At 38.7% G+C, this 144,179-nt stretch overlaps 1 protein-coding gene, 2 non-coding genes and 1 pseudogene across 5 annotated transcripts; 3 read left to right on the forward strand and 1 right to left on the reverse strand.

Annotated features, from left to right (window-relative positions):
- Nucleotides 1-4,786: 4,786 nt before the first annotated feature.
- FOXN2 (forkhead box N2) lies at nucleotides 4,787-72,568 on the reverse strand. 3 transcript variants are annotated; one of them, XM_066378315.1, is made up of 7 exons: nucleotides 71,980-72,247; nucleotides 62,239-62,392; nucleotides 37,579-38,126; nucleotides 23,441-23,547; nucleotides 19,834-19,898; nucleotides 10,548-10,616; nucleotides 4,787-9,535 (listed from the first exon to the last, which is right to left on the reverse strand). In XM_066378315.1, exons 3-7 carry the CDS (start codon nucleotides 38,113-38,115, stop codon nucleotides 9,036-9,038), a joined length of 1,278 nt encoding a protein of 425 aa, XP_066234412.1. In that variant the 5' UTR covers nucleotides 38,116-38,126; nucleotides 62,239-62,392; nucleotides 71,980-72,247; the 3' UTR covers nucleotides 4,787-9,035. The 3 variants fall into 3 exon arrangements, with proteins under 3 accessions (XP_066234412.1, XP_066234411.1, XP_066234413.1); XM_066378314.1 differs by lacking the exons at nucleotides 62,239-62,392; nucleotides 71,980-72,247 and adding an exon at nucleotides 72,265-72,568; XM_066378316.1 differs by lacking the exon at nucleotides 62,239-62,392.
- TRNAP-GGG (transfer RNA proline (anticodon GGG)) lies at nucleotides 5,688-5,763 on the forward strand. Its single transcript has one exon. It is a non-coding gene; the product is annotated as a tRNA-Pro (tRNA).
- Nucleotides 26,089-26,164, forward strand: TRNAV-AAC (transfer RNA valine (anticodon AAC)). The gene has a single exon. It is a non-coding gene; the product is annotated as a tRNA-Val (tRNA).
- Nucleotides 72,569-109,918: 37,350 nt separating the features above from the next.
- Nucleotides 109,919-110,394, forward strand: LOC136397915 (large ribosomal subunit protein eL18 pseudogene; annotated as a pseudogene).
- Nucleotides 110,395-144,179: the final 33,785 nt, after the last annotated feature.

Here is a 144,179-nt window from a genome sequence, read left to right on the forward strand (position 1 = left end):
AGCAAAATCAGGTGGAGCAATGCCAGGGCTGACATCAGGACCAGCTGCACTGACCAGTGACCCCCCGGAGCCAACCAATCAGTAGAGGCCACAATGCTGAGGTGACACGCCTGGAAAGCTGATGACTATTCTACTGAGATCCTCCCAAGACCTTCAGATAAAAGCCCTTAAGACAGGGATCCTGCACATGCTCTCTCTTTTCAGGACCATGCCCATGCCTTTCCTCCCTCTTTGGTCTCTCCAACTCTCTTTCTCTCCACCTCACCTAAGGTCCAAGAACCCTTCTTTTACAACTTGATTTCTGAGCCCATTCCTTCTACCACTCAGTTCTTCTACCTCTGTGATTTCCTAAATAACTTTCTCTTCTAGTTTGAGTCTTGCCTCTGAATTCTTTCTCAGCCAGAACTCAAGTATCGAGGTTGCTGAACTGAGGTCTGACAGCTGGTGCCTTTTTGCCACAAACACTTTCTATTCCCAAGTTAAAAACTGTTTCTTTAAGAACTTGGCTTACATCGCAGGATACAAAATTAATATACAGAAGTCTATTGCCTTCCTATATATCAACAATGAAATATCAGAAAACAAACTAAAAAAAATTAATCCCTTTTACGGTTGCAACAACAAAAAATACCTAGGCATAAACATAACAAAGAATATAAAGGACCTATATAATGAAAACTACAAAGCACTGTTAAGGGAAATCGAAAAAGATACAATGAAATGAAAAAATATTTCTTGTTCTTGGACAGGAAAAATAAATATAGTCAAAATGACCATATTACCCAAAGCGATATACAAATTTAATGCAATTCCCATCAAAATTCCAATGACATTTTTTTAAAGAAATGGAACAAAAACCATCAGGTTTATATGAAACTATAAGAACCCTGAATAGCCAAAGTAATCCTAAGGAAAAAGAACAAAGCTGGAGGCATTGCAATACCTGACTTCACATTATATTATAGGGCCACGATAATCAAAATAGCATGGCAGAAAAATAGACACTCAGACCAATGGAACAGAATCGAGAGCCCAGAAATAAAACCACATATATATAGTCAAATAATCTCTGATAAAGGAGCCAAGAACACACAATGGAGAAAAGAAAGCCTCTTCAATAAATGGTTCTGGGAAAACTGGAAAGCCACATGCAAAAAAAATTAAATTTGACTACAGTTTGTCCCCTTGTACCAAAATTAATTCAAAATGGATCAAAGACCTCAATATAAGACCTGAAACAATAAACTACATAGAATAAAACATAGGTACTAAACTTATGGACGTTGGCCATAAAGAGCACTTTATGAATTTGACTCCAAAGGCAAGGGAAGTGAAGGCAAAGATAAATGAATAGGACCACATCAGACTAAGAAGCTTTTGCACAGCAAAAGAAACTGACAACAAAACAAACAGACAGCCAACTAAATGGAAGATATTTTCAAACAATAGCACAGAAAAAGGCCTAATATCCAAAATATACAAAGAACTCACAAAACTCAACAACAAAGAAGCAAACAATCCAATAAAAAAATGGGAAGAGGACATGTACAGACCCTCTTCCAGGAAGAAATACAAATGGCCAATAGATATATGAAAAGATGCTCATCTTCATTAGTTATTAGAGAAATGCAAATCAAAACTACAAGATACCGCCTGACCTGTGGTGGTGCAGTGGATAACCCATCGACCTGGAAATGCTGAGGTCGCCGGTTCGAAACCCTGGGCTTGCCTGGTCAAGGCACATATGGGAGCTGATGCTTCCAGCTCCTCCCCCCTTCTCTCTCTCTCTCTCTCTCCTCTCTAAAAATGAATAAAGAAAAAAAAACAACAAGAAAAAAAAAACTACAAGATACTACCTCACGCCTGTTAGATTAGCTATTACCAACAAGACAGGTAATAACGTGTTGGAGAGGCTATGGAGAAAAAGGAATCCTCATTCACTGTTGGTGGGAATGTAAAGTAGTACAACCATTATGGAAGAAAGTATGGTGGTTCCTCAAAAAATTAAGAATAGAACTACCGGCCCTGGCCAGTTGGCTCAGTGGTAGAGCGTCAGCCTGGCGTGCGGGAGTCCCGGGTTCGATTCCCAGCCAGGGTACACAGGAGAAGTGCCCATCTGCTTCTCCACCCCTCCCCCTCTCCTTCCTCTCTGTCTCTCTCTTCCTCTTCCGCAGCCAAGACTCCATTGGAGCAAAGTTTGCCTGGGAGCTGAGGATGGCTCTGTGGCTTCTGCCTCAGGCACTAGAATGGCTCTGGTTGTGGCAGAGTATTGCCCCTTGATGGGCATGCCGGGTGGATCCCGGTTGGGCGCATGCGGGAGTCTGTCTGACTGCCTCCCCGTTTCCAACTTCAGAAAAATACAAAAAAAAAAAAAAAAAAAAAAAAAAAGAATAGAACTACCATATGACCCAGCAATCCCTCTACTGGGTATATACGCCCAAAACTAAAAAACATTGGTACATAAAGACACATGCAGCCCCATGTTAATTGCAGTATTGTTCACAGTGGCCAAGACATGGAAACAACCAAAAAGCCCTTCAATAGATGACTGGATAAAGAAGATGTGGTACATATATACTATGGAATACTATTCAGCCATAAGAAATGATGACATAGGATCATTTACGACAACATGGATGGACCTTGGTAACATTATACTGAATGAAATAAGTAAATCAGAAAAAACTAAGAACTATATGATTCTATACATAGGTGGGACACAAAATTGAGACTCATGGACATGGCAAGAGTGTGGTGGTTACCAGGGAAAAGGGAAGGGAGGAGAGGGAGGGGGTGGGCATAAAGGAAACCAAATAAGAACTGATGGAGGACAATTTGACTTTGAGTGATGGGTATACAACATAATCAAATGTCAAAATGATCTGGAGATGTTTTCTCTATAACTATGTACTATAATTTATCAATACCACCCTGTTAAAATTGTCTAAATAAAATTGGAAAAAAACAAACAAACTTGGCTTACATCATTCCTAAGGGTAGCCTTCTCTAAAACCCTAGATTCAATGTTACATGTTTTCAGAGCTCCCTGCCTTCTCAATGCAATGACAACTCACAATTTCATTTACATTTTTAAGAGAGTAACGGTCTATTTTTGCTTCACAATGCATATTTTATGTCCAATTCTTAAAGCCCAATGATTGAATGTAAAGATGCTCAGTTCACCAAGGGTGTGGAACTTTTTCCTCAGTTCCTCCTGATATACAAGATTACCAATATACAAGATTATCATATCAATTTAGTTAAATTGCAGAGTTCTTTAATCTGGCTGTAGTCTCTACCTTAGAATTCTCATCCACTAGATAGCAATTTTGCTTCAGGTTCTTAAATCTCCTGTTAGTATTTTCTACAATCCCTTGTTTCTGTCCAACTTCTAGTTTCTTATTTTATTAAAATTTCCCAAGAAGAATGATTTATAAGTATTTACTTGAACCAAAATCTCAAGGTTGAGGTAAATCTATAATGGAAATAAATCCATTTATACAAAAATTTTGCTTAAGAATCACTTTCAGTTAAGGAGGGGTGATTATTTATTCATTACAAGATAAATAAGGCTTTATAACTTGCCTTAAAGTCCAATGACAAATTCTATCTTTTTAACAACATATTTGCAAACAACTTTTAGAACACAATCTATCTTTAACCATAAGAATTATATTCTGTGTAGCACATGGTTATTTAAATTTTCAGTTGACAGCTCCTTCCTCCCTACCTTTCTCTCTCTAAAATCAATCAATAAAATCTTTTAAAAAAAATTAATGGAGCATAATAGGTAAAGATTAGTAATTGTTTTCATTCTTAAAGATTTTCAACACTTTTACATCAAAGTTTTTGCACATTTTTTACTAGCAACTAGTTTAAAAACTTAAATCAGTACGTCCTGAAATTCTTGAGGAAAAAAACTAATGTTTTTAACCCATATTATAATCTTATTTTTCTAAAAATGGAGTATCTTTCCCCTTCAGAATTCGTATGACCTAGAAAATGGTAAACACAATAGAAGAAAGCTTTCTTTTATAAAATACATGACTTCTAATGACTATAATTTTAAATTTATTGAATTTATTGAGGTAACATTGGTTAATAAGATTATATAGGTCTCAAGTGTACAATTCTATAATACATCACCTGTATATTGTATTGTGTGTTCATCACCCACCAAATGGCTACGATTTTTCAATGACTTTGTATTTCAAAGGGATGTTTTGGAAGAGGACTAGGAAGAAAGCCATGGTGGTTTAAAATCAAGATGGCCACCTCACCTGACTCATTTTAAATAAGCAACTCTATGTAGATACCACTTATCAGTGCAGAACTTCAAAGGGAAATGAGGGGAGGAAATAAAAATCAAGATGTTGGTTGCAGATTATTTCATTTTACAATGGATGTCTCAATTTTTAAACATATGGTATTACTGTTATTTTACAATAATTTTAATTTTATATTTTAATTTTTCTTAGTTGTATTTCAAAATACCTCATATATGTATGGGAATTAGGAAAAAAGTTAAACTTCAGGAAGAGAATAATTTAACTAAATACTACTTTAGCTATCAATAATTAAAATGACATGCAAAAACCAGGAAAAACAATACTTAAAAAAAAACAGGGTATAAAAATTTTGAAATTGAAACTTTATTTTTTTGTATATAATTCCAACTTTGTAACACTAAAATGGAAAGTGCGTGTGGGTATACGAGTATGAATCACCTACATCTACACTACCCATCCCAAAAGAACAGAGAAAATACAAAAAAAAATGTTATAAAACAAGGTTTATTCTGCAATACTTTACCATAATGAATTGCATCTCTTTGGTAAAAATAAACTTTATAAACATTTTAATAATCAGAGAATTAGATACAAAAACTAAACATTTGTTAAGTTGCTTTTAATATGAGGAAAGATTGGCAACTGAGAAGTGGTTCACTTGGACTGATCATCTACTGGCAGTTGAAACTCAAACTCAGGGCAATTTTTATGCTACATAAGAAAAGAGGATAAGGAAACAGTATAATTCAAATTTCTTGAATCAAACAGCATTCTTACACTTTCATTAAAAATAAATAACAGTTACAATGAATTGGCAATTATACATTTTTATACACTATATGATGGCAACATAATACTTTAAAAAATTAAGCACTTAGTTTAATAAGAAATGTACAACACATTAAGAACAAATTTTGACAATGGCACTGGCAGTTAAATGAAAAAGAAATGTGCTTTAAGGAAAAAATGGCAGGTATAACATTAAAATACTCTACATTGTTTTTCAATAAATATTTTGACTGTATCATTAACATATTGAAATAAACTTTGTTTAAACCAAAGCTTACACATTTCAGACAAAAACTATAAAATATAGGTAAACCAGAAAAGTCTCAAAGTTTCTAATTTAAATGCTATGGTCTTCACAAAAGGGTGTTAAGTTACTGCAATATTTAAGACAATAATCTTTATAGATTTGTGAAGTATTCTCATCTGTTGCTTAAATTGATGGGAAAGGCCTCCTGGTCTACCAAAACACACACATTCCCTCTTTCACACTTTCTCTAGCTTTAAATTTGTGCTGACATATATTTAACTGACCATTTATTTAAAGGGTTGATAGTATGAACCCTTTACCTAATGTCTTGAAGTAGCAAAAAAAAAAAAAAAAAAAAAAAGGCCCTGGCCTGTTGGCTCAGTGGTAGAGCGTCGGCCTGGGGTGCCGAAGTCCCGGGTTCGATTCCTGGCCAGGGCACACAGGAGAAGCGCCCATCTGCTTCTCCACCCCTCCCCCTCTCCTTCCTCTCTGTCTCTCTCTTCCCCTCCCGCAGTGGAGGCTCCATTGGAGCAAAGATTGCCCGGGCGCTGGGGATGGCTCCTTGGCCTCTGCCCCAGGCACTAGAGTGGCTCTGGTCTTGGCAGAGCGACGCCCCGGAGGGGCAGAGCATCGCCCCCTGGTGGCAGAGCGTGGCCCCCTGGTGGGCGTGTCGGGTGGATCCCGGTCGGGCGCGTGCGGGAGTCTGTCTGACTGTCTCTCCCCGTTTCCAGCTTCAGAAAAATACCAAAAAAAAAAAAAAAAAAATTTATATATTCTAAACTTGACTATATACAAAGGAACCTAAGAGAAGTCATGCTGGCTATAAGAACAGGAAAGGCTCAAAGGTGGAAAAAGGAGGTGATCTACCAATAATTAGCATTTCTATGAATACAAGTAATGTTTTCTTTCTCTAAATTTGAAAAGAAAATAAATCATTAACTAATTCAGTCATATATTGCACACATAAATGTCAAAAATATATAGTATTTCAAGAAACACTGATTCTATTTGGGATGTGAAAGATGAAGATTGTGTTGAGGCAAAACTCTTACTAGGGATCTATCTGTAAAATGGAATTGGCTGTAACAATTTATATTGATGTAAGGCAAATTATAAGTTAGCTTAAGTCATAGTTTTAAACATGTTGAAAAATATATAACTTCTCCAGGATTGTTTTTATTACAGTAAAATTTGTAGGTGATATATTATTGAAAACACAATTTCCAGTCCAGGATTTAAAATGACTTTCCTTAACTGAATGGTTATTAGCCATGTTTTTATCTCAACACACCTGAGAATTGGAATCATACTGTTTATGGATGTAATAATGGGGGATCATAATTCAAAAGGTTCTTCCCCTTGAAAATAACTGTGTTGGTAATCAGCAAATGGAAAGTTAGGCACTGAATTCTGTACAAGAATTATGTGTAATGTAGCTTAGCTTCTTCCTGTTAGCTGTTAGTGCAAAAGTGTTTATTGCCCTTGCTAGTGATGAACATAACTTCAACTTTTAAATTTGAGAGAAGAATAAAAGAGGGAGAGAAAATCAAGTTTACAGAATTACTGTTACTTAAGACAAAATCATTTTGCAGATCCCTATTAGAACTGGGAACTACTTGTCCGCTCCTCATCTTAGATAATTTTCCTTTGCTTACAAAGAATTATCTTATGAACAGGAACCAGAAAGAACATTTTGGGACAGAATTTCAGTAGAACAAAATGAACTGGAACCAGATCACTAAAACACTGTTACTCAGGTCTATCCACAGGGCCATGGTAAATAGTTTAAAGATATTGTTACTAAAATTATTTTTATAATCTGTGTACTGTTTTACACTGTGGTAAAGCAATTTTTGGTGTTATAATCACTGTCTACAGTAAAAGGTATCAACTTGGTAGCCACTTTCTGTAGTAAACATAATATATATGAAGAAAAGTCCAAATATCTCATCTTGCATATTTAAAGGCTATTTTTCATTATTAGCAAATTTAAAAATTTCCAAATTTTAACAGCACCGATTAATGTAGCTATTCAGGTTCAATTACAATTAACATAGAAACAGAACAGAATATATTATTGTTGTTATCCCTGACTTAAGGTCTTGCCAATTGAAAAAGACATTTTCATTATGCTTCTCATTTGACAGTTTTGCCCTAATAAAATTTAAAAGTTAAAATATTTGTCTCTTAAAAAAAATCTAAGAAAATGCTCTATAGTCATAGAAATAGCTGAAAATAACAAATCAAAATCATAAACCTAAGTATGTATATATGCACATACATATACGTATGTATGTGTATATGAAATTATCAGGAAATGAAAACAACATCAGTGTCTATGAAACAGGATGCTGGAAAGCTGCTTTGCCATTGTAAAAAAATATATATATAATGAATATGTTTAGTTTGATTAGTATCCCTTATACCTTCTGAATAAAACCAAACTATAAAATGATATGAAAAAATGTCTCATCTCAGATTTGTTCAAATGCTTAAAATGTTTTAGGTCAATGTATATTTGGAACTGTAATACAAAATTATTTAGCATGGATTAATGGCACATAATAGGTATTACACTGCCTCCTCAAAAGGATATATTGTATAAGATTTAATTTTATGTAAATTTTGAGATCCACGAAGGTATTTTCTCTCTACAGTTTGTTACATCCTTTTTAATTTGCTTGGGTATACATACACAGTTAATTCATACAAAGCTTGGACAAAAGTTTTTTCCTAAATGATCTACCTTTATTTATGATCAAATGAGTAATAATATTCAAAATATTTGAACTAGATTACACTCCATTCCTTCTACAAGATTCGCAGTACACAGTATATCTAACAAGCAAATGAAAAGATTCTCTTATTGCAAAAGTGTGTCAAAATGAGTAGCAACTCCATAATATACTCTGTGGCTATATGCTCTCAATGGATAGTTTCTATTCAACAAACAGCTAGAGGCTAATATTTAAACAATGGTTGCAAAGCACTCTGGGAAAGAATAAAGGGCTCCAGTAAATGCTATGCAATATCTAGGAAGCAAAAAATTTTCAAAGATAATATTGTAATAGGAATTGGAGTGCTCTTAGATGAAATTACACCACACAATTGCCTTTTCTAAATCTTACAAATCTTTGCTGCACTGTGCCTATGTAATCAAAAGGAATTTTCTAGACACTTAGGGTCTTTTCCAATTTATATTCACCTCTGTCATGCTTCAAGAACAAAAATTAAAAATTAAGACAAAATAAAAAATTCAAACCTTATCCTACTGGTTTGCATGTGTCAGGAGAAGAGTATGTGAAGAAGACACCAGCAAAGTTTTTAGCTGGATCAACAGTTAATTACAGATTAAAAAAGAAAATAGAGTTGCCAATTATTACATTTTAACATATTAATAGAATAAAAGATTTCTCCTATAAGTTTAAGACGGAAGCTGTGGATTTTCTTATAAAAATTTCAAAATCTTGGAGACACACCATAAAAATTAAGCTTTTAAGACTTCACATCATATTTATGGTTGGGCATGACCTTAACAGTATTTAATAAAACTTAAAAACAAACAAAAATGTTTTGAAATAAACATGTAATTAGCATCCCTCCCCCACCTTAAAACAAAAATAAGTCCATATGGCTTTGTTATCCCTTGTATAGAATTAAGTAGAAGAGTATTGCCACACTTTAAAATAATTTCACACTAATAGGTATTTCTATTTTTTCCGCTGCTTTTGATTTTGTGTCTTTGCAGTACTTATTAGGGAACCCAGACATGTACGGATTCCAGCAAGGTGGAGCAGAGATCCAGCTGCCTCTTTGAGCTCCTCATCAATTTCTTGACATGACTGTTTTCGCATCTTTTTTCCTGGCTGCCCGTTTGCAGAGGTATCTGCACCAGCCTGTGATGCATAGCCACTGTCTCCAAGAGGATCATCTTCGTAATCAATGTCTGTATCTTCTTCACTGTGAAATCCTTCACTGCCATCACTTCCCACATGACTACTCTTTGGGATATATTCATATACCTCATCCACAGAAGACAGGGAAGACACACTAGACCTGGATGCACAACGCTGTGTTGCCATGCTATTTGCACTGTAGTTGTGGTCTTCTTTTGGGTCAATGCTGGTGGCTAAAGCATCACTATGATTAAATGCATTACCATAACTCCTTTTTTTTTGCATTGCTGTTTTAAGAGAAAGAGGCTTCTCACCTGTGGAAAATAAAACTTTCAATAGGTCAAATGCATTTGACTGCAGAAACAGGCCATTTCAAACCACCATATTGTTCCTGAATAGTAAGTACTGTAGATTAATATTTTTGTTTTTATACAGACTGTATCATCCTGTAGGTATTAATCTGAAACATTTTAAAACCACTTAACGATATGTCTCGACCTTTCCAGGGGAAATATAATTATTTTGAACTGCTTGCACAGAATGCCTCAATTATCTACATTATCCCTACATTGAATATACCACTACAATAGTTTGCTAACCATTTCCTTGTTGATATCTGTAAGCTGTTCCCAATTTTTCACTACTACAAATAACACTGCAATGAAAATCCTTCTAGATTCCTTCTCATATACAAATGTTTTTCTAGGAGAAATATCAAGAATTGAAATTAATAACAGGATATAGACATTTAAGTTTGATATTTCCAAAGTGCCCTCCAAAACGACTGTACCAATTTATATCCTATAGTTAGTATATGACAATACCCAGTTCTCATACATAACACTTAATATTAAATAAATCATTTAATTTTTTCATAATCCTGTGGACAAAAAACATATCTCAATATTGTTTCATATTGTATTTTCTTGATTCCTAGAGAAGCTGAATATCTTTTCAAATGCATGTTGTCCATATGTATTTATTTCTTCCTGAGACCCACCCATGCATATATTTTGCTGGCTTTTCTATTGAACTGGTTTCTTATTTTTACTTGTAGAGTCCTTTTAAATACATATTCTCAATACTAATCCTTTTTTTTTTTTTTGTATTTTTTTCTGAAGCTGGAAATGGGGAGAGACAGTCAGACAGACTCCCGCATGCGCCCAACCGGGATCCACCTGACACGCCCACCAGGGGCGAAGCTCTGCCCACCAGGGGGCGATGCTCTGCCCCTCAGGGGCGTCGCTCTGCCGCGACCAGAGCCACTCTATCGCCTGGGGCAGAGGCCAAGGAGCCATCTCCAGTGCCCGGGCCATGATTACTTACATTCTAAAATTCCTTGTTCTATAGATGTATTTAAAAGCATCATTGCAGTGGCAGCATCAATATCAGATTCTGAAAGAGGTAAAGAGTGATAATGTTACTGTTTTTTATCATAAGTATTTACAAGTATCCAAAGCTAACCAACGTTAAGATTTTGGTGTATATTCTACTTAAAAAAAGAATGGTGCTGGAAGGAGACTTGACTTAGGGTGGTAAACACAATATATAATATAAGGTCTACCGGAAAGTTCTATCCGTTTTTGGAATAAAACAAAATACAAATTTTTCTTACCGTCAATAAACTTTATTAAATAATATAATTGCCATTATTATTAATGATTTCTTGCCAGCGTGAGGGCAATTTGTATATCCCATTTTTGAAAAATGTTTTATCTTTTGATGCGAAAAATTGAACCAGTGCTTGTTTGATATCTTCTTCATTTTTGAATTTTTTGCCCTTCAAAAAATTTTGTAAGGACAAAAACAAGTGATAGTCGGAGGGTGCTAAGTCCGGGGAATATGGTGGATGCGACAGACATGCTTCTGTAGCATTTCTTCCTTGTTGAAACTCGTAAAAATTACAGTGGCGTAAATGAACTTTATCAGTAGCCATGGGTACACTATCGCTTCACACATAAGACTAACGTGAATCAACTTTATTTTAGTTAATTTGCTGCATCAGTATGTATACATTAAGTGATAAAAATAGAGAGACACACATGCGCCAAATAAATGTGCTTACATGTCAAAACTTGTTGTGATAGAAATGGACAGAACTTTCTGGTAGACCTTATATAAAGATGATGCATTATAAAATTGTAAAACTGAAACCTATATAAATTTTATTAACCAATACCACACCAATAAATTCAATAAAAATGAAAAAAAAACAGTATTAAACAAAATGAAGCACATATTTTGCAATAGGCTCTGTTCATTTAAAATTATGAACAGTTCAGACAGTATTGTATAAAGGAGGATTGAGAAGTACTAGAGGTAAAAGTTTTCTTTATTAACTATTACAATGAAAATAAAAACCTGAATTACTTTCAATAAGGTGTGCCCTTAAACAGACTAAGAATGTACATTACCTAAGAATGTACATTAAGATATTACTTTTTATCATTTTTACCTTTTTTAGCACTTAAAATATATCCTTACCTATGCATGTCTGCAGTTATAAAATATTATATTAATCACATGCTACTTACAGGAAATAATGCAATTCTACAAAAGCTAAATGAATAATTACTGCTGGCACAAAAATATTAGTACATGTCATAATTATATATAAGCTTATAAGTACTATAGATTTATATAATACTCTAGAGGTCATACATAATTATGAATATTCTGTAAGAAAAATGGGCTTTAAGACTGGTGAAATAAGCAGGTTCTACTCCAGATAAGGTCACTTTTGCTCTGCTCTCTTGTCTATTTTTATACTGAAAGTACCCCTCCATCTTATGATCTATTAGTCTAAATAATTGTAATTAAAAAGGAAGTTAGATAATATTTTAAAACTTTAGATTATAAAGGATAAGTTTAAAATAAGACTCACATATGAAACCTCCCATTTCTGTCTCGGAGCTAGAAAATTTTTATTATCCCAAAGTTTTCCATTTTACTTGTAATATCTAATTATAAAGTTACTTTAAATAATAAAGTCATAAAGATATTGACTTGCTTTTCCCCAACTTGACTATAAATTCTGTAAGGCAGGAAATGTTTGTTAGTGACTTTAATAAACAAGCTTAACTAAATCAGAAGATGGTTCCTTAAGAGCACATAATACTAGAGCTCTTTTCCCTTAAATAAAATGTGACCATATGAAACAGTATACATGAATATCTTTCCAATTAGACTGTCAGATTCTTTAGGGTAAGGAACCACATCTTATCTTCTGTCTTTCATAATGCCTGCAAGAATAGTAGGTCCTTAACAAATATGTAAAGAGTAAGTATATTATATCTTTGCTTCCCTTTTCTTACAAAAAGCTGAGTATCACCAAATTACTAACACTGAGTACTTTCTTTTTTTTTTTTTTTTTTTTTCATTTTTCTGAAGCTGGAAACGGGGAGAGACAGTCAGACAGACTCCCGCATGCGCCCGATCGGGAGTACTTTCAATGGTCTTGGCATGTTTTAAGTATTATTATCTATTCCTCACAACTTTATGATATGGGTACTATCAGTATTTCCATCTTAAAGATGAGAAAACAGACTCCTGTGTCTCTAGGAATGACAGAGGGAGAATTTGCACCTTAGCAGTCTACCTCCAGAATCCAGGCTTTCAATTTGTTCTCCTTCATTATCCCTTAATATTTACTAAGCGTTCATGATAAGAGTAATAGATTCTGCAGAAAATTAGAGAATATACTGAAAATTCTTTATTGTTATTCATTCAATAAATTGAGTGTATTTTTATGAGTCTGACATCATTCAGCAGAAAACAAAACAGAAAAATCCCTAACCTCTTAAAACACAAAGAAATAGCTAAAACTGTATGCCAGAGAGCGATAAGCACCAAGGGAGAAAAATTAAGAGAAAAGGGACATACTGGGAAAAGTTGTTGCAATTTTGAATACAGATGTTAGGGAAGACGAGAGGGTAATAATAATTGAGCAAAGAGTTCAGGGAGGTCAGAGGATAAAGCCATGTGGATATCTGAAGGAAGAGCAATTCAGATAGAAAGAATAGCAAGTAAAAATAAGTAAAAATATTTGAATCAACATCTTCCACTGTCATAGCCAAGAGGCTAACAAAACAAAGACCTCTCTCATTCCTGTCTTTTGGAATGAGACCTGACTACAACTTGACAAAGTTCAGTATTCTAACATGTCTTTGAAGAGAAAAAGGAGCAGCCACTAGCCCATATTGTATCTCGGTGTGAACTGGAAAAAAGGCAACTCTGCCTCCAGGCAAATGCATCCCTGTATCAAGGCACACAGCTTGAAGACTGGAGTGTGGGCTGGATTTCAGAGCCCACTCATTGCTTCAGCCAGGTGTCCTTCTGCAGGCCACAACTTACAGGGCATTATGCAAAAGCACTAACAGATTTTCCTGCTCCATGAAATCATTTTTCTTTTAATAGCAAAGAGTCTTCCTTATTTCCAATTTTATATATATAGAGCTTGTAGGGAGTGAGTAAATCTAACGCTAAAAGTTCATTATAATGAGGAAATAATTTCAGATATTTTATCTTATAAATGAAACACAAATATCTTATTAAAAAATTTAGTACATCTCTAACTTGACATCTTATAGCAGGGGTCAGGAACCTTTTTGGCTGAGAGAACCATGAATGCCACATATTTAAAAATGTAATTCCGTGAGAGCCATACAACGACCCGTGTACGTTACGCATTATCCAATAAAAATTTGGTGCGGTCCTGGAAGACATCTGTGATTGGCTCCAGCCACCAGCAGCCATGAACATGAATGGTAGGAAATGAATGGATTGCAATACATGAGAATGTTCTATATTTTTAACGTTATTATTTTTTTTATTAAAGATTTGTCTGTGAGCCAGATGCAGCCATCAAAAGAGCCACATCTGGCTCGCGAGCTATAGGTTCCCTACCCCTGTCTTATAGCAAACTTCCATTACAATTCAAGAAATTGTATTTCTGAACATTATACCTAAAGAACTGATTAAGTCTTATCTAGGAATTATAATTAATCTGCATTAACAATATTTCTTATCTTAGTTTTTGAATATTTAAAGTGATAATGAAATTAGGCACTGTTTCAATAACATTAGAATGATAGACATATTCCTTAAATACAGTTGTTACTTGTAGAAAATTTATTATAGTTTAATTTATTTGGATTCTCCCCATGAAACTAACTTTTATGAAACCAAAAACTCTTTGCAAAAGGATTTAATTTACATTGGATTTGTTTGGTTTAGAACATTTGTAAGTATGCTTCCCACAATGCATTGCTAATTAACTCTAACTCTGATAAAAAATTTAACTTCAACATTAAATATGCATTACAGATATAACCCGTAACACTTGGTAATCAAGAACACCTGATTATCAATGATTTGTCCAAGATACAATCTTGAACTTCTTGGAACAAAAGGAACAGAAACTCTGTGCAGGCTTTACAATAACTTTTATTTATAGTACCCAATCTGTCTTGGTATTAAAATTAAACTAAAGACTTATTTGTTTATTATCATAATGAAAACACTTCATAGGCCCTGGCAAGTTAGCTCAGTCAGTTAATTTGAGTGCCGTCCCAAAATACCAAGATTGTGGGTTTGATCCCTGGCCAGGACACATATGGTGAGCAACCAATGAACACAAAACTAAGTGGAACAACAAATGAATGTTACTCTCTCTCTAAAAAAAAAGAAAAAAAGAAAAAAAGAAAAAAAAGAGAAAAGCACCTCATAATGTTATTTTTTCATTGATAAGTACTCAACGCTATTTTAAAGGGGGCTCTGTTTTTAAAATACATATTATTAACTATTGATATATTATCTAACATATCCAATTCATGAAGAACAAAAATTTTGTTTTCATAAAGTCTTTTGTATATATTTTCCCTGACATTAGTTATATTAAGCAAATAATTCACTTACAGCTGAAAGCTACTTGTCATAAGAACAAGAGTGATCCAAATAGTGACTTATAAAACAACCTAGTTCTGAAAAAAAAAGAAAAAGTTCAGTCATATTATTTCCCTTTTTAACCTTCATAGTTCTCACTGGAGTTAAAAACATGTTACTGATTTGCCCTGGCCGGTTGACTCAGTGGTAGAGTGTCGGCCTGGCGTACAGGAGTCCCGGGTTCGATTCCCGGCCAGGGCACACAGGAGAAGTGCCCATCTGCTTCTCCACCCCTCCCCCTCTCCTTCCTCTTTGTCTCTCTCTTCTCCTCCAGCAGCCAAGGCTCCATTGGAGCAAAGTTGGCCCGGGCGCTGAGGATGGCTCTATGGCCTCTGTCTCAGGTGCTAGAATGGCTCTGGTTGCAACAGAGCAATGCCCCAGATGGGCAGAGCATTGCCCCCTGGTCAGGTGCATGCGGGAGTCTGTCTGACTGCTTCCCCATTTCCAACTTCAGAAAAATACAAAACCCCCCCACAAAAAAACAACAAAAAAAACATGTTACTGATTTAATTACGGTTCAAATAAATTTCTGTCACTACTGTTAGCTTGCCACTTCCTTAGCCTTGTTGCTGGGAAATTGTTCAGAGAAAATTTAAGGCACCAGTTTTAGCCATGTGAAAGCGAAGGGTATAATATAAACGAACAAGTTTCTGTATCTGATTCTCAGTCCACTCGCTTAAGGAATGATATGAGGCAGAATTTAAATGAGTATAAGCTCAGTAATAACTCAAAGAGGATTTATTGCCTCTATTAAAACTAACATTACACATTTACAGAGCGTTGAAATAAAGTAGCTGTCTCGTGATTCTTTAAAGATTCTTTAGAAGAGCAATTCCAATAAATTACCAACACTTTAAGTTGCCTGGACCATGGGTTTACTTTCATTTCAATGAAGATAGAAATTATGCTAATTTGCAACCTTAAATTTGAATTTATATTTGCACTTAGCCTCTAACATTGTCATTAACTATCTAAATTTTCTATCTGCTTCCAGTGTACTAGTGCTTATGTTTAAATACTAAAATCTAATAATTAGAATCTGAATTCCATTTTTGTCTACTTTGTCATTTAATGATGTATCCTTGGTAGCCTAAAACAGTGTCAAGCTTGTGTGTTCAATAAATATTTTTAAACAGATGAATTTACTACAAATGCACAGCAAACCAAACACTAACTGACAAAAAAAATGCTTTGTTTTATTATCTCAGTACGAGATTCCTGTGCCTCCTGCTATTGGTTATACAATAGTGTAACACAGATACTAGTACATAAAATTAGTCATTTTAAGGTGAACAAGACAGACAACTACACTTAAACTGCTGTGCCTGTTTTGGCTGATATTGATTTCTGAAGTTCCTGAGCCTAACTTGTTACTCTTTTATGTGTCTAAAGGTAGCACTAATATAATGATTAGAAACATTTTCCATGAAGTGATAGATGAATCTAATATTGGATTCTAACACTGGAGCCCAACAATGACACCTAAGTAATCTTAAAAAAATTATGTCGCCCTGGCCGGTTGGCTCAGCGGTAGAGCATCGGCCTAGCGTGCGGAGGACCCGGGTTCGATTCCCGGCCAGGGCACACAGGAGAAGCGCCCATTTGCTTCTCCACCCCTCCGCCGCACTTTCCTCTCTGTCTCTCTCTTCCCCTCCCGCAGCCAAGGCTCCATTGGAGCAAAGATGGCCCGGGCGCTGGGGATGGCTCTGTGGCCTCTGCCCCAGGCGCTAGAGTGGCTCTGGTCGCAATATGGCGACGCCCAGGATGGGCAGAGCATCGCCCCCTGGTGGGCAGAGCGTCGCCCCATGGTGGGCGTGCCGGGTGGATCCCGGTCGGGCGCATGCGGGAGTCTGTCTGACTGTCTCTCCCCGTTTCCAGCTTCAGAAGAATGAAAAAGAAAAAAAAAAAGAAAAAAAAAAAATTATGTCATCTCATTCTTTAAAGTCTGTTAGCAGCTCCCCCAAAGCCTCATATTTTTTTAAATTTTTTTTACAGAGACAGAGTCAGAGAGATAGATAGGGACAGACAGACAGGAACGGAGAGAGATGAGAAGCATCAATCACTAGTTTTTCGTTGCGACACCCTAGCTGTTCATCGACTGCTCCCTCACATGTGCCCTGACCGTGGGGCTACAGCAGACTGAGTAACCCCTTCAAGCAAGCGACCCTGAGCCCAAGCTGGTGAGCTTTGCTCAAACCAGATGAGCCCACGCTCAAGCTGGCGACCTCGGGGTCCAGAACCTGGGTCCCCCGCATCCCAGTCTGATGCTCCATCCACTGCGCCACCACCCGGTCAGGCAAAAGCCTCATATTTGATAGGAGTTGAGATTCTAAAATCAAAGTTCCTTCTATACCATTTACTAGTTGTATGACCTTGAGAAAGAGACTTAATTTCTCCAAACTGTAGTTTCCTTATTTGTAAAAGAGAGTAACAATATCTCAAAGAAGTGTTGTAAGGATTAAATGAGATAATGCATGCTAAGAATGATAGTAAGGAACTCGATGCTAACTAAAGCTATGGTTATAGGAAGAAATTCAAACTCATGTTAAGTTCTCTTTGATTTGGCTAATGCTTGCTTAAACTTCTTAATTTGTCTTGCTCACGCTAAAATGATAACATCGACAGCCACCAGACCAAGGCTACCTGGTTCTCTTCTATACTCCTAGGCTTCAGCCTTACTCATCAACCTATAGTTTCCAGCATCTGTACTCTACCAAACCTCTACTGAAGGTTAAGTATCCTCCTGATTTTTAAGCCCAGCTCAACCATCAATCTTTCTTTTCTAAGAGGCCTTTCCTGACTTACCTCTAAGCTTAATTTGCTATTCATGTCCTTTTCCTCCAGTGTACTCTGTCTAATTCTTCTTCAGTTAGACTGTATGTTTTCTGAGATCAGGACCCGAGTCTCTTTAATCTTTCCATATCTCAAAACACACACTACAGCGCCTGGCACTATATAAGAACTCAACAAATACTTGTTAGAATAAGTAACTGTTTACTCATTTAGTGTTGTGTTTCTCAAACCTTTCCCTAGAAATAATATAAAGAGAGAAAACAAAGGCAAATTTCCTCAGAAGTCTGTGAAAATGTCCTAGAACTGATTTAAATATACATTTTATTAAGTTTTTCTGAAGTCTGTTTTTCTTTTAAAACCCCTAACTTAATATTCTATTCCAGTATAGACTTGCATTTCTTTTACCCCAGCATACCACCCTCCCTACCAAGTTAATTATTATGAGGGGAATAGGCCTAAGACTTGAGTACAGAGATGAAGGAAAGTAAGGAGTTAGTAGTACTGAGGAGATGTTGCATAACATATATAAATCATTAAATGAAAGAGAAGTACCTATGCTGTAGTTATAAAACACAGTAATTGAAACTATCAGGAGAAACTTGTGCAAGTGTCTGCTCACCAAAGGAAGAAGCAGAATTTAGGTGGAATGGAGTAAGAGTAAGACAAGATTTCAAATAAATCCCAAAATTCTGAAAGAAGATGTCTTCAAAATATGTATATGAATTGAGCTTGAAAGACACAGGGTCAGAAATTAAAGAGGTAATAGAAAGATAAAGGAAGCTTCAACAATACATAAATGGAAAAAGAAATCACATTTATCCATCAGGTAATAGAAAAATGCATACTTACTATATTTTATCCAGAACATATCTCAAAGTGGACCCCATATCTGCTTAACTTCTTTGTAAAGTTCTCTTAAGCTTTTTCACATTCTCTCCCTCCCATGTTTTCACAGACCATCATTACACTGCTTCCTATACTCAGCTTAGTGAAGTTCCAAAGAGCCAATATGTCTCTGATACACAAAAAGGCTTTCGAGTTTGAGAATTTATATTTTCTTCAGAGATACAATGCTAGAAAACTTTATATTAATACATCACTAATCTAATAATATCAACTTTGAGTAAGGGGAAAACCCCACTAATTCCTAATTTTGATAGACTTTCAAAAAGAAGTTTACAAAGTTCTAAAAGTTAACTTAGTGTCTTCTTAAAGTTCTCACTTAAATAACCTACGAAAGAAACATTCTGAACCACATTTAATCCAGGGGTTGGCAAACTTCTGTTAAAGGTCAGTAAGTAAATACTTTATTTAGGCTTTGTGGGCCAAGAATCAAAACCAAGAACACAATACAGAAGAGGTCTCTGTTGCAACTACTTAACTGCTGTTGCAGTAAATTTTCACAAGTCTCAAAATATTATTTTTTTTCCTAATGATTTACAAGTGTAAAACCTTACATAATTCACAGGCCACACAAAACACAGGTGGCAGGCCAGATCTGGTCCATGGGTCATAGGTTGCAAACCTCCTATTCTAGTCTAAAATATTCTTGAAAAAGATAACTCTCTTCTGATTATATTTCTGAGAAATATTTACTTATTTTTAAGAGAAGATACACACGAAAGGAAATAAAAAATAGCATATGAACAGTGTATATAGTATTAAGCCCACTATTTGGAGAACAAGGACCAAAGCAGTTACAGAGTATCAAAATGTTAACAGTAGAATAATGGGTTTTTAGTTTCTCCTTTGTAAGTGTTTTTATTTTCCAAATTTCTACAAAAAACATATAATTGTTTTATAATTAGAAAAAAACCTGTTAATCCTAATTTTTCACCCCAGTTTTTATGATTTAAAGTTCTGATCATAAACATACCTTTGAGGGTTTGCACCGGGTTCTGCTTGAGCACAGAGCTTAAGTAGTCAGGTGATAATGAGCCACTGAAAAATAAAGACAAATGTGCTTATAAAAATTAGTATTTCATTTTACAGAATTTAGTCACAAACACAACTACATTAAAAAAACAACCACCACAGCCTGACACGTGGTGGCGCAGTGGTTAAAGCGTCGACCTGGAAATGCTGAGGTCGCTGGTTCGAAACCCTGGGCTTGCCTGGTCAAGGCACATATGGGAGTTGATGCTTCCAGCTCCTCCCCCCCTTCTCTCTCTGTCTCTCCTCTCTCTCTCTTAAAAAAAAAAAAGAATAGCCTGACCTGTGGTGGCGCAGTGGATAAAGCATCGACCTGGAAATGCTGAGGTCGCTGGTTCGAAACCCTGGGCTTGCCTGGTCAAGGCACATATGGGAGTTGATGCTTCCAGCTCCTCCCCCCCTCTTTCTGTCTCTCTCTCTCCCTCTCTCTCTCCTCTCTAAAAATAAATAAATAAAATAAAATAAATTAAAAAAAATAGAAAAAAAACTCAAAACATATACATTCTTATAAAAAAAAAAAAGAATAAAAAAAAAACAAACCTTAAAATTAAAAAAAAAAAAAACCAACCACCACAAACTATTTTTCCCTTGTTTTCTTTGTTAATACTACTCAGTTTAGGAAGAGTCTGCCAAAGCAGAAAGAGCATAAAAACCAAGATTAAATCACAACTATTTGGATGTTCTTAAGCAAAATAATTAATTTTTTATTTTCTTCATCTGTAAAATAGGAATAATTAAACCTTCCAAATAGGGTTGCTCTGCTAATTAAGGAAAACGCACTTAAAATGCTTGGAACAACCTGCAATACATAATAATTACTACTTGGTGTTGTGCTGTATGCTTAAGTTTGACATAATATCATACAGGTGTTACCACAGAAAAGAAAGTGTTTATTAAAACAAATGTTTAAGGAGCACTGTATGATAATGATGCAAAACAAGTAATTTTCTGATTTTATTAGTAAATATTATATTAAACTTTCCATATTCATTGAAAGAGACTAGCAATTTCTTTTTAATTTCAACAATTAAAACATTTTGGGGAAAAACAACTGTTTTTTGGATTGTGTAATAGTATAATAAAACTTCTGTTTTTCTAACTAAAACTATTTCCTATTCAGTTTTACATACACTGTATCTCAACTCATTCTCTTCCTCAGAATTACCAATTATGATATACAAGAGCTACACAAAAGCATGTCAAATAAAACTCTCATTTTGCCAAACAATAAAAAGGAAAAAATGTTTTTAAAAATAACAAGGTAATGTTTTAAGGTCAAAGATTACAACTAATGCTGTCATTGTTTTATCTACCTATTTGTAAGTCATAAAATCATCTGTATTTACCTTTAAGTTTATGATAAAGTTAAAAAATATATAAACATAAAAACATATCAAAGCACAATAAAGTGTGTTTGATAGTATACAAAAACTGCCCCAATTCTCTCATTTAATCTTAAATTAAAAAATACTATAGCCAAATAAAACATGTTAAATGACCATCACAGAACTCACCATTAGTGCCTAAATTATTATCATTTTTAAACTGAAATGTAAGCACCAATATTAACTAATAAAGAAGATATCAATAGATATCATAAACAATAGAATATAAACATAATTTCTATATCTCATTCATAACAATCCACTTCAGTTCTTGTTACAATGATGCTTTTATATACTGACATGGCAAACAAGTTTAAAATCTACATATTAAGAGTATCAATCTATGTATCTATAAATTTGTATATAGCCTGACCAGGCAGTGGTAAAGTAGACAGAGCTTTGGCCTGGGATGCTAAGGATCCACATTTGCACCCTGAGCTTGCTGGCTGAGTGCCGGCTCATTTGACTTGAGTGTAGGCCAGGGGTCCCCAAACTTTTTACACAGGGGGCCAGTTCACTGTCCCTCAGACCCTTGGAGGGCCAGACTATAAAAAAAAACTATGAACAAATCCCTATGCACACTGCACATATCTTATTTTAAAGTAAAAAAAAAACCAAAATGGGAACAAATACAATATTTAAAATAAATAACAAGTAAATTTAAACCAACAAACTGACCAGTATTTCAATGGGAAATATGGGCCTGCTTTTGGCTAATGAGATGGTCAATGTGCTCCTCTCACTGACCACCAATGAAAGAGGTGCCCCTTCCAGAAGTGCAGTGGGGGCCGGATAAATGGCCTCAGGGGGCCGCATGCGGCCCGCGGGCCGTAGTTTGGGGACCCCTGGTGTAGGCTAATCTAGCTTGAGCATGGGCTCACCAGCTTGCGTGTGGGATCACTGATATGATCCTATGGTCACTGGCTTGAGCAAGGGGTCATTGGTTTAGGTGGAGCCCCCTGGTCAAGGCACACATGAAAAAGCAACCAATGAACAACTCAGCATTGCAACCATGAGTTGATGCTTCTCATCTCTCTCCCTTCCTGTCTGTCCTCCCCCCCACTCTCGCTGAAAAATAATATAATAAAAATAAAAAGATGGGCCTGACCAGGCAGTGGCGCAGTGGACAGAGCAATGGACTGGGATGCGTAGGACCCAGGTTTGAAACCCCAAGGTCACCAGCTTGAGCACGGGCTCACAAGTTTGAGCGTGGGGTTGCTGGCTTAAGTGTGGATCATAGACAAGACCCCATAGTTGCTGGCTTGAGCTCAGAGGTCGTTGGCTTGAAGCCCAAGGTCACTGGCTTGAGCAAGGGGTGACTCAGTCTGCACAGCCCCCTGGTCAAGGCACATATAAGAAAGCAATCAATGAACAACTAAGGTGCTGCAATGAAGAATTGATGCTTCTCATCTCTCTCCCTTCCTGTCTCTCCCTGTTTGCCCCTCTTTCTGACTCTCTTACTCTGTCAAAAAAACAACAAACAAAAAAACAAAAAAAAAACCCAGAAAAAAAAATGATGGGAAAGTTATAAGACCAAGAGGAGTCACTTAGTTTGAAAACAAAAGGCAAGAAAATACATTACAATATTTATCAGCAAAAACTAAACAAAATGTTACAATGACAAACTAGTAATAATTATTTTTTAAAATTAATTTTAATGGGGTGACATTGATAAATCAGGGTACATATGTTCCTAGAAAACATCTCTAGGTTATTTTGACATTTGATTATGCTACATTCCCATCACCCAAAGTCCAACTGTCTTCTGTCACCTTCTAACTGGTTTTCTTTGTGCCCAATAATTTTATTTAAAAATTTTTAAATATACTTTCAATTTCTACATCTTTAGGTTCATATTAGTATTAGACAATTAAAATGATTTAACCTTTTGTATCTGAAATCACAGAACTTTCTTTAGAACTTAATTATAATATATTCAGTATTGACAATATTTTCCAGAATTTATGTTCATAGTCATTCAATATCCTGTTTCCTAATAACACAAGTTAGACTATAAGTAAAACTGCCTTAGGCTAATGTTTTATCCATAAATAATTCTCTACACAATACAAAAGCCCCAAACCCCTATAGCATGGTTCAGTTTCTCCATCTCACACCAGGAAATCTTACAAATCACCACTGACACTAATATGGAAGATCCTGTACCTTTCTGGAGATGTTAACGCTGAGGGGAAAGGTTGCTTCTTCAGTGCTTGCATAAGGTTAGGTTTATATTCTGGATCAACACACCATAAGGAACCTTTCCCATTAACCTAGAATAAAATACACAAGAATTAATAACCTGTAACTTTAAAGCATACACAATCAGAGTCTTAATGTTTTTAATGTGTGAGGGGAAAAAACGTCCTATAGTACCTTCTGAGTACAAAGCAAAGGTTCAAGGAAGCTTGCTAAAAATGCACTGTGTGAATAAAAGCCCTGGAGGGTTCTTATCCCCAGCTCTGCCAGATACCTGCTGTGTGACCTTAGGCAAGTTAATTAACCTCTATCTCTCTGAGCCATTCTTTCATTACTTGTAAGGTATAATAACAGTACTGTATCTACACCACAAACAATTGTTATGTGAGTTAAATTTCACATGAAGTGTTCTGCACAGTGCTTGGCACAGAAGACAACAGGACTGCACAACATGCCCTTCACATCATAATGTGTGAGAATGCTGTAAATTCAAATTATGCACTGAACAGCATGGAGGGCTATACAAGGTGGCCCTCCACACATTAATATGTCAATAAATGTTGGATGTTATTATTGTTACAGAAAAACCAAAAAAAGATAAAACATTCTGTGCAGCATCATTTTCCCAAAATTGTTAGGGAATATGAGATTAAGTGAGGCATCAAAGAGTCATTTTTATTTTTTCACTGTTACTTACAGCCAACAATTTAATGAAAAGTATGATGAAAGTCTCAAATAGTAATAAGTCAATGACTGAGGTGTGGAAAAAGACTCTTGCTTAAAAAAAGAAAAAGAGGCCCTGGTCAGTTTGCTAAGTGGATAGAATGTCAGCCCAACATGTGGAGGTTCCAAGTTCAATTCCTGGTCAGGGTACATGTGAGAAGTGACCATCTCCTTCTACCCCTCCCTCCCCCTTCTCTCCTTCTTCCTCTCCCACAGCCAGTAGCTTGATTGGTTTGAGCATTAGCCCCCAGCATTGATAGCTCAGTTGATTCGAGCATTGGCCCCAGATGGGGGTTGCCATGTGGATCCCAGTGGGCACATGCAGGAGTCTGTCTCACTATCTCCCTCCTCTCACTTAAAAAAAAAAAAAGGTCCTGGCTGTTTGGTTCAATGATAGAACATCTGCCCGGCTTGTGGATGTCCTAGGTTCGATTCCTGGTCAGGACACATAAGAGAAGCAACCATCTGCTTCTCCATCCCTCCCCCTCCACTCTCCCTCCCGCAGCCATGGCTCATTTTAGTAAGTTGGCCCTGGGCACTGAGGATGGCACCATGGCCTTGCCTCAGGTGCTAAAATAGCCCAGTTTCCAAGCAATGGAGCAATGGTCCCAGATGGGCAGAACATTACCCCATAGAGGGATTGCCAGGTGGATCCCATTAGGGGTACATGTGGGAGTTTGTCTCTCTGCTGCCTTCCTACCTCTCTTAAAAAAAAAATGAAGAAAGAATTACTTCTGCCTGACCAGGCGGTGGCGCAGTGGATAGAGCGTCGGACTGGGATGCAGAAGACTCAGGTTTGAGACCCCGAGGTTGCCAGCTTGAGCATGGGCTCATCTGGTTTGAGCAAAAAAGCTCACCAGCTTGGACCCAAGGTCACTGGCTCCAGCAAGGGGTTACTCAGTCTGCTGAAGGCCCATGGTCAAGGCACATATGGGAGGACAGTCAATGAGTAACTAAGGTGTCGCAATGAAAAACTGATGATTGATGCTTCTCATCTCTCTCCGTTCCTGTCTGTCTCTAGCTATCCCTCTCTCTGATTCTCTCTGTCTCTGTAAAAATAAAATTAAATTAAAAAAAAAAAAGAATTACTTCTTCCCTCAAGAAGGTTAGGTTTCAACATTTGAGGGACTTCTGGATAATATATGGCAATGAGCACACAGGCCCAGATGTCATGGAAATAATCAATAGAATCTAAAAATAATGGGATTTGTATGGTTACTGGAAACTAGAGAAACTAGAAAGAAAAGTACCTACTAAATTACAAACAAGAGGTGCCTTAAAGAAAGGCCTGTATGATCCACAGTTCCCAAAAGATGAAGAAACAGGTTATCAGGAAAGTGAACAAGATACCTGAAAAAACTCACTAATATTATGTAACATTCATAGGAAAGGCCAGGCTCTGAGATAATTCCTTTGAATGGGTTTGAAAATGCTGCATATTTTACCTCTCTCCTTCTTAGGTCACACTAAATATTAGCAGATTAAGAAATATAAATAGTCCTGCTACAATTAAACCTGCTTTATGTGGTTTCCCAAAATTATCTGACATAGAACCTCTTTCTCCCAGATAACATTTAAGGAGTTAGTGTTCCGTGGAATACCTATGAGAAAAACTGATGTAATTAGTGAATTCTTGTCGAATATCCTTTCTGAATCTTAAGGACAAAAAAAACAAACAAACTACAAACATTGAGTAGGTCATAGAGGAAAATTATTTCTTTTAAAGATCTTAATTTTAGATGTCAATACAAAAAGAAAAATAATTAACAATATCAAAACAACAAAGTCCTCTGACCAATTGGAAATTTATAAACACTCTTGGATTAAAAAGCTTTCCAAACTACAATTACAGATTATCTAGAAAATGAAAGGTTTAAGAAACATTGTCATAGGCCCTGGCCAGTTGGCTCAGCGGTAGAGCGTCGGCCTAACATGTGGAGGACCTGGGTTCGATTCCCGGCCAGGGCACACAGGAGAAGCGCCCATTTGCTTCTCCACCCCTCCGCCGCGCTTTCCTCTCTGTCTCTCTCTTCCCCTCCCGCAGCCAAGGCTCCATTGGAGCAAAGATGGCCCGGGCGCTGGGGATGGCTCCTTGGCCTCTGCCTCAGGCGCTAGAGTGGCTCTGGTCGCAACATGGCGACACCCAGGATGGGCAGAGCATCGCCCCATGGTGGGCGTGCCGGGTGGATCCCGGTCGGGCGCATGCGGGAGTCTGTCTGACTGTCTCTCCCTGTTTCCAGCTTCAGAAAAATGAAAAAAAAAAAAAAAGAAACATTGTCATATCAAAACTAAACAGACATGGCCAAAGCTCTACTTAAAGGCAAATTTATATACCCTAACACTCTTCTTCTTAAACAAAAATGGAAATATCTGAGAAAAGCTTTTATCACATCTATGGGGAAAAATGATATATTTCATAATGTAAATATATTACATAAAATCAAGTAAAATTGATAAATATATATACTAGAAATTAAGAAGAAAGGAATTGATAAACTCAAGAGAGTATTTAAAAAACCATCAATATGCTATACACACTAACTGAGCTAATCAAATGAAATAACTGAAGGACTTTGGGAACTCTCATATGACCCATTAACTCTTCCTTCAAGATAAATCTTTCCTATTTCCTTAGCTGATCATCCGTACCCGCACATCCAGAACAGAAGCTTGACTACAAGTACATTCGTACAAAAGTACCACCAAATTCACACACAGATTACACACAGAACTTGAAAGCTGCTCAAGGAGAAAGTCGGATGGCAATCTCATCCACTTCCCCAGAGCTAAAAACTATAAGAATGCAAGTCTTGAAGCCAGATTGCTTACTTTAGAAACGGGCTCTATCACTTAAGAGCTGTGTAATCTTAAGAAAAATGTCTGTTCTCTGTGTATTATATAATTCTCTATATAAAGTATACCTACTTCAAGTATTACTATATTACAAAAGTTAATTCACATGAAGTGTTTAGAACACTACCAGATACATAAGCACTCAATAAATGCTGGCTACTAAATATTTTTTCTCAACAAATGTCAAAAATCAACAGAACAGAGAACCCAGGAATAAACCCACACTTTTATGATCGATTGATATTTGACAAAGGGGTAAGACATACAATGGAGTAAAGACAGTCTCTTTAACAAGTGGTATCAGAAAAATTGGACAGGTACATACATGCAAAAAAATGAAACTAGACCACCAACTTACACCATTCACAAAAACAAACTCAAAATGGATAAAAGACTTAAATGTAAGTCAAGAAACAATAAAAATCTTGGAAGAAAACATAGGCAGTAAACTCTCCAATATCTCTCACAGCAATATTTTAGCCGACATATTTCCACAGGCAAGTAAAATAAAGAACAAATAAACAAATGGGACAATATCAAAGTAAAAAGCTTTTGCACAGCTAAAGACACCATTAACAAAATAAAAAGACAAACTACACAATGGGAGCACATATTCACCGATACACTGATAAGGGGTTAAAAACCAAAATTTATAAAGAACTTCTAAAACTCAACACCAGAAAGGTAAACAATCCAATTTAAAAATAGGCAAGGAGGCCCTGGCCGGTTGGCTCAGTGGTAGAGCGTCAGCCTGGCGTGCAGGGGACCCGGGTTCGATTCCCGGCCAGGGCACATAGGAGAAGCGCCCATTTGCTTCTCCACCCCCCCCTTTCCTCTCTGTCTCTCTCTTCCCCTTCCGCAGCCAAGGCTCCATTGGAGCAAAGATGGCCCGGGCACTGGGGATGGCTCCTTGGCCTCTGCCCCAGGCGCTAGAGTGGCTCTAGTTGCGGCAGAGCGACGCCCCTGAGGGGCAGAGCATCGCCCCTGGAGGGCGTGCCAGGTGGATCCTGGTCGAGCGCATGCGGGAGTCTGTCTGACTGTCTCTCCCCGTTTCCAGCTTCAGAAAAATACAAAAAAAAACACCCAAAAACAAAAAAATAAATAAATAAAAATAGGCAAGGAGCCTGAACAGGCAGTGGTGCAGTGGACAGAGCGTTGGACTGGGACATGGAGGACCCAGGTTCGAAACCCTGAGGTCGCCAGCTTGAGCAAGGGATCACTGACTCTGCTGGTCAAGGCACATATGAGAAAGCAATCAGCGAACAACCAAGGTGCCGCAACAAAGAATTGATGATTCTCATCTCTCTGTCCCAATCTGTCCCTCTCTCTGTCCCTGTCAAAAAAAAAAAAAAAAGGAAGAAACAAGCAAGGGAACCGAATAGACACATCTCCAAAGAGGACATACAGATGGTCAATTAGCATATGAAAAAATGTTCAATGTTACTAATCATCAGAGAAATGCAAATTAAAACCACAATTACATACCACCTCACACCTGTGAGAATGGCTCTCATTAACAAATCAATATACAACAAGTACTGGTGAGGGTATCAAGAAAAGAGAACCCTCCTGCACTGCTGGTAGGAATGCAGACTGGTGCAGCCACTGTGGAAAACAGTATGGCGTTTCCTCAAAAAATTAAAAATGGAACTGACTTTTGACCCAGCTATTCCACTTTTAGGAATATATCCTAAGAATCCCAAAACACTAATTCAAAAGATATGTACCAGCATGTTTATGGCAGCATTGTTTACAATAGCCAAGATCTGAAAACAGGCCAAGTGTCCGTCAGTGGACGAATGGATTAAAAAGCTGTGGTACATATACACAATGGAATACTATGTGGTCATGAAAAAGAAGGAAAACTTACTTTTTGCAATGGCATGAATAGACCTGGAGATTATTATACTAAGTGAAATAATCCAGGCAGAGAGAGACAAATATCATATGATCTCACTTATATGTAGAATCTAATCAACACAGTGAACTGAGGAACAGAATAGAGGCAGAGGTGGGGTCAAAAGGAGCAGAGGGACAGCTGTTAGAGGGAAGGGGGATGAGGGGACAGGATCAGAGAAGGTGAAGGGATTAGTGAAATTATATATATAACACATAGATACAGATAATGTGTTGGGGACCAAAAAATCAACAGGGTATTTTGCAGTTTGGATTTTGGGGACAGAACTGACTGTAAGTTGACAGTCTGCCCAACCCCCCTCCTCACCTGCCTGATTAAGTTGCAAGGGGCTGTGCTTTAGTGCTTGTCCTGCCCGCCATGTTCCCTGTAAGGACTGGAAGGGAGTTACTAAGGTTGTGTATGTTACCTATTGGGGGGTTTTCTGCACCTGGTGGTTTTCTTGTGTTGCCTTAGAAATGTGATTGATTTGCTAATGGCCCACCTCCTCCAGTAAATACAGAAGGATGATTTCTGGGGCGGCCATGTTTTGCAGCTCCACTAGGGCGGTAAATTTTACTGCTGGCAAGAAGCTGTGGATTCCTCCCGAACCCATCCTTTTATTTCTTTAATTCTATTTTCTTCATTTCGTACCATTCCCGCTCAAGCCCCTGGAACAGACTCCTCACGCGGGACAATAATGGGACAGCAAATCCCAGAGGGAAGTGGGGAAGGAAGTCAAGGGAAGGGGGACAAATGTGGTATAATGAGGGGCACGTTGTTAGGGTGAGGGGTGAGCATATTATATTGAGTGGGACACTTGAATCCATGTTAACACAATAAATTTAAAAAATTTAAAAATCAATAACCTGTCCCTCTTCCACTATAATATACCAAACATCCTCAGAACTAACTCGTTAGATTAGTGAAATTCAAACTATTACTTTTTCTTTTTTATAATACACATTTTTTATTTCAAAACCCCTTTATAGAATTTGAATTACTCTAAAAGTATTCTAAAAGTACATAAACAATTACTTAGACAATAATAAAGTTTATGTATTTTCTGTTCCCCTGCTCCTTATCTGTATAAAATCCTATATAAGCTATTACAATTGCTGAAGATTTGATGTGATGAGTTCGAGTGCTGCCATTTCCCAAAATCTTTTTTCAAGGTAATATTAGTCTATTACTGAGGTTCTATTTTCTTTGAATAAGATATCAAAATTATTAGAGCAGAATGGCACAATGAAAGGACATTTCTGCAGGTTAAAAACTAGGGTCCTAAACACTGCTTACTGATTGCCTATGTGATATGGAACAAATCACATCCTAAGAGTCTGTCCTCTCATGCACAATTTATCTGTAAAACTAAAAAAACAGGCCATTTAACTAAGAGTTGTGATGAGATTCAAAGAAGGTAATTTATACGTATGTGACAGATACAAAATAAGCAAATATAAAGGGATTATTCTGAAATTGGCATAGGTATATTAAGGGTCCATGTGGTTTTTAATAACAGTAGATTCCTACTCTATTTCCAAAGGTGAGGGGAATTAAAAAAAAATTAAAGCCAATTAATTCTGAATAAGAGACAAAAGTTGGGTAGTAAAGAACAAAAGATAAACTAAGTTTAGAAGGTAAAAAAGCTTTTGTCTGAGGAAAAGTAATTGAATATAAGGCAGTTTTTAATATCCTAGCACCTTAAATATACAGGAAAAGAAAAACCATGGGTGTCATATCACACTGTATTACAGGAAGATATGTATCAGGTAAAACTTTTTTCTAGCCTTCAGCAGCAAGATATCACATGAACTATGCTAAACAAATATTTGAAATTTTGGTTTCTTTCCCCAAAGGAAGTTTTATAAATATATTTTTAGGTTGAATGATATAACTTCTTAAATTAGATATATATTCAGTTACTTGGCCCAAACAATATATGTTTTTTGATCAGGAAACAAAATTATAAAATGTTAGCACCCACAATATCTTTTGCCCCCAAACCAATCCAGTTTCATAGAGAAAAGATATGCATGTATTATTTTTCATATATTGACAAAGACAATTATTTTAATAATTCTAGCCATGTTCTATCTTGGTATTCCTGAGATTACACTCTTAGAAACTGTTTATTCAAATCTACTTTTCAAATTCTATCGTGGGAGAATTGCAAATTGTTTTTGATAATGGTAGAATTGTTATTTCCTTGAAATAGCAAATTAGAAGAACTGGTACTGAAAACTTGCAGTTCAGGGCAGTTAAGTATCTTCAGTAAGGTCTCCAAATAACAGTCTGGTTTATGTTACCATGGCAGCACTTCCTTTCACTGGGTCCGCTCACCAGCTATCAGTAACAATAGATAAAACTCTGCAATTGCTAATCTATGTTTTAAGTCCACTACAAAAAGGAACTTATTTTTAAATATCTCTAACTTAAAAATGCTGCATCTTCATTACTACGCTTAAATGACATAACACAAATAATAAAGAGCTTTAGAAGTTAAGAATTGTTTTAAACTAAATTTGCATACAAGATAAATCTTTTGTGCAATGGAAACAGGAAATGTGCACTTTCTCATTTACTATTATGCATTTTGTAACTCTAAGCCTTCTTGACTTATTTGGCAGAGAACCAATGAAGTTTTTGAAGAAATAAGCTAAATTTTAAAAAGATTTATCTTAATGGAAGTTGTAAATAATAGATTGGGAGAAAAGGTTCACTACTTTTGAATTGCTTTTATGTACTTGCCCTATACATTTTAGTCGAGTTCCCCCTCTTGACTACCTTTTCTAAAACCACTGATTTAAAAAGAATTAAATAATTAAAAACAGCATTCGTAACTCTTGCTGATAGCTTGAACTTTTATAGTGGTTAGTGCAACTTTTCCCCCCCTGGGATTCAGCTATTGAAACAAGTCATCATCATGCAAATGTACAGAACTAAACCAGGTGAAATGCCAAATTTAGTATTTCCTAGCTAAAATCCCGCAGTGATATTGTTTTAGTTTGGTATTATAAAAATTTAGAAAAGTAGATATAAGGTTTGGTTGTTAATGTTTAATATATGAAAACAAAACCAAAACAAACAAAAAAAATTCCATGTCTAACTTTCTAATTTTAAAATCCTGAGGCGGAAAAAGATTTTTCAGAACTGTCTTCTGAGAGTAGTAATATGGTATGGATGATAGGGGCATAATCCATACCAACAGCTGCTATACCAACTGGTTGGCATAATCCATACCAACAGCAGCTATACCAACTGGTTGGGTATCATTACCACTTTGTAGTTTGACCTGGACCTTGCCATGTTGCCTTCTTGAGATTATCATCTCTACATAGCAGCTAGTCATCAGAAAAGTGCAGTCAAGGTTGCCAAATTCATTTCCAACATTTAAAGTAAGTAGAACCTACTTTGTCTTCCTCAGATTAGAAGAGAAATAATGTCAGGTTGAGGCATTGATCCAAGTGTTTCATAAACTAAAAAATCCATAAACCTTCCCAATCCTACTTGAATGCTTCACTTTCTGTGTCTAAATTTCAGACATTTAAGCAAAATATTCTACTGATTTTTGTGAAGACCATCACCTATAAGTTCCTTCCCTCCCACCCTGACTTGTGATGACAGCTTGATAATTTTTGTCCCAATATGTAACAATTTCTATATTTATCCTCCTCTTCCTTATTATCTCATAACATGATTTCTTTCTCTTTATCACACTCTCTCTGTATTCTGGACTGTATGCTTCCCATTTTCCAGATCTCACTGCCTAATTACTTCCTCTGAGCATTCAGAAACACTCAGATTAATTATATAAATAACGCACACATTTAAAAATTATGGACAAGAACAGGTCCCTTTTCCAACTCTCTCTGTCTCTAAAAAAAAAGAATCTGATCCACTAGATCAAAGGATGTGCACATTTCTAACCAATAATTTCTGCCACGTTACCTTCAAGTATGGTCATATTAATTTACACTTCTTTGTAAATCAATGGTATGAAACTATTGATATTGATTTATTTCTACAGGCAATCCTCATCTAATTTGATATTAAATATTAAAAATTTTTGAATTCTAAATAGTAAAATTTTTGTTCTCCTAATTTGTATGTCCCTGATCACTAGTGATCATTTTTGCATATGTTTGAGCTACCTGTATTTAATCTTCTGTGAACTGCCTATTCATATTCTTGTCCACCCAATTGTTAAAACATTTACCAGCACACCACTGCTTATATATTTTGATCCTCATCTTTTGGTTGCTACTGGTCTCAATGGCCTCTTCTTAGCCAATCATTTCCAAGTTTTCTGCAACATTTGACACTTGGCTGATACACACTTAAACTCAACTTCCTTGACTTCCATTCTCCCTTCTTTTCCTAGATTCTTCTACTGAAAATCAATGCTGACTTCCACACTTAGAGCTTAATCCTACAACATCACTACTATTTCTATAGCATATTTCTAAATATCTAGTAGATGTCACCTTTTATGTACCACCATAAGTATAAACACAAACTAGAAAATAATGAAGTGATAGAATTTAAAAATAAAATCTAATGATGCACATTGAAATAAATATATCTGGCTTCCCATAGAAAACATTATGCAGCAGCTCAAGATGGAAACCTGTTTTTTATGACCTAGCTTCTAAAGGCACACTCTATTACCTGACCTAAAGTGGTACAGTGGATAAAGCATTGACCTGGAATGCTGAGGTTACCAGTTTGAAGACCCTGGCTTGCTCAGTCAAGGCACAAAGGAACCTGACCAAGTGGTGACACAGTAGATAAAGCATGGGCCTGGGATGCTGAGGACCCAGGTTTGAAACCCCAAGGTCGCTGGCTTGAGCACAGGCTTACCAACTTCAGTGCAGGCTCACTGGCTTTGGCTTGAGCATGGGATCATAGACATGACCCCAAGGTTGCTGGCTTGAGCCCAAAGGTCGCTGACTTGAAGCCCAAGGTCACTGGCTTGAGCAAGGGGTCACTCACTCTGCTGTAGCTCCCTGGTCACTGGTCAAGGCACATATGAGAAAGCAATCATTGAACAACTAAGGTGCCACAACAGAGAATTGATGTTCTCATCCCCCTCCCTGTCTGTCTATCCTTATCTATTCCTCTCTCTGTCAAAAAAAACAAAACAAAAACTAACTAAAACTGGAACAGAAGAACTAAGAAATCCACCTGACACAAAAGCTTTATACCAAGCAATAAGCAATAACAATCTATTGCTATGGAAAGGGCAAGAGAATGAAGAGAAATGTCCAAACGCCCCTCCTGCTGCCAAATGTGGCATTGCTAAAAGATGAAGGTGAAGTACAAACACTAAGAAAAAGGATCTGTCTGTAGTCCTCACACTAAGCACAAAGTATTGGCAATCCATCTCTGTAGGAACTTGAAGCCTGTGGTATGCTAACGGTAACTATGACCACAAAACCCAATACCAGTTCAATTATTAACTAGATTGACCAATACCTGTTCACACTAACAATCTGACAATGGTAGAGGCATATCTATTTCTGGGTGGAAATATTTACTTCAGTCCCTACCATTCATTTACATTGACATTCAATCTAAAATTATGAAACACACATAAAAACAGGATAAAACAGTCAACAAAACCAGACGCAGAGATGGACCAGATATTGAAATGACCAGATACCACAACTATGATTAATATGCAGGGGTCCCTAAACTACGGCCCGCGGGCTGCATGCAGCCCCGAGGCCATTTATCCGGCCCCTGCCGCACTTCCAGAAGGGGCACCTCTTTCATTGGTGGTCAGTGAGAGGGGCATAGTTCCCACTGAAATACTGGTCAGTTTGTTGATTTAAATTTACTTGTTATTTATTTTAAATATTGTATTTGTTCTCGTTTTGTTTTTTACTTTAAAATAAGATATGTGCAGTGTGCATAGGAATTTGTTCATAGTTTTTTTTAATAGTCTGGCCCTCCAATGGTCTGAGGGACAGTGAACTGGCCCCCTGTGTAAAAAGTTTGGGGACCCCTGATTAATATGTTTATGAATTTAGTGGGAAATTTAGTAGAGAGATGAAGAGTATTTTTAAAAAGGAAAATGCAAACACTAGAAATAAAAAATATGAAGACTCCTTTATCAGTTTTATCAGCAGGATGAGCACAAAAGAAGAAAGAGGGAGCCTGTATAAAAATCAGTATGTTATCCAAACTGAAAAAAGGAAGAAAAGAATAGGAAAGGGGACAAAGCAGTAACAGATGACACAATAGCAAATGATTCAACATTTTTACTTAGAGTTCCAGAAGTAGAAAGTGAGCCAAAAGAAATACTTGAAGAGGCCCTGGCCAGTTGGCTCAGTGGTAGAGCGTCGGCCTGGTGTGCAGAAGTCCCAGGTTCGATTCCCGGCCAGGGCACACAGGAGAAGCGCTCATCTGCTCTCCACCCCTCCCCCTCTCCTTCCTCTCTGTGTCTCTCTTCCCCTCCCGCAGCCGAGGCTCCATAGGAGCAAAGATGGCTCGGGTGCTGGGGATGGCCCCTTGGCCTCTGCCCCAGGCGCTGGAGTGGCTCTGGTCACAAAGGAGCGACGCCCCGGAGGGGCAGAGCATCGCCCCCTGGTGGGCAGAGCGTCGCCCCTGGTGGGCGTGCCGTGTGGATCCCAGTCGGGCGCATGCGGGAGTCTGTCTGACTGTCTCTCCCCGTTTCCAGCTTTGGAAAAATACAAAATAATAATAATAATAATAATAATAATAATAATAAAAAAAAAGAGAAATACTTGAAGAGATAATGTGCAAAATTTTCTAAATTTAATGAGAAACAACAAACTACAGATTTAAGAAACTCTGAAAAACCAAAACAGGATAAATATGAAGAAAAACACAAGTAAGCACATCATAGTCAAACTACTGAAAAGCAGAGATAAAAATAATCTTGAAGACAGTTAAAAAAGAAACATTTATAAAGGAACAAAGAATGGCAGCAGACTTCTCATTAGAAACTATGCAAGCCAAAACACGAGAGCAACATCTTTAAAGTATAGTTGTTCCTCTTATCTGTGATTTTGCTTTCCGTAGTTTCAGTTACTAGCAGTCATATATTAAATTAGATATTAAACCAAATCATATAAAAAATCAAATATTAAATTTCCCCAACCACTGACATCATTTGCTCTTGACATGCAACTATCGATGTTGTCATGGTTCGATGATCTAGGATCATCTAAAGTAGGTGATCCTCCTCTGATTTATAGTCAGAAGGTAATAGTAGCCTAATGCTAAGTCACAATGCCTACATCATTCATCTCACTTCATCTCATCCCATAGGCATTTCATCATCTCACATCATCACCAGAATAAGGATTAGTGTACAATAAGATATTCTGAGAGAGAAAAAGAGAGGTCATATAACTTATAATTTTATTACTATATAGTGTTAAAATTGTACTATTTTATTATCAGTTATTGTTAATCAAGTACTGTTCTTAATTTACAAATTATTTATCATAAGTATAAATGTACAAAAAATTATATATTCATATATATATATATATATATATATATATATATGGTTCCATATTATCTGCATCCACTGGAAGTCTTGGACCATACTCCAGCAGACGGGGGGGGGGGGGGGCGGGGGGGCGGGGGGGCATGGCTATGGTACTTAAAGAAAAACTGTCAATCTTGAATTCTATGCCCCTCCTCTACAAACCAGTTGAAAAAATATTTCATTGCTAATGGATTTGAAGTACAAGAAATGTTAAATAAACCTCCAGGAAAGCCGACCAAGTGGTGGTGCAGTGGAGAGAGCATCAGTCTGGGATGCTGAGGACCCAGGTTTGAAACCCTGAGGTCGCTAGCTTGAGTGTGGGATTGTAGACATGACCCCATAGTCGCTAGCTTGAGCAAGGGGTCACTCACTAAACTGGTCAAGGCACATATGAGAAAGCAATCAATAAACAACTAAGGTGCAACTGATGCATTTCATCTCTCTCTTTTCTTGTCTGTCCCTGTCTCTCTCTTTCTCTCTTGTGTGCGTGCGCACACACACGCTAAAAACAAACAAACAAAAAAACTCCTCCAGGAAAATGAAATTGATCCTGATAGGACATCAGGATTAGTCAAGTTTTTCTGTAAAAGTCCTAAATGAAATGATATAACGTTATTTAAAGGTAAACTGATAAATATATATAAATATATATGCTGAAAATTATATAGTAACCACTAATAAGCCAATAATAGAGATAAAATTGAATCATAAAAAAATAATCCAAAAGAAGGCAGGAAAAGTAGAAAAAAGGGGGAAAAACCAGACTCAGGAAATAGAAAACAAATAGCATGGTAGTAGATCTAAATACAACTACATCAATTACATTAATGTAAATTAACTATATTACAATTATAAAGCAAAGGCTATCAGAGTGAATAAATAAGAATAATATATTGATACAGTGATAAAAACTAATAATAGAAAATCAGAACATTAAAAAACTAATTTATATATCAATGGTAGCTTGAAAGCAAATGATGAATACAATTAAGATCAAGTTGAAGTAATCTGACTTGACTATTTTTATCTTCCTTTGATTTCCCCATATTTTAAGTTCTCCATGTTAACTCTCCCCACCTTCCCAAATATAGCAATGTTCATAAGACTGACCTTGCCATGGCTTCTTTCCACTTTCTGAAAACACTTATTCAGGGACAGATTATGTCGAACAGAATTCTTCCAGCCTGTTGGTGCAGTAGCAAAATATGGAAAGCGGTCCAGAATCCAGCTATAAATTTCTTTGACGGGCAAACATTTATTTGGAGAGTGTTCAATAGCCATATAAATGAGAAGACTAAAAGAGTATGGGGGCTTTGAAGTTGCTGACTTTTTTCCTGGGTTCTGGTAGCAAGATGGTCCTAATGATGGCACATCATCTCCCTCTATGTCAAATAAGGGACTAACAATTGGAAGACCCTCACTTCCAAAGCTGAAGTTTGTTAGAAGATTAGTACTTTCATGAAGCCAGTTCAAATTTGTGAGTTCATCATCTGCTGATTCACTGTCCACTAGAGTGGCCTTTGGCCTGGCAGCATCAACAGCTTCAGGCAAACTTCCCATTTCGTAAATCTGGCTTAATCCTGCAACCTTTTCAGCTCCTGGAGTTTCAGCTCTCTTTTCTGGAGTCATTCCAATTACTGGACCCATTTACTATAGTTCTGCAACAAAGGAAACAATGATCAATCAGTGTAATACTTAAGATACTAAGGCTTGTGGAAAAATAAAATACATACTTAAATATCCCCAAATCAGAAAACTTTTGCAATTACACACATAATATTTAAGCACAGTATTTATATGATGAAGACACTAAAGGTTCTTATATGAGGAAGACAATTTATTTCATATTATTTGAAATGGCTGTAAATAAAATGCAGCATTATAGTACCATACATATGGGTGATATAAACAAAATTAAATAATGTACTTTGAGTACTTACTAAAGTCCGTAGCCCATAGTAACTACCTAATAAGTAATGGTTATTATTAAAAAGGAACAGACTATTTCTTTGAATTAGAAGACTTTATAATCTGTTTTTATTATAATAGTCATAGATTTGCTCAATATAAAAAATATTAAACAAATTTAAAATACTGCTTAAACAATGATTCCAAATAAACCCTTTCCTTAAATCTAAAATATTTACTATAAAGAGAAACCATTTCTAATTTTATATATCATACTAAAAAGATAACATTTCTTATTCACTAAATTTATTATCAGTAAAAGTATATTTACTATTAGTTATTTCTTTTGTAAATTCCAATATTTTTACTTTGGCATTAAAAATTTTTTTTTTTTTATCAAATGAGAGGCAGGGAGGCAGAGACAGACTCCTACATGCACCCCTACTGGGATCCACCTAGTAAGCCCCCTACCCCTCAGTGCTCTGCTCATCGAGGCTGCTGCTTCATTGCTTGGCAACTGAGCCATCCTCAGTGCCCATGGCTAACTAGCTCAAACAGTTGGAGCTATGGCTGCGGGATAGAAAGAGAGAGACAGAAGAAAGAGAGACAGAGATAGAGAAGAGGGGGTGAAGAAGCAGATGGCCACTTCTTCTTTGTGCCCTGATAGGAAATCGAACCCAGGACTTCCAAATGCTGGGCTGATACTCTACTGCTGAGCCAATCGGCCAGGGCTTACTTCTGCATTCTATTGTATATAATCTCATTGAGTACTGACGCTATAAGGTTGATATTCTCTTAATAAAATTTGAAGTGTTACTGTATTTTAAAATAGAAAAAAAAAATTCTAAACTATTTGTTTTTATTTCTATTTTTTTAAGTGACTTTTCTTTTGCTTTTTAAACACAATTCAATTCAAAACACTTATGGGAAAATAACTGACCAGTGAGGAAGGTGACAGAACTAACGTGCTACTAATTCATTTAATGATTCATAAAGGTACCTCATTTCTGAATTTGGTGGAAAACCTTCTGTTTTCTATTAGTCTAGTAAATCCACTAATGCTTATATAATTGAAATAAGAGAAGTATACCTCCAAAGTTTTACTTTTATGATACAGCGACAGGTTATTTCAAAAATTAGGAAAATCAGTCAATTTTATTTATTTATTTTTTAAGATTTTATTTATTCATTTTAGAGAGGGGAAAGAGAGAGAGAGAAAAGGGGGGAGGAGCAGGAAGCATTAACTCTTATATGTGCCTTGACCAGGCAAGTCCAGGGTTTCAAACTGTCAACCTCAGCATTCCAGGTCCACGCTTTATCCACTTAGCCACCACAGGTCAGGCGAAAAGCAGTCAATTTTAGATGTAGAGCAGTCATTTAGATTCTGGTAACTATCAGTAAATGTAGTCTCAGAACATTCAATTATCAATAGTATTAATTAGTAATCTGGGAAGCAGCCATTGTGCTAAACATTACATATTATATCTCAATTAACCATCAATTAAACCCTATAAAATAGGCACTATTTTTAACCCAATTTTATAGAGTAGGAAAAAGACTCGAAGTTAAACATCTTGTTTGAGGCCTGGTTATTAACTAGAAACACCAGAATTTAAACCCAGGCAGACTGAATTCAGAACCAAAATTATCCACTACATTATCCTGGTAACAGGATATATATGTGTATATACATTACCCATGAGTACCGATTAACCAATCCTAACCATTTTAAATTTTACCATTGTTCTCTCCATATCCAGTTTCTATGGCTCTTATATACACCTATATCTGTAACTTCACACACCAAGACACTATAAAAAGGAAAAGATCAAACTGTAACAATTTTGATGTCTATTTGTCTATTTCAATCAATAATGAAAACACATACATAAATATATAAACATGTACATATATGTCCACACAATATATTTCAGATTTGACAACCTGTCCTATGTAACTTACCAAATAGCACCAACTAACATTTACTGAGATTTTACTGTGTTACAGATACTATGCTATGGGCTTTGAAATACATCACTTCTACTTACTCCTCCCTACTAACATAGCTCTGTGTACCATCCTTTCTTTTTTACTGTAAATTCCATAAGGGACAAGAGTCTCTTATTTTTGTATTCCTAATGAACCTTAACAAAATGTCGGGCATGAGTAATCAATCAAATCATAATTACTTCTTTTTTTTAAAGCTTTATTTAGAAAATTAAATATAATGGGGTGACACTGATCAATAAGACATAGTTTTCAGGTAAACATTTCTATAGCATTTGAATTGTTGATTACGTTGTATACCCATCACCCAAAGTCAAATCATTTTCTGTTGGTTTTTGTTCCTCTACAAATCATAATTATTTCAAAATTAAATTAATAATCAACATATATATATGCCTGACCGGGTGGTGGCACAGTGGATAGAGCGTGGGACTGAGATGCTGAGGACCCAGGTTCGAGATCCTGAGGTCGCCAGTTTGAGCGTGGGCTCATCTGGTTTGAGCAAAAGCTCACCAGCTTGAGCCCAAGGTCAAGCAAGGGGTTACTCGGTCTGCTGAAGGCCCGTGGTCAAGGCACATATGAGAAAGCAATCGATGAACAACTAAGGTGTCGCAATGCGCAACGAAAAGCTAATGATTGATGCTTCTCATAAAAAAAAAAGTCAACATATATGCCTACTCTGTACCAAGTGCTGTGCTACCTACCTTTAAGAGTTATTTTAGAAACAAATCCTTCATGCTAGGAAATATTCTCATGGTAACAATCAGAAAATTGAAGTTCACTGTTTATAAATAAGGAAATAAGCCATTTGCCTAAGGTTCTAAAGCTAATAAAAAATAGAGCCAAAATTATAAATCACGCCGAGTTCAATATTCAAAACTTCAATATTCAAGTTTTTTAAGTACACTGAATCTCTTAAGGAATTTCTATTTTAGCAATACTACTGTACTTAAAACTAATAGATACTATTGACAGATATGAGAATATATGGTAAGAGAAACTAATTTAGATGGTTGCAAAGATGTTATTTCTCTGAATTACAACTTTAGAATAAAATCTTATTACTTTAGGATACAAAGCAATATTGTGTCATCAAATATGTCAAATATTACACAAAGTATACAACCAAGCAAAGTTTAAAAAATCAAGTACTAACATTAAAAAGCTATTATGTTTTGGCCCTGGCCGGTTGGCTCAGCGGTAGAGCGTCGGCCTGGCGTGCGGGGGACCCGGGTTCGATTCCCGGCCAGGGCACATAGGAGAAGCGCCCATTTGCTTCTCCAACCCCCCCCCCCCCCTTCCTCTCTCACAGCCAAGGCTCCATTGGAGCAAAGATGGCTAGGGTACTGGGGATGGCTCTGGCCTCTGCCCCAGGCGCTAGAGTGGCTCTGGTTGCTGCAGGGCGAAGCCTCGGAGGGGCAGAGCATCGCCCCCTGGTGGGCAGAGCATCGCCCCTGGTGGGCGTGCGGGGTGGATCCCGGTCGGGCGCATGCGGGAGTCTGTCTGACTGTCTCTCTCTGTTTCCAGCTTCAGAAAAATACAAAAAAAAAAAGCTATTATGTTCCTAATAAGGTTTGAACTGTCACTGTTGTCACCGTACTGTATTTTCAAGGAGAGAAATGTTTCTAAACCATTTTAGAATACAGAACACCATCCACTTAGAATACTAAGTCCACCATGATAAATAGGCAAATGATCTTTCTCAAAGATAAGTATATAAACAAAAAACATACTAGAAAATAACCAACTTCATTGATGATCACAGAAATGCAAAGCAAACAAATATGTGATATTAAATGATAATGTAGCACAGTACCTAGTATGCTGCAAGCACAAATATTAGTAATAAAAATAACTATTTTTGACCAAAGTAGCAATGGTTTAATGTGGCAAGAACCACAGACCATTTTAGACAGCTACCTGGCAATATGCACCCAGAATCTTTAAAAATGTCATATTCCTTGACCCAATAATTCCACTTGTGAGACACAGTGAAATAATCCTATGTAGGGAAAATAATTCTCTCTTTTCTTTTATACAACACACACACGTCCATCCAGGAGTTATGAAATATAATAGAAAACTATAAACAACTTGCATATCTAATTATAGAAGAAGAGCTAAGTAAACTAGAATACATCTATTCAATCTATTATTTAGTAGTCATTAAAAATGACTGTCTTAAAGATGATGAGGTAAACAAAAACGATTCACTGAAATTTGGTAAAAAATAGAAAACATAAAAAAGCTAATAGTGTGTTATATTATTACTAACTTGGTAATTTTTTTCTTTGCTCTATTTTTCAGTATTTCTTTGATATGTTTAATATTTTTACAGTTTAAAATTAAAAGAAACTCAAGGGGGGGGGGAAGTTGTACTAGATTATTTTTAGTTGTAATATTTCCATTTCACAAAAGAATCAAATTACAGAAAGGTTATGGACTTATCAAAGGCCTCAAACCAAAACCAGAAGCCAATTCATTTACTTAGAACAAGCCTATTCTGTCACCAAGCTTTTCTGTAACACCAATTAGCTCACAGGTAAATCTGAGAATGATTTTACTACAATGTGAAAATTACATTGGTTTGTACATGATCTTTCCCAGCCTATGTTTTCGTACTTCTAAGTAACAACAGCTGAACCCAAAATAGGCTAACACAGTGGAAAGCAGCAAGCTGCTGGAAATAAAGTACTGCACACAATTCTATATAATTCAACCCATGTTCTTTCTCTTGGCACAGCTTGGCCAGATAGATGTATTTTCCTGGAAGTGCTTAATGAGTTCTCATCTCAAAATTTTATGCATTTTACTCTGGCCCCCATAACCTTCCTTTACACACCTCTATCAGGCTAGTTTCAGCTTTTTGTTTAAATTCTATTATAAATTGACTGTATTAATATTTTATTTGTAAAAAATTTAATATCATTTAAAATATTCTAGTATTCTTACAAAAATTTATTTTTGTTAGTTCTGATTGTAAGTTTCAGATGGTTTGGGTGAATTGCCCCATTAGCTGTGCACAATTTTAGTATTTTCAGGAATATATACTGAAACCATTCAATAGCAGATCATTAATAATAATGTGTATGAAAGTTTGGTTCACAAAGCAAAATAAGAAATAAAAGAAAATGTGGGCTAGAGGTGCAACATTCCCTTTTCTTAATCTTTTAAGAACTTCAACAAACCATATTTAATTATTGCACATAATAAATGTCACGGAAATAAGCATTTAATGCTAAGAGAATATAATGTGGGATTTGAAAAATGTATAATTTCTCAGGTCTACAATTATCATAACCTAAGTAATGAATACACACACTAATTAAACTAATTTCTAAAACTAAGTAAGACATTGCTACAAAAAAAAAATAGTACATAAATGTACAAGACAATTCTAGCAAAATGCATATTTGTGTTCAGACTCTAAATTTTCTACATTTCAGAAAGAACAGTTTCTCCTTACAGGAGAATTTTTAAGCATCTCTCTGGAAACCCTGTCTAGCGCTTCACTGTAGAAGGGGAATGGCAGTACCTTCAGAAGAAGGCTCAGCATTAAAATGTACTATTTTATTCATAGCTGTGCAGCTCATGAATCTCTCAAAGGTGTCTGTATATTATGTTCAATGTTACAGTGATATTCTACTCTAGGATAAGAAAAATAAAATTCCATATTGGAATTCTTAGATCATTTCCTGAAAGGTTAGAGGAGAGCAATTTTGCTTAGGTTGGTATTAACACTGGTGTGACAGGAAATGCATGACAGAAACTAAACAGGAGAAGGAAAAGGCAGAGTTATCTAAAAAATAAAATGCTGCATCATACAGTATTAGAGGTGTTGCCCCAAATTAAGGAACTTCCTAAATACAAAATGGTGGTTATAACCATGTACCCCTTTCTTTATCATTCCTTCCTGAATGTCAGACCTCTATTTTCCTTCTTAAAAAGTGGTCTGCTAGTAAAATTTCAGATTTTGTTTCTCTGAGCATGTGTTTATGTAGCCCTGTTCTTAAAAGATATTTTCGCTAGCTATAGAATTCTACCTTGAACTACAAAGAGTCATAGTTAGATTTATTTTCACTGAGTATAGCATTTTATAGCCTTCTACTTCCATTGTTGTTATTAAAACCTAATAGTCCTTTGAAGGTGTTCTTTTGTTTTCTCTAAAAATTTCCCTTTTATTAACCTCTTTATTTTCCATTTTGTTGTCCCTCTGTGTTGCATTCTGGATTTCTTCACATTTATCTTTCATTATATCAACTTTTCTTCAATTGGGGTCTATTTAATTTTACCTATCCCTGCATATTTTCATTTCTAGAACTTCTGATTCTTTTACAAAATGTTTGCTTTTTCTAATTTTTAAGTTTTCATTGAACATATTAAATATACTTTATATTTTACATCTGATAATTCTAAGATGTGAACTATTTGCAGGTCTGATTTTTCTGATTCTCTTATTTTGTGCCCTATTTTCCCTAGGTGGTTTATAAATTTTTATTATTAGGCAACCCTTTTCATTAGAAATTTACTAATGGGAATTATTTGATGACGATGATGATGATTTGTGTTGTTTTTGTCAGGTTCCTGGGAGTAGTAACAACCCAGGATCTTTTTAAATTCTTAGCTTGAAGTTTAGTGTGAATTCAGGCTGCAAATCAGTATGAGGGCTGGTTTGTGGTAATAGTTTTCAGCAGAGATTTTATTTTTCCCATTAGCAAAAATAATCTAGAAAGAATTTTCTAGAATATTTAGTAAAGAGAGACAAATATACAGAGGTGGGAAAACGATCTGACTTTGGGTGATGGGCATACACCGCAATTAACAGCTCAAATGCTATAGAGATGTTTACCTGAAATCTACGTAGTCTTATTAATCAATATCACTCCATTAAATTTAACTTTCTAAATTAAAAAATCATATATTTAGATCACTCTTACACCTAGAATGTATAGCCCCTATGGAACCCCAAATTAATCAGGAGGACTATTTCCTACTTGATATTCTACCTTGGCTGAGTCTGGGTTTTGCTTCCTGATCCCTGAGCCCCACAAGGCCAGGAAAATAAGAAGTTCACTTGATTTGGTAAATACCCTGAAGGCAATAGCCAGCTTCAGCACTCAGCTTACCTTACTAAACTTCCAATTAGTGTTTGGTCTAAATATTCTTTACTATTTGCCAAAACATTGATGCATTTTATCCAGCAGTTTAGGTTCTTTTCAGCAGAAAGGCATTTAGTTTGCCATGCTGCTGAAGACAGATATTTACACATTAGTTTATGATAGCAGTATTTATAACATTGATTATCCTGTACGTTAGAGCATTGGTTATTAAGTCTCTTCTGCCTCAGCACATTTGAGGAATTTGATTTACTATCAGTAAGAGTTGCTCATTATGATTATGATTCCCAACTGGAATTAGGTAGAAAACATTGCCTAGAAATTGAAGGTGGTTCAAAAATTCAGTGCAGATTTTTTTTTTTTTAGTGAGAGGGAGAAGGAAGGCAGAGACAGACTCCTCCTGCATGCGCCCCAACTGGGATCCACCCAGCAAGCCCACTAGGAGGCGATGCTCTGCCCATCAGGGACCCTTGCTTGTTGTAACCGGAGCCATTGCTTTTAGCACCTGAGGTGGAGGCCATGGAGCCATCCTCAGCGCCCGGGGCCAACTGGCTCCAACTGAGCGTTGGCTGCAGGAGGAGAGGAGAAGCAGATGGTAGCTTGTCCTGTGTGCCCTAGCCAGGAATCAAATCCGGGACATTCACATGCTAGGTGACGTTCTATGGCTAAGCCAACTGGGCAGGGCCTTGATGCAGATTTTTAAAAAGAGGGTGCTTCCATCCTTTTAAAAACCATACTCTTTAAACACAGTAAAGATATATTAACCCTTTAACTATGATTCAGGTACATTATTATAAACAAAGACTTTATTTATCTATTTAGCGAGAGAGATGGACAGGGACAGACAAGTAGGAAAGCAAAGAGATGAGAGGCATCAATTCTTCTTTGCCGCTTCTCAGTTGTTTATGGATTGCTTTCTCATACGTGCCTTGATGGGGGCGGGGCTCCAGCAGAGCAAGTGACAACTTTCTCAAGCCAGAGATCACGTGTCTATGATCTCTCGCTCAAGCCTGCCTTCTGCCTCCCTGTCTGATACTCTATCCACTGCGCCACCGCCTGGACAGGCATAAAGTCTTGATAAAGAGTAATACTTAGCCTGACCTGTGGTGGCATAGTGGATAAAGCGGTGATCTGGACTGTTGAGGTTCCTGGTTCAAGGCCCTGGCTGCACTGGTCAAGGCATATATGGGAGTTGATGCTTCTCACTCTTTCTCTCTCTCTTCTAAAATGAATAAAGAAAATCTTAAAAAAAAATAATAATAATACTTACAGGGGCCACTAAAGTATACAAAACTATTTGCACTTTATCAGTGTTTATCAAATCGAGATATCCCAAGGATATATTCCGGGGGCCACAAGTTTTGTAAGCTTTAATTTTTCTTTCATTTCAATAACAGTATAAAAATGTATTTTAGGCCCTGGCCAGTTGGCTCAGTGGTAGAGCGTCGGCCTGGCGTGCAGAAGTCCCGGGTTCGATTCCCGGCCAGGGCACACAGGAGAAGCACCCATCTGCTTCTCCACCCCTCCCCCTCTCCTTCCTCTCTGTCTCTCTCTTCCCCTCCCACAAGCCGAGGCTCCATTGGAGCAAAGATGGCCCCGGGCGCTGGCCCGGATGGGCAGAGCATCACCCCCTGGTGGGCAGAGCATCGCCCCTGGTGGGCGTGCCGGGTGGATCCCGGTGGGGCACATGCGGGAGTCTGTCTGTCTCTCCCCGTTTCCAGCTTCAGAAAAATACAAAAAAAAAAAATGTATTTTACCATTTTCAGAGAGAAAAAAATGAAGACTTAAAACTAGTAGAGGAACTAAATAAAGTCAGTGATTCTCAAAATGGGATCTATATAACTTTTTTCTATAGAAGGGATATATATATATTATTCAACTTGAGAAATAGTGCTCCACACTAAAAGGCTATATACTGGATTAATCTTCTTGGTCCTATATCCAAGTCCTAATTTGTACTGTAGTCACTGTACCTGATTACAAAGTTATATGATCCCTTATCTAAAATCTCTGAAGATACATTCAGAATTCTGAGTATTTTGAATTTTAGAAAGGGATTATAATGTAAATATGGTATCTTATATGATGTGTCAGTGAAGTCTCAAGCAGCACCCCACAATAAACATGTAAATATTTCTGCAGCAAAATGCATATTCATACTAAAAAGGGGTTAAATAAAGACCATCAATAGTCTTGTATCAGTTTGGATCATGTTTTGTCAATATATGAGAAAACTTTTGGTTTTCAGAGCATTTTGAATTTCTAAATCATGGGGATGGAATTATACAACCATTATTTGCTATAAACTGGAAAACCTGATAAATTTCCTTAGAATTTCACATAAGATCACAGTAAGATCAGAGAGGTAAAGAGCTCACCTTGAGCCCTTGCCCTCGCGCCCCTGGGGCCATACACCTGCATTGCTGCAGTACCACTTCCCAGCCTTAGTTCTGATTGATTTTTAAGTAATTATTTAACAGTATAACTTTTAGAACTGTGTGTAAGGTGCATAAATTTAATATATAAACTGCAATTTTTTTCTTCCAGCTCCTTAGGAGTCTCTTTTTGTCTATTTGTGGTTTAATAGTGGAAGATACAGAATAAGTAAGCTCCTGATAAGCAGAAAATATATTATGAATTCTAAAATGTCAGAAGTACCTAAATGAATATAGGAATTTAAAATACATTCCAAAGGCAACATATTTGCTAAATTAGATTATGATTACAACGTCTCTTCAGCTAGCAAGGTGGATAAAAGGTAAGAGAAAGAGAAGTATAAGAAATAATACTCTTCAGAATAACCTCTCCTGGGCCTTTTCTAAGACACTTTAAAAAGCAACCTCTTACTCCTACTATACTCATGGCTCTGCTGTTACAGTTGTTAGATTCTACAGTGAAACAGTGTACAACTTTAAGAGCACAGGCTTCTACCTTAGGAAAAAATTAATATATTTAACACTAGGAAATGTTTAACAGAAACTCGAGGGAGCAGTATATTCGAAGTTGTAAAGAATAAGCAATTTCATATTATAAAAAAAATATAAAAGTAAAATCTAAATCATTAGTCTTGATATTATAATCATATCTGGAGACAGTGAAGTTGTCAGAACATGAGCTGTGAAGAGATATTGCCTAGGTTCAAATCCCAGTCTGCCACTCAATAGGCTATAACACCTATTTTCATAAGATTGTTAGTACAAATTAAATGACAATAAATATAATGCACTTAGAACAGAGATAGAGAGTAAGTAACAATAAATACTAGTTATATAGATGGTATTGTTTTTTGTTTTTTTTTAATTATTGGCTTTCTTCCTAAAGTGATAGATTTATAAATGCTGTATCTTTCAAATAAAAAAATATAGTACAAAATCAGTAACAATACTTTCAAAGTTTAAAAATTTGAAAAAGAATTCTAGTATTAAGGATGGGTCTCTTTCATGACCAATAACAACATCCATGGGCAAAGCAGCCAGCTGAAATTAGGCCTTCTCAGAAAAGTACTGCAATAACAGTTTCGTCATTTTCTTTATGATGTGACTTTCACTTCCTAATTCTATTTATGTCCATGCACGTTATTTGTTAGGTTATGTCAATATTTTACCCAATCATACTTGACAGCTCCTTCAAATCTTTCTAGTTTAAATAAAAGAACTTAAATCATATAAATTTTTAGAGCTTTTTTTAGTATTTTATTATCTAGTTCCCCTAATTTTCAAGTCTAAATTCCTTTACTAACAGCTCTGGCTGGTAACATTCTCTCTCTCTCCACACATACTTATAAAAAATAAAGAAAATAACTACACTACCTCTGAAATAAAAAATGTTGAGTTTTCACTAGTAATGACATTCTCAGTAATAAAAGGAAAAGACAAATGGCAAATGTAATACTATAATCACAACAGGATAGAATATAAATAAGTGCAGGAGGTCCTCGGGTTATAACAGTCTTGACATACATTTCAAGTCTACAATGCTCACTCCCATAAAAACTTAAAAAAAAATTGAGATGTGTTTCATCTGACACCATTAGCATCATACTTATGGCCAAATGGGCAAATTAGTTTGGTTGTACACAGGGAAGAATCCGCAGTAACATGGCATGTGAGTGAGGAAGCTGGCATCCCCCAGTATGCTCACCTATGCCGTTTTGGACTGTCAAGTTAGGCTAAGGTATGTTTCGACTTAACACTAAAATTAGGGTTACATCACTATCATAGGAACAGAACTGTGTCAGAACCTGGGGACCCCCTGTACATTCTTCATTTATATCGAACTAATTCAGAATCTACTATTCTGTTACAAAATTCTTATCAAGCTAAAATATTAAAAAATAATTTTTATCTCTCAAGTTACTACCTTATTGTGAATTTCAGCATAAATCTGTAATACTTTAAAAATACAAGTTCATGAATAGAAAATTTAATGACAAGAAATCAGGCTTACAGTTCAGCAATTCTAATGAATATAAATTTTTTAGTGTAGTCTGACCAGTGGTGGCACAGTGGATAGAGCACTAACCTGGGATGCTGAGGTCCCAGGTTTGAGGCCCAGAGATCACTGGCTTGAGCCCAGGCTCACCAGCTTGAGTGCAGGGTTGCCAGCTTAAGTGTGGGATCATCAATTATGATCCCATGGTCACTGGCTTGAACAAGGGGTCACTGGCTTGGCTTGAACCCCCCAGTCAAAGCATGTCTGAGAAGCAATTAATGAACAACTAAATGACACAACTACAAGTTGATGCTTCTCATCTCTTGCAAAAAAAAAAGTTTAGTGTATACTTTAGTAACATAGTGACACAGCAAATAATAATTAACTCAGTTCTACTATTAATGATGTTTAATTCTTGTAAAAAGTGCTTCAAAGAATATTAGAATCTCTTTGTTAAATTTTTTAATTTTAATTGTTTTTATCTTACCTATATTATGATTCTTTAGAGCCCTAAATCTGTTATTATTTGCAAGATAATTTTTAATTGTTAAAAATTTATAGCCCTGGCTGGTTGGCTCAGTGGTAGTGTTGGCCTGGTGTGTGGATGTTCCAAAGTCAATTCCTGGTCAGGGCATACAGGAGAAGCACCCAACTGCTTCTCCATCCCTCCCCCTCTTACTTCTCACTTCTTTCTTTCTCTCTTCCTCTCTCCTCCTGCAGCCATGGCTCAATTGGAGTGAGCTGGCCCCAGGTGCTGAGATGGCTCCATGGCCTCCACCTAAGACACTAAGAGGAGCTCAGTTGCTGAGCAACAGAGCAATGCCCCAGATGGGCAGAGAATCGCCCCATATTGGGCTTGCCAGATGGATCCTGGTCAGGGCACATGAGGTAGTGTGTCTCTGCCTCCTCTCCTCTCATTAAAAGGAAGAAAAAAAAAAAAATATATATATATGCTATTATATAAGAGTTCTTACTGGAAAACAAAAAATAACACTGAAAAAGAACTCAAATCAAAATAAAATACAATAGTCAATTTTTGTTATACCAAAGAAAATTTATTCCAATTTATTTTTTTCCTTGTACCCTCCCCCCCAAGGCAATCACTATATATTTCTTTTCTCATTGCCTGGAAACAAAAATAAAATCAATTTTGCTGTTTCTAAAAGCTTTTACTACACTGGCATGAAAAGGAACCATGTCACCTGATATGTTCTATTAGAACTGAGAAGTTGAAACCAACACTTGAGCAACTGTACTGAGAGGTCCTGAAGACTTGTAATCGGTCCTATGCTTAAAGAAAGGAATGATTAACTATGAACTAAATGACAGCATCTGATTTAACAGATTAAGTTGTTTCTTATCCTTAACACCCTACTAGTCCAGCTTCCTACTTAAAATCAGTTTCATCATACTTAACACCTGAATTCCTAAAGCATGTGGCAAATAATCATGATTTTTTGGTTATATTTAATAAAATGCATTTCCAATTTCTAATTCTATCTTTTCATGTGGTCTTAAGACATTTGGAAATTTTATTTTATTGACTTGCCATTTTAGTTCACACCAAGAATTTAACGTCATCAGTAAATCAAATAATCTTACAAATGCCAAAAGAGCAACCAGAGATCCGCATCTCAGATTTGTGGCTTTCCCAATCCAATCACTTTAAATTCACCAATATTAAAAACCATTTATTTGGGCTAAGACACCTTAGCAAAGAGAAATAGGCAGTCATTCACTTAAGTTAGATAACTAAACAATGTTTTTCACAGAAAAATTATCTATGACAGAGCTATGACATACCACAAAAATACAAAATGTTTGTGCATTTTATTAAACTGCCTGGCAATTACTTCAATTCTTTACCGTATTTTAAACATTGACTCTGATTAAGATATACTATATAATAAAAAATTTCCACTTTATTTCCCTCTTCTCACCTCCAACCTCCTCAGGAATGAACCATTAAAATTTTAATTATTAATTATAATAAAGTACCATTTCTCAAGACTGTAAGCCACTACATTATATTTCCTAGATGTATTCAACAGTATAATGAGCTTATTACAATAAGCTCAACAAAAAATATTTTAGCAGTTTACAGACACTAATAATTTTCTAAATCTTTGGAGTTATTCATTTTTTTAAAAGGAAAATAATTTTTTCTTTTTAATTTATCACATTCGTGGCAATCATAAAGTGTAACATTTATCGAGCATATACTATTCACAAGGCATTGTGTAATAAACCTAATAAATACTAGAACTTTAAAGATATTCTATTAACTCAAAATAAATGTTAACTTTGGTAACCCTCAATGAGAAAAAAAATACATAATATATATTAAAGGAAGAAGCTCACACACTTTCCTACCGAATTAACAATATATTATTTGTTTTGATTAAGACTGTCAATTATAAATGCTGTCCATTCCATAAAAACCAATACTAAGATTAGGGGTAGATTCCAATCCCAAATGTACTAAGGAAAGACTGTATGTTTGATTAAAATGCTACATGATGTCATGTATCCAAGACAACTGAAGCATTATGGTCTCTTAGGAATAAAACTGCCTCTTGGTCATAGATTTAGGTGACACAGCATGTGATCCATTGTCTTTAAACAAAAAATGTGTGCAGCTGCATTTTCCAGTCAAAAAGGGAGGTGGTGAAATGCAGAATACAAAAGGGTCAAAGATTTGCCCCACAGGGAAACTGTTTTCCAAATAGGGTTAAAATTTTTAAAAAAAGAGAAGAAAAAAATAAATAAAATTGAATGGGGGAAAAATATTTCTCTAGCTCACACTAAAAGCAGAAAACACTTAAATCTGGGGGGTAGAGGGAGTTGTGGTAACCTTCCACTGAATTCACTTTTTTCCTACCCTAACTTGCCCAGATACACTGTAAAATGTGCCTTAAATGCCACTTCTATCTAAATATCTTCTACTATTTGTACACAGTATATAGAGTTTCCTTATACACTTTTGCAGCATTTGTCTCCAAAAAAAGGTCTCCATTGTTTATCAGTTTCTTAGGGAAGTAAAACAAAACAACACATTTGCTTCTAAGCAGTAACAAATCTAGTATTTTCTGCACAAAGACCAACTACAATTTCTCTTTACAGTGAATCCCTAGCACATAACTCTGCCTATCACACAGAAATAAAATACTGATAAAAGAGCAGTACCACAAAAGATCTAATTGAGTGAATTGTTTTCTTTAATAAAGAAAATAGCTATTTCTAATAAATGTTTAAGAAAGTTGATGACACAATAACGTGTAAACTTCTAGCAATATGAAAAACATAGCACTAATTACCTTACACAGTATTAAAAATAATGATAGAAAAGAAGCACTACTAGTTCACAGAGTAAATGTAATTTGAAAACCCATCTTCTCAAACTTTGGGATAGCAATCAATGTGGTGTCCAAACAAAAATATGCTTGAGGCTAACAAAAATTGATCACACAGAAATCAATAAACAATATTCATTAATTCCCTCTGCAGGTCTTTACATCTTGTTACTATTTTGTAACTGCCAATTTCTAATTTTTTCTTTTAATCTAGTCAATAATATTAACTATGCATGGTGTCAGATGGGTTCTAGACTTATTGGGGGATCAATTTGTTAAGGTACCTAAATGTCTAACCACTACTTTGTACACCAAAAATTAATGTAATATTAAATGTCAACTGTAATTTAAAAATTAAAATAAAATAGGTTGGATTAAATAAAACACATTATAAAAAAATAAAAAAACAAAAATAATTAATGGAAATAGAAGCAATTATCACTATGCTACAAACAATACTGTTGCCAGTTAGCCAACCAGCACTTTGGTTCTTTGACAGCCTTTTACTGCACTTGAAAAGTAACATGAAAAAGGACAAAGTTACAGAAACCTGAAAGTTAACAGATCTAATGCCCCAATGTACAATGGAAAATTTGGTTAGCATTTGAATACAAACAGCTGGTATTCCTTGTTGTCAAGATTTATTTATGTATAAAATGATTTTCAATCCTTGAATGTAAGCCATAAATAGGCATGAAGTTGTTACACTGAAAATAAGCATATTTTTAAAAGCACAAATATGATCAGAAATACATTTAATAAAGGCATAAAATGATATCTTACCAAGAAACCCCTGGTGTCAAATTTGGAAAGCAAGAGTAAAACAGTGTAGTAAAACCATACTAGTTGATTTAATATCCTGATGTTATATGTAACTCTAAAAACAATACAAGAGTATAATTAATTTAACACAGAATTAAGTCCATTTTAAATAGGACTAAACTAACCCTATATGTACACTTACTAAAGTAAAATATATTTATGCTAAAAATTACTAAAGATATGTTATTAAATAAATGATTGCCAGAGCATTTTAGAAAACCCAAAAAAAAACACCGGTTTCTAAATAAACTTACATAGACTATAACTTAAATTCTAGTTTTAATTTTTTTAAATCATTTTTTTCAGTTACAGTTGACATACAATATTGTGTTTATTTCAGGTGTACAGCAGCACAGTGATTAGACATTATAACTTACTAAGTGATCATCCTGATGTTTCATTGCCATCTGACACACCATACAGTTATTACAGTATTATTGACTATTTTCCCTATGCTGGACTTGACGTCCATCCCCATGACTATTCTGTAACAACCAATTTGTACTTCTTAATCCCTTCACCTTTTTCAACCATTCTCCCAAACCCCCTTCCAACTGGCAATCATCACAATGTTCTCTGTACGTATGAGATCTATGAGTCTGTGTTCTGCTTGTTCTTTTATTTATTTATTTTTTTAGATTCAATTGCTGATACTTATGTACAGGGGGTCAAATCTGCAACACTCACTCCCATAAAAACTTAAAAAAATTGATACATGAGTGTTTCGGCTTATGCCATAAGCATCGTACTTATGTACTACGTATGCAAACTAGTTTGGAAGTCTTATAACATTTACAATGCTGTATAAAACATTGCTTTTTATCTGGGATGAAGTGAGGCAAACAAATTTAAACGGTGTGTGGAAAAAACTGTGTCTCCAGTTTGTGTATGACTTCCATGGCTTTAAGGAGTCCGTGGAGGCTGTAACAGAGAAGGCTGTTGCTATCGGTAAACAACTTAATTTGGAGGTGGAGGCTGAGGATGTCACAAAGCTACTGGCATCACATGGAAAGGAGCTATCTGCTGAGGAACCATTCAGCTGGAGAAGCAGCTGATTGAAGAGGAAAAGATTGAAACCCCAGAACCCAAGAGATTTACTACCAAGGGTTTGGCAGGTTTTTCTGTGGTAGAGGATGGTTGGCAAAATTTCAGGCTGAGGACCCCAGTGATGACAGATTCAGTAAGGTCTACAGAGCTGTTATGGATGCCCTGCAATGCTACAGGCACATTTTGGAAGAGAAGAAGTCATCAATCATCCAGACTAGCCTGGAACAATTCTTTAAGAAAAAAGGAAGAGCCTGACCAGGAGGTGGCGCAGTGGATAAAGCGTCGGACTGGGATGCGGAAGACCCAGGCTCAAGACCCTGAGGTCACCAGCTTGAGCGCGGGCTCATCTGGTTTGAGCCAAAAAAAAAAAAGCTCACCAGCTTGGACCCAAGGTCGCTGGCTCCAGCAAAGGGTCACTCGGTCTGCTGAAGGCCCGCGGTCAAGGCACATATGAGAAAGCAATCAATGAACAACTAAGGTGTCGCAATGAGAAACTGATGATTCATGCTTCTCATCTCCGTTCCTGTCTGTCTGTCCCTATCTATCCCTCTCTGACTCTCTCTGTCCCTGTAAAAAAATAAATAAATAAAAATAAATAAAAAGACTAAAAATTAAAAAAAAAAAAAAAGAAGAAAGGAAGAGAGATCTGCAACAGATTCTGTACCCTCTACATCAGCTGCTTCTTGAGATGAATCACCTGTAGCACAGGTAGAACCATCTCTAGAGTCTCCTGCATGTTTCTTAGGCAATCCTGATTCACCTGACCCAGTATCTCCAGCGCCTTCTGCAGGTTCCCCTGCCTTTCCAGCTTCCTCCTCCCAATAGGTCACTATCTCCCACATTGCAATGATCCGTCCAGTGTGCAAGCCAACCACAGGAATAAAAGTAAGGCATTTTTTTCTACTCTCATTTTTTCTGTTACTGTAGTACAGTATACAGTACTGTATATTTATGTGCTCTTCCTTTTTCTGTGGCTTAGCTGTGTTTTTATGTCCTAGATTATGATTTTACAACTGTGTTACGATAGGTAAGTGATTAGGCTTGGTTGTGTTTCGACTTACATCAAAATTCAGGTTACGTCACTGTCATCCAAATAACCCCTCTATTTACTGACATTGTATTGTTCATATTTTTGTCTATTTTTTTCTTCTTAAAGAAGACCCTTTAACATTTCATACAATGCTGGTTTGGTGGTGATGAACTCCTTTAGCTTTTTCTTGTCTGGGAAGCTCTTTGTATGTTCTTTGATGATAAATGATAGCTTTGCAGAGTAGAGTAATCTTGGTTGTAGGTCCTTGCTTTTCACTACTTTCACTATTTCTTTCCACCCCCTTCTGGCCCGCAAAGTTTCTGTTGATAAATCAGCTGACAGTCTTATAGGAGCTCCTCATACGTAACTAACTGCTTTCCTTCTGCTGCTTTTAAGATTCTCTCTTTGTCGTCTACTTTTTGCATTTAATTAAATGTGTCTTGGTGTGGAGCTCTTTGGGTTCATCTTGTTTGAGACTCTATGCTTCCTGGACTTGTATGTCTATTTCTATCACCAGGTTAGGGAGGTTTTCTGTCATTTTTTCAAATAGGTTTTCAATTTCTAGCTCTCTCTCTTCTTCTGGCAGCCCCATGATGCGAATGCTGGTATGCCTGAAGTTGTCCCAGAGACTCCTTACACTATTTTCATTTTTAAAAAATTCTTTTCATTTTTTGCTGTATTATTTTTATTTTAAAGTGATAGGAGGGGAAACAGTGAGACAGATGCCCACATGTGCCCTGACTGGATCTACCCGGTAACCCCTATCTGGGGCCTATGCTCGAATCAATTGAGCTATTTTTAGTGCCTGAAGCTGACATACTCAGACCAACTAAGCTGTCCTCAGTGCACTCTGGGCCCACACTGGAACCAGTTAAGCCACTGAATGTGGAAGGGGAAGAGGAAGAGAATGAGTGAGGGAGGGGGAAGAGAAGCAGATGGTCATTTTTCTTGTGTGCCCTGACTGGGAATTGAACCCAGAATGTCCACACACTGGATCAATGCTCTATCCATTGAAGCAACTGGCCAGGGCTATTTTTTGCTGTTCTGATTGGGTGTTTTTTGCTTCCTTATATGTCAAATCACTGACTTGATTTTTGGCTTGATATACTCTATTATTGATTCCTTGTAAATTCTTCATTTCAGTTAATGTATCCTTCATTTCCGGTCCTTTTTTATGTTTTCCATGTCCTTTTTTACGCTTATTATTCTTTGTTGAAATTTTCACTGAGTTCCTTGAACATCTTTCTTTTTTCTTTTTTAGCGAGAGAGTGAGAGAGAGAGAAAGAGAGAGACAGACAGGAGGGGAATCAGATGAGAAGCACTGACTTGTAGTTGTGGCACTTTACTTGTTCAGATTGCTTTCTCCTATGTACCTGGACAGGGAGGGCTCCAGCTGAGCCAGTGACCCTTTGCTCAAGCCAGCAACCCTGCATTCAGGCTGGTGAGCCCATCCTTAAAACCATCATTCTGAAGCCCTGGCTGGTTCTCTCAGCGGTAGAGCATTGGCCTGCCATGTAGAAGTCCCAGGTTCAATTCCAGGTCAGGGCTCAAAGGAAAAGCAACCATTTGCTTCTTCACCCCTCCCCCCTTCTCTCTCGCTCTTTTCTCCTCTCACAGCCATGGCTCGAATGGTTTGAACAGCTGTACCTGGGTGCTGAGATGGCTCCATGGCCTCAGTCTCAGGCACTAAAATAGCTTGGTTGCCAAGCAACAGTGCTGCAGCCCAGCTGAAAAAGAGTATTTGCCTGGTAGGGACTTGCTGGGTGAATATTGGTTGGGGCACATGCAGGAGTCTGTCTCTGCCTCCCCACCTCTTACTTAATTTTAAAAAATAAACAACAACAAAAAAACCCACATCATTTTGACCTCTCTATATATAATGGTTTGCTGGACTCCATTTTGTTTAGTTTGTTTTTCTGGAGATTTTTCTTGTTCTATCATTTGGGACATGGTTCTTTGTCTCTGATTTTCGGCTCCTTCCCTGTGTTTATTTCTATGTATTAGGGAGAGCTGCTTTGTCAACTGGACTTGGTAGAGTGGCCATACACAGTAGATGTTCTGTAGGGCTCAGTGGCACAGCCTCCGCAGTCATCCACACTGGAAGTTCCAGGTGTGGCCCTGTGTGGGCTGTTGTAATTCAGCCCTGCTTGCTATTGGCGTCACTGGGAGTGACTGACCCCCAGACTGATCAGCTGTGAGAACCAGCTGCAAATAAATACAGCAGAGGAACTGCTATGGTGTCAACTCTATGGAGCAGAACTTACTTAAGTAGGGCTTTGGTGCACACCGAGTTTTCCCCTTGAGTGTGTCATTCATGGAGGTGGTAGGGTTGTATTCCGGTGTGGTCTCAAGCTGTCTACCAGGTGCATGGCTCTAAAACCTCCTGAGAGGTGCAAGGTCAGCCACTGCCTATGCCCTGCCTGGGGCCACCTGGCACAAACTACAGAGCAATATGCAGATGGCTGTGACTGTGCTAAGCTTGGAAGTGCCCAGGCAAAGCCAGGCTGTGAACCATGGCCAGATGCCACTAGTGACAGGCCTGGGGCCACTTAGCAAGAGGTATGGGGTATGCAGAGGCCAGATGCTGCTTATCTGAAAGATTTGAGCAGAGTCCAAAGTATAAACGAAGACAGGCTGTTCTGTTTCAACCCTGCAAGTTGAGTAGGGTGAATGAAGTCTTAGGCAATCACCTGGGCAAGGCAAACAGTGAGTTGGGTTTATGGAAATTTATATATGGCATCTCCTACTGGCTCTGTGTATCTCAGAAAAGGAACAACGGCCTCTGCCAGTACTTCTGTCTGGCAGAAAGCTGCCCCTCAGCTCTTCCCCTGATGCCTGACAATCAATATAGTTCCTTCCTGTATGTCCCTGGTCCCCTTCAAGCTGCTACCCCAGTGCTGGAGCTCCAAGGGGGTAAGTCCAAGTAAGTCCGTGCATGAGCTCTTTAAGAAGAGCTGCCTGGCACTCCTGTAGCCAGATCTTAACTCAGTCACAATCCTCGCTAGCTTTTGTAACCAGAAGTTATGGGGATTTCTCTTCCTGGCTCTGAAGCTATGGGCTAGGGCTGAAACCCCTTTTACCCCAGAAGGAACCTCCACAGACAACATTTCCCTCCTGATGTTAAACCATCACAGATGGGTGTGGGACCAGCCTGTCTCTGCCCCTCCTACCAATCTTAATGTGGCTTCTTCTTTAAATCCTTCATTGTAGGACGTCAGACTGCAGGTGGTTCTAATGATGGTTGTTCTATAGTTTAGTTGTAATTTTGATGAGGTTGTGGGAGGATTCAAGTACCACGTTTACCTCTGCCACCATCTTGACCGGAAGTCCTAATTTAAATTCTAAGTAGCCATATTAACTGCAGCTAGATACAGCTAGGTAGTCTAGCTGTCACTACCAGGAGACAGGAACAATGGAGTGGATGTTAGTTTCACTTGATAATATAAATAATATTGACATGGGAAATGGCTGTTTTTCTTTATGGAGGTAGATCAATGTTTGTCATGGGCTTTTATTTTATTATTATTATTTTGGGGGTTTATTTTATTTTTTTTGTGTGGGGTTTTTTGTTATTTTAACCTGTTGAGCTTGAAATGCCTGTGAGGTATTCAAGTAGAGTAAGGATCTGGGATATATGTAATCTAAAGTTTAGGAGACAGGTCTGGTTTAGGGATAGATTGTGGAGTAATTATATCTGAAATCTGCCCATCTCTCTCCATTTTCACAGGCACTACTATAGTACAGGTCAACATTATTTTTCATCTAAACCACCACAAGGGTAGTCTACATGAATGGTACCCTCTATGGTTGTATTCTGAGCAAACACACTGCGGCTCTTAACAATATCTTCTTGTTTCCCTGCATTTATGCCTGGTCCTCGTAATTTGTTTTCTAAAATACAACTCTGACAATGTCCCTTTCTTGCTCAATCCATCCAGGGGATCCTTTGATCAATATCCAAAGTTCTTACCTTGGAATAGGAGACCCTGCATAACTGAGCCCCTCTGTAACCTCTTTGGCTACATCTTTTGCTACTCTTTCGTTCTCCCCACTTTAGATTTCTCAGTAGGCCATGCTTTCTACTTCTCAGGGCCTTTACAAATGCTACTACCTTTGCCTAAAACACTCTTCATTTCACCTAGCCCTACTAGCTAATCACTCACATCTCAGCTTTAAAATCTTAAGGGAAACTTTCTCTAACTTCCCATAGAGAGGACTCCAAAGTATATTCTTTCATAATATACTACACTTTTTGATAACACTTATCACACCTAGGTTAATTTAATGTACTCCTTTTCCAGACTTACTGAAAGTTCCAAAAGGCAGATTTGGTCATCTGTTTTGGTTACTGTTCAAATATTTGTTGTCTGACAGATCTTGGTTCTAGCTCTGCTACTATATAATATTGACATCTATTAAATGATATGGTTGGAATTTCATTCTACAATAATCTAGATGTTTTTAAAAACTGAAATTTAAATACTACTAGTTTTCCTGTAGCTACATACATGGTAACACCTACATTTCCTACATGCCTGAGTGTGTGTGTCTAAATTATGTACACATAATTAATGTAAAGGTGAGAATTAGTACAGTTCTTACATGTATCATTTTAAGCATTTCATTTAACTCCTTTAATCTTCATAACCACTTTATCAGGTACTTGTAATTATTAGTATTCATATTCTACATGGAAACAGACAGAAAGATTAAGTGATATGCCCAATATCACAAACCCTGAAGTAGAGCAACTGACATACAAGCTCAGGGAATACAGCTCCAGAGCTCACACTCTTCACTAGTTAGTATACTAGCTGCCATCCTGCCTAGATTGCTTCATAAGTACAACAGAAAGACTAAAAAAAAGTGCATAGTACCACCAATAAATCTGACTCATTATCTACATCCTCAAGCTAATACTTCCCTACTTGAAGATAGTCCAAACCAGACTAACCCTATTCAAATAATTCCTGTGCATTTCTCTATTTACATGCTTGCTCCTGCTATTTGAACATCCAGATTGCCTAACTTGCTTACCACTCACCATTCAGCCAAAGCTCTATTATTTAAGGCCTACCTCAATGACAGCTTCTCAGTGTAATCACCACCCAAACATCTTTTGGAGCTTTTTCCCTCTCCTATGTTCCAATTACATTTCTATATTTCTTTTTTACTGTAATTTTATGTCTAAATAGCTCACATGAATCAATAGATATACATTACTTTATAAATACTAAAGTTCTATACCTTATAAAGTATTTAATCCAGACTAAATAAAAAAACCAGAGAAGTAGAATGAAAAACGGACACGACACTGTTAAGCAGATTGCTTCAAGCAAGTACAACCTGGCTCTAACTTGCTGCGGATAGATTAAAAATGCAAAGGAAAATTTATACCCAAATATACCATATCATTAAGTTTTCTTCAACTAAACAAAGGAGGTTTTTTATCAAACTATATATTAAAAAAACTTGAGTGGGCCCTGGCCGGGTTACTCAGGGAATAGAGCTGTGATGGGGAACCTATGACACGCGTAGCCATTTTTGATGACACGCGGCTGAATGCAGCCGCATACCAGGGAAGTATGGGGCCACATGCCAAGAAGAACATTTCATCCTCGGCTCCTGCAAGGCCAGGTGCAGTAGCCCAGTAGCCGAGGATAAAACATTTGCTGTAGCATAGACACTCTGTGCCAGAAGTCTGTAGGCCAAAACAACAGAACTCGGGCACAGAGTGTCTAGTTCTGGGACTTCTGGTTAGGCTGTTAGGGGATCTTTGACCTCACTTCCGGCCCACGGAGCAAGGAGCAGTGGAATGCCGCGGGGGTGGGGGGCGCATCTATGGGGGCCCTGTGATCGCCATTACCAGCAACCACATAACCACAGCAACCATCATCTAATCTACTGTTCTGGGGTGTCATGGATTTCTTATTTACCATCATTACTGAGATAAGTGAGGGGGAGGCTGGGAGAGGCGAGAGCCTGTGCTATGGGTGCTGTTTCCCGCCATTAGAAACAGTGGCAGCCATCTTAATTTACATAAAATGCAACTTACAGAATTTCAAGACAGCATCTGGACTCAGGTGTTGGTCGACTTGAGGTCAAAGTTTGAGAATCTGGAAAGGCGCCACTTGGAGAATCAAGTGGAGTGCCACTATGAACAGGAAATTTGGAGTGTCTGGAACCGATTACCAGACACTTTTAGCAGCCTGAAAAATATAGCAATGGCTTTACTCACAATTTTTCCCTCTACGTACTTTTGTGAGACCTTATTCTCAGCATTAAATAATATCAAAACCAACAAAAGAAACAGATTGACAGATGAATTTAGTAGCACTTGCTTGGGCTTGAAGTGTACAAAATACCAACCTTCAATTGAAGATTTAGCCAATGAAATTCAGCAACAAAAAAGTTACTAATAGGGAGGTTAGTTAAAGAATTCCCCCTTCCCCTCACTTATCTTAGTTCACAGCACCTCACACAAGTTAAATAATATCAAGACCAACAAAAGAAACCAACTGACAGATGAACAAAGAAGTCACTAAGCAGGCAAGTTAAATAATTAGTCTTTAGTTTATTAAATACAGTTATATATTACAATTATATATTTTTGTTATTTAAACTATAAATATCGCAAAATTATGGTTTTTTTCTTGAAGTGACACACCACCCGAGTTATGCTAGATTTTTTGGCGAATTTTGACACACCAAGCTCAAAAGATTGCCCATCACTGGTATAGAGCGTCAGCGCACCAACATCACAGGTTGGATCCGGCCAGGGCATTGGTTGATTAAGAGAATCAACCAATGAGCGCACAAGTAAATGGAACAATGAGTTGATGCCTCTCTCTCTCCAAATCAATGGGAAAAAATCAATTAAAAAAAAAACCCTGAGTGAAATTTATTTTAAAAATATAAGAATTATTACTGATACACCATTAATAAAACTCTATCATGACTGTACAATCCACCCCACCCAATCCCAATACTTGGGAAAAGTTAGTTCTTACTCTTGTTCCCACAGCACTCTTGAATCTATGTCTAGAAGGGCATGTCTCACACTGCTATTATTTACTCACCTGCACCTGATTTCTAACATGTAGTAAGCACCTGATATTTGTCAAATTAATATCTTCACTTTGTACAAATTATGTAAACCTTTTTTTACTTCTAAACATAGAGAATTTCCCATTAAGCTTTCTAATTATTTTGTATTTCTAAATTATCTTTAAATAAAGGAAAAACAAATAAAATTCTCAAAATTCTACCCAATCAATAGTAAGCTGTTAAACCCAATTCTTTCTCAATAATTTAAGAATAGTGCTACATGTACATAATGCACGGTAGCTTTTAAATACTGCAGAGATAATATACATATTAAATGTCAAAGTAACTAACATTTGTGTATTTGCAACACAAAGACAACTCCATGACCCTTTATGGTGTTCTTCTCTACCCCTTACTGGGTGGGGACAGATCAAGATGCAAGCATCTCATCCTGGCAAATATCCACTTTTCCAAAGACTGCAGGTTACAGTACAAAGAATATGAATTTTCAAAATATGACAAACGTTGGTTCAAACACCCAGTACTGCACTTATATAATGATTCATTAGCTGTTTCTTTATCTATAAAAAACAAAACACTTCCTTAGGGTTGTTATGGAAAATTAAATTATATACTTATATTATGAGTATAACACCATACCACAGTAGGCACTCAATAAAAGGTAGTAATTGTTGCTATGATTATTAATTTGCAAAAGACTTCTTCCCTTTTTCTGTATTTCCTTTTAAGATAAAGAAACAAACTACAAGGATATGTTTATCATTTTCCTCAATTCTCAAGCTCCAAAATTATGAAATATACTTTAAAATTTCATATTAACTGTCAAAATTCTAGTTTGAATATTAGATTATGCTCACTGGGCTGTACAATAATATAGTGTGAAAGGTGTAAATGTAATAATACATTTTAAAAAGAATTTCAATAAAAGTTCAAAGTGTTTTGTAGTTAACCAAGTTAACCAGAAAAAAATTAACTGAAATCCTCATTCAATAAGTCCTTAGTCAGATTTTATTCTCCAATAAAATTGGTATTATTTTATGAATAACATTCCCATTGTTAGGAATGGCATCACTATTTTGCCTGGTTTTTTGTTGTTGTTTTTTTTTTTTAATTCAGTGACAGGAGGGGAGGCAAAGAGACAGACACCCACATGTGCTCCAACTGGGATCCACCAGGCGAGCCCAGTAGAGGGCAATGCTCTTCCCATCTGGGGTGCTGCTCCATTGCTCAGCCACCGAGCTTTTCCTAGCTGCCTGAGGCAGAGGCCATGGAGCCAACATCAGCTCCTGGGGCCAACTCACTGCAAAGAGCCATGGCTACAGGAGGCAAAAAAGAAAGAGAAAAAGAGAGAAGCAAGAGGGGGAAGGGTATAGAAGCAGATGGGCAATGCTGTGTGCCGTGACCAGGAATCAAACCTGGGACATCCACATGCCCGGCTGATGCTCTACCACTGAGCCAACTGGTTAGGGCACTATTTTACTCTTTTATTAAGTATAGGTGACTTCCGTCCAAAAAAGTTCACCATAGGTTTCAAAATTTTGATTAATGTTCCTTATTTCCGTCAACCTCATTTTCTTTTCCATAAATAAACAATCACAACCTCACCTGACCTGTGGTGGTGCAGTGGATAAAGCGTCAACCTAGAATGCTGAGGTTGCTGGTTCAAAACCCTGGGTTTCCCTAGTCAAGGCACATATGGGAGTTGATGCTTCCTGATCCTCCCCCACTTCTGTGTGTGTCTCTCTCTCTTCTCTAAAATAAATAAATAAAATCTTTAAAAAAAAAAATCACAGCCTCTCATAAAGAAAGTTCAAGGTCTCTGTTCTTTTACCAATGTGTTTTTCCCAACATACCTTTCAAACCACTTCTCAGGAAAGATAAGCTTCTAAGTGGCAAAAATGCCAAATACCTATGAAACTACTATTAAGAAGCCAAAAATTTTCTTATACAACTCACAAACCTTATTAGATATTAAGATAATTAATGGTATATATATGTTTTTTTTTGTGTGTGTGGAGGGAAGCCTGAGAGACAGGCTACTGGAGAGACAGCCTGACTGGGATCCACCCAGCAAGCCCACTAGGGGGGCAATGCTCTGCCCATCTGGGGTGTTGCTCAGCAACCGAGCTCTTCTTAGCACCTGAGGCAGAGGCTATGGAGCCATCCTCAGTGCACCCGGGGCCAACTCGCTCCAATCAAGTCATGACTGCAGGAGAGGGTGGGGGGGAGGGGAGAAGAGAGAAAGAAAGAGAGAGAAGCGGGAGGGGAGGCATGGAGAAGCAGATCTGCACGTTTCCTGTGTGCCCTGACTGGGAATCAACCCAGGCCATCCACACGCTGGGCAAATGCTCTACCACTGAGTGAACCAGCCAGGGCCAATTAATGGTAACTGAACTGTCCTAATAATTTAACAGTAATCAGCTTAGAAAGAATAAAAATAATTTTCCATTCCCTGTGTTGGTTGCAAAAAGGTGATTATTTCTATGGTGCATATTTAAACTTTACAATAATAGCATGTCTTCTGAGTAACTACTTAAGAGCTTATATACCCTTTTAGTCCTTACAGTAATATTATGTTTATAACTATCAGTGAAATCACGGTCTATGTTGGTGAGAGGATAAATTCTATTTAATGTTCACATCAGGCACATTCTAGACGAATAGAAATGAAGTCTCTTGCTCACCACTCTATTCCTAGCACTTAGATACAGTAGATGCTCAATAAATAGTTGTCCAAGTTTAAATGTTTATTTATGGAAAATTAGATGTGGGGAAATAAAAAAAATACATGGATCAAAGTTAGGTTAAAGCCTAGAGCATGGGCCATGTTTAGTGACTTGCCTCTATAGAGTAGGGTATAGAATGGGTGTGGGTGGGGGTGAGATTAGGCAAGCAAAGACCTCAAACAGGTTAACATAACCAAATTTATCATATTATTAGTATGTGCCCTTGATAGAATATGATGAGAATGGCACTTCACTTCTGTTGTCTTGCTCCCTAAAACCCAGAACCCTAGTCTAATCATAAAGAAAACATCAGACAACTCTCAGTTGAGTGACATTCTATAAAATTTCTGACTAGTATTCCTCAAAACTGTCACAGTCATCAAAAACAAGAAAAGTATGAGACACTGAAATTCTGGAACAGAAAAAGGACACCAGGGGAAAACTAGTGAAATCTCAATGAAGTGTGTAGTTAATAGTAATGTAACAATTTTGTTTCTTTCATTGTGACAAATGTACCACAATAATATGTAAGTAAATAATCATAAAAACTGGGTGAGGTGTACTCTGTGTACCATCTTGCATTTTTTTAAAAATATATAAACTATTCTAAAAGAAAATGATTACTTAAATTTTAGTAAGTTAGGCCTCACCAGGTGGTGGTGCAATGGAAAGAGCATCAGACTGGAACGCAGAGGATCCAGGTTCGACCCCAGAGGTCGCTGGCTTGAGCAAGGGGTCACTCAGTCTGCTGTAGCCACCAGGTCAAGGCACATATGAGAAAGTGATCAATAACAAGTAAAGTATCTCAACAAAGAATTGATGCTTCTCATCTCTCTCACCCCTTCCTGTCTGTCTGTCCCTCTCTATGTCTCTGTCACAAAAACAAAATTTTTTTTAATAGGTTAGGGTAAGAATAAGTAAGGAATACATGAATCAAAATACCTTGGAAGCAAATCATAACATTCTTTTGGTCTGTTCATATTTAGTGGTAAGACAGAGATAGCATTCTTATACAATGGAAATAAAGTTATTTAAAAAACACTACTACAGTCCTCCCTCGCCATATCGCGGTTCACTTTTCGCAGTCTCACTGTATCGCGGATTTTTTTTCTTTTTTCTTTTTTTTAATTTTTCTGAAGTTGGAAACGGGGAGGCAGTCAGACAGACTCCCGCATGCACCCGACCGGGAGCCACCTGGCATGCCCACCAGGGGGCGATGCTCTGCCCATCTGGGGCGTTGCGACCAGAGCCATTCTAGCGCCTGAGGCAGAGGCCATGGAGCCATCCTCAGCGCCCAGGCCAACCTTGCTCCAATGGAGCCTTGGCTGTGGGAGGGGAAGAGAGAGACAGAGAGGAAGGAGAGGGGGAGGGGTGGAGAAGCAGATGGGCACTTCTCCTGTGTGCCCTGGCCAGGAATCGAACCTGGGGCTCCTGCATGCCAGGCCGATGTTCTACCACTGAGCCAACCAGCCAGGGCCTGTATCGCAGATTTTTAAATTGTATATATCTAATTTTGTATTGTGGATTTTTTGCCAAATTGTGGGATTTTGCAGTATATACTTTTATACATTATTTTAATTATTTTTGTGGTAAAATAACCATTTTCTAGCCTAAAAAATTAAAAACAATATAAAAGTGTGGGAAAGGTTAATAACAGTGTGGTAAAGGTTTATAAGAGTGTGGGGAGGGTTTATAAAGCCTTAAAATATACAATAATAAAATAAATACAAGGTAGTGACACTGCAGATTTTCACCTATGGGGGGGGGGGGTCTGGAACCTAACCCCTGCGATAGAAGGACCGTATATGTCTTGTACTAGTCTACAGTATTATAAACTCACATGTGATCAAAGCAAATGCCCCTTGAATTCTAGTATCCCAAAATATCACTTAGTCCTCAACACTTCAATATCAACTCAGACAAAAAAGAAAAATCATTACATTAGCTGTCAGCTCTATAGTGACTGAGTTATCTCACACCTCTAACTTCTAGTCACTAAAGGTCAAACTCACCTTGATTTCTCCTACTCACCTTATACTCAACTAACTAAACTCACCATCTTCATCTTCTTTGTGATGTTCCACTTTTAAATCTCCTTCTCAAGGTTATCATTTTTTTTCTTCGACTGACCTCTCTCCTTCAAATCCTCTTCATTTCCATTTAATAATTAGTCCTGTACATTACTGTCATTCCCAGACTCAAATGCCATCTTTTGGGGGGTACTAAACCATATTTAAATTCAGATGTGATGTCTTCAAGGCCAACCACAAATGGTTATTCTTTTGTACTCTTCACTTGTAAAGAAACACCTCTCCATTATCTCTCTACTTCATACCATAAGTCTTGCCTTTTCTTTGTTCAGAAAGTAATCAAGGCCCTGGCCGGTTGGCTCAGCGGTAGAGCATCGGCCTGGCGTGCGGGGGACCCGGGTTCGATTCCCGGCCACGGCACATAGGAGAAGCGCCCGTTTGCTTCTCCACCCCCCCTCCTTCCTCTCTGTCTCTCTCTTCCCCTCCCTCAGCTAAGGCTCCATTGGAGCAAAGATGGCCCGGGCGCTGGGGATGGCTCCTTGGCCTCTGCCCCAGGCGCTAGAGTGGCTCTGGTCACGGCAGAGCGACGCCCCGGAGGGGCAGAGCATCGCCCCCTGGTGGGCAGAGCCTCGCCCTGTTGGGCGTGCCGGGTGGATCCCGGTCAGGCGCATGCGGGAGTCTGTCTGTCTCTCCCCATTTCCAGCTTCAGAAAAATACAAAAAAATAAAAAAATAAAAAAAAAAATCAAGTATTCACAAAGTATATAATATATATCTGAGAAGCTAAGACTTTTTTGGGTGATCAAAGAAATCTTCTTAGAGTGACAAAACCTAACAAAGAACATGGGAATTTTGTCTACTTAAGGGTGTATCCTCAGTTCCTATAACAGTGGCTGGCACATGTTAAGTGATGAAAAAATGTATTAAGTGAAAACAAGGCAGTAGAGAATGTTACAGCCCCCCAAAATTATATGCTATTAGAGAAGAGAAAGACTTCTCAGTTGGAGAGATAAAGGCTGGTCTAAAATTGTATTATTCTAAGGCTCTCAGGGCAGTCAGCTAAGACTCAAGCTTGAGTAGATATTCAGTAGTTAAGAGGATGTGTGCAGGTGCATTTCAACAGAAAATATCATTATTAGCAAAGATAAAAAAAAAAAATTAGTATACCATGTTGAAGTAGTGAATAAAACAGTTCCTACAGGCTAGTGGGAGATAAGAAAGTAGAAGATAGGAACCAAAGTTTGAAAAGTCTTCAGAAGAAATTTGGTATTCATGTTCGATCGAAAGGGTTTTGGTCATTAGAGTGATATAATCTTCAGGAAGATTAATCTAATAAGAGTAACATAAGTCAGACTTTAAAAAGCAAGAGCCTTATTTCTTCAAAGAGCCTCCCCTATCTACTCAAATTCTCTAGTTTTCTTCTCTTAATTCTTATAGCACCTGCCTGCATCATACAATTTAACTCCTAACTATATCCTCTCACATTGTAAACTCATTTTCACGTGTGTTGTTCTAATCTAGTCATGGAGATCAAATCTTAAGACTCTTTTTCTTCCCAAAGAAATCAGCAAATCATTGGGCCTTCAGAACATCTTCCAGTGTATGTTTTCAGTGCTTTCTGCACTAAGTACTTCATAACCTCATTTACTTTTATTTCTTACCTAAGCATTGTTCTCAGTGGTAAGCACACATATTCACTTCTCAATTGCATTATCTTTTCTGCATTTTTTTACTCCCTGATATTTTTACCTGTTAACTTCATTGATTAAGAAACACTGTTTTGGCCTGACCAGGCGGTGGCGCAGTGGATAGAGCATCGGATTGGGATGCAGAGGACCCAGGTTCAAGACCCAGAGGTCGCCAGCTTGAGCAAGGGCTCATCTGGTTTGAGCAAAGCTCACCAACTTGGACCCAAGGACGCTGACTTGAGCAAGGAGTTACTCGGTCTGCTATAGCTCCACGGCCATGGCACATATGAGAAAGCAATCAATGAACAACTAAGGTGTTGCAACGAAAAATTAATGACTGATGCTTCTCATCTCTCTCTGTTCCTGTCTGTCTGTCCCTATCTATCCCTCTCTGACTCTCTCTAAAAAACAAAACAAAACACCATCTTGTTGTAGTTATAATTCTAATGTTGCTGCTAAAATTTGTCTATATAACTTTAAATATTTCTAAATTTCTCAACACATCCTAAATGTTTCCTGTGGTTTAGCACTCTTCAAATACAGCCCATTCAAATAAAAAGATGTTACAGAAATAATTCAAATCCACCAAAGTATTCACAAAATGAAACATTATGCATATGCAGCATTAATAATCAGGAACTGTTTTTAATTTTTAAAATTTCCAAATACTCCAAAATTTTGGATTTTAAAAATTTCAATATTCTGACATTTAATATTTATATATTGTAAAAATTATATTTCATTCCCTTAATAAATAAATTCCCTAAATAAATTTCATTCATATTAGCATTCATGTTAATAGCTTTCCAAAAAACAAAGCTTTATAAAGTGCACATATACAAATTAAACAAGTATTAATTTCATCCTTAAACATGTATTTTCAGGTCACAACTTTTATGTTACAAGAAAATTAGATTTTTATAAAACTATCAAAAAGAAATCCTCTAGAATGTAATTATTTCTGATTCCATCAGAACCTCTCATCATGGCTTTGAAATTCAAACAACTCCCCCCCCCCACAAGTTAGGAAAATACATAATGTACCATACTATCTCCCAACACTCCTTAATTGTACCTAATACAGCTGAGATTTTAAAGATGAATCATCAAAATAGCAAAGGAGAGCAAAAATGTCAATATATACCTTACAAGAACTGCAAGGAAAAAGCTAAGTCTTACGATTCTGACATATAAAGTTTAGCTTTTTCCACTTCCCCATCTCAGAAAACACCAAAATAAATTAGGATGCAAAGCTACAGCACGGTTACAAAGACCAGTGAAGCCTCAGCCCTAGTGGCGCTAGGGCAATTTCTTATACTCGGCTGGCCACGTGGCTGTCACAATTATAAGGAAGACGGGATAAACAGCCTAAACTAGAGTGAAATAAATAATCGCACTCCCCCGCCACCTTGGAGTTCGAATAGAAGAAAGTATGTTATTTCTTTGCATGTGAGATTTTTTTCTCTTAAGGAGAAAACTAAGCACAGAAGCTGCTTTAAAGAGACTTTAAATAGAAATCGGGTCAAAGAAGATCCCGAGTATGCCCCCAAATGAATTGGATACCCCAACTTCCGAAAACTGCGGTGGGAACAGAGGAATTCCGCAGAAACGTAAAAGCGGCGGAGTTGAGTAAGACGGAGCATTAGCACATGTGCCCCTTTTCCCAGACTCCCACCGCCCTCCCAGGTTCCAGACCCACTGCGGCCGCAGCGGGATGAACTCAGAGGCTGAGGTGCCTCACGCACGCCCTCAAACCTCAACCCAAGAGAAAAGGCTGAAGGGCAGAAGTAACTACGGCCCCAAGAAATAGACGAACAGGAAGTGTCCATATTGCTGCGCTGAAACACCAAGCCCTATCCCACCCAGACAGCCACTTTCGGAGGCCTCCGGGGCGCCCGCTGAATGAGGGGCTAAGGGTGCCGGGTTCGGCCACCCCGACATCCGAGACCCGAACCTGTCTACCCCAATGCCGCGCCACCCAGCTGTCCGAAGTTTACTTCTGGTGGCGCCTGGCGCCCTCAGGGACATTAGTTGGCCGGGCCCAGCCAGAGTCCGCCTGGGGCCGGACGAGGACTCCACGCCCGGAATGTCTCGCTCCACTACAAGCCAGGGAGGGGGCATTGCAAAGACTCCCGGGAGGCTTGGGGCAGGCACTTCCTCGAATAGCAGATGCTCCCCGGGTCGAACCCGAAGAGTCCTCAGGGCCACCTCCGAGCCCTTCCGGAGAGACCGCACACCTCGCCACGGTTCCCTTCGCGCGACACCCGCTCCGGGGAGGTCAGTACCTTTCAGGAAAAACTCCGAACTCCAACGGGACCGCACTCCCCTCAGTTCCACACCCCCGGAGAGCCCACACACAACCCAAGGCGCGCGCCGGGGAGATCCCCGAGCCGCCGCCAAATCCTTAGGACAGAAATGTCCGGGCGCGTCACGGGACAGCCGCCTCCGGGCCCCACGCCCAGCGCCGGCCGCACGCGCTGCCTGTGCCCAGCAGCTGCGCTGAGGTCTGGGGCGCGGAGCCACGGACGCCGGGCAGCGCCGACCGGGGAGCAGTTCCACCCGGGACTCACCGTCAGCTCGGCCGCCGCAACGGGAAAGCAGGAGACGGGTACGGGAAGACAAAATATGGCAGAGAATCGCAGCTGCTCCCGGCGGCTTCCAGCAGCCGCCTCCGGGAAGACGCGGCCACGAGCAGGCAGCGGCAGCTGCGGTGGCGGCCACGGCAGTACCACATCCCCCTCCCGCTCGCTTCCTCCCTCTCCCTCCGCCCTTCCCCCGCTGCCATGGTAACGTGGCGCCAAAGAGATTAGACCCGCCCCTCCCTCCAGTTCCCGCCTCCCTCGGGCGGGGTGTTCGGCCCGCCCCTTCCCGTCCCCTCCCATTGCCTACAGAAGGGCCTGGCCCCGGGCCGAGGCTGCTCAGAACCACGGGTGGGGGAGGAAGGGGAAGGCGGTGTCCGGAAGGGCGGGGCTCTCACGGAAGGTAGGGCGGAGACGTGGTGGGCCTGTGCGGGTTTCGGGTTGAGGAGGGGCTGGGGAAGGCGGGAAAATGGAAAGGCTTCGCCCTGTCCGAGAAGGACCTATAGGAGTGCGGCGGGACGCGGCGCGGCCGCTGACTGGCCGAGAAGGCACGGGGGAGGAGCGGGGTGAGGGTGGCAGTCCCGGCCGGTCTGTCCTGTCCGCGAAGACAGCCACCAACGCCGCGTGCTTCTACGAGTTTCCCCAAGGGCTTTCCGCCATTGGCCAAGCTTTTAGAAAGCGCTTCAGAAACGATAAAGCATTAATGTAAACTTAGAGTGTTAGTGCCTTCACTGACTGAAATTGTGTGTGGAAACGGAGCCCAGCATATTTGTGGTGGGAAATAAAAGTCTTTGTAATAACAACCAAAATTTAGTGAGCATAGCATTTACAGAGTGCTCAGTTAGTGCTAGGGACTGGGCTGAGACCTTTGTGTGCATTTTCATAACCATAATGAGTAGCGTTGCCAGATAAAATACAGGAGTGCTCAGTGAAATCGGAACTTAAGGTAAAGGTAGAATAATTTTTTAATATAAGAACGTTCTCTTTGGGATAGTCTTTCTGATTTGTTTTGTTTGTTAAATTCGCCAACCCTATCCTAATTATTACAAATTCCCACTTTATAGATAAGGAAACAGAGGCTTAGAAAAATAATCTGTCAGATATAAAATAAGTGGCAGAACTAAGGCTCTTTTTATCATTGTAATACTGATAATTAGATTTCTTAATATCTATAGCCACATCTTCAAACACTAGAGTAGTGATACCTACCTCACAAATGTGTTGAATGGATTAAAAGGAAAGGTATATGAAAGAGATCTGGGCAAGGACTGGTGCATAGTAGGTGTTAAAAGAGGTTTATTTCATCTCTGAACAATGTGTGTTAACTGGGTATTCTGATCTGTGTGTGAAACAAGCTGCCTACTGACAATAAGACACACTGTGGAGGTGACAGATAAAGTCATCAGGATATATAAAAACAAAAATGGAAGTTTGATGCCCTCATTTCCACAAAGTAAAACAAACATGGCATTTATATGATTTGTCCAAAGTCATCTGCTAGTTTCATTTGTTTTTCATTACACTGTCTTTGTAGCTGCATTCAGAGTAAGAAACCACAAGTCAAATACAGTGCACTACAGCTGGAGTGAGTGTTACTTCATTTTCTCCCTTCAGAGTACTGTCGCCCTCTCATGTGGACAAACTGAAGGAAGTCCCCTGGAGGAAGAGTGTAGTAGAAAGGGAGTAGAGGAGAGAAGGAATGGAAGGTTGAGAGAAGGTGGCTTCTGAAGAACCACAGCCTCCTCAGATCTCAGTCTTATTTTTATCTCTGCTGGCCACTGTAATGGTGGCCACTGACATAATACGGGTCTTCATCTTCTTATAGATTATAGAACTAATATCTTACTTATATATTGAACTTTAGTTTCTATTTTTCATTCTAATCTATTTTAATTCAGGTGGCCAAACAGTTCCCTCAGCTCTAGAAGAGTGATGGAATTTGAGAGCTGGAAATCATATATGATATATGTTAGTGATGTATCATCCTTCCAGGAGCCAAAATGATCGTGAATGAGAAGGAAAAAAAAAAAAAAAAATCCAGAAAAGTTATGTAACTTGTCCTAAGCCACACAATAAGTCTACTGCATCCTCATCCACTAAATTTTCTGTACTGGTCCTTTTCACTCACTCATTTACCCTAGAAAGACTGGGCCTACTTAAATAATCTCTGTGGGTTAGGTTCAGGTATCTTAGGAAATCTGTCACACTTAGTTTAGAGTCCAGGGACACTTGTATATTTAGAGGCTTTTTTAGAGGACTTTGAACACCTATCAAGAAAAAGCTCTGATTAAAAATGATTCAGAGTGGATAGCTTTCCCCGGGAGTTCACAATAGCAAAAACGCTAAGAAACTAGAACTTAACTCTTTAGGAAAAAGAGGATCCTGGCATTTAAGATCTCTTGTGAAACTTTTATTTCTCCAAAATACTTGAAAATAATATATTAAAAATAAACACTGGAAGACAAATGCATTAGAAAATATACTGTTTAGACACTTCTCCCAGGAAGAAATACAAATGGCTAACAGATATATGAAAAGATGCTCAGCTTCATTAGTTATTAGAGAAATGCAAATCAAAACTACAATGAGATACCACCTCACACCTGTTAGATTAGCTATTATCAACAAGACGGGTAATAGCAAATGTTGGAGAGGCTACGGAGAAAAGGGAACTCTCGTCCACTGTTGGTGGGACTGTAAAGTAGTACAACCATTATGGAGGAAAGTATGGTGGTTCCTCAAAAAACTGAAAATAGAACTACCTATGACCCAGCAATCCCTCTACTGGGTATATACCCCAAAACCTCAGAAACATTGATATGTAAAGACACATGTAGCCCCATATTCATTGCAGCACTGTTCACAGTGGCCAAGACATGGAAACAACCAAAAAGCCCTTCAATAGAAGACTAGATAAAGAAGATGTGGTACATATACACTATGGAATACTACTCATTCATAAGAAATGATGACATCAGGCCCTGGCCGGTTGGCTCAGTGGTAGAGCATCGGCCTGGCGTGTGGGGGACCCGGCTTCGATTCCCGGCCAGGGCACATAGGATAAGCGCCTATTTGCTTCTCCACCCTGCCCCCTCCTTCCTCTCTGTCTCTCTCTTCCCCTCCTGCAGCCAAGGCTCCATTGGAGCAAAGATGGCCCGGGCGCTGGGGATGGCTCCTTGGCCTCTGCCCCAGGCGCTAGAGTGGCTCTGGTCGTGGCAGAGCAACGCCCCGGAGGGGCAGAGCAGCCCCCCCTGGTGGGCGTGCCGGGTGGATCTCGGTCGGGCGCATGCGGGAGTCTGTCTGACTGTCTCTCCCCATTTCCAGCTTCAGAAAAAAAAAAAAAAGAAAGAAATGATGACATCAGATCATTTACAGCAAAATGGTGGGATCTTGATAACATTATGCCGAGTGAAAAAAGTAAATCAGAAAAAAACAAGAACTACATGATTCCATACATTGGTGGAACATAAAAACGAGAGTAAGAGACATGGACAAGAGTGTGGTGGTTAGCAGGGGTGGGGGGAGGGAGGACGCGGGAGGGAAAGAGGGAGAGGGTTAGGGGGAGGGGGAGGGGCACAGAGAAAACTAGATAGAGGGTGACGGAGGACAATCTGACTCTGGGCGAAGGGTATGCAACATAATTTAATGACAAGATAGCCTAGACATGTTTTCTTTGAATATATGTACCCTGATTTATTAATGTCATCCCATTAACATTAATAAAAATTTATTTAAAAGCCCTGGCCAGTTGGCTCAGCGGTAGAGTGTCGGCCTAGTGTGCGGAGGACCTGGGTTCAATTCCCGGCCAGGGCACACAGGAGAAGCGCCCATTTGCTTCTCCACCCCCCCCCCCGCCACGCTTTCCTCTCTGTCTCTCTCTTCCCCTCCCGCAGCCAAGGCTCCATTGGAGCAAAGATGGCCCGGGCGCTGGGGATGGCTCTGTGGCCTCTGCCTCAGGCGCTAGAGTGGTTCTGGTCGCAACATGGCGACGCCCAGGATGGGCAGAGCGTCGCCCCTGGTGGGCGTGCCGGGTGGATCCCAGTCGGGCGCATGCGGGAGTCTGTCTGACTGTCTCTCCCTGTTTCCAGCTTCAGAAAAATGAAAATAAAAAAAAAGAAAATATACTGTTTAAAATGTCCTCATGTATAAGCTGAAAAAGTGATAGGAACTAAAATATACATGTTTAGATTTTAAATGTATTTATTATCATATAACATGTATTTGACAAAAGAATTTTTGATCATGAATTGATCATTCTCAAAATAACCAGTTTACCAATTGGAAATCTAGACTTCAATCCCCTTAACATCAATGACGATATCTTTTTCATCTTTGTAGTCTAAATTCTTAGAATAGCTTTCTTATTAGTAAAAGAATTCTTGTTAGAGAAAGAGGTAAGTTTCCTCAAATTACGTGCTTCCAAGAATGTCATACAACATTCCTAAGTAGTTGTGAAGCCAGTATCCACAACCACCATCACAGCAGCCTGGCCCATGCAGGTTCACATTTGATTCGGACAGTTGGTAATGAAAAAACAGAGCCAAAAACTGATGGATCATCACCTTTAATCCTAGCTTGCACCCAGCAAGCAAGTAAAAACACACTGAGCTCCAAAACCCACTTATTCAGTGCTCACAAAGCTACTGACTTATCCGTGTTTCCTAGAATCAAAGGTCTCTAGCTCACCAGACTTATTCACCTCTGTTCCCCATCTCCTTCTCTCTGTACAAACTGGCTTCTCTCTCAGCACTCCACCATCTTGGCTGCCTCTCCTGGCCTCCTCCATGTGGCCTTTCTCTGCTCTCTGCTGTCTCCTCAATGCTAATCTCAGGAAAGGAGAGAGCAAGCCCCTGGTCTGCCCCACTTTATAGTGCAGAAATCAAAACCCCTTTAATCCAATATACAAAATAGGGAAGTCTCTGATACAAAGTCCACCCCACATCAAAAAGGGTGGGAAAGGCTTAGTCCTAAAACCAAGCCCCAGGCTACAAGGATCCTGCCTGCCCACAGACCGCGGCCAACACACGTTAATATAATTACGCCCATTCCAAGCATAAGGGCAACTAATATCACCTGGGAGACAGGCTTCCATGTGGGCAGCGCCATCTTTAACAAAGTGAGCGTAATATATTTTATCTGCCCAACAATTCACCCCTATGCTCACTTTACTACCCACAATCTACACCACCAGCATCCCTGTGCAAGGAAATTAGGCAAATTACACAAATTACAACATAACAAATCATACAATTTCAACAATTACAAAGGTACATTTCACCAGTCTCTGAGCACTTTGCCAAAAGTGCAAAATGTCCTCGGCCTTCTTTCTAGCCATGGGAAAAACTTCCCAGGGCAGGGGAGTGCTTCCAGCAAAGCCGCCCCCCACCCCCATCAGGGTATTTCACATTGTCCAAAATCCATAAGTCCATCCAACAAAGGAGCCAGTGCCCACTCCAGTCATAGTCCAGGAAATCAGTCCACGCACATGGGGTGTCAGCCACCCCCCCTCATTCCTGCCGTCCTGGCAGGTCTTACAGGGTCCCAAAGAGGAGCACGTGGCAACGGCAGTCAGCATTTTTATCTCTGCTCTGAGCATGATAGCATTCATCCCTATGTCCCAAAATCACAGACCTACCAGGGCTGTAGTAGGTGCTCCTTCCAGCTGGGCTCTCATCTTCTGGAGACTGCAGATTGCAACTCCAGCTCGATTCTCCTCATCCTCCAAAGAGGAACTGAAAACACAAGCTCCCGCTGCCGGGCTCGAGTCCCGGGCTGCTGCTGCCTTCTGCTCCGCAGACCTTGCAGCTCCAGCTCAGGCCTCAGCCCTGGCCTCCCGCCGCTGCTGGCTCTCCACAATGTCCAGGGCAATCTGCAGCTCTCTAACCTGTGATTCCTCCTCCAGCAGTTGCTGTATTTCCAAGCGAAACTCATGAACCTGGTCGTCCTCCTTCTCCGATGCTTGTTCCAGCTCCAGGGTTTGCATCTGTTGGGCAGATAAAATATATTATGCTCACTTTGTTAAAGATGGCGCTGCCCACATGGAAGCCCATTGCCCAGGTGATATTAATGTGTTTTGGGGGCAGGCAGGGTCCTTGTAGCCTGGGGCTTGGTTTTAGGACTAAGCTTTTCCCACCTTTTTTGATGTAGGGTGGTGCAATCTCATCATGCCTCAGATAAGTGACTTTGTATTAGAGACTTCCCTATTTTGTATATTGGATTAAAGGTTTTGATTTCTACACTATAAAGTGGGGCAGATCGGGAGCTTGCTCTCTCTCTCGGTTCCTGAGATTATCATTAGAGCAGAGAGCAGAGAAAGGCCACATGGAGGAGAGGAGATAGGCAGCCAAGATGGCGAGTGCTGAAGGAAAAGCCAGTTTGTGCAGAGAGAAGGAAGGAGATGGGGAACAGAGGTGAATAAGTCTGGTGAGCTAGAAACCTTTGATTCTAGGAAACTTGGATAAGTCAGTAGCTTTGTGAGCACTGAATGAGTGGGTTTTGGAGCGCAGTGTGTGTGTGTGTTTTTACTTGCCCACTGGATGCAAGCTAGGATTAAAGGTAATGGCCCACCAGTTTTTGGCTCTGTTGTTTCTTTACCGATTGTCCGAATTCAATGCGAACCTGCATGGGCCAGGTAGTTGTGATAGTAACTGGATACTGGTTTTACAGCATCTCTTTCTCCCACGTTTGCTCCAGTTCCTTCAACTGGTTGGCCTGCTGGTCCCAGGCAGCCTCTTCCATAGAGCTTTTGGTTTCCTCACACATGGCTGTAAAAGTCAGGCAGCCTACGGTCCCCAAAATGACAGCCATGGGGAACCATAACAGCAACCAGTCCTCTACCATGCACATCAAGGGTGGCGGCTCCATACTGATCTCTGAATCAACCACCATCACAGCTGCCTGGCCCATGCAGGTTTGCATTTGATTCAGACAGTTGGTAATGAAACAATGGAGCCAAAAGCTGATGGGCCATCACCTTTAATCCTAGCTTGCACCCAGCAAGCAAGTAAAAGCACACAATGGGCTTCAAAACCCACTTATTCAGTGCTCACAAAGCTACTGACTTATCTGAGATTCCTAGAATCAAAGGTCTCTAGCTCACCAGACTTATTCACCTCTGTTCCCCATCTCCTTCTCTCTGCACAAACTGGCTTCTCTCTCAGCACTCCACCATCTTGGCTACCTCTCCTGGCCTCCTCCATGTGGCATTTCTCTGCTCTCTTCTCTCTGCTGTCTCCTCTAATGCTAATCTCAGGAACCGAGAGAGCAAGCCCCTGGTCTGCCCCACTTTATAGTGCAGAAATCAAAACCCCTTTAATCCAATATACAAAATAGGGAAGTCTCTGATACAAAGTCCACCCCACATCAAAAAGGGTGGGAAAGGCTTAGTCCTAAAATCAAGCCCCAGGCTACAAGGATCCTGCCTGCCCACAGCCCACCCCCAACACACATTAATATAATTACGCCCATTCCAAGCATAAGGGCAACTAATATCATCACCTAGGAGACAGGCTTCCATGTGGGCAGCGCCATCTTTAACAAAGTGAGCATAATATATTTTATCTGCCCAACAGTAATGATCTGCCACCTGGGCTAAAAAAGTAGAATTTTGAATGAAAATCTATTTTATTTTTTTTGTTGGTTTAAGGATATTTTTCATTGTTCTTCTTCAAAGCAAGCACCTATATTTAATAACATCTATATTTCTTTAAGCCCTGGTATTGGCAATAATATGGACCAATCCTCCTACTGAGGATACTAGCAAAACTCAACAGCATATAAAAAGTATCATCTCAAAGACATCAGAGAGCTTACAGTATACGAATTACCAGGTCATGATCTGAGGAATGATGGAAGCCCAGTGAAGTCCAATTATCCATTCCATAAAAGGTTGTTGAGAAAATGAACAGAGATGGGGCATGGCAATTCAAGTTCAGGATGTGTTGAGGGCGTCAGGGAGGAGAACTCTGTTGAAGCCTCATTGCTTTGGATTGGGAATCCAAATGGCCACATCTTAGAAGTGAAGGGGCTACATTTATTTTAAATCATCTCAAATCCAAGATTGGATTCAGATAATTTTTTTGAGTTTATGCCCCCAAGCACTTGGCAGAAACAAACTAAAATTCTATTTGGAGAAAAGTAGTATCATCATTTCTAACACTTTTTTGTTGTTGTTGTTGTTTTTGTTTTTGTTTTTTTCTTTTTATTTATTCATTTTAGAGAGTAGAGAGAGAGAACGGGGTGGGGGGGAGCAGGAAGAATCAACCCCCATATGTGCCTTGACCAGACAAGTGCAAGGTTTCGAACCAGTGACCTCAGCGTTCCAGGTCGACGCTCTATCCACTGCGCCACCACAGGTCAGGCCAGTATCATCATTTCTAGTAATAATTTCACTAATACAATGTTTAGTCTACACAAAAAATCTGTCACCTAAGGAAACAAGAAAAACATAGCAGAAACAACAAGGAACCTAAAGTATTCTGGATAGTGAAATTAACAAATAAAGATTTAAAAATAAAAAATGCATACTCTGTATGCATAAGTAAAACACAAGATTAAATATTTAGGTAGATAACTATAAACAAATAATCAGATAAAATTTTAGAACCAATAAATTTCCTAATTGAAAATAAGAACTTGATGGTATAATAGCATATTTGATACAGATAAAAGTAGATTTAGTGAACTAGAAGATAAGTCAGAAGAAAATATGCAGAATGAAGCACAAAGAAGAAAAAGGTTAAACAATACAGAAAACAGGAAGAGCACATGGAAGATACTGTGATAAAGTTTAATATACACAGGGAATATTATGAAAAAAATGGAATTCCAGAAAAATAGAAAAGACAGGTATTGGGTAGAGATTATATTTGAACTAATGAATCCCCATCAGGATAATTTTTTAAATTTTTTTATTTATTCATTTTAGAGAGGAGAGGAAGAGACAGAGAGAGAGAGAGAGAGAGAGAAGGGGGGGGAGGAGCTGGAAGCATCAACTCCCATATATGCCTTGACCAGGCAAGCCCAGGGTTTTTAACCAGCGACCTCAGCATTTCCAGGTCAACGCTTTATCCACTGCGCCACCACAGGTCAGGCCAGGATAATTTTTTTTTAAATCTACACTATAGGTACATAGACACATCATGAAAAACAGCTAAAATCCCAAGAAAAAGAGAAAAATCTTAGAGCAGTTAAAAAAAATAGAACTGACCTTTAAAGAAACAATATTTAGACTTATAACTGCCTTTTTAAAAGAACTACCTGAAGCCGAGAAAGTATGGAATGATTGAAAGCAAAAATTTTAAGAAAGAATGTGAAATTAAGACATTTTTAAATAAAATAGTATGTCACTAGCACAGGGGTCGGGAAACTTTTTGGCTGAGAGAGCCATGAACACCACATATTTTAAAATGGAATTCTGTGAGAGCCATACAACAACCCATGTACTTGGGTTGGGGAATAAGTTCGTAGCGTTTTAACCAAAGACTTTTATTTAAACAAAAAACAATAATTATATCAATAAGTTAATCAATTATATATTCGCCGCTGCTGTTTACAACCTCTTCCCACCTCTCGACCAATTTGTTGATGCCGTTCCGCCAAAAATCCCCTGGTCAGGTGTCAAAGAAGTTGTTGAGCCAGTTTTTAAGGACCTCTTTGTTATCGAAGGTAACACCCTTCATATAGTTTGACAGGGAGCGGAAAAGATGGTAATTGGTCGGTGCAAGGTCTGGAGAATACGACGGATGCTGAAGGACCTCCCATTCGAGCTCTTGGAGTGCAGCTTTGACGACTTGTGCAACATGGGGCCTGGCGTTATCGTGAAGGAGTATGGTTTGACCATGTCGATCAGGTCTTTTCAGTCGAATAGCCTCATTCACGCGGTGTAGCTGGGCAATGTAGAGCTCCTTGTTGACTGTGGCATTCTTTTCGAGCATTTCCCAGTGCACCATGCCCTCCCAGTCCCACCAAACACATATCATGATCTTTTTTGGATGAAGGTCCGGCTTGACTCTCGGCTTTGGCGTATCTCCTGGAGCCACCCACTCCTTTCTTTGCTTCATATTGATGTATAGGCACCATTTCTCATCTCCCGTGACGATTCGGTACAAAAAGTGCTGTTTATGACCGCGTGTTGCTCGATGGCGGGCGAGATGCTGAGAAGCAATTTGAAGGCGACTTTCTTTGTTTTTTCCGTTGAGCTTGTGAGGCACCCAGGCTCCCAATTTTTCGGTAAATCCCATTGAATGAAGGTGATTGAGAATCGTTTTATGATTGCAGTTCATTTTTTCCGCCAATTCACGACTGGTTTGGTGACCATTCTCCTTCAAAAGTGATTTGAGACATTCTTCATCGAATTCAGAAGGCCTTCCACTGCTGGATGTGTCATCGACATCAAAGTCGCCATTTTTGAACTTTGCAAACCATTTCTGTGCTGTAGACTCACCTATGACACCTTCTCCATACACGTCGCAAATGTCCCGGGCTGCTTCGGCAGCTTTTTGACCTCGATGAAAAGCAAAGAAGAGCAGGTGTCGAAAATGTTGATTTTTGCCTCCTGGGTATTCCATTTCTAAGCCTCAAAACTAATAAAAAATTAAATAACTCAAAAATACAATTAACATAGTTTTGTAGAGCAGAAAGAGTTTTATCGAATGAATACTTACCCTTTGCCAAACAGCAAACAAATCGTTGTAAAATTGGCCCTGGCTGGTTGGCTCAGCGGTAGAGTGTCGGCCTGGCGTGCGGGGGACCCGGGTTCGATTCCTGGCCAGGGCACATAGGAGAAGTGCCCATCTGCTTCTCCACCCCCACCTCCTTCCTCTCTGTCTCTCTCTTCCCCTCCCACAGCCAAGGCTCCATTGGAGCAAAGATGGCCCGGGCACTGGGGATGGCTCCTTGGCCTCTGCCCCAGGCGCTAGAGCAGCTCTGGTCGCGGCAGAGCGACGCCCTGGAATGGCAGAGCATCGCCCCCTGGTGGGCAGAGCCTCGCCCCTGGTGGGCGTGCCAGGTGGATCCCAGTCGGGTGCATGCGGGAGTCTGTCTGACTGTCTCTCCCCGTTTCCAGCTTCAGAAAAATACAAAAAAAAAAAAAAAAATCGTTGTAAAATAAAAGAAAATATAAAAACGCTATGAACTTATTCCCCAACCCAATACAATACGCATTATCCAATAAAAATTTGGTGTTGTCCCGGAGGATAGCTGTGATTGGTTCCAGCCACCCGCAACCATGAACATGAGCAGTAGGAAATGAATGGACTGTAATACATGACAATGTTTAATATTTTTAATGTTATTATTTTTTTTATTAAAGATTTGTCTGTGAGCCCGATGCAGCCATCAAAAGAGCCACATCTGGCTCGTGAGCCATAGGTTCCCAACCCCTGCCCTAGCATATTCACAGTGGCATTCTTTAGCAGAAGAAAAATGATCCTAGTTGTAAGGCCAAAGATATATGAGGAAATGAAGATCAATAAAAATGGTAAATAGATGGGTAAATAAATGAATATTGATATTGTATATATAAGAGAATAATAGTAATATCTTCTGTATTTAAAAATACACAGCAATGGTATAAAACTCAAGAGATGGTATATGAGCCTGACCAGTAGAGGCACAGTGTATAGACCACTGACCTGGGATGTCAAGGTCCCAGGTTCTAAGCCCCAAACACCAGCTTGAGCATGGGCTCATCCAACTTGAGCATGGGATCATGGATATGATCCCATGGTCACTGGCTTGAAGCCCAAGATTACTAGCTTGAGCCCAAGGTCACTGGCTTGAGCAAGAGGTCACTGGCATGGCTTAAGCACCCCCACCCCACCCCCAACCCGGTCAAGACGTGTATGAGAAGCAATCAGTGAACAACTAAAAGTGCCACAACTGTAAGTTGGTGCTTCTCATCTCTCTCCCTTTCTATTGGTTGGTCTGTCTCTCTCTCACACACACACACACAAAAAGAGGGAGAAGGTAAAGAAATTGTTGGGCAGATAAAATATATTATGCTCACTTTGTTAAAGATGGCGCTGCTCACATGGAAGCTCGTCGCCCAGATGATATTAATGTGTGTTGGGGGCGGGCTGTGGGCAGGTAGGATCCTTGTAGCCTGGGGCTTGGTTTTGGCCTAGGCCTTTCCCACCCTTTTTGATGTGGGGTGGTGCAATCTCATCATGCCTCAGATAAGGGACTTTGTATTAGAGACTTCCCCTATTTTGTATATTGGATTAAAGGCTTTGATTTCTACACTATAAAATGGGGCAGACCAGGAGCTTGCTCTCTCTCAGTTGCTGAGATTAGCATTAGAGCAGAAAGCAGAGAAAGGCCATGTGGAGGAGGCCAAGAGAAGCAGCCAAGATGGTGGAGTGCTGAAGGAAAAGCCAGTTTGTGCAGAGTTTGTGCAGGGAGAAGGAAGGAGATGAGGAACAGAGGTGAATAAGTCTGGTGAGCTAGAAACCTTTGATTCTAGGAAACTCGGATAAGTCAGTAGCTTTGTGAGCACTGAATGAGTGGGTTTTGGAGCCCAGTGTGTGTTTTTACTTGCCCACCAGGTGCAAGCTAGGATTAAAGATGATGGCCCACCAGTTCTTGGCTCTGTTGTTTCATTATCATCTGTCCAAATCCAATGAAAGCCTGCATGGGCCAGGCTGCTGTGATGGTGGCCTTGGATACTGGCTTCACAGAAATCAAGTGTTCTAAAATCTGTGCATTGTCTTAAAGGATGGGAAAAGTAATTAATAGTAGACTTATTAAGTCAAGAATCCATCTTGTACTCTCTAGAAGAATCACTAAGAGAATAATAAAAGACTGTATTAGTCAAGGTTTGTGCAGGGAGAAACAGAACCAACAGAATGTGTGTGGATAGATAGATGATAGATAGATAGATAGATAGATAGATAGATAGATAGATAGATAGATAGATAGATAGATTAGATAGATAAATAGACAGATAGATAGATAGTAGATAGATAGATAGTAGATAGATAGATAAAGATAGAGACTTATTTTAAGGAATTTTTTCAAGTGATTGTCAAGGTTTAGTAAATCCAAAATCTGCAGGGGAGGCTAAGCAGGCTGGAGACCCAGGGCATATTCGCAGTTTGAGTCCAAAGGCAGTTTTCTGGCAGAATTCCTCCTGTTCAGGGTGGGTCAGTCTTTGTTCTATTAACCCATTTATGCTGGAGGTTGAAATTTTTGAAATTCAGTCCTTCAAATATTTTCCAAAAATTTACATCACTTTTTGACAAGTCTCCAGTACCCCAATATCTGCAGCAGTGACTAACTCTGTGTACCACGTGATAACATGTACCCTCGGGAGGCAGTCATTTGTGAAAAATCAGACCTCGGAGATGACCTTGAGCAGTAGGATATAAATAACTCCCACGTCAGTACCGTTCCAATAATGGAATGAGGCATAAATGGGTTAAAGCCTTCAACTGATTGGATGGGGCTCACTCATATTATGGAGTATAATCTGCTTTACACAAAGTCCATCAATTTAAATTTTGATCTTACTCAGAAATATGTTCACAGAAACATTTTAAATGATGTTTGAACAAATAACTGGGCACTGTGGCACAGCCAAGTTGACACAAAATTAATCATCACACTATGCAACTTCCAATCTAAAAGAGAGAAAAAGGATGGAGTAATAAAAGTTATCAAGTTATATGCAAGATAGGAGAAATATGAGGATATATAACAGGCAGGAAAAATGGAAAGTACTTAATAAGATTATAGATTTAAACCCAGATTTATAACTAGTTACATTAAATGAAAACAGATCCTATAGTAATTTAATGAAAAAGATTGTTTTCATTACCTATAGCTATGTAACAGACTACCCCAAATTTTGGTAACTTTAAATTGTCACCATTTTATTATATTTTATGATTTTGTGGGTCAGGAATTTAGATAGGAAACCAAAAGGATAGCTTATCTCATCAATGGGTGATGACTCCTGGGACTGAAATGTCCTAGATAGGTTTTTTTTTCTTTTTTCTTTTTTTTGGTATTTTTCCAAAGTGATAAGGAGGTGGGGGTTGAGGGGGAGATGATAGACTCCCACATGTGCCCAACCGGGATCCACCTGGCATGCCCACCAGGGAGTGATGCTCAGCCCCTCTGGGGTGTTGTTGCTCAGCTGCAATTGGAGCCATTCTAGTGCCTGAGGTGCAGGCCATGGAGCCATCCTCAGCGCCTGGGCCAACTTTGCTCCTATGGAGCCTTGGCTGTGGGAAGGGAAGAGAGAGATAGAGAGGAAGGAGAGGGGGAAGGGTGGAGAAGCAGATGGGTGCTTCTCCTGTGTGCCCTGGCTAGAAATCAAGCCCAGGACTTCCACATGCAGGGCCGACACTCTACCGCTGAGCCAACCAGCCAGGGCTCTAGATAGCTTCTTTACTCTCATGTCTGGCACCTTAGGTAGGATGGCTCCAATGGCAGGGGATAGCTGGACCAGCTTGACTGAGATCATATGTATTGGCCCTTCATTCTCACTTTTGATTGGGTTCTTTGGTTTTTGTCCAGGTAGCTCCATGACTTTTTCCTCTCCCAATAGTCTTTCCAGGGAGATAGGCAGATTTCTTACACACTGGCTTGGGGTTTCCAAAAGGACTTGAAACTAGCATATTGTTACTTCTGCCACATCTATTGGACAAAGCAAAATATGTGTCCTTCCCAGAGTCAAGGGTAGGGAACTATATAAGGGTGTAAATATTAGGAGGTATGATAAACTTGAAGCTACCAAGCCATTTAAGCAGCTAGCACAGATAGTGATACTGGGGGAAAAAAATTGAATTAAAATTCAGCTATATACTTTTTATAAGGGATAGCTCTGGAACATGTAGAATGGTTGAAAGAAAAGGGATGGAAAAAAACTATACCATGTAATATTACCAAAAGAAAGTTAGAATAGCTATATTAATATCAGATTAAGTAGACTTTAAAATACAAAGCACTACTGGAGGTAAAGAAAGATTTGTCATAATGATAAAGATTTAATTGCCAGGAAGATAAAAAATATTCCAAGTTTTATTGCCCTAATAACATAACCTCATAGTACACAAAGCAAAATTATAGCACTACAAGAAAGAATACAAAATCAACAATTTTACCAGGAGATATTAATATATTCAGTTACTAAAAAAATAGGCAGACAGAAAATTCTATAAGAATATAGTTTTGAACAATACTGATAGCAAGGTGAAATGTAAAGGCATATTGAGTACATTTCTATAGTCCTTTACATATGAACAAGTTTATCAGTTTATATCATTTCTTATTGAGTTCCTGAAATTCTAAGGATATCTGAGAATCCTGAGCCCTCAGGCTGGTGAGAACCTATTCCTATCTTATAGATAGAGTATTTACCATAAGTACCTTTATCTTATCATTAAATAAACATGCTAAGGTCCTACTATGTGCCAAGCCCTGTACTTAGCACAGAGATGAAAACTATAGTTAAAACTGCAAACAAATCAGAAAATGTAATGTAGAATTAAAAGTGCAGTAATAGAGTTTTACATAAGGAGTAGTGGGAACCAGGAGATGATGCCTGAGCAAAGTTTGAAGAAAGAAAAGAATGTGGAAGAGAAGTGGCAATGTGGGGGTGGAAAGTGGAACCGCACCTAGCAAAGCCTAGCTGTGTGAGAGCATGACTGTTAGAGAACTGCTAGTCGGTTGGAATGTCTGGAGTATAAAAGGTTGCAGGAGTTATCTGGTTGCAAAAAACAGAAACTCATGCCAGTTGGCTAAAATAAAGGAGGAACGAATGTAAAAATAGGCAGGGATTATGTGAGACACAACTGTGGGAAGCACAGCCAACATTACAAGTCTTGTTCCCCTTTTTTATTTCTCATTGTCTGATCTCCAGTTTCAGCTTTTCTTTGTATGTCTGCTTCACTCCCTCTGCAGACTGGCTTGTCTGATCACTTATCTGCTTGCATGTGGGGTACTGTCTTAAATACTGGCCCCAGCTCTCCACCTCTTCCACCACCCAGTTTGCCCAACTTTCCGGTTTAGCAAACCACAGTTATTACTTAATTCAGTTTTAGGATCCCAATTCCATATTCCCAAGAGCTATAATCTTACCGGAGCAGTTTCAACAAGCATGTATATCAGGGGTCAGCAAACTATGGCCTGGAGCTGAGGGTAGAGGGTGGCAATCTGGTCTGCCTTTTACTTTTTTAAGTAAAGTTTTAACGGAACATAGCCACACACATTCATTTACATATTGGCTATGGCTGCTTTGGCATTACAAGAACAGGGTTGAGTAGATATGACAGAGAACCTGTAGACTGCTAAACTGAACATATTTACTATCTAGACCTTTACAGAAAAAGATAGCAGACCCCTTTATTAGATAGTTGAATGTGGAGATGTAGGGCTATAAAAAGGCTTATTGGGGGTCAGCTCTGATAATTGAAGAGGTTTTTTTTTGTAGAAAAAGGATAATATAAATTTAAAAAAAAAGAAAGAAAAGAAAAAGGATAATATGGGGAAAAGGCAGCTGAGGAAGCATTTTGAGAAAGGAATTGTTTGAAGGCTCTAACATAGGAAAGAAAATAATTGGTCTCAAGTATGTACTAAATTTTGTACATAAAGGGTAGAAGAGTGCAAGACAGTTACTTCTTAATCTGGAGAAGTTCATTAAGATGCTAAATTTAGGAGAGCATGTCATCCTAACTACCTTTAAATAACTCACTTGTGGCAAATTTCCCAGACCCTGCACAGTTAGCTCTTGCTGAGATGAACTGGCTGAGGCACAATGTTCACTTTATGAGAAGATTTTTAAATGCATGTCCAGAAGGTTAAATGTTATTTACCTTTCAAAAGAGAGAGAGAAAAGAGGACCTGAGAGAATGAGACAGATAGATAGAAAGACAGAGGCAGATAGACTGAGACTTGGTGGGTAGGGGACATGAAATCTAGAATTTACTGTTTGGTAAATTTAGATCATTGTGGGGAAAATCTTTTATGAGCAGTCTTTGGTTGAGTAGAAAAATGATTTGAGTTTTGAAAACCTCATAGGTCATTTTAGACCTTGCTACTCAAAGTGTTGTCTGAGCACACTCAGCAGCATTGGTATTACCAGGAAATTTATTAAAAAAGCAGAATCTCAGGCCCTACCCAGACCCACTGAATAAGAATCTATGTTATTAAAGATCCCACAGGTGATTCATATACACATTAAAGTATGAAAAATTAAAGCACTAAGTTATACTAGTAGTTTTAAGACCCTTCAAAGCAGAACAATTGTGGCGAGGTTTTGTTTGTTTGAATGAAATCTTGCTTGGAGCCCAGCCCTATTAGATTAAAGTGGACCTGCTCTGGTTGAAGATGGGTAGATGCTAAAGGGCAGAGAAGGGCTGGGAAAACCTAGGCATTTGCATCCAGTGTTCCTCAAGGAACACAGTTTGAAAACCACTGATCTAACAGATTGAGTGGAAGTAATATCAGAATCTTCAGGGCCGATCTTTGTCAAACTCCCAGGCCTTTTTCTTTTCTTTTTATTTTTAGAGTAAATATTTTCAATTGAGATATAATCCCTTACTTTCATTTTCTTCACAACTTTCATCCTTTTCTTTCTCTCATCACAGGTTTTGTGAAGATAAAGGATAAAAATGTTAATAAGCATCACAATGAGTTGATTAGGTTTTCACTGTTTTTTCCTGTGTCTGAGCATATCCCTCAGTGGGCTACTCGTGATAAATCATTGATGGTTTATCAATTTGATAAGTCAACTACTGTGAGTTGGTTGCATTAATTTTTTTATTTAATTTATTGTGTTTACATAGATTCTAGTGTCGCCCCAATTGCATCCCCCCTCCCATATTCCCCTACTTCTACTTTATTGAGAACTTCTACGATAATGAATTCCTATTAGTGATAAAATATGTCCTGCCTTTAGAGAGTCGGAATTTTTAAAGACTTGGAAATCACTGTTCTAGATCCCTTCTCTCAGCTTAAAAATGAGGAAATGAGGGCTCAGAATGTGACCAATGAAACTTCATTAAAACACAGGCACATTAAAACTATACAAATTGCTAACAAAAGAGGCAGCTATAAACAGTGTTTGTGTCTCCCCCAAATCCAAATATTAAAATTTAATGCTCAATGAGATGGTATCAGGATGTAGAAACTTTGGGGAGTGATTAGGTCATAAGAGTGGATCCTTAAGAGTGGAATCAGTGCCTTTATAAAAGATATTCTATAGAGCTCCCCTGCCTCTTTTACCATGGGAAGTTATAGCAAGAGGATCACAGTCTGTGAACTGGGAATTGGGTTCTCATCACACACCAAATGGTGGGACTTTGCAGTCTACAGAACTGTGAAAAGTACATATTTGTTGTTTATAAGCCACTTATTCTATTGTATTTTGTTATAGCAGGCTAAATGAGCTAAGAAAAAAGGCAAACCTAAAGCTTCAATATTTCTTAGGGACTAAAAGGGTTCAGAGCAGGCCTCCCCAGTAGGGGCCACTTTGGAATATGAATTATTTTGAGCTGAAGGCAGCTGTGACCCTGTGGGCTCACACAAGAAACTGTTATCTCTCCTTTGAATTTGAGGCCTTGCCCATAATTAGAGTTATCACCAGAAATAACTTTCTATGGCCTATCTGTATGGTAGGGAAATTTTGTAATTACTATCTGTTCTTATCATCCTACAAATGACCTTTCTCCCCTCAAAAGCCCCAAGGTGCCTTACCTTATCCTTAGCTCAGAATGCCATCCATATATGCCTCATTTTAACTTCCTGTCTCTGAATCTCTCATGTATATGGGGTCTCTGACTCTGTCTTGTATATAGGGTTTCCATAGTAGGTATGTAATTAAATAGGATTATTTTCTCTTATAAAGTTGTCTCATTTGATTATTAGACCAGCTGGAAGAACCTAGAAGGGTAGAGGAAATTCTTCCTCATAGAACAAGAGGTGCTAAAATTCCATATCCCTTTACTGGTCCTTTCCTACTTAGCAATCAAGTGAGAGACATTCTGTGCAGTTCTTAAAATCACTAGACTTAGAGAGACTCAGGTTTGAATCCTGGCACAGTTGCTTACTAGCCTAGGCAAAATATTTCAATATTTTCTAACTTCTTTATGTCTAAAATAAAGATAGTTAGTTTCAGCCTCCGACAGGTGCTGTGAGGCTAATATATGTGAAACAATTTAGCATGTGGCCTGATGAATAATAAGTACTCAATAATGTTAGCTACTATTAATATTATACTTTATTTTTTAATGGAACTTTTTGGGGGTGATACTGGTTAACAGATTTCCAATGCCTGATTCTAGAACACATCTCTGCACATCATATTGTGTGTTCACCCCCTCCAAGTCAAGTCTTAGTCCATCACCAATATTATTTTTAAATGAACAATGACTAGAAAGTCAACCTACTTCACCTTTATGGACGATTGATATTTGACAAAGGAGGTAAGAGCATACAGTGGAGTAAAGACAGTTTCTTTAACAAATAATGTTGGGAAAATTGGACAGCTACCTGCAAAAAAATGAAACTAGACCACCAACTTACACCAGTCACAAAAATAAACTCAAAATGGATAAAAGACTTAAATGTAAGTCGTGAAACCATAAGCATCTTAGAAGAAAACATAGGCAGTAAGCTCTCTGACATCTCTCGCAGCAATATATTTGCTGATTTATCTCCACGGGCAAGTGAAATAAAAGACAGGATAAACAAATGGGACTATATCAAACTAAAAAGCTTTTGCACAGTTAAAGACAATAAGAACAGAATAAAAAGACAAACCACACAATGGGAGAACATATTTGACAATACGTCTGATAAGGGGTTAATAACCAAAATTTATAAAGAACTTGTAAAACTCAACACTAGGAAGACAAACAATCCAATCAAAAAATGGGCAAAAGAAATGAATAGACACTTCTCCAAAGAGGATATACAGATGGTCAATAGACAGATGAAAAAATGTTCAACATCACTAATCATTAGAGAAATGCAAATTAAAACCACAATGAGATATTACCACACACCAGTCAGAGTGGCGCTCATTAACAAAACAACACACTATAGGTGCTGGCGAGGATGTGGAGAAAGGAGAACCCTCTTGCACTGCTGGTGGGAATGCAGACTGGTGCAGCCACTGTGGAAAACAGTATGGAGATTCCTCAAAAACTTAAAAATGGAACTGCCTTTGACCCAGCCATCCCACTTTTAGGAATATATCTCAAAAACACCATAGCACTGATTCAAAAAAAAAAAAAAAAATGCACCCCCATGTTTATGGCAGCATTGTTCACAATAGCGAAGATCTGGAAACAGCCCAAATGTGCATCAGTGGATGAGTGGATTAAAAAGATTTGGTATATATATACAATGGAATATATGGGACCATGAAAAAGAAAGAAATATTACCTTTTGCAACAACATGGATGGACCTGGAAAGTATTATGTTAAGTGAAATAAGCCAGGCAGAGAAAGAAAAATATCATATGACCTCACTCATTTGAGCAATCTAAGGAACAATGTGAACTGAGGAATGAAATTAAACCTGAAGGGAAGTGGGGAGGGAGCTGTTGGGAGGGGGCCAAGGGATATGTTGAGGGGAATTCGGGGGAGGGGGGATGCAATTGGGGCAACACTAGAATCTATGTAAACACAATAACTCAAAAATAAAAGTCAACCTACTTCAATTTAGAAATTGCCTAAAATGGTTACCCATGTGAAGCTAGAGAAGACTCTTCTCCTCTGCTGGAATAGTAAAACAAATTATATTTGTAACAATAAGCTATCTAGTAAATACAGTTAATTCAAAATTAAATATTCAGTTGTGCAAATGGTTTTTGATAAATGAGATAAATGTTTAGTGAAAGGAGTGAATATTAAAGAGATTCCAATTTATATTATAGCAAATGCAACTTTGTGTTCCACAGTACTGTGGCATTTAGTTAGGCATTTTTGGTAACTGTGGTCAGTGGCTTCAATTGGTCTTTTGGATTGTGTAAGCCTCAAGCCTTGGAGTTATCCTTGGTTCCTCTCTTTCTCTCATATCTTCAAAATATGTCTGGAATCTAATTCCTTCTCTTTCACCTCTACTGCCACCATCCTGATTAAAGCCACAGCATCTCTTACCTGAATGACTTTAATTGTCTCCTTATTCCCTACTTTTCTTCTCTTGATGCCAGGCTGTATTTTCTGAGCAGCTTTAACCAACTGAGCTATTTGACCAGGCCCATTTTCTTTATACTTATCTTTGTTTTCAATTTCTTCTTCATGCTACAATAAAACTCCCAAATGTCCTAAATACAAGTCTCTTATAAGCTGGTGTGCACATTTCCTCACCAAGAATCCATGTTTCTAAATATATATTTATGCCATTTCTGCTCCCTTTCTAGTCCTCAGTCATACTCAATCTATGCACAGATCTTTTATGTCCAAATATTCATTTTTATTTTATTTTATTTATTCATTTTTAAAGAGGAGAGAGACAGAGAGGGAGAGAGAAGAGAGAGAGACAGAGAGAGAGAAGGGGGGAGGAGCTGGAAGCATCAACTCCCATATGTGCCTTGACCAGGCAAGCCCAGGGTTTCGAAACAGCGACCTCACCATTTCCAGGTTGACACTTTATCCATTACGCCACCACAGGTCAGGCCCAAATATTCATTATTTTTAAGACTGTCTGGTTTTACATATTGGCTAAAAGGTATTCATTCTCAGGCCAGTAGTCTAGGTTGGAACTATTACAGTAAAGGATTGAGAGTTAGGAATAGCAGTGTATAGATGAAGATGTGGGAGTTGGCCTCTCAATGGGAAAATGTTGAATGTAGCCCTTCCATCATGGGACAAGAAGAAAATGAAGAGGAAGGGGGCATTAATAATGTTGTGTGCAGCCAGATGTAGCTTATAAGACTCTTTTGTCTCCATTACAAAATCTTCAGTACAATCTACGTTGCATATAAATATTTTAGTGGTGACTTTTCTTTTGAAAGGATTTGACTATATTCTGTTTGCTATTTCAAGACTATCATGGGGCAAAAATGGAGGCTTCCCATGGTAGGGTTACACAAAAAAAAATTTAGGGGTAGGATTAATAGACAATAAGGACCTATTTAACCAACAGAAGTGTTGGGAGAAGGACCATAAAAGTGACAAAAATTTGCTTTCTTAGAGTCGTCCTTTTTGATTAGGAATCTGTCTTCCAAAAACTATCTGTTTTAAATGTATAAATGTTGACTACAAAGGGAGAAATTAGTAGGATCTATCTCATCTTTCATCAACACACATATTGAGGTTTGTGAGCTTCTTCAAAACCTTAAGAGAAAAGGCAAAAGGAAAGGATTCATTGGAACAGGAGTTTCAGAAATGTTTGGAGACAAAGTAGATTGCCAATAGGGTTAAACAGGAGGTCATAATTAAAGGTGTTGCTCCTTTGTATCATGTTCAACTCAATTGCATCACATTTTTTTTTGCTTAATTATCATTCTTAGCCTAAGGTTTTATTATCATGGATTCCTTATCTCCCTCGTCCTTTTATTTCCAATAAAAATTTTGCTCTCATTTAAGCAGATTCTTAACAACAAAAACAATTGGGAGCACTGTTCTTTTTTATTGATGAAGTATGTACAATATAAAGCAGATTATTAAGCCATGAGTAGAGAGATAACAAAATAAGAAGCACAGATTATACTAGAAGACTCAGGTTTTCTCTTTAAATAAAGATCTGGTATGGAAACAATGTAGTAATTGGTAATTAAGAGATAAGCAAACCTCAGATGATTTGGGGATAGTTAGGGAAAGCCTTAAGGCCTTAAGGAAAAGATGGAGTTTGATTGGACATTGAAGATTGGTAAGAATTACTAAATGGAATGTGAGAAAGGAAGAAGAAATTACATTCCATTGCAGGTAGTAGTAGAAATGTATACTTTCCTGTAATTAAATACCTAAAAGCCTCTAAATATTAAACATAGAATTGTCTGTAGTTCATATGGTAATTAAAAATCCTTTTAATTTTTTAAGTATTTTGTAAATGTTTTTTCCATCTGTTTCTTTATCAAAACTGTATAATGTTTTTGGAAGAATTATCTTTATTATTTTGACTTCTTGGCACCATAATTTGATTTGAATTTTGCCAACAGTAGTTTTTTCATCTAAAAAGATACTTCAACACAGACATAAACAAGTACCCACAAATATATACAGGCATTTGTGATATCATTTTTGGCAAGCTCTGAAAGTAACTATAATTCTGTAGGAAGGACTAGCTTTATAGGTATGTGACCAGTACACTCCCATAGTACCTGGTGCACCAAAGGGCCTGTTTTATTTATTTTTTTCTTAAGATTTTATTTATTGATTTGGGAAGGGGGCGAGAAGTATCAACGCATAGCTGCTTCATTTTAGTTGTTCATTGCTTGCTTGTCATATGTGCCTTGACCCAGCAAACCCAGGGTTTTGAACCATCAGCCTCAAGTTTCAGGTCAGCACTCTATCCACTGCACCATTGCAGGCCAGGCAGGCCTGCTTTTGAGGTATAATGTACAGTCTTCTCTTAAAATGTTTTATAATTTTATTTCTGAATTTGTGTTATGTTATGTTATGTTATGTTATGTTATTATGTTATGTGAAGTGAAGTTGAATGGAACAGGGGAGCATATGATCAGGGCTTAGAGCCTTAGCTCATATGTGGTCCCACCTCTTGCCATCTACCTGCCTCCCAGGATGGGTTCTTGACTGCTGGCTCCCTCATGCCCTGGCACCCCAAGCCCCACATGGCTTTCCCCTCTTTGTCCCATGTTCATGGGGACAACCAGGTCATGGACAATAGGGGGGAGGTTGTGCTCTGCCAGCACCCTCAGCCTCCATCAAAGGTTTGGGGAGTGTTGGGGTCAGGCACAGAAACCCAGCAGCATCTTGGGGCAGGGCATGATGGTGGTGGCCATCCCTGCCCTGGGTTGGCAGTGCCATGGTGTACTTGGTGGATGTCTTGGCAGGGAGGAGCTCTCACCCACCTAATCTGGGTACCCAGCCCCTACCGGTGTAGAGGCTGCAATCTTATGGGGGTTGCCTGAATACCATAGGTAGGGTGGCAGGCCATGGGAAGGGAGGATCACTTTTTGCCCCTGATCAGGGTACAGTGTGTCTGTCCTGCAGCTGACAGCAGTGAGCGCATAGACTTGGAATGGGGCCCCAGGGCACCTGTGAGTTGTTGCAGTTATCCTGAAAGTATCCTCATGCAAGGGAGCAAGATGTTAGGTGGCCATACAACAACAACAACAACAGCAACAACAACAAACCATGATGAGGTGAGAGAGAGAAGAATGAAAAATGTTTTATACTTATTTTTAAAAATATTTTATTTATTATTTTTTGTTGTTGTTTTTAAATAGAGAGAGGAAAGATAGGGATGAGGAAGGGAGAAGTATCAACTCAGAGTTGGTTCAGTTTAGTTTTTCATCGATTGCTTGTCATATGTGCCTTGACTGGGCAAGGCCAGGGTTTCAAACCAGTGACCTCAACATTCCAGGTCGACTCTTAACCCACTAAGCCGCCACAGGTCGAGCCAATGTTTTATATTTTAGTATCTTTAATATATGCTGGCACTTTTTCTACTCTTTGAACAAAGCACCACATTTTCATATTTTCTGCAGATAATATGGCTGGTCCTAACTATGGGCATTCTGCTTTTTCATTCTAAGTAACATCACAAGCAGTGATATGTTCTTCCATTAGTGAACATAAGCCAATTTTTATAACATATACTATTATTAATATTTATTTACATTTGATGGGTTTAACAAAAGGGAAGCAATTTTTCTCATATCCTTAAGAATTACTGTACTATTAAATTCAGTTTATTATATGATTTAAAATTAATAAGCAGGGAAGAAAATTTAGTAGTTGTCAGTAAAATTCCATTTTAAATTCCAGTAATTTCTTTTCTGGATATTGTTGATATCTAGCAATCATGATATAAGGTGTTGCTTATTTATAGATATTATATTACATAGGAGAATTTATTTTAAGTTCTGAGACTGTCAAGTCTTCTAAAAATAAAGTAAGCATATTAAACCTGGCCAAATGGCTTGGTTGGTTAGAACATCATCCTAAATCACAGAGGTTACCAGTTTGATCCCCAGTCAGGGCACATACAGGAACAGATCAATGTTTCTGTCTCTCACCCTCTCCCTTCCTCTTTCTCTAAAGTCAATAAACATAAAAAACAGTAAGCACTAAAATAATCAAATCTTTGAAATATGCATTTTTTAGCTGATATGAATGCTATCTTGTCTTATGTTAGGGAAGTGGTATATCTTGGTAGGAAGAACCCAATATTCTGAGTTAGAAGAAGAAAATAGTCAAGTTATTTAATTTTTCTGACTCTGAATTTTGTTGTTATTAAATGAAGACCTTTAACTAACTGGAAAATTTCTCAAGTGTCATCCAACCCTGGAATTCAGTGAAATTTAAATAGAATGCTTTAAACACACAGAGACATGCATGCACACACACTATTTAATTTGAATGAATACTACTACTATTAAACTATCTTTAATAATTATGGGAATAGAAACGTATTAAATTTGATCAGTAAAATTTCTTTTTTCCTTTTGAGAAATTGTATCATGTAGAAAAGGATGTATAAAAGACATACATATGAACATTAAAAATAACTCTAAAGCAACTACCACCCAGAGTAAGGAATAGAACACTGCCATACTTTATTAGCCCCTTGTTTGAACCTCTCTGAACACATCTTTCTATTTCCACTCCAGAAGTAACTGGGTTTTGTTTTTATTTGTTGTTTGTTTTTGTTTTTTTTAAAGATACTCATTCTCTTATTATTTTACAATCTAAATAGGTGTCATTAAATATTATATATTATTTTAAAAGGAGTTGCATTATAAAAATATTATTTCCACGAAGAAACAAGGAATCTACATATTTGGGGATGCTCAGTATCTAGACTTTAGAGATCTTCCATTCATGTTCCAGCATTAATGTGTCTCTGATACCAGAATATGGAGATAGAAAGTCTGATTGGTTGAGATGGCTTGTTTCTCCTTAGCCAGATGCCTATATTTGATTTAATCAACTGTGGTTGGGGAGAATGCAGTGTGGTCAAAACAAGGCGGCCAGAACAGTCCCAGTCAGGATTTATTGAAAGGTTATGCACTGTTCAGGTAATAGCTAGATACAATGTATAATTCAGCCAATGATGATGTCTAAACAAGTCGAAACTACCATTGGCTTTATTTTCTCATCAATACACTGCATTTCACGTTCTTAAAAAAGAACAGATTTCAAAGAGAAAAAAAATGTTAACCTTAATTCAGTTAAATGGAAAATGAAATAACTTTTTATTTACTAGGCCTTTCTTGGGTGTCTGTGTTGCCACTTAATGGAGAAATGTATTGAACCTCACCCATTGCTGCTCTGCATTGTGCTCTTGCTCTCTAACCAAACCCACATCTTTTTCCTTTCCCAAACCAATTAAGAAGTTAATTTGCCACATGTTCAATAACAAATGTGTGATCGAATGAAATGCATTCTTTTCAATTTATCATATTATTTTAAATACAAATTTTGTAGTAGAGGAAGGGATGCAAGGATGAAAGAAAGAATGAGAGCCCCCAAGATAGAAGCCATCATCTTTTTATAACCTAATTTTAGGAGTGACTAAGATTTAGATTCTGCTTATTCAAGAGTAAGTCACTAGTTTCAGCCCACAGTCAGTGGGAAGGAATAGCTTTTTAAATTAAGTCAACTTACTTCTGCAACATACTGATTAAAAATATTACTGAAAGGCTTACATGGTAGATTGTACAATTTTATTTAAGATAAGAAAGTGCTTTAATCAAGGAAGCAGTTTATAAAAAAAACCAACCCAAAGTTGTATTTGGAACTATAAGAATAAGACAAGCCACATAAGCTTAGTGCCATAAATATGGTCTTTTTAGACATGTATGTGAGTGTTCATACCAATATTATTTCTAAGAGCCAAAACAATCCAAATGTCCATAAACTGGTGAGTGGATAAACAAAATGTGGTATGTATATATATATATATATTTTTTTCCTCTTTGTATTTTTCTGAAGCCGGAAACGGGGAGAGACAGTCAGACAGACTCCCGCATGCGCCCGACCGGGATCCACCCGGCACGCCCACCAGGGGCGATGTTCTGCCCACCAGGGGGCGATGCTATGCCCCTCCGGGGCATCGCCCCGCCGCGACCAGAGCCACTCCAACGCCCGGGGCAGAGGCCAAGGAGCCATCCCCAGCTCCCGGGCCATCCCCGCTCCAATGGAGCCTCGGCTGCGGGAGGGGAAGAAAGAGACAGAGAGGAAGGAGGGGGTGAGGTGGAGAAGCAAATGGGCGCTTCTCCTATGTGCCCTGGCCGGGAATCGAACCCGGGTCCCCCGCACGCCAGGCCGACGCTCCACCGCTGAGCCAACCGGCCAGGGCCAAAATGTGGTATATTAACTTATCTATTGCTATGACCAAACCACTCCAAAACTTAGTGACTAAACACTGCAAACATTGATGTTCCTGTGGGTGAGGAAACTAGACTGTGTTTATTTAGGTAAATCTGGCTTAGTCTTTCCTACGGTTGCAGTCAAGGTGCTGGCCAGGGTTGTAGTCTCATCTGAGGATTGGACTGTAGAGGAGGGGTTGTCTGTTTTCATGCTCACTCATGTGGTATTAACAGGCCTCAAGTTCTGGAAACATCAGTTCCTTGGCATGTGGGTTTCTCTATAGGGCTGCTCATAACATGGCAGGTCAAAGAGAGGGATTTAAGAAAGAGAGTGAGAATGGCCCCCAAGATAGAAGCCATAGTCTTTTTTCTAAGCTAGTCTTAGGAGTGATATCCTACCATATTTTATTCATTAGGGGTAAGTCACAAGGTCTAGCCAACACTCAGTGGGAAGAAATTATTCAAGGGCACGAATATCAGTGCATGGATCACTGAGGACCATCTTAGAAACTTCCAACCAATGTAGTATATCCATGCAATGGTCCTATTCAGCAATATAAAGAACAAGGTACAAAGATATAATACAAATGGATGAACCTCAGAAGCATGAAGGTAAGTAAAAGAAGTCAGACATAAAAGACCACATACTGTATGATTCTATTATTTGACACTTTGAAAAGGCAAAACTATAGAGCAGAAAGCAGATCATAGTTACTTAGGGCTGGGAATAGAAGGGGAAATTTTGGAGGGGGTTATATATTTTCTTCTTTTTTTAAAAAAATTTTAGTTGGCCCTGGTCAGTTGGCTCTGTGGTAGAGTGTTAGCCTGGCATGTGAATGTCCCAAGTTCAATTCCCAGTCAGGGCACATAAGAGAAGTGACCATCTGCTTTTCCACTCTTCTCTCTCCCCTTCTCTCTGTATCCCTCTCTTTCTCTCTCTCTTTCCTTCCTGTGGCCATGGCTCAATGGTTCCAGCAGGTTGGCTCCAGGTGCTGAAGATGGCTCCTGTGGCCTTGCCTCAGGTGCTAAAATTAGTTCAGTTGCTGATCAACGGAGCAATGGCCCCAGATGGGCAGAGCATGGCCCCTAGTGGGCTTGCCTGGTGGATCCTGATCAGGGCACATGTGGGAGTCTGTCTTTCTGCCTCCCCTCCTCTCACTTAATAAAAAAAAATAAAAAAATATTTTATTTATTGATTTTAGAGAGAGGGGAGAGACAGCTCTAGAGAGAGAGAAAGAAAGGGGGATAGGAGCGGGAAGCATCAACTCGTAGTAGCTGCTTCTCATATCTGCCTTGAGGTTGTAGGGTTTCAACCTACAACCTCAGCATTCCAGGTCAGCACTTTATCTACTGAGCCACCACAGGTCAGGGAGACATGTTCTAAAACAAGATTGTAGTAATGGTTGTACAACTCTATATATTTACTAAAAAAAAATAAATTGGACACTAACAAAAAAGATAGCATGGGATATGGAACAACTGGCCTATACTTTTCAAAAAATGTCAATATCGTGAACAGCAGAGGAATTATATCAAATTAAAAGGACCTAAAGTGGCATGACAACCAACTGTACCACATGATCCTGGATTGGAGTCTGAATGTGGTGGGAGGGTCTGGGAGGGAAGTCATAGGACTTTATTGGGAATATTGGAGAAATTACTTGTGGACTATAAATTAGATAATAGTATTGTATCAAATTTTCCAAATAATAAATAGTATTGTTAAATTTTCCAAATAATTTTTTTGTGGAAAATGCTCCTATTCTTAATAAATATATGCTATTTAGGGGTAAAGTTGCACATTTTCTGCAACAATCTCTCAACTAGTTCAGAAAAAACATTATATGTGTATAGAGAATATGGAGGAATGATAGAGTAAATGTAGTTAATTGTTAATAATTGGTGAATCTGGGTGAAAAGTGTATGGGAATTCTTTGTACTATTCTCAGAGCCCTTGCATTTTCAAAATTATTTCAAAATAAAAGTGTTAAAAAATACAACAAATCTTTGAACAAAATTCTCTCTGTTCCTTAGCTTCCAGCCAGGATTAAATACAACTATCAACACAAATAGAAAAACCAACTGGAGAAAAAAAAGGAAACAAATGATTTTCAACTTACTGCTTGTCAGATACTGTTTTTCTTTGTTTTATTTAATTCTTATAAGACCTTAGAGCACTGGTTCTTGACCTCACCTACACATTACAGTCACCTGGGGAGTTTTAAAACTCCCTGTACCCTGGCAACAACTACACTGATGAATTTAGAAGGTTTGGGGTGGGAGGTAGAACCTAGTCATCATTATTTGTAAAGTTAGGTGATTAAGACAATTGCCTTGAACCTAAAGCTCTGTTATCATCCTTTTACAATCGTCTAAGACAGGGGTCTCAAACTCAACTCAGCATGTGGGCCACAGAGCAAGATCACAGCCATTCAGCGGGCCGCACTAGGTCTACAAAAGGCAACTGTTAAGCAACACTTTTCTCACTGCAGTTGAAAACAAAAAAAAATCAGTACAACAAGCACAATCGTACATGCAGTTTACTCAGTGTCACAAAACGACCAGAAACTGTAGTTCGCATCACAACTGCTGTTAACTAAGCTAATATCTAGCTAGGATGCTAGAGAAATGAAAAATACAAGTAGGCCCCTAGGCTTACTTAATTTTATCCAAAATATTTTGAACTTCGTGGATTAGTCTGCGGGCCGCGAGTTTGAGACCCCTGGTCTAAGAGATTCAACAATTTGCTTATGATTATGTAGCTTGTGGAAGTGCCAGAGAGGGTAGAGGTGGACACAGTCATCCAGAAAAAGGAAAATGACTGTGTGACCCCATTTTGAGGTCCTCTTCACCATACCTCTTTGGTCTTCTTGAGTCTTCAACTAGCTTTCCTGAACCTGGTCTATAGGCAAGTAATTGAGCTGGATGCTGTGGAATACGATTGAGACCTGCTTTGGATTTTAAGGAACTTATAAAATAACATGAGCATATGAAAGCAAGTGAATATTAAAAATTTTATAAAAGTGCATAGGTGCTTTGTGAAAGAGTGAAATCAGCTGGTTGGGCTAAGTTCAATCAAGAAAGGCTTCTTAAGTGGTTAAGAGATATTGATATCATTAAACATTCCCTCTTGTGAAAACATATCTCCAACATTTTTTCCCAACTATTTTCCTTCTTGCTCCTCCTTAAATTTCCCTCAACTAGAAAAAACAGACCTAATTTTTTTTATTGTAAAATAATATATTTTAAAAAGGGTTCACTTCAAATTTAGAATGATTAAATGTTTCTTTTAAGCCATGTTTCTCAATAATTTATAACTCATTAAAAAGAATTATATCTAAGTTTAGTCCATCTATTAATTTTTCATATTGCAGAACAGATAATGTTCATGTAATAAATCTTAATTGTTTTGCCAGCTTTTCTCCTAGCTTTCTCAAACATTTAGTAATAAACCTTTCACATGATATTTAAGGTGAAGAAGAGGAAATTTGACCCAGATTATCACTTAGCTCATTAGCATACTAATATGACTATAATTTGCATTTGACTATGGGGTTGTTCTTTCATCCCTGTAATCTTATTGGCAGAGTATCACAGTTTTTGGTTGATTTCTAAAACAAATTGTCTATCTACACTAGGGAAAATAGGTGATGTTGACAGAAGCTTGGAAGTGAATTAATTGCTCTGAAACAATCCATGTTGGTTTAGCCCCTTTTATGTGGTTATTTGCACAGCTCTTGCGAATTCTCAATTCACATTGGCATTTAAGCAAAGTCAACCCTAAAACATTTCTCACACTTCCTAATGAATGATTCCTTTTCCTTAGTCTCAGGTTACCTAGGTCCTACAGTGATTTAGGATGGCTTTACTTGGATAACTGAAAGTGTGGCTGGCTAAGGCTTTCCAACAGTTCCTCAGGTAACTAGTTCAGAATGAACTAGCTCTTTTCTAGCCATTTATGGTGCAAAGCATTTACCTTGATGTGGATACACATGGGAAGGAAATTAACTGGACCATGTTAATGGCAGTCTTCCTGGTAATCGAGATTTTTATTATTAAAAATGTAATTGAGCCTGACCAGGCGGTGGCGCAGTGAATAGAGCATCGGACTGGGATGCAAAGGACCCAGGTTTGAGACCCCGAGGTTGCCAGCTTGAGCGCGGGCTCATCTGGTTTGAGAAAAAGCTCACCAGCTTGGACCCAAGGTCGCTGGCTCGAGCAAGGGGTTACTCAGTCTGCTGAAGTCCCGCGGTCAAGGCACTATGAGAAAGCAATCAATGAATAACTAAGTTCTCGCAACAAAAAACTGATGATTGATGCTTCTCATCTCTCTCCATTCCTGTCTGTCTGTCCCTGTCTATCCCTCTCTCTGTCCCTGTTTAAAAAAAAATGTGAGTAGTTTAAGTAATAATAAGGCCTGTAGTAAAAAACCAAACTCCCTGTATAGAGAGGTGGGTTATTTCTGGTATAATGACACCACTGACTTCTGTATGAACTATAGACTGAATATCTGTGTATCCCCAAAATTCATATGCTGAAACTTAATCCCCAGTATTTTGGAGGTGGGAACTTTGACAGGTGATTGGGTCATGAGGATAGCACCCTCGTGAATAGTATGAAGATTGTTGGGCAGATAAAATATATTATGCTCACTTTGTTAAAGATGATGCTGCCTATGTGAAAGCCCGTCACCCAGGTGATAATTTTAGTTGCCCTTCTTGCTTGGGATGGGCGTGATTATATTAATGTGTGTTGGGGGAAGGCTTTCACGCCAAAAGGTTTTAAAAGGGAGATCCCGTTGTTCCAGGGTAGAATGATTACATTCTAGGAAGAGCCCATGGAAGGAGAGCAGAGAAAGGCCACATGGAGGAGAGGAGAAGCAGCCAAGATGGTGGAGTGCTGAAGGAGAAGCCAGATTGTGCAGAGTTTGTGCAGAGAGAAGGAGATGGGGAACAGAGGTGAGTAAGGCTGGTGAGGCAGAAATCTTTGATTCTAGGAAACTCGGATAAGTTAGTGGCTTTGAGAGCCCTGAATGGAAAGGGAAGTGTTTTCCCACTGTGTGTATTTCTTGCCTGCTGGGTGTGAGCTAGGATTAAAGATTATGGCCCACCAGTTCTTGTCTCTGTTGTTTCATTACCGTCTATCCGAATCAAATACGACAAACCTGCATGGGCCAAGTAGCTGTGATGGTGGCTGTGGCTACTGGCTTTACAAAGATCCTGGAGAGCTGCCTTCCTTCTTTCACAGTGTGAGGAAACAGCAAACAGATGGTGGTTTATAAACTGGAAACTGGGTCCTCACCAGGCACCAAATTATTAGTGCCTTGATCTTAGAATTCTCAAGCCTCCAGACTGAGAAATTTCTGTTGTTTAAGCTGTCCAATTTGGGTGTTCTATTATAGCAGTCCAAACAGACTGACATGTTTGGACAATAACATCAATATATAAGGTCTACCAGAAAGTTCTGTCTGTTTTTGGAATAAAACAAAATACAAATTTTTCTTACCGTCAATAAACTTTATTAAATAATATAATTGCCATTATTATTAATGATTTCTTGCCAGCGTGAGGGCAATTTGTATATCCAATTTTTGAAAAATGTTTTATCTTTTGATGTGAAAAATCGAACCAGTGCTTGTTTGATATCTTCTTCATTTTTGAATTTTTTGCCCTTCAAAAAATTTTGTAAGGACAAAAACAAGTGATAGTCAGAGGGTGTTAAGTCCGCGGAATATGGTGGATGTGACAGACATGCTTCTGTACCATTTCTTCCTTGTTGAAATTCATAAAAATTACAGTGGCATGAATGAACTTTATCAGTAGCCATGGGTACACTATTGCTTCACACATAAGACTAATGTGAATCAACTTTGTTTTAGTTAATTTGCTACGTCAGTATGTATACATTAAGTGATAAAAATAGAGAGGCACACATGCGCCAAATAAACATGTGCTTATATGTTGAAACTTGTAGTGATATAAATGGACAGAACTTTCCGGTAGACCTTATATATAGCAGGTCCTCAAATAATGTCTTCTTATTCAACATCATTTTGTTATAATGTTGATAAGGAAAAAAAAATTAATTCCTGGAGGAACCACTGTGTGTGTGGAGTTTGGACATTCTTCCCATCGTTGCCTGGATTTTCTCCCAGTACTTTGGTTTCCTCTCATATCCCTGTGGACAAAAAGGAACACAAGTAAACCTGACAAGCTTAGGAGAGGCCTATGTCATGGCCTTACAAACTCAGACACCTAAAGTAACCACATAAGTTGGTCTAAAATTCAAATGTTATAACTAAAAGTAGTTCATGGCAGGTAGTCCTGTCCTAGGGTGCTATTTTTTCCTAACAGTGGTCAATGTTTACCTTAACAGCCTGTCTGTTGTCTTTTTGTATCTACAATAACATACCTGATAACATACCTTTAAAATGTAAAAGTAACATGCCTCAGAGCACAACCACAAATCCCCCATTATCATGTTAATTGTTAACTATTAACTATCCTATACCTGCCTATATAAAAGAAGTATGTGTCTGTACTCTTACTTCTTATCAAATCCCAGAGATTACTCCTCACCCCACCCCATTTGCTTTCTCTCACCTCCCTACTCTATCACCAGTGGATTTTGTGTAACTCCCTTATGTCTTCCCTTTAATTCTGATGTATAAAATAAGTGGTGAAACTGCCATTTTCTGGAGCATTATCTCAATCCGTTGAGATTTTGCTTCCTGGCAATTGTAGTCAATTTGGCTCAAATAAACTCATAAAAAATTTTTACAGGTTCAGACATTTCTTATGTTGACATTCCAAAGGTGTACACATCAGGTAATTAGCATGTCTAAATTGTCTCAATATGAGTGAGCCTGGGGGTATTGAGTGCATCTTTCGATGTAAGGGTGTCCTCTTTAGGGCTAGTTCCCAAGTTGTTCCCTGAAATGGAATAAGTGGATTGGAAAATAATTATCTTACTTGTTTTTATTTATCCTTCTTACATGTATTTATAGCTCACATTTATTTCAGTGTTTAATATTAGAAGTGTTTAAGGGTCTTTATTTAGAAGTTTGCTGATGTTTTTGTGACCAGAAATATGCCATAGGAATTTTTTAAAATTTATTTATTTATTTTTACAATGACACAGAGAGAGACAGATAGGGACAGACAGACAGGAACAGAGAGAGATGAGAAGCATCAATCATCCGTTTTTCATTGCGACATCTTAGTTGTTCATTGATTGCTCTCCCATATGTGCCTTGACCATGGGCTGTCAGCAGACTGAGTAACTCCTTGCTTGAGGTGAGCCTTGCTCAAACCAGATGAACCTGCGCTCAAACTGGCGACCTCGGGTCTCAAACCTGGGTCTGCCGCATCCCAGTCCAATGCTCTATCCACTGCGCCACTGCCTGGTCAGACTGCCATAGGAATTTAACTCTTGTTATATCAATTATTCTGTAGTAAAACTAGTTTTGTTGTACATAGTTTTGTTTAAAGTCATAGTTTCCAAGAACCTATTGGTGACATTAAGTGAGAACTTACTGTCTGTATCTGTGTGTGTGTCTGTGCTTGTGTGTGTGTGTTTGTGTGTGTGTGTGTAGTGAACATTCAGAAGAAGTCACCCCAAGATGTGCCTCTGTGGTATGTGGATTGTTTTGAGCTTTAGCCCTGGGCTCAAGAGAACTTCTTCCCCACCCTTAACTGCCTAGAACTTGAATTAAGGCTCTTACCAATAATAAGACATCATTAGAAATAATCCCTTTTGACCTATCTGTGGGACAGGGAAAACTTCTATTTACTAAATATCTGCTCTCTTGCTTGACCAGGCAGTAGTGCAGGCGATAGAGCGTCGGACTGGGACACAAAGGACCCAGGTTCAAAACCCCAAGATTGACGGCTTGAGCATGGGCTCATCAAGCTTGAGCATGGGCCCACCAGCTTGAGCGTGGGGTCACTGGCTTGAGTGTGGGATCATAGACATGACCCCATGGTTGCTGGCTTGAGCCCAAAGGTCACTGGTTTGAGCCCAAAAATTGCCGACATAAGCCTAAGGTTGCTGACTTGAGCAAGGGGTCAGTTGCTCTGCTGTAGACCCCCCCACTCCCACCCCATCAAGGCAGATATGAGAAAGCAATCAATGAACAACTAAGGAGACTAAGGAGCTGCAACAAAGAATTGATGCTTCTCATCTCTCTCCCTTCCTGTCTGTCTGTTCCTCTCTCTGTCTCTCTCTCTTTGTTACAAAAAAAAAAAGAAAGAAAGAAAGAAAGAAAGAAAGAAAGAAAGAAAAAAGAAATCTGTTCTTCTTATCATCTTGCAATAACCCTTTGCAGCTCCCAAAGCAATTTACTTCATCCCTTGCTCAGAATATTTTCCCTGTCTGTCTCTAAACTTCTCATGCATGTGAGATCTCTGACACTCTCATATATGTGGGGTTTCCATCTGTACGTATGTATTAAATTTGGTTATTCTCTCTTGCTAATATGTCTCATATATCTATGTGATTATGAGAGCAGCCAAAAGAATCTTGAGGGTAGAGGAAGTTTTTTCCTCCCACACTATAATATGTATTTGTCAAAGAGAAACCTTTTTTCTTTTTAGGAGACATCAAATACTTATTAGATCCCTCAGCTCGACTGGTAAGATTGTCTTTTCTCTGTCCTGGGACAAAGTGCCAAAACTCTCAAAGTGGAGAAAGGACCTACATACCTTTCAATTAGGAGTCTAAAATAATTAATTGGTAGAGGTAAAATTTCTGGAATGATGAGAAGAAGTTATTATTTTTTTGTGGGCTGTGGTGGAAGTCATTTTGGTCATACATGTGACTTTCTACTACATCTCTACTTAAGAAAAAGTACCTGACATTCATTCATGGGGAAAGAAGAATTAAAGAAAAATGACACTAATAGTTACCAAGCACCTACTCTATGCAAGACACTATGATAAACACACTTAGCCTATGTTATCCTGTTTAATTCTCTTAGCCCTAAGAGAGAGGGCTGATTTCCCCACCTGACAAATCATGGAGTTATAGTAACTTGTCTAATATAGCATAGTAAAGTAGTAGAGCAAAGATTCAAGCCCAGTTTTATGGGCTCCAAACCCCACTTTCTTTTTACTACACCAGGCTGCTGTCAAATGTAAGAAGGTACAATAAGACCTGATAAGAAAATAAAGCTGAACATTTTATATTCTCTTGAGGAAATCACAATGACATTTGGGAGTAAATATGGCAAAAAGAGTATATTGCTCAGGACGCAGAACAGAAGATGAGAAGATAGCTAGAAATAAAGAAAAGGAGAATCAAGACCCAGGACTAAGAATAGAATGTGCTTTGGTAACTAAGCAGACTGAAAACTTTCAGGATATATTTCTTCTAAGCTGAACAAAAATGAACTGTGAGCCTATATATGCTGACCTATATGTAGCTAAGATTTTCAAAAAATAGTTTCATTACTTACTCTGGCTTTAAGATTAGCCTAAGTGTTTTCATATGTCATTGAAAATTTACTAAGAGGAAGAATGTAAGAAAAATGTAGGAGTGTGCATGAAAGCATTTCTCTAGAGTATATACAGGGGAATGAAATTATTGGAGCAGTCAGTATATGGATCTGCATGTTAACTGGCTACTACCAAAGTGAGGGAGGATAGCTGTTTCTAGGAAGTCACTTCAGGAATATGACCTGATCTTTCTATGGGAGGAAAAGGAAACTGCCTTCCGTCCATCAGCAATTCATCAACCTCAAGACTCCACTGTGATGTGGCACTGGACTCTGGAAGATGCTAATAAATCCTCAGAATTATTCCTGCCTTTGAGAAGCAAATTATATGATCTGCAGCCAGGGCATGGACCCCTGAAACACTAAATACACATCTTGGTGGTAAGAATGTGAGGCGCTTCCTTGGGAGGTCAGGGACAGGAGAAATTTGAAGAACCTTGTGTTAAGGAAGGTCTTCTGAGAGACTTGAACAGGGCCTAGAAAGACAGGAAGATGAGAGGAATTAGGTTAGGGCAAATAAGAGAGGGAGAGCCAGATGGGAATACCCAGGCTTGTGTTTTCTGAACCCTGATACATACATATGTCAAACTCACCATATACATCTGATATATGTATGAATGTTGGCATGTATATATATATATATATATTTACACTTAAAGAGTATGTTACACTTTCTGGAATTGGTTAAGCAGAAGGCACTTTCATGGGAATCAACATCTACCACAACAAAGATTGAAAGTTTCGATGCAAAGAGTCCAAAAGCCAGAATATCGACCTAAAGCTGCTGGTCAAGCTCTATAGGTGTTGGCCAGACGAACCAACCCTGCCTTCAATCAAGTGATTGTTCATGAGTTGCACCAAGTGTCTCTTCCCTGGATGATTTGGAAGATGAAGCTTCCTGGCCAGGAGGGCAAGGCTGTTGCGGTTGTAAGCTCTATGACTGATGATGTGTGTGTGCAGGAGGTGTCTAAACCAAAGGCTTGTGCACTTCATGTGAGAAGCCGCATACAGAGTCATATCCTCAAGGCTGAAATCAAGATCCTCACCTTTTACCAACTACCCCTGGACTCTCCCAGGGGTTGTGGCACCATTCTGCTCTCTGAACCTCACAAGGGCCAAGAAGTGTACAAGTATTTAGGCAAGGCCCCAGGAACACCTCACAGCCACACTAAACCTTAAATATAGTGTGCAGGAGGCCGACAAACCAGCTGTGGCTACAAAAACTAACCCCAGATCTTGCCTTGCTATTAAAAAGACTCTGTATGCAAAAAAGAAAAGTATATTATACATATTACTGGTGGAAGTGTAAGTTAATACAACCACTTTAAAGAGCCATTTGGTAACATCCAGGTAATTTGTACCCTTTGTTCCAATGATTTTATTTCTAGATATATACCCTAGAGAAATTCCTGCTGATATGCTCAAGGGAACATGAATAGAATGGTTATTGCATGTTTTTAACAATAAGATATTACAACCAACTTACATGTCAATCCTCTGGAAAATAAATAAACTGTGGCATATTTATCCACTGGCAAAGCAATGATACAACAGTTAAAATCAATGAAGTGGAGCTGTATACATCAACATGAATACATTTCAAAAACAATGATGAGGGATGAAAGCAAATTGCAGAGGAATGTATTCAAAATGATATTCATATAGTTTTAAAAACATGCAAAACAGTTCTTTATATCACACATATATAGGAAAAATATACCACAATATAATTGTTCCTCAGTATATGTGGGAGATTGGTTCTGGGACTCCCTGAAAATACCAAAATCTGTTTATAATCAAGTCCCTTATATGAAATGGTATGGAACAGTACATGCAGTTGACCTTCTCTGCGTCTGTGGATTCCCAATGGCAGATCAAAAATACTGCTTTTGATCTGTGGTTGGTTGAATCTGTGAATGCAAAACCCAGGGATACAGAGGGCCAACTATATCTTTTTTGAAAAAAAAATGCACATATAGGTGAACCTGCACAGTTCAAATATATGTTGTTCAAGGGTCAACTATACTATATATCATTTCTTAGGTGGTAAAAAAATAAAAAAAAATTACAATAATGGTAATCTTGACAGTAACAAAGTTGAATACAACTGAGAAGGGTCCTTCAACAGTCTGTGTAATGTTTTATTTATTTATTTACTATTTTTTTTTTTTTTTCATTTTTCTGAAGCTGGAAACAGGGAGAGACAGTCAGACTCCCACATGCGCCCGACCGGGATCCACCCGGCACGCCCACCAGGGGGCGATGCTCTGCCCACCAGGGGGCGATGCTCTGCCCATCCTGGGCATCGCCATGTTGTGACCAGAGCCACTCTAGCGCCTGGGGCAGAGGCCACAGAGCCATCCCCAGCGCCCGGGCCATCTTTGCTCCAATGGAGCCTTGGCTGCGGGAGGGGAAGAGAGAGACAGAGAGGGAAAGCGCGGCGGAGGGGTGGAGAAGCAAATGGGCGCTTCTCCTGTGTGCCCTGGCCGGGAATCGAACCCAGGTCCTCCGCATGCTAGGCCGACGCTCTACCGCTGAGCCAACCGGCCAGGGCTTTATTTACTATTTATTTATCTATTTATTTTTATGTGAGAGATGGAGAGATAGTGAGACAGACTCCTGCATGCACCCCGACCAGGATCCACCTAGCAACCCCTGTTTGGGGTCGATGCTTAAATCATTTGAGCCATCCTCAGCACTTGAGGTTGACGCTTGAACCACTCGAACTACTGGCTGTAGGAGGGGAAGAGGGAGAGAAGAGGGAGAAGAAAGGAGAGAGAAAGAGATGGTTGCTTCTCTGTGTGCCCTGACCGGGAATTGAACCTGGGACATCCATACGCCAAGCCACTGTCCACTGAGCCAACTGGCCAGGCCATATTTTATTTTTTAAACAGTGTAATGGGCATATTGGTATTTATTTTGTTGACTTCTAAAATATTTTGTATGCTTGCAGTATTTCAACTTAAAAACATCAGAAGAGGTAAAAAGAAGACTAAAAAGATATATAGTAAAGATTTAATAGAATTTGTGGAGATTACATGTAGATTAATTAAAATTTCTTCTTTAAATTCAGCAAGGTGGCAGGATATAAAATTAATACTCAGAAATCAGAGGCATTTTTATACACTAACAATAAACTATCAGAAAGAGAAATTAAGGAAGCAATCACTTTCACCATTGCAACCAAAAAAATAAAATACCTAGGAATAAATTTAACCAAGGAGATTAAAGACTTGTACTTGGAAAATTATAAAACATTGATAAAAGAAATCAGGGAAGATACAAACAAGTGGAAGCATATACTGTGCTCATGGTTAGAAAGAATAAACATCATTAAAATGTCTATATTACCCAAAGCAATTTATAAATTCAATGCAATACCAATTAAAATACCAATGACTTACTTTAAAGATATAGAACACATATTCCAAAAATTTATATGGATCCAAAAGAGAACATGAATAGCCTCAGCAATCTTGAAAAGGAAGAATAAAGTGGGAGGTATCACACTTCTGGATATCAAGTTATACTACAAGGCCATTGTACTCAAAACAGCCTGGTACTGGCATAAGAACAGGCATATAGATCAATGGAACAGAACTGAGAACCCAGAAATAAACCTACACTTTTATGGACAACTGATATTTGACAAAGGAGGTAAGAGCATACAATGGAGTAAAGACAGCTTCTTCAACAAATGGTGTTGGGAAAATTGGACAGCTACCTGCAAAAAAATGAAACTAGACCACCAACTTACACCATTCACAAAAATAAACTCAAAATGGATAAAAGACTTAAATGTAAGCCGTAAAACCATAAGCATCTTAGAAGAAAATATAGGCAGTAAGCTCTCTGATATGTCTCACAGCAATATATAAATATTTGCCAATTTATCTCCACGGGCAAGTGAAATAAAAGACAGGATAAACAAATGGGACTATATCAAACTAAAAAGCTTTTGCACAGCTAAAGACAATAAGAACAGAATAAAAGACAAACTACACAATGGGAGAATATATTTGACAATACATCTCATAAGGGGTTAATAACCAAAATTTATAAAGAACTTGTAAAACTCAATACCAGGAAGACAAACAATCCAATCAAAAATGGGTGAAAGAGCCTGACAAGGCGGTGGCACAGTGGATAGAGCGTTGGACTGGGATGCCAAGGACCCAGGTTCGAGACTCCAAGGTTGCCAGCTTGAGTGCGAGCTCATCTGGTTTGAGCAAAAAGCTCACCAGCTTGGACCCAAGGTCTCTGGCTCAAGCGAGGGGTTACTCAGTTTGCTGAAGGCCCGCGGTCAAGGTGCATATGAGAAAGCAATCAATGAACAACTAAGGTGTTGCAATGCGCAATGAAAAACTAATGATTGATGCTTCTCATCTCTCCGTTTCTGTCTGTCTGTCCCTGTCTATCCCTCTCTCTCACTCTCTTTCTGTCTCTGTTAAAAAAAAAATGGGTGAAAGAAATGAAGAGACAGTTCTCCAAAGAGGACATACAGATGGCCAATAGGCATATGAAAAAATGCTCAACATCACTAATCAGTAGAGAAATGCAAATTAAAACCACAATGAGATATCACCTCACACCAGCCAGAATGGCGCTCATCAACAAAACAACACAGAATAAGTGCTGGCGAGGATGTGGAGAAAAGGGAACCCTCCTGCACTGCTGGTGGGAATGAAGACTGGTGCAGCCACTGTGGAAAACAGTATGGAGATTCCTCAAAAAATTAAATATCGAACTGCCTTTTGACCCAGCTATACCACTTTTAGGAATATACCCCAAGAACACCATAGCACTGTTTGAAAAGAAATGCACCCCCTTGTTTATGGCAGCATTATTCACAATAGTGAAGATCTGGAAACAGCCCAAGTGTCTGTCAGTGGACAAGTGTATTAAAAAGCTTTGTACATATATACTATGGAATACTACTCAGCATAAGAAATGATGACATCGGATCATTTACAACAACATGGATGGACCTTGATAACATTATACTGAGCGAAATAAGTAAATCAGAAAAAACTAAGAACTATATGATTTCATACATAGGTGGGACATAAAAATGAGAGTCAGAGACATGGACAAGAGTGTGGGGGTACGGGGTGAGGGGGAAGAGAGGGAGGGGGTTGGGGGCACAAAGAAAATCAGTTAGAAGGTGACAGAACACAATTGGACTTTGGGTGATGGGAATGTAGCATAATCAAATGTCAAAATAACCTAGAGATGTTTTCTAGGAACATATGTACCCTGATTTATCAATGTCACCCCATTAAAATTATTTTATTAATTTTCTTCTTTATATTAGTCTATATTCACCACAATAAATATGTCATTTTATTTTATTTTTTGTTGTTGTTTTTTTTAAATATGTCATTTTATTATAAAATTTTATAGCCTGACCAGGCAGTGATGCAATGGATAGAGCATTGACCTGGGACACTAAGGACCAGGATTTGAAACCCCAAGGTCACTGGCTTGAGTGTGGGATCATAGACATGACTCCATGGTTGCTGGCTTGAGCCCAAAGTCACTGGTTTGAGCCAAGGGGTCACCAACTCAGCTGGAGCCCCTTGGTGAAGGCACATATGAGAAAGCAATCAGTGAAAAACTAAAGTACTGCAACAAGTTGATGCGTCTCATCTCTCTCTCTTACTGTCTGTCCTTGTATCTCTTTCTCTCTCTCTCTCTCTCTCACTATAAAATAAATAATAAAATAAAAAATTTAAATCCAGACTATATTATAGAAGCATGCTATATTGCAAGTAGCTAGAACAGTAAGTAATCAGCAATATTTATATTAAAGTCTCAGGAAATATTTACTGAATGAATGAATAAATGAGACTTTACCAATATATGCCAATAAGGAGGAGGAGAAAGCTAGGCATGGGGGAAGTAGGCTAGTGCTCAAGGCAGATGATCTTATTTGATACAATGCATGGTGGCCATGTTCCTGTTTCTAAGAAATAAGAACCAGCTCAAGTATTGTATAGTCAGCTTCATTTTGGAAAGTAGGGTTAGGCAGAGGCAGAAATGTTAATCTGATCACTTTTCTCTACCTTCTTCCAATCTACAGTGTGTCCGTAAAGTCATGGTGCACTTTTGACAGGTCACAGGAAAGCAACAAAAGATGATAGAAATGTGAAATCTGCACCAAATAAAAGGAAAACCCTCCCAGTTTCTGTAGCATGATGTGGCAGCATGTGCACATGCACAGATGATGACGTAACACTGTGTATACAGCGGAGCAGCCCACGGCCATGCCAATCAAGATGTGGACGGTACAGAGGAAAGTGCAGTGTGTTCTGTGGCTTGCTAAATTCGAATCCATGACCAAAGTGCAACGTGAATATCGGCGCGTTTATAATGAAGCGCCACCACATAGGAATAACATTACTGGGTGGGATAAGCAGTTGAAGGAAACCGGCAGTTTGGTGGAGAAACCCCGTTCTGGTAGGCCATCAGTCAGTGACGAGTCTGTAGAGGCTATACGGGATAGCTACCTAAGGAGCCCTAAAAAATCTGTGTGTGAGCCCACATCGAACTACACTGAATAGGTATGAAACTGGGAGAGTTTTTCTTTTATTTGGTGCAGATTTCACATTTCTATCGTCTTTTGTTGCTTTCCTGTGACTGGTCAAAAGTGCACCATGACTTTACGGACACACTGTATTTCTACTTTCCTTCTCATTCCATCTACCTATGTTGCTGAGAGTCCATCATGCCTAGCACCTGAGTCTGCATGTCACCATTTGTAGAACAAGTGGAAATATCTATATATAAATCATGGTCTAAACCAGTGTTTTTCAACCAGTGTGCCACGAGACATGGTCAGGTATGCCGTGGAGAAATTAAACATGGGTCCCCATACTACGGCCCGTGTGCTGGATATGGCCTGTGGAGGCTATTTATCCAGCCCGCCTCCAGCCGCCTCCATTTGAACATAAACATTTCCCTCACAATCCCTCCAGCTATCAGCAACAGGAAGAGTGGAGGCACAGGGAACGCTCACTGACCAATCACCTTCTAGGATTCATCCTGACCACTAGCAATGAACCAATAGTAGGCCGCCTCTCATCCACACCCAGGAAGGTCCCCGCTTGGGCTGCCACACACTTGTCATTGTGTGGCCGCAGTGAGTAGTTGAAGCTGCTACTCCTCCCCATGGTCCCGATTTCTAATCCTGGTCAGGAATGGAGGTAAATGTTGCCACCACTAGATTAAGCCTCAGCCTCTGCTGGTTATGTCTATCCTGATGGTATATATAGATTTTTTACCTTTTTCTTTTTAAAAGAGGCCCCCACAGAGGGTGATATACAATGCATCACAATGTTATCTATATTGTATACGGCCTCCTGAAGGGTCATGTTCTTAAAGAGCTCAAATCTTTATATACACCATCAAAACAGACGGAACCAAGGCCCCTGCACCCAGCTGACCATGGGATTTGAACCCACAACCTCAGGGAGAACTCTAGTATTTATCAGAATCCTTACCTAGAAAGCAAACTTCTCAATCTGACAGTAGAGATGCTCTGAGAACTTATGATGTTACACAAGTACCCAACATTTTCTAAAATTGATTTTGTCCAGTCTCTATATAGAGAGAGTATTTGCCAAATTGATTTGAACCCACAACCTTGATGAAAGCTCCAGTATCTATTAGCAGGACTGTATATATGAGGGGATACATGATACATGGGACTGTATATATGAGGGGTTACATGGGACTGTATATATGAGGTTACATGGGACTGTATATATGAGGTTACATGGCACTATATGAGGGGATGTTACATGGGACTGTATATGAGGGGATGTTACGTGGGACTGTATATGAGGGGATGTTACGTGGGACTGTATATATGAGGGATGTTACATGAGACTGTATATATGAGGGGGTTATCCTTTTTTATTTAACTTTTTTTTTTTTTAATAAATGTAATTTATTTAAAGGACCTCTGCCAGGCATATTTCACTCTTGTGACAGTTTGGGATCTCAGCAAGACGAGCAAGTGACAGTGATGAAGAAGTTTTTGTTTTGTTTTGTTTTTTTCGATGGAGAAATTTTTGAGAAGGGAAAATGCAAATGCCAAACAGGGCCCTGGACAAAATTCTGACCCAGATGAAGGCCCTAGTATGAGTGGTCGACAAAAGAAAAAAACAAGACGGTGAGCTTGAGGCAATACAGCGAAAGCTATTTTTCATTTGGATTTACCTTCACCGGGGATGAGACAGCACCGACTCCGCTGTGCTTGGTGTGTGGTGAGAAGCTTAATAGCGCCATGGTGCCAAGCAAGCTTAAACACCATCTCCAAATGAAATACCCTTCCGTTCAAAACAAGCCGATGGACTATTTTGTACGCTTACGTACAAACAATGAGAAACGGGCAACTTTTTTGAGAAAAACCACAAAGGTAAACGAGAGAACCCTCAAAGCTAGCTACCTTGTTGCTAAACTCATAGCTAAATCAAAAAAGTCCCACACTGTGGCAGAAACATTAATACTGCCAGCTTGTAAAGCCATTGTAGATGAGATGCTTGGCCCTACCACGGCCAAAGAGATAGCTAAAGTGCCTCTCTCAGATAACACAATTGTCAGACGTATTGATGACATGTCTGCAGACATTGAAACTGTTGTTTTGGAAAAGGTGTGCATCAGTAAGAAATTTGCCTTGCTACTTGATGAGTCGACGAATATTAGTGGACATTGTCAGCTCTTGGCCAACGTGCATTTTGTGGATGGAGAAGCCATTAGAGAAAACTTCCTATTTTGCAAGGCACTGCCAGAAAAATCAACAGGAGAGGAAATATTTCAGGTCATGTCGGAATATCTTGATAAAAGCGGGCTTACATGGGAAAACTGCATAGGTGTCTGCACTGATGGAGCCGCAGCCATGGTCGGGCGCATCAAAGGCTTTGTAAGTAGGGTCAAAGAAAGAAACCCAGATGTTATTGTTACGAACTGTTTTTTGCACCGTGAGGCCCTTGTTGCAAATACCTTACCAGCAGATCTAGCTCCTGTGTTGGTGATGTTGTGAGCATAGTGAACTTTGTGAAGATGCGACCTTTGAGATGTCACTTATTTGCATTTTTGTGTAAAGAAATGGGAGCGGAACATAAAATCTTATTGCTCCACATGGAGGTCCGGTGGCTGTCGCGTGGCAAAGTGCTGGCCTGTGTGTATGAGTTGCGAGAGGAACTTAAAGTATTTCTGACAAATGAGAGGTCCGATTACTCAAAGCTGCTTGCAAGTGATGAGTCGTGTGCAAAGCTGGCATACCTGGCTGATATATTTCATTATCTGAATGAACTGAACACACGGATGCAAGGCCGAAATGAAAACCTGCTTACAAGCACTGATAAAATGAATGGATTCTGTTTAAAGGTGCAGCTCTGGCAACAACATGTGCAGTGTGTCAACCTTGAGATGTTCCTGCTCACTGAGAAACAGCATGATGACAACACTGCTGCAATGTGCGAGGTGACTGGCAGACATTTGAAAACTCTTGAGAAGACGTTGTCATTTTATTTCTCTTCAGCCTTCACAGAATGCCTTGACTGGGTTAAGGACCCATACAGTTCAGTATCCGTTGCTGGAAAGGACATGACTTTAAAGGAGCAAGAGGAACTCATTGAACTGAAACAAGATCATGGTTTAAAGCTAAAGTTTGCTGATCTTCCTTTGGACAGTTTTTGGTTATCTGTTTCCAAGGAGTTCCCCATTCTGGCCAACAAAGCTATTTTGACATTGCTCCCATTTTCAACTACATATCTATGTGAGCTGAGCTTCTCAAGCTTGACTGCGATAAAAACTAAAAACAGAGAGAGACTGAGAACTGTTGAGGAAGAGCTTTGTGTGTGTCTTTCTACCATTCCTGCCAGGATATCCCTTTTGTGTTCATCAGAACAGGCCCAGGTTTCACACTAAGTGAGTATAAATACATTTAGAAACTATATTATTAACTATGTGTATAATATGTACTGTGTTAGAGTGTCATTTTGTGTCATTTCGGTAGGTGGTGTGCCCCAGGATTTTGTCAATGTAAAAAATGTGCCCTGGCTCAAAAAAAGTAGAAAATCACTGGTCTAAACAACTAGCCCAAGTAACTTGGGTTGTGTCTAGACATGGAATGGCTGAAAGCTAGATAGTTTGCACCAGTATTTTCTTAGTTTTTGTTGTTACAAAAAAGTATCACAGATTGGGTGGTTTTTAAACAACAAAAATTTATTTCTCGCCCTGGCCGGTTGGCTCAGCGGTAGAGCGTCGGCCTAGTGTGTGGAGGACCCGGGTTCGATTCCCGGCCAGGGCACACAGGAGAAGCGCCCATTTGCTTCTCCACCCCTCCGCCGCCGCGCTTTCCTCTCTGTCTCTCTCTTCCCCTCCCGCAGCCAAGGCTCCATTGGAGCAAAGATGGCCCGGGCGCTGGGGATGGCTCTGTGGCCTCTGCCTCAGGCGCTAGAGTGGCTCTGGTCGCAACATGGCGATGCCCAGGATGGGCAGAGCATCGCCCCATGGTGGGCGTGCTGGGTGGATCCCGGTCGGGCGCATGCAGGAGTCTGTCTGACTGTCTCTCCCTGTTTCCAACTTCAGAAAAATGAAAAAGAAAAAAAAAAATTTATTTCTCAAAGTTCTGGTGGCTGGAATTCTGAGGTCACAGTGCCAGCACCATGAGGTTCTGATGAGAGTTCACTTCTGGGTTGCAGACTGCTGACTTTCTTTGTGTCCTCACATGGCAAAATAAAACAAAACAAAAAAACCAGAGAGCTCTCTGGCTCCATCTTCATGACCTAATTTCCTCCCCAAAGTTTCACCTTCTAATGCTATCATATTAATGATTTAGGATTTCAACAAATTAATTTTGGGGGACACAAACATTCAGTCCATAACGAGTATCAATCCCCTGAAACACCATTTCAAAACATTTCAAAAACGAGGACTAAGGCACCACAGACAGATTATTTAAATCCAGTAATACATTTGCTTGCTTTAAATGAGTCTATATTTGTACCAAAATTCTTATACTTCCAAGCATAATTACATACTGCTTGGTAAGATTCTGCTTTATTAAACTGATTAACAAGGTAATTTTTTGGGCCTAAGTGATTTGAGGAAGATACAAGAATCTGCCCCCAAAATAGCAGTAATCTAAATACAGCCAAGTCAATTGTATCTGCTATGCACTAACAGAAAGACTCCTGGGTTTTAGTAGGTGGCCCACTATGTAATCATCCAAGCTGAATTGCTTCAGATACTTTGTTTTGAAGGGAGTGCAGAAATCCTGCAGGTTTAATTGCCAATAAATCAGCATGACCTCTACTCCCTGGCAGTCTTTCTCTACAATGATCTTTTCAACCAGAAAATGAAGAGATGGATTTTACAGGGTATGCGTACTGCCTGTGGTAAGATAACAAAATTACACTTGCTGTTTTTTCCATTATAAGCTACACTAGATAATGAAGGACTCTATTAGTGATATGTTCTATTTGCTTTTAGGTTATTTTCCTTTTGTAGTTATTTCTTTTCATTGTTATGGAGAACTGTCTTTCTTCCTTTTTTAAAATCCTTCTGTCATTTGTTAATTCAATATTTCATTATCACTATAGATTTTATTCCCTAGTTAATTCACAAGACTTTACATTAAAATATTCTGGCTCACTCAAAAAGCTATTCACAGATTGATTGAATTGGATGTTACTCTTAGCTGATTTGCAGGTTTGTTTTAAAAATTAGTTATTTTAAATTAATATTTCTAATTCATTACTATAACTAATACAGAAATTTTAACATTTATCCATACCCAAATGTAGCATGAACCTGCTGTTTGTGTTTTTGAACTGTTTGTATGTTTGAGTTTATTTTAATATGCATGAGTAATATTTATGGTATATATGTATACATTTAGATTTTTAATATGAACACTATAAGAACATATCAAAATTTAAAACTACTAAACAATAGATTCCACTTCCTATTTAATTTTGAAGTGCTCCTGCCACCTATTCTGAATTTAGGATGATATTTTTCTTGCCTGACCACAGGGAACTAGACCAGATGATTTCCTGAGGCTCTAACTCTGAGATCTACGATGCAGCCTACTGTGTCAAGAGACCATCTTTTCATGGTCTGTGTGCTGGAAAATACTGTTGTGCTTCACATATGCATTTAAAAATTGTTTCAGTATTGAGAAGATTTTGTGATGATAGCAGCAGCAACATAATTTTTTACTCTCTCCAAATCCTCACATTACAACAAATACAGCCATTAGATAGCAAACCCCAAAACATTAACAATACAATTAAGTCACAGTGCATCTCCAGAAAACCCCAAATACAAGTGAATGAGAACAAGCCACAAAAATCCACATGACCTGCCATTTGTGTGGGAGAAAGCAGAGGAAAGTAATAGAGCCTCTGCTGAACCTGAGAACAGAGTAGAAGAAGATAGCTTGCGGATAATTATTGGAAAGTGCTAAACACCCATTTGGGAATGGCAGCAGAAATTTGGAGGTGTTTCTCCCACTCCAATAACAATTAACGCAAGAGGCCTACACTGAGGAAAGAAAGGATTAGAACAGTCTGGTCACAGTGAACTCATGAAACTGATCAGCCAGGGCTTCTTTCCAGAATGAGCCTGACCCAGACTTCTGAAAGTGGATTCAAAATTGACCAGGATAAAGACAATAGAGACAAAGGAAAGAAAATGTCTACAGCCAGGAAATCTCCGAAAGCAAGCAGTTAAATTTTTTAACACTTCATGAAAACAAAAGAGGCAACTCTGTGAAGGTGGCAAAACTACTTTGAACCATTCCTCCTAAAAATTTAGAAAAAAACTTTTTTTCATAAAATTGAACAGCACATCAGTTACTACACGCACACACACACACACACACACACACACACAGAAAACAAAAACAAGGAGCATATGACATCACTTCAACAATGAAAGCACATCAGAAACATGTGGCCACAGAAGACATCAAGATTATAACCTTCAATTTCAAAATAATTTAAAAGATATTAAGAAAAATAACCTAAAAAATATTAAGACATGAAAGAAATAAATTTATTTTAAACTCAGTGATAGAACCCAGAGAATTAAAAATATAAGAAAAATCATTTCAGAAATGAAATCATAACTAGAACATTAGAGAATAAACATACAAATGGTATTTAAAGAGAAATAGAAGGCAAAAAGAATAAGAATTTTAAAATTGAAAAAGAAGTTAAAAGAGGTGGAAACAATTCAAGACAAAGTAATAAATTAAAGTCAGAGAAGCCTGACCAGGTGGTGGCACAGTGGATAGAGCATCGAACTGGGATGCAGAGGACCCAGGTTCGAGACCCCGAGGTAGCCAGCTTGAGCGCAGACTCATCTGGTTTGAGCAAAGCTCACCAGCTTGGACCCAAGGTCTCTGGCTAGAGCATCGAACTGGGATGCAGAGGACCCAGGTTCGAGACCCCGAGGTAGCCAGCTTGAGCGCAGGCTCATCTGGTTTGAGCAAAGCTCACCAGCTTGGACCCAAGGTCACTGGCTCGAGCAAGGGGTTACTCAGTCTGCTGTAGCCCCATGGTCAAGGCACATATGAGAAAGCAATCAATGAACAACTAAGGTGTCACAACGAATAACTAATAATTGATGCTTCTCATTTCTCTCCGTTCCTGTCTGTCTGTCCCTATCTATCCCACTCTCTGTCTCTGTAAAAAAAAAAAAAAGGTCAGAGAAGATCTAACATAGAGATAAGTCCTCAAAAAATAAAACATAATTCAAGAAAACTTTTTATTTTTTTATTTTAGTGAGGTGGGGGGGAGACAGAGAGAAGATTTCCACATGTGCCCTGACCAGGATCCACCTGGCAAGCCCACTAGGGAGCGATACTCTGCCCATTTGGGGCCATTGCTCCATTGCTTGGCAATGGAGCCATTTTTTTAGTGCCTGAAGTAGAGACCATGGAGCCATCCTCAGTGCCTGAGGCCAACTTGCTTGAACTAATCAAGCCATGACTGCAGAAGAGGGGCGGGGGGGGGGGGGAGAGAGAGAGAGAGAGAGAGAGAGAGAGAGAAAGAGAGAGAGAGGGAGAAGGGTGAGGGGTGGAAAGGCAGATGGTTGCTTCTCTTGTGTGCCCTGACCGGAAATCAAACCTGGGACATCCACCCACTTGGCCAACACTCTACCACTGAGCCAAAGGGCCAAGAAAACTTTCTTGAAATTAAAAGAAAAAAGAATTTAAATTATGTATTGAGCCCTGGCTGGGTAGCTTAGTTGGTTTGAGTGTCATCCTTTATTCCACGGTTGTGAGTTCAATCACCAACCAGGGCACATATAAGATTCAACTAATAAATACATAAATAAGTAGGCAACAAACCAATGTCTCTCTCTCTCTCTCTCTCCCTTCCTCTAAAGTCAATCAATAAATAAAATTTTTTTAATTATATATTATATAAGAATATAAGAATATATACCCAGAACAACCAACACCAAGACATGATATAGTAAAATTATTGGACTCTAAAGAAAAACGGGGGAAAAAATCCTTTAATCTTCTAGGCAAAAGATTTATGTAACAAACACAGATTACATTAGACTTGTCAACACTTACGCCATACAAAAATGGAGTAACATGTTTTAGAAACTCAAAGAAAACAAATGTGAACCAAGAATTCAGCAAAACTGACCTTTAAATATAAAAAACTTAGACACGTTTATCAACATGTAGGAAATCAGGAAATAATGCTCTCTTTTTCTCTCTCGGGAATCTACTAGAGAACAAGCTTTAGACAACTAAAATGTCTAGAAGATTGACATAAAAGTCTGCTCATAAGCCTTAAACAAATAATTATGTGTAGATCTAACTAAATAAGGGCTAAAAAGGAGAACATGTTATGTAACGGCTATCTGACAATACAGGTTACAGTATCACTATTAAAATTGGGGAGAGAATATACAAAAAAATTTTAGCTGTGCACAGTAATTGTATTTTTATTTTTCTCAGCCTGTAATATATATAATGTGAGATAAAGTAAACAGCAATTATGGAACTTTTGGATTCTATTTTACCCTCTGTTCTTGAGAACAAAAAAACAAAACAAACCAAAAACAAAAAAACCAGTCCTGATTTTGAATTAGAAATATCAATATTAATTCAGAGGTGTTTTATGTTTAAAATGTATGTTTTTGTGTGTCTGTGTGTTGTTTTATAATTAAAAGTTTCTTTTAAAGGAAGTTTTTTTAAAATTTACATATTTCTGTTCACTGAAGAGGCCTGAAAACAGTGACCAACCTGGTAGTCATGAGCACCCTAACAGCCAGACTGTGGCCTCAAAATGCCATGATACATCTCTCCCTCGAGAATCCTGAGTTCTGTGGGGAAATGGAAGGTTTCAGCTTTGGGACAGTGTATTAGTTTGCTAGGGCTGCTGTAACAAGGTATCACAAACTGGGTGGCTGAAACAATAGGAATTTATTTTCTCACAGAGGCTTAAGATCCAAAATCCAGGTTTTGGCAGGGTTGGTTCCTTCTGAGGGCTCTAAAGGAAGGGTCTGCTCTAATTTTCTCTTCTTGGCTTGTAGATGGTTGTCTTTTCTCTATGTTTCCTTACATTGCCTTCTCTCTGTATTTCTGCATCCAAAATTTCCCCATTTTATTAGGACATTTTAGATTTGACCCACTCTAATGACCTCACTTTACCTTAATTACCTCTGTAAAGATCCTATCTCCAAATAAAGTCACATTCTGAGGTACAGGGATGAGGGATTAAGACATCAGCATATGAATTTTAGTGATAAAATTCATCCCATAACAAGCAGTATATAATTTCCCCATCTGAAAATAGAGTGTTCTTATGAAAGCTTTCATAAGTATATGGTTGGTATAAAGTATAGAAGCAATTACCTTAAAACACAGCTTGCTAGCAGATACACAAAATAAATTGAGATGAATTCACAAACACAGATCAAAGCTATAGGAGCTTGATGCTGAGATTCCGAATGTCATTCTTGGGGGAGCAGCTTGGGGGTACCTCATTTGCTGTTCTGGGTGTGCACTGCCTCTGTAAACAGCTTGCTGTAAAACATACACTGAACACTATTTTCACTTTTTTTTTTGTAAAAGGGAAAATCCTCTTAGTATTTCTTTTGTTTAGTGAAAACAGGTAGTAATGTAGGTCTTTTGTAAAAGCAAAGTGGCATAAAATGAATTTTTGAAAAGCTGAGGATACCTGTATACAGAATGCAGTTCAAAATGTTATTCTAAATAGTGAGGAATTTTTCAAGACTTACCAGTGTCATGTACAAAGAAATGTCCAAGAGCCAACCTAAAGAGGTCCCCACTGGTGAAAGAAAAGATATGACAATTACAGTTCAGCTCTAAAGTTGATTTATGTATATATATATGTGTGTGTGTGTGTGTGTGTGTGTGTATATCAACTATTAAATGAAAAAAATGATAGAGTATCATCATTTTTCAACCCTCAACAAATTAATGGATACAGGCACTGCATAACAATAAGCTGCTGACATCACAAAAAGAAAGACAATCACACATGTATCTTCTGGTGAAAGAAAATATCAATCAATACCTAGCATCTTAGTCCATTCGGACTTCTATAACAAAATATCACAGACCAGGTGGCTTGTAAACAGCAGGAATTTATTGCTCACAGTTCTGGAGGCTGGAAGTCTAAGATCAGTATGGTTGCATTCTGGTGAGAGCCTGTTTTATGGTTCATAGATGGTCATCTTCTCCCTGTGTCCTCACATGGTGGAAGACACAAAGGAGTCTCTGGGCTCCTTTTTGTAAAGGCACTAATACTATTTATGAGGCCTCTACGCTCATGACCTAATTACCCCCAGACCTTCCACCTATTAATACCATCATCACCTTTGGGGGTTAGGATTTCAACATACAAATTTGTGGGGGACTCAAACATTCAGATCATAGCACCTAGTTTTCCCAAAGGGATTAAATTTGAATCTGATCATGCCTCTGGATCCAGCTGCCAATATGCAGAAAATAAAGAGGACAGAGAAACTTGAACTGCACCATGGATGTTTAGTCAGCAACATTCATAATGTAGGAGAATTTACAGGTTAAACGGTCTCAATTCTTCAACAGGGTGCATAGAAAAGAATTGGAGGAAGAACCTATAGATTAAAAGAAACTTAAAAGAAAAAACTGTCTTAACAGATAAGACCAAACTAGTCTAGGAATGCACAATTGAATGTTTTATTACACTTGAATGATAATACTGTAAAAAGAACCGGATTGGTTTAATATTCAGAATAGTGATTACTTTGGGGGAGAGGAAGTTATGTTTGGAATGGATATTATGAAGGGGCTTCTGGGTAGGAATTAGAGATGGCAGAGGTCTATTTCTTGGATGGCGGTTACAAGGTATGTGCCTTAATACCCCATTAAGCTATATACTTATTTTGTGTGTTTTTTGTACCTGTTTTGTTTTTCAGTAAAAAGGTTTGTATTTTAGTTTTTGTGTTTTAAGAGCATTGCAAAACTGTTCTTTAGAAGAAACTTGTGTTAATACTGCTTTAATTTCAGGATACTTGTCATTGTCTTTTAAAAGTCTTAATGTGACCCTAATTTTTCCATTAAATTTAGCAAAGTCTGTTCTTGGGATAGCAAACACTCATTTCTATTGCAACCTGATTTAAGGATAAATCAGGATAAGTTAGGATAAGTAAGTATAAGTTAGGAAAAAAGCAAGTGAGAGGCCAGCTAAGTAGAAAAGAAAAACGTTTTGCCATCTAAGCACATTCCTGTAAAGCATTATATTAAATAAAACTGGGAGGGCATAGGTCTAGGCATGGCAGCATTGATATAGTGGTATCACAAAACCTCTCTGAGAAGCTAGAGAATTCTTCACTGTCTGTTCAGGTTTACAGCTTCACTCCATTCAGATTAGACAAACAAAATGGCTTTTATCCATTCATTCCATTGATCTTTCAAATTTAAGCTGCAAAGGCTAACTGGAGATAAGTTTGCAACCCAAATCAACCTTTAAGTTATCAGCAAAGATCTCTCTGAAAGCTAACTGTCCTGAAGTATTTGTTTTTAAAGCAAAGAACTGAAGTCCGCTGTGCAGAGCAGTAATACATTTCCTGCAGCAAGTGAGAAGAGGGCCATGGGATCTGTATCGGACACTTTAAAGTATTTATTGAGTACAGATTTTTCTATACAGTATCAATTTCAAATATGGAATTGGATCACCAAATATGGTCATCATACCTATGCTACAAATCATTCTTTGTCTTTTTTCTATTCCTAATGAAAATAGTACTGCTCTTGCAGGTAGACCTGACAGATGGATTTAACACATTCTTAAATTTTTAATTATTAGAACTAATTCTAGAGGTTTTGAGGATGTGCCCTAGAACCCCCAAGGTGCCACTTGGATGAATGGGGTTAGTAAGCAGGCAGTTATTTAAATCCCATCAATTCTCCCGGCTCAGCATCATCTTTCTGCTTAATAGCATGATAGACTGAACCACTCCTAACCTAGCTATCATTATTGTTATTACATGTTGTTCTCCAACTATTCTTTCTTGCCCTTACAGAAGCACTTTGGGGTTTTTTTTCCATTTAAAAAAATTGAATTTATTGAGGTGACATTGGCTAATAAAATTCTATAGGTTTCAATTGTACAGTTCTATAGTACATCATCTGTATATTGCATTGTGTTCACCACCCCAAGTCAAGTCTCCTTCCATCACGCCTTTTACCGTCTTCTATTTCCCCTTAACATCCCCCCCACACACACCATTTCCCTCTAGTAAGCACCATACTGTTGTCTCTGAGAATTTTTTTTTCTTTGCTTTAATACCTTCACCCTTTTCAGCCAGCCTCACAACCCCCTCTAACTACTTTTTAATTAACTTTGTGACACAATCTGGTTACAGAGCTTCCTGAAGGAAGCAATTATGTCTTATATTTTCCTTTATTCTCCATTGCATATAGAAAACACTCAATATTCATTGATCTTATTGCTTTAATGCTTTAATTCATCAATTTATTAAATCACCAATATTTACTGAGGACCATCCATGTGCTGTTCCTTATGCTGGGGGTATAGCTATGAGCAAGTTTGTGTTCTCATGAAACTTCTGTTTTAATGATGATTGAAATAAGGAGAAACCCCAGAGTACCTTTTATTTCTTTTCCAAATTATGGACTCTAAAATGACTAACTTTCCAGGAGTAGCAGGGGCTAAACCACCTATTGTTCATGAAGAATTCCCAGCTCATTCTACTGCTTAGTAGTAGGCAAGCTAAAAGGATAGAAAGAACAAAACAGGTTTAACAGGTATGAATTCTTTCTGATTGCTCTACCCTTCAACAAGCCAAGTAAAGCCTTTCAAAATCCTGAAGTGGGCAGGGATTCAGTTTACCTTTGACTCCTTTCCTTCTTCTCATTATTTTCCCTCAAACAAATTCCATTTAACATAATACCTACATGTATATATATATACACACACATTTATGTAGGTATATACACACACATATGTGTATATACATACATACACACACATGTTATATAATAAAGTCTGACTCTCTTCTCTCCTTCGTAGTGTTTCTAGGGAGGCTTTTTAAAACAGTAGTCACCACAGTGCCCTTTGCCCTCTAGGAAGATTTCTCAATGTCGGGGCTGTGCCAAAGCCATAAACCTTTGTCTTTGTGATTCTCCTTTTGATGTTGCAGCTTTCTCACCACCTGCTCTTTTTCACAAGCCTGGGTATTTGGCTGTATCTTAACTTTTCTTATGTATTTTATCAATAGTGTTGAAGTGGCTAATTTTATAGTGCTGTGGTAACAGTAACATTGATTCTCAAAAGTAGGTATTTTCCTGGTTTTGTTTTTTAACTTTTATTAATTTGAGAGAGAGAGGAGGAGGGAAAGATACAGGAATATTGATCTATTCCTGTATGTGCCCTGATCAGGAATCGAACTGGCAACCTATGCTTTACAGCCGACACTCTGTCTAACCAACCAAGCTGTCTGGTCAGGGCTTTCCTGGTTTTGTTTTGACAAAACAATCTTTGACAGAAAGAACTAAATACAATTGCCCCAGGTGAACTGCTGAAGCCTTATAATGGATATAGTGTAAAATTGATAAAACTCTGCCCTTACTAAATAATTATAGTACAAATTAGTGCAATGCTGCAGATAATGTTAATTAACAAATAGAAATACACACACACACACACACACACACACACACACACACACACACAGTAATACCTTCTGAAGGAGGTAAAAAGTGAAAAAGTCACAGGGTCTGCCCTCAATAAATATAAAATCACCTCTGCATCTCAGTGCTGCTGCTAGGCCAACATACAGTAAATACAATAATACTTGTTGAATGAATTCCATTCCCTTCCTTTACCCACCATTTCCAGATTTCTAATACTTTAAGAGTGAATTGTCTATTAAGATAAGGAAACATGTTGTGAATATAAATAATAATAGGATTATAAGAAATCATGCATCATTTTAAACCAGTATGACTATGGTCAAAACTTAGTGCTTTTAAGCCAGGTCTCATGTAAATAATTGTTCACCCATTCTTTATACATCATCTGAGTAATTTGATTACAGACAGATGGGAAGAGAAAAGTTTCAAAAAAAAAAAAAAGGAATCAGTAGTATTTTTCTTGTGGAAATGCACAAACATTCTAGACACTTCCAAAGTTTTCTCTAGGTGATCCACTCTTGATACCCAAAGAATTGCTGCTGTCAGAGATGTTAGTACTCCAAGGTAGGGCCAAGTGTCTCTGAAGAAATATGAATTAACAGGTTTTCATGTAGGGTGATTGTTTTTATTTGTCCAAGTAGAAAGGGCATGTGGGAAGCAGATGGCTCTTATTCAGTACAGAATGACTCCAGATGACGGTGCTGTTCCCAAGTTAAGCTCTGAGGAGGCCCAAAACAAGTTGGCTGTGGACAATCAGTGAAACTTGTGGGTGACTGTGGCAATTCTTTCCTCTGTGTACTCTAACCTGAACTTCATGCTGTGGTATCTCCTTGGATAGAGAGATTTGTTTACCTCACAGGAAACTTTGGAAATTATTCAAAGTCCTAGAGGATTAAATGTTTTTAGTCAAACAAGTACAATTCGTGTCTTTTTTCATACTAGAAATGACATAGAAAATATCAAAATTGCTTAGGTATCCTTTTTATTCATACAGATGGAACAACAGTGATGCAGTGACCCTGTAAAGCCTTTGGCTAATCTAATCAAAGAAGTTTCTCTAAGAGCAGATCATATTTCTTCCCCATGGAAGGGAGCCTGCACTGTAGCAGCCAGAGGCCTGATCCCTAAGAGCTACTAGTAGTGGGAGAAAGAGCCTTAGAATTTCCTTTCCTTCCCCCTTAATTCTAAGTCTTCATTCATTATGCTATGTCCTAAGCCTCCCAGACACCAAGATCCAGAGCAACCACCCACAAGCCTATGTTCCTGTATAATAGTGGAAACTAGCATTGGTTAAGTGATTTCCATGTGCTAGGCTCACACTAATTACTGATTTGACATATTTTATTTATTGTTGGGCAGGAATATAATAGATTTTGGCTCTGGGGGTCTGGGTTTCAAGAGAGAGAAAATGTTTTGTATTAGTTATGTCTTACTATATGCCTTCCAAAGCTAACTCAAATTTAGCAGCTTAAAATAACACACATTTATTACCTCATAGTTTCTGAGGATCAGGATTATGTAGCAGCTTAGCTGGATGGTTTGGCTCAGGGTCTCTCATGAGGTTGCAGTCTAGGTGTTGGCCAGGGCTGCAGTCATCTGAAGGCTTGACTGGGACTGGAGAATTTATTTCCAAGATGGCTGACATTCATCGTTCTTGGTAAGAAGCCTCAGTTCCTTGCCTCATCAGGCTTTTCACGAGGCTGCCTTAAGCCATGGCAGCTGGCATCCTCCAAAAGACCGATCCAAGAGAGAGCAAGGCAGAAGCCAAAATGTCTTTTATAACCTAGCTTCACAAGTGACATTCCATAACTTCTACCGTGTTCTGTCACATAGACCAACTCTGATAAGAGAAAACAACACGAGGGTATGAATACCTGGAGGTGTAGGTCTGGGGATTGGGAACCATATCTTTTAAAGCTGAAAACCACAAATCAGCTCTTTTCCATATTAAGAAAATAAAGTCTTGGAGTGTCTCTGGTTGGCTGGCAATATCTGGCTTTAACTATCAGGTACTAGGTAAGTGCTGTGATGGCTGGAAGGAGTTTCTGTCCAACTCAGGTGAAGTGTTGGGTTGTCACTGAAGATTAGGGTTGTCAGTTGTCTTTTCTGTGTGAGTATCCCAATTGGGGATTATTATATCAGCTGTTATTTTAGCAGATGTCAGGTCTGTACCATGGTCCGCCTGGCCATATTACAGGTTTGTGATTCCTATTTTATAGGCTTTGGAAATGTAGACATTTGCTCAAGATAATGCTACATTATTAGTGGAGGAGGAAAGGACTCTATACAAAGCTGTCAAACTGCAGAGATCACCCTCATAATCAGAACTCTATAGGGCCCTACCCTCAAAGGGCAAGCAATGTGCTCATAGTCCCTTCTGGTCACTGGCCCAAACCCAAGGGACGGGGTGGGGGGGAGCTAAGGCAAAAAATAGTGCTTAGCCAGAGTGTTACTCAAGATTCCCATGACAGGGTACCCCAGAATAATGGATGGTGAATGTGCAGTTAAATCAAAAGAATACTCAGGGCTGGAAATAGAATGAGAGGATTGAAGAAAGGGATTTCCTGCTTCTGATGGGTTGATTGAAGGCCTTTGTTTTTTAATATGTGTGAAAGTGACATAAGAAATTCAATATTGGTAAAAAAAATATGTATATATATATATTGTAAAGACGCTTTTCATTAATACTGAATAATTAAAAGAGTAGAAGGAGAAGATACAACAGACACTTGTGTTTTCAGAGTAAAAGAAACACAAATCAGTCATTTATGTGAAATGTTTGCTATTTATGTCTGGCTAATATAATCCCATTCAGGAATAAATGCAAGGAAATCATAGGCTTTGATGTGCAGTGAGGAGCCTCTCATAAATTCTTCCACTGGATATTTATCTTGGGACTGAATCTGTCCTAAGTTCTCCCTCAAAAAATTAAATAGAAAGTAGATATTCCTTTTGAAAAATGAAGTTCACACTGGACGTCCCATGAATGCTGATCCAGAAGGGTACAATCATAAAAGAATTCTGTTAGAAATGATGCCAAATTAAGAAGCTCATTTGTCTTCCTCTTTGGCAAAGCCTTCCTCTATTTTGCCATACTGGTCCAGGTACTCCCCCATCCTATTTTGCCCAAATGGGAATTTGGATTAAGGGTAGGGAAGAAAAGGTCATTTGAAAGCATGGAGCACTAGGGGTGGAAAGGCACTAGAGGACAGAGAGTTGTGCCGCCGAGGGGTTGTTGGGGGAACTCTAAGGTTCTCTTCTCAGTCAGATTCTCAGTGACCTGCTTCCTTGAACCTTTTTTCTCTCCTTCCCATAGGTCTGAGAAATTCAGCTTGCTTTCTTTTCTTTTTTGAGCTATTTACACCTACTCTATTTCTTAGTTCTCATTTTCCTCCAAAAGTGATGTGCAGTGGGAAATATTCCTATTTTTCTGTGCATGAAATAAGTTCACAGACCCTTTCAGTTTTAAGGTCTTTGTTGGGGACACCATGGGGAAACAGAAGGGGACAAAAAAAAAATGAGATGAGAAAGTTACAAAGTCTCCAAAAACCTTACACGGTATGCAAATTTATTTTTATCTGGTAGGCAGAAATGTAGTGGCTCCTTTTCTGTTCCCCAGGGTGTAGCTCTCATCAGGGCTCCTCCTTTCTGCACCTCTTCCCTCCCTTATCTTGTTCCTACAGACCCCTTTCTTCTTCCCTGAGGGTTTCTCTTTCAAGATGTGTAAGTGCAGTTTGGGTGTTGACACAGACACATTCAAGTAGCCCCAGACTCAAAGGATCATTTACTGTCAGAGTCACTCCAAGACAGTTCTCTTCTTCTCTCTCAATGCTACATCATGCCACCTCAGAAGTTCTTCATTAGAACTAAGAACATAAAAACTACAGTTGAGGAAAAGGGACATAGGGAGAGGCAAAGACACGGGCTTTGGGAAGGCACCAATAGCATACATACCTACTTTTTCATTTTGCTGTGAATCATTGGTGCCAGAATCTGCTCTAGTCTGGGTGCCCCTGGCATCATCTCTAGGTGAAACATTTAATAGGCTGCTCTAGGTAAGTGTTCTCTGTAAACATGAGTCCGGACACTCCAGATGTTAAAGGTGTGAATCAGAGGAATCCAACCTGGCATAACCAGGAAGCCAGTACTTTACAGCAGTGGTCTCCAACCTTTTTTGGGCCACGGACCGGTTTAATGTCAGAAAATATTTTCACGGACTGGCCTTTAGGGTGGGATGGATAAATGTATCACGTGACCGAGACAAGCGTCAAGAGTGAGTGTTAGATGGATGTAACAGAGGGAATCTGGTCATTTTTTAAAAAATAAAACATCGTTCAAGACTTAAATATAAATAAAACGGAAATAATGTAAGTTATTTATTCTTTCTCTGCAGACCGGTACCAAATGGCCCACGGACAGGTACCAATCCGCGGCCCGGGGGTTGGGGACCACTGCTTTACAGGATAGACCAGTGACTCACCACAACTCAATAGTATCACACACAAGGGTAAAACCTGGAAGCTTTGGTTTGGTAACTGGGAATCAAAAATACTAGTCATTTTTTATAGTAGAAGAGAAAGTGCATTGAAAGTCAACTTTTAAAATTGTTGGTGTGCTCAATGCATTCAACAAGAACTTCAAAAAAGAATGGGAAGTGAAAGCTGAAATAATGTTATTTCAATGGATTCATAAATAGTTAAGCAACTAGGTGTAGCTTGTTAGTAGCTATATCTTCAGTGTTATGAAATACACTTTGTGTGAAAAACCTCTTGAAAGTTGTTCATATAGCTTATGTTCTCATTTACATTTGAATAGCGTAGTCATCATGCTGAGTGCTTCTTGGCATCGTCAGTGATAGCTGAAACTGGTCTCCCTAACACCCTGGATTTCAGCCCATCTCCATGGGGGTAGTTATATTCTGCATCCAGCCTCAGGATGGAAACAAAGGAAGGTTCAGGGACCAAAAAAATTCATGATAATGGATAATCTAAATTGAAAGCCTTGTATATAAGCAATTATATACTTTTAAAATTATAAAATTTTTATGAGCTAAAACACTTATGATATGTATACTTAAATAAAAAAATAATCTTAAATTTGAAAAAGATCCTCTACATTGAAGAAGGCAGCTAGGCAGCTTCAAAAACAGTTGTTTCAAGAAGTTTAAAAACAAAAAACAACAAAAGAAAACTCACTGATGGACTTTGAGGAACTCCAGATGGACTCGAACATATTGATGGAGGCAGTGAGCAGCAATAAGGCAGATGAGATCTGACTTGTGTATCCATAATTTTCAAAATGAAACTTGAAATTCTCAAAAAAGCTAAATTTTCTGAAAGAAGAAAAAAAGCTCTAGAATTCATAATTCTCTGTCCACAGGTTTTGAAGAACTATTTACAAGTATAGAACAACCCTAAGGGTAAAATGAGAGCAATAAATTGCTACCCTGTCCAAGACAGCTAAGCCTTCTGTTCCTATTAGGCCATATGGAAGTGGTTATGGCTCCCAGGGTACTCCATGTTGTGTTTCCACCCCCCTCACCCACATCCCACTCTTATCAACCCTGTTGGGTTCTTCTCTCTCTTTTTTTTTTTTGTAATCCTCTGAAGCTGGAAACGGGGAGAGACAGTCAGACAGACTCCCGCATGCGCCTGACTGGGATCCACCCGGCACGCCCACCAGGGGGCGACGCTCTGCCCACCAGGGGGCAATGCTCTGCCCCTCTGGGGCGTCGCTCTGTTGCGACCAGAGCCACTCCAGCGCCTGGGGCAGAGGCCAAGGAGCCATCCCCAGCGCCCGGGCCATCCTCGCTCCAATGGAGCCTCGGCTGCGGGGGGGGGGGGGGGGGGGGAGGAGACAGAGAGGAAGGAGAGGGGGAAGGGGTGGAGAAGCAGATGGGCGCTTCTCCTGTGTGCCCTGGCTGGGAATCGAACCCGGGACTTCTGCACGCCAGGCCGACGCTCTACCACTGAGCCAACCGGCCAGGGCCAACCTTGTTGGGTTCTTATAGCACCATATACTTTCCTTTTATGGCAATTAACATAGTTTGAAATTAGATATTTACTTGTTTGATAGTTTGATCGTCTGGTGTCATCACACTATAAAATTCAAGAGCAGGAACTATGGTTGTTCTGTTCAGAATTGTATCCCAAATGCCTACTTAGATCACAGTATCTAGTAGTAATCAATAAATATTTTTGAACAATTAAATAAATGAGTCTTAGCAGATTTTTTTTTTTTTCTCAGCTTGGAATTTCTTCCCACTTCCAATTTGGCTGTTGACCTTATATTTATGTTTTTCAAAACCCAGCTTGAATCACCACTCCCAAATACTGCTCCTACAGAGGAAAGTAGTCTTTCTCTCTATGTCTCTTAAGCATCTGGATTGCTATACTCACAACACTTGCCTGCAATTGTTTGTTTACATGGCTCTCTTGACAATTAGACTGTGAACCCCTTGAGGTCAGCAACTGGGTCTTACTTACCCTTTTATTCCCAGTATTGGAGGCATAGAGTAGATGCTCATGGATGTTTAGGAAGTGAAGTAATGAATGAACCTTATGTTCTCTAGCTATCTTGTCAAAGGAGAAGCCCATTTAGGGGAGCAGTGGGCTGTAGGTCTCAACAGTTCAGTGAATGTTCAGTACACTAATAATGGCCCCATGTAACATTGTGTTGCTTCCCTTTCCTTCCAGGACTTACCACTTTTCTCTCCCACTCTTGTGGTCCAAACAAAGCTTCCCAGGCCACTGTAGGGCAAGTCCATGATGCAAGCCAAGACAGTCAAAGAATTCTCTAGGTTTTTTTCTTCCAATAGCTGAGTAATGGCAGTTCTTTCCTCTCTGATGGTGCTAATGTCAAGGTATGAGCACAAGCCCTCACTACTTGGGGAATGTAGCAATTTCCACAGAGTCCTCAGAAGATCAAGTGCCTAGTTCTAGTAAGGTCCAGCCATCCCTGTCCTTTTAGTGGTTTGGTTATATAAACCAGTACATTCTCCTTTGACCTAAACTAGTTCAACTTATAAGACTTACTAACAGACCTGCTGGATAGCTTGGTTCGTTAAAGTGTCATCCTGAAGTACAGAGGTTGCCAGTTCAACCTTCAGTCAGGGCACATACAAGAGCAGATAGATGTCCTCTCCCCCCCCCCCTCTACCGCTCTCTCTAAATCAATAAAAAAAAACATTAAAAAAAGACTTAGGCAGAGTTTAGCTTCTCTCCCATTGTTGGTCCTCTTTTGCCATGCAGCTCCAGCCTCTCATCTAAAAACTTCTTAAACAAATAATAAAGAATATCTGTGAGATAAGACAGAAAATATATATTGGTCTCTGCCTCCAGTTCCTGGCACAGAGCCCCTCAAACCCTTGTGATTTCCTGAGTGATAAGAGTACTAGGAGCATCCTTTGTTCTAATGCTTGGTCTTTCATTCCAGTTCCTGACACAGAGTTCCTAATTCTTTAGAATTTCCTGGGTGATAGAAGTAACTCTTGGTAAACTCCTAGATGGGGGCTGTCCTACCAGAAAGACCAACCCTTTATTAAAGCTTGGAATTTTCAGCCTAACTTCCCATTCTCCAAAGAGGGGCTAGAAATGGAGTTAATCATTGATCATGCCTATATGCTGAAACCTTTATAAAATTCCCAAAAGTACAGAGCTCTGAGAGCTTCCAAGTCAGTAAACACATCCACATACTGGGACGAGAGACATACCATCCACACTCCTTGGGGACAGAAGCTTCTGCTCTCAGGACCTTCCCAGATCTCACCCTGTGTAACCCTTCATCTGGCTATTCATCTGTATCCCTTATCATATCTTTTAATAGGATGGTAAACATAAGTAAGTGTTTCCTGAGTTCTGTGATTCTAGTAAATAATAGGATCCAAGGGGGAGAGAATCATGGGAACTTCCTATAGGTAGCCAAGCCAGATGAAGTTGTAGATAACCTGGAGACCTACTACTACTACTTGTGATTGTCATCTAAAATGGGAGGTGAGGGGGACAGTCTCATAGGATGGAGCCCTTAACTTGTGGGATATGATGCTATCTCCAGGTAGATAGTGTCAGAACTGAGTTAAATTGTAAGACACCCAGCTGGTGTCACAACAGTGCTTGGTGTGGGGGAAAGAATACACACACATCTGGCATCAGAATGTTGTGAGTGGTAGTAGTGTGAGAGCAAAGGAGAAACATAGGAGAAAAAACTGACTTTTTTTTCTTAATACAATATTCATTTGGAAGGCTTTCAATTTTAAGATGACAGAATAAAGCTGGTTTTTTTCCCCCCTTTTTCCTAAAAAAAGGGGAGGGGCCCTAAAACAATAAGAGCAAGAATAAGAAATACAAAGTTTATCTTTAGTAAAACTAGGAGACATTTGTGACTCTGCATGGAGCCATGTTAGTCAGGAGCGGATTCACTCCACCCAACTGTAGAAAGGCTCAGGAATCAGTAGCACCAAGTACCTGAAAGGCAGAAGAGACATGAGGGAGTGGAAAGGGGCTTGTTTAAGAGTGTGTAAGAACAGAGAGACCTCTAGGATCCCACCCACTTTATAAGGGGGCTATTTTTTCTCCACCCTCAAAGGTGAGAGAAAGTCTCAGGCAATCAGGTACAGAGGAGAGCTGGCAGTGAGACACTAGAGCAGGCATGGCCAACATGCGGCCCGCGTAATGAGTTTATGTGGCCTACGATTAAATTTTTAATATTCTCCTCACGACGCACTGTGGAAATGAAATAAGTGGTACTTTTAAATTGTTATACATAAACTACGATATCCAACCATTGTATAACAGTGAAAGTTAAAATCTCAGCTACTCAGAAGCGGAAGCATCTTTGATTATTGGAAATTGAGATATTTAAGAAGATAGTGATATTTGGAAAAGAATTCTGCGTGTGACTAATCTAGAATTAACTTCCAATAATTGGTCGAATGGATTTGCGATACTTCTCTATTTTTTTTAAAAAAATTCCATTATAAAGATTTACAACTTTTGTACTCGTATGTGCAATTTTTATAAGCAATTGAATAATAGAAAATATAGAAATTAAAAAAAATTTGCCAAGGAATATTTAGTAATCTTCAGCTCAACTTATATTTGTGAACAAACTTTTTCTTTAATGACTGTAAATAAAAGTAAAACAAGATCAAGATTGAATGATTTACATTTGGAGGCTATGTTAAGAATAGCTACTACAAGTATAGAGCCAGATATTGAAAAAATAATAGGCGATGCAAAGCGCCTCAACACGTCACATTAGTTTTTTTGTTAATTTGTTGTACTAAATTACTTACATTTATTCATAAACAAATTACACAGTAAAATTTTGTTTACTTAAAGGAATTGTTTTTGTATTTAACATTTTTAAAATTTTAATATTTCATTTACTCTGTGAAAAAAGTTTTCTTTCTAATCTGGCCTGGGGGCAAAAACTGTTGGCTACGCCTGCACTAGAGTCTGAAAAGAGGGAAGTGAGGACTTCAGTGCCAGGTTCTAGTGGCTCTACCTCCCTGCCCTCCTCCCACAGGAGAAACTGAACACCATCAGGAATTGAAATCAAGAGATACCAAATGAAAATGTTGGCTAGCCACCTGCTCATATTACAGGTCAACAGAAGATAGGTCCATCCTCATATAAATAGGTTCCAAACAGTTTTTAAGTACCTTATTTTAAGTTATAAGTGGATAGACAAAGATCACTGGAGATCTGAGGAAAATCTCCAATATGGAAGTAGAAACCAGAACAATAATCACAACAAAAACTCAGAGTGGAAAAAATATTTTTTTAGAGAGAAAGAAAAAAATAAAATCATTTCAAAAGACTGGGGAAAAGAATAAGACCTGAGTTCTCAGCAATAACATTGACAGCTGAAAGCTAATAGAGTAATGCCATTAAAAATCTGAGTGAAGTTAATTTCAACCTAGAATTCTATACTGTCCACCCAAACAAATCAGTGATTATGTGTGAGGAAGGGTATACATTTCGTACATGCAAAATTTCAAAAAGATGTTTCTTTCACGTATCCTTTCTCAAGAAATTACCAAATGGTATGTTTCACCAAATGAGGATATGAACCCAGAAGGAATATAGTGTATCCAGGGAACAAGGGATTCAACACAGGAATGAGGCAAAGAGCATCTCCCTGATGATGGCAAAGGAAGTCTCAAAAGACCTGAGGTAGACGAGTTGATGTGGTAGGCCTAGAAGTGACTCATATAAATTAAGTAGGATGAAGGGCTTCTGGAAGGATGCTGTCTGGGAGACAATCAGAACTACTAGATCATCTAACAGGTTTGGTTATGTGAAAAATTTTAGTGAGAAGCATTTTATAGAACTGTTATTGGGTAAGGGAACACTTATATTTAGTTCAATGAAATCTAAGCATATTAAAAAACAGAGGCAGTTATCAACTTTAGGAGAAACCAAAAGATATACAAGAAAGAAAGGTGATCACCATACACCTCTTGACTTATCAGCAAGCAGTACTTACAGTCATATTGACATTGAATATAGATTTATCCAAAACATATTATACAATTATGTTGGGGGGATGAGAGAATGGCCAGGGAAAGAGGAAGAGAGCTAAATGCCTCACCTTTAATGAAAGAAAATCAATAGATAATATCTAACTCAGGGGTAGTCAACCTTTTTATGCCTACCGCCCATTTTTGTATCTCTGTTAGTAGTAAAATTTTCTAACTGCCCACCGGTTCCACAGTAATGGTGATTTTTAAAGTAGGGAAGTAACTTTACTTTATAAAATTTTTAAAGCAGAGTTATAGCAAATTAAAGCATATAATAATAATTACTTACCAAGTACTTTATGTTGGATTTTCGCTAAGTTTGGCAGAATAAATCTTTATAAAACAACTTACTATAGTTAAATCTATCTTTTTAATTATACTTTGGTTGCTCCACTACTGCCCACCATGAAAGCTGGATCACCCACTAGTGGGCGGTGGGGACAAGGTTGACTACCACTGATCTAACTGGATGACTAGAGAGAATTACACAGCGAGAAACTTGGAGGCCAATAGAAACAATGATAAAACCTAGAAATGATAGTCTCTGAATAATAAGATGGTGAAGGAGGTGGGACAAAGCTGTGTAAAAATATTGCTGTTTTTGTTATAAGCCTTTTGGCACTACATGACATTTTAAATTATATATATACAAGCATAAGCTTTGTGCTTATGCTTGCAGAATTGAAGATGTGGTCAGAGAGCAGGTCAGAGGATACATTATGAAGTGGGTTGTATGCCAAGCCAGAGCACTCAGATTTTATTGTATAGGCCAGAATCCTTAGGGATCTTAATGGAATAACAGAATCAGACATGCCCTCTGAACATTAGTTTCCTAGGCTGGGTTGGCCTAAAAGGGTCTATTCTGCCACTTTTTTCTCCCTCAACATTATAAAAAATTTCAAATGTTTTATTAGCTGCTAATTTAAAGTTTTTATTTATTTTATGAGCATTTATTATATATTATCAAATAATTATAAACTATATGTACTATGAAAAATTTTCAGAGAAATTATATTATACAGTGAACGTCCATCCACATCCTAGATTCCACCACATCCATCCAACTACCTAGATTCTACAATGAACATTTTACAATATTTACCTTCTCCCATAATGATCCATTTATCTATCCCTCTGTATATCCATCAATCCTTCTGATATTTTTGATACATTGACAGAAATCAATGTACTTCATCTCCAAACACTTTAGCAAGTATATAATTTATTAGAGCTTTTACAGTTTGGGCAGTAAAATCTGTGTACAATGGAATTCAAAAATCTGTGATGGACCATTCCAGAGTTTTGACAAAGGCATATGCCTGTATAAACCATACTCTTTTCAATATGTAACATATTATTATCACTCCTGCATTATTCTGCCAGCTTTTAGTTTCTCTCCAACAGTAAAGTCTCCAGAGGCCAGCTGCCGACATTGTAGGAAGGAGTAAAAGTGGGATGGGAAGTTGGGGCTGTCAACATCGCTACCCTCCTTGATGGGGGTTCCAGGAAAATCAGAGACATTGGCAGAGTATGAAAGGTTCATCTTGGCTAATATGTTCATTAAAGATATCAGATAACACTTAAAAATCTTCTGGTTGGCAAAGTCTACACTAGATGACCTCTAAATCCCTTCCAGCTCTGATGCTACGTCTTTGTTTCTAAGGTTTGGAAAACTGACTTTGTTTTTAATAAATTTCACAAGTACAACTTATTAAGTGTACAACTATAACAGGCCCTGAACAACTCATAGTATATTAACTACAACTAATGTTATCTGTTGATGGGCAGAGTAAATCAACTTTTGCTCTGACTTGGGCTTTGGTTATATCAGTCTGATTCTGTAAGGTAGAAGTTGGTAAGTTGAAGAGCTTCTGTAAAATGCCATTCATGACATCTGGTGATGGCACCTCTTAACTACTCGCAATAAAAGTTACACAGTGAATAAATTGTCCTGTTATGACCAATGACGAGCATTTGTAAGATTGCTGGCTACAGTTAGAGTTTCCAGCACAGAAGTTTTCTCAATCAAGTAATTTTAGGACTATAATCTCATGTCTTTCTTAACCACACAGACTTAGTAAATACTCAGTAAAAACTATTCAGTAGAATTTAATCAGAACTCTCTCTGGCATTTCTACAAAACTACAGATTATTTTCAGAATAGTGAGGAACCAGAAGTGGCTTACCCAGCATAAAAGAAGAGACCCAATATACCCAATCAGTCAGGCAGTGAGCTCTGAGCTACTAGCTACCATATTTTTTGCTCCATAAGACACACTTTTTTCTCCTCCAAAAGTGCAAGGGAAAATGCCCATGCATCTTATGGAGTGAATATTCTTTTTTTTTTTTTTTTGCTGTTGTGGGGCGCTGCGCTGGTAAACATATGTAGAACAAGCACCAGCGTGAGTGTAATCATACCCACCACAGCATTGTGCGGAACCCTGGCATCTGCTGAGTGATCTCCTGGTTCTGGTTGCCACAGCTGCATGCAGTGCAGGAGGGAAGGCGAGGGACATTGTGTGGGCACATTCATCTGGCATCATCGAGGGCAGACACGAGAGGCACGCTGCAGCAGTGGAGGGCTAAGCTGCAGCTGCTACAGTTCTGTGTGAAGTACTGATGTCACTTGTTGCCAGCCTAATAGCATTTCATTGGCTGGCTGGCTTGCAGACAGGGGAGGGGCTGAAGGTGCGAGGCACATGCAGTGAGCTGGGAAGCCAGTGCAAGCACAAGCAAAGCACAGGCTTTGCTGCTCATCTCCATCAGTTTATTCCAGCTGTAATCCAGGTGGTTTACCTTATGTAGTAACATTAGAGTAAAAAATAGCTGGATTTTCCCTAGTGGAACAACAGGGGGGTTAATGAGAAAGGATGGATGGATGAAAATGGAATGAGAGTATAAATTGAAAAAGTTTGGTCCAAACATCCTAGAAGGCTTTGAAAAAATCTGTCCTACTAGTGCTTGACCAGTTTAGAGCCCATATTAGCAAAACCACAAAAAAAAACTTTAAAGAAGTGAAGACTCATCTAGCTATAATTCCTGGGGGTCTTACCAGCCAGTTGCAACCTCTCGATGTTTCCATCAAAAAACTGTTTAAAGTCTTTATGCAAGAAGAGTGGAACAAATGGATGGCTGCTGGTAATCATGATCAGACATCAACTGGACAAATGAAGAGACCCACTATCACCAGGGGTCCCCAAACTTTTTACACAGGGGGCCAGTTCACTGTCCCTCAGACCGTTGGAGGGCCAGACTATATAAAAAACTATGAACAAATCCCTATGCACAATGCACATATCTTATTTTAAAGTAAAAAAACAAAACAGGAACAAATACAATATTTAAAATAACAAGTAAATTTAAATCAACAAACTGACCAGTATTTCAATGGGAACTATGCTCCTCTCACTGACCACCAATGAAAGAGGTGCCTCTTCTGGAAGTGTGGTGGGGGCCGGATAAATGGCCTCAGGGGGCTGCATGCGGCCTGCAGGCCGTAGTTTGGGGACCCCTGCACTATCACTCAAGTTTGTGAATTGGTGAAAACATCATGGCAGTCAGTGAAGAATGAAACCGTGGTACGGTCATTCAAAAAATGTAGCATTAGCAATGCCTTAGATGGCACTGAAGATGGTATCATATATGAAAATAGCGAAGAAAGTGATACTAGTAATTGTGAGCAACTGAGCTTCTTAAATTCTGACACTAGCGATGATGAGTTCCTGGAGTTCCCAGACAACTGGAAGAGTATTTGAACATTAAAGTCTCTTCTCATTTGTTAATAACAGTGCTAATGGTTGTTAATACTGCTGTTGAGTTTACTTTGTTGAAATATTATTGTGGTATATTTTATTAAATATTTTAACAGACCATTTGGTTCAGAATATTTTTTTTCTTATTTTCCTCCTTAAAACTCTAGGTGCGTCGTATGGTCAAGTGCGTCCTTTGAAGCGAAAAATACAGTACATCCCTGGCCCAGGGCTAGGCCCTATGGCAGGTTCAGAACAACTGTAAGAATGACTCTGCTTTCAGAGAGAAGACAGAACTAATACCAACTAGGCAAATACCCAAGTGCTCAGTCAGCTATGTGTTAACATTTCTCCCCTAAACTAGGGCAGTTCTCTGCTACAGACTACTCTTTCTCTATCACAACGTTCTTCACACTTAGCATCAGTCTCAGTGCCAGACTGTGAGCAAAAATCTGCCCAGTTCTCTGCTACATTCTCAGGACTT

The sequence above is a fragment of the Saccopteryx leptura genome, chromosome 3, assembly GCF_036850995.1.
Source record: "Saccopteryx leptura isolate mSacLep1 chromosome 3, mSacLep1_pri_phased_curated, whole genome shotgun sequence".
NCBI lineage: Eukaryota > Metazoa > Chordata > Mammalia > Chiroptera > Emballonuridae > Saccopteryx > Saccopteryx leptura.

Coding starts and splice junctions, on each gene's coding strand:
- FOXN2 (XM_066378314.1), bottom strand. CDS start 38,115: ATGGGTCCAGTAATTGGAATGACTCCAGAAAAGAGAGCTGAAACTCCA. Junction 19,899..23,440: donor GCGTTAACATCTCCAGAAAG/GTACAGGATCTT, acceptor TTTATTTTTCAG/TGGCTCATTATCACCTGACT. Junction 10,617..19,833: donor CCCGGTGCAAACCCTCAAAG/GTATGTTTATGA, acceptor TACCTCTTTCAG/AATCTGATATTGATGCTGCC.